The following is a 105005-nucleotide window of genomic DNA, read 5'->3' on the forward strand; positions in this document are numbered from 1 at the left end:
GACGTAGGGGGCGGGTACTGAATTATAATGTATCCATTAGCGCAGTATATATATGACTCGTACTACTAGAATGCATGTCATATAATAGTCTGGCACTTGTGAGTCGTGACGCTGGAACTTGCATGCAGGCGGCATGCAGCACATGGCGAGATTTGTGCCGTACACACACCGCGATCGCGACTGCTGAGGATCGACAAGACCACGCCACAGTCGTGATCACCGAACCCGATGGCAGGGAATTCCTCATCATTCTGACGTACCTTGCCAGAGAATATATATATATATCCCATACAAGACATATAGTTGTATTGTGTATAACTGCGCCTTTGCAGCTTTTATCCATATAATTCCAGACACCATCTAATAATATAAGTACATGTTGTTGCAAAAGAGACATCCCGTTCCAATACTGCATAGTCTATAAAAGTTTAAAATGCAAGAAATTATTATTCATGATCCATGCATATTTAAATTTCCTAAAACTAATAACTAAAAAGTAGTGCATACAAATTTTTTAATGAAACTCATTAATGAGTGTAATTTGTAAATTGAAAACCTCACAAGATGCATGCTTGCAATACTATACAAAGCACATCCGAGTTGATGTTTGGCATGGGTTATTGCTTTACTTGCATAATATAGGAGAATTTTTCTTCGTTAACTACAACACACATGTGGCATCTTATTTATTTCCTAATCAATTTTGCTTGTGTAGAACAGTCCGCAAATCTAGTAGCCATTACTAATGAGAGTTCGGTTAGCCAGTCCTATCTCAACCTAGAGAACTTCCATTTTCTAAATCTACTATTGCTTTGTTTCCTCCACCACTCCTCCCTGATCCAGAGTATGATGTTGTAGTTGAGTATGATAGCGAACTTGCTTAAACAACGCTCACACGAGAATCACTAACGTACAAACAACGAATCTTATTTGACTGCTAACTTATGTTTGTAGTTGAGTATGATGTTGTTTTTCCATCTAACAACACCTCATCATCTATAGCTAGGATTGCAAATTCTTCCTAACTCCTCTTGCGGGCGACTTATAAAGTGGAACCGGAGCTATTTTGAAAAATAATATTTGACAAAAACAACTATGGCGACAGTTTTATTACTAATTTATGCTAAATTTGTGAGGAGGAGCAAGAAGCCACAATGCAATTTTGTGGTTCCAACCTGCTTCTTCACCGGAGCCTTTTCTTTGATGTTGTTTGGCAAGGCTTTGGCACGAGCTAGAGCACTTCGGAGGTCATACCAAATGAACCCTAAATTGTTAATCATATTATTGGTGCCTAGTTAGTTTATGATGTGTGGGGAATAAATGCATAAAAATGTGTTAGTTGATGAGATTGAAAGGCTAGTCCTTTTTTATTTTGAAGGTAAAAGTAAGAAAAAACAAAGCCTTTAGGCCACCACTACACATTTGGGAAAAAAATAAGGTAGTCTTTTGTTAGGTGTACATGCTCCTACATGCAAACATGACTGCTTAGAAGATCACAAATGCAACAGGCCATACAGATTCTATTCTTTCCATGCATAGAGTGGTTTGCATGTTAGTTTTGATATTGTCAAAGATCTCAATTTGTTTGGATCTGATATATCTTTGGATCATAGAAGACTTAGATCCTTCACAGAATGCATTGTTTAATTCGAGATCATTCTCTCTTGAGCTTTAGTCTACTACTAGTAACTAATTGTTAGTTAAGTTGAAATCTTCCAACATACGCAGTTGTGTGGTTGTGGTAAGTTGTAGTTCTATTATTAGTGCTTCCACTCTCTATTAATACCATAACTCATAAATGCACAAAACATCATACGTCTCTTACTTCCAAGTCATATCCTAGGAAAAATTACTTCCATTATGGACGCAAGATATGTTGCTTTAGGCTTCTTTCTAGTGCTTGTCTTACATGCAAATCCTACTTTGGCAGGTTTGTTTTCTCACTGTGTTTGGTAATTGAGAATTTTCGAGAAATTTAGTGTTACATATTACTACTACCTTCACGAATATTTTCTTGTCACTTATGATTATAATCTACTAACTTGTGAACGTATTTTATGCAGAAACTTGCAGGCAATTTGTTAAAATTCATCCATTTTGCTTCAAGCCTATGTGCAAAGCAAATTGTTTTATTGAAGGCAAATGCTCTGATGGTTCATATGTAAAGGACTACAGATGTGAATCACATGCATTTCACTCGGTGTGTGTTTGCTATTTGTGCAAACATTAGTTATTTGTAACGGAACTGAAGATAACCTCGTGTGCTCGAATCCATCAATGAATATGTCCAAATAAACATATAATATCATAGTTAACTAGTTAGCTTTTCATCTAGAAATAGATAGTGCTAGTTAACTATATGTCATTTTTCTAGATCTCTCATTGCTATGTTGCTTTGATGGTTTGTTTAAGAAACAAATCTTTTGAGTTGTTAATAATTTGTAGTATCATTCTTTAATAATTTGTATTCTCATTCTTTAAAAGTTTAAGATCAGATTTTTTTTGGCTTCTCAATTTTTGAGTATATCTTATTGGCCACATGATGAGATAGCATTCACTACCGGATTTTGGGGCTTTGTCAACTGGCACAAGTCTCAAATACACTCGGCAAAAAACCTTCGGCACTGTCTTTGCCGAATGTTTTTTATCAGACACTCGGCAAAGGTTGAAATAAAAAATCCTTGAAAAATATAAACAAAAAAATTAATTGTGGGAGGGCCTAAACTGCCAGCTCCCGCTCCCTCGTGTGGCTGAAGTCATAGAATTTTTCGCGCAAAACTCATGGCTATGTGGCCCATGACCTCTCCCTCACGCAGTACCTCCTCTAACCACTGCACTACACACTCACATGTGTCTATAAGTCATTTCGGTTCCCCACATATTATACTAAAGCTAAGTTTAAATTGCTTGTTTGATGACCTAAATGAATTCAAATTAAAAAGTTGTCAACTACAAAATTATATAACTTTCTAAGATCTACACTTTTTGTTTATGAAGTTTCTCTATCCGAGCTCGTTTACAAAATTTGAATTTCAAATTTAAGAGATTCAAACATAGATTTGCATGACAAGATTGTTTCAAATCAAAAGGCTGTCAACTAAAAGTTTTACAACTTTTCAAGATCTACAATGTTTATTTTGGTAATTTTTCCATCCGAGGTCATTTAAAAAATTTGAATTTTCAAAATTTCAAATTCAAACATAGTTTTGCATGACAAGATGAATTCAAATGAAAAAGTTGCCTACTATAGAATTCTATAACTTCTCAAGATCTACAAATTTGTTTTGGTTGTTTGGTCATTTATTCATTCAACATGGTGCTTCTAACATTGTTCAAAAATTTTACATATCTCTCTTGTAGTTTGATATGTAAATAAATTTAGTTTTATTTTTTCATTTGAAGAAATGGCCAAAATAAACTTTGTAGGTCTTGAGAAGTGTTACAGCTTTGTAGTTGAAAACTTTTTCATTTGAAGTCATTTTATGCTTCAAAATGTGATTTTGCCTAGTGCCAAAAAAATACTCGGTAAAGACCTGCTTTGTTGAGGGTTTTTTTTCACTCGACAAAGATAGTGTTTTTTCCCGGCACTTAGTAAAGACCTTATTTGCTGATTTCTTTTGGACACTCGGCAAAGAAGCGGCTTTGCTGAGTTTTTTTTTGCAGAGTGTTATTTTTTTTGTACTCGGCAAAGACCTTCTTTACCGAGTGTCTGAAAATTGCACTCGGCAAAGAGCTAGTTTCCGGTAGTGGTTGTCATTAATTAATGTGTGTAATCTTCCTTTCTTTGCTTTAAAGGCAGTGCATCTTTTTTATATGTATCTCCATCTATATTCATGGTTTGGATGATATAAGCATGCAGCTCACAGTCAACTTAGTCAACTTAATGGGGGTGTGCGGACCTCAAATAGATACTCGTGAGCATTACTCTAGTAGAGTTGCGCCTATGCTCTCACTGTCTCAATGCCTGCTAACGCACCAGTAATAGGGTTGGTTATTTTGCTTTCTCTTCTCTCTGACCTACTATATGTATTAGACGTGTATGACCCCTACCTACTCTAACAAAACTCCAACAGAAAGGTTGACACGCCGAAGTTGCTGTTGCCCATCCCATGTACGCCATAGAAGCTGCAGCTAGCTCTCTCTCTATTTAATTTCCGCATGGTGTGTGCAAGTCATGGGCATTATGCATAGCGATGGCGCCACAGGGGCAGGCCGAGCACGAGCACGACCATCAGCATGGCCAGCCCAACAACAGCCACCACAATGACGCCGGAACAGCCGCCACGAGCGTCGTCGGCGACTACGCCAGACTCGTGGCTGTCATCCTAACCACGCTGGCGCTCAAAGCCACCGTGCGCTACCTCGTTGGTCGCAGCCGCCGAGCTCGTCGTGGTCGCGCCAGCTCCAGCTTCGGGAAGAGGGACAGAGACAGAGATAGCAATGCCAACATCTCCGACCCACCCCGAAAACCCGGCCGTGGGTCGGAGATGTACCACTGTGTCTCTCGCCGAGCTGCTGCGACATTGCTCCGATCCTCACTGTTGGCGGAGGAGGACAACCGTAAGTGCAGGAGAGGAGAAATTAGAATGATCAAGTGATTTGCTGAGATCGTTGAGGGAGTGTTTGATGAGATGTTGCACTAAAACATACATTACATATTTTTATAGAGAGAAGAGGGAGACACATTGATAAGCTGTATATAATCAAACAAAAAACCCAACTATCTTATAAGCCAGCAGTATTTTTCTCTTATAATAAATCAGCGAACAGTATTTTCAACTATAGCTTTTGAGATCAGCGAACAAAAGTAGCAAGACATAACTAATTCTAAACCCAAACCATGTCCATACTGAACTTAAACTTGGACCGCACCAATAATGCTTGTTGAAGTTCAACTTTCTGAAAGGTGCATACCCGTTTGCCACTTACTGTATTGTCTGAATGAGAACAATATTGAGTAAAAAATACTGAAATACTCGTCCGTGCAGATAGTGTGCCAGCAGCTGCCCATGCGGTTGTTGCTTGTGTCCAGCCGCATCACACGCCGACGACGGCATGTCGGCTGTCACGTTGTTCGCCTGATGCACGAACAACCATGCAGTGATACTCGAGAGAGGTACCAGCATTTCATTTCATTCACTCTTCACCCCTCTCGATCGCCAGTAATCACTCACTTATGACAAGCTAGCGCGTGGACGCTCGCAGGAGGGACTGAGCTAAGCTTCCACCGAATCTTACGGCGGAGATCGCCGGGCCCGTATGTCAGAGCATTAAATATAGACGAAAATAAAAACTAATTATACAGTTTATCTGTAAATCGCGAGACGAATCTTTTGATCATAGTTAGTTCATGATTAAATAATATTTATCAAATAAAAATGAAAGTGTTACAGTAGCAAAATCCGAAATTTTTTCGGAACTAAACAAGGCCAGAGTATTTATACATACTTCTTTGGAATGGAGCATGCATACGTGAAGACTTAGATAGTGCAAGTGCATATATACTAAACCATATAATCGGAGTATATATGTGTGCATACATTCACGTACGGCCGGAGATATACAAAACGACGAGAGTATGTATTCATACTTCTTTTGAAAATAAAATATATATGCATACTTTTGTGAGAAGGGGGTATGCGTATATACTTTTATCAACAAAATTACACCAATGTAATATTCACTTGCAGAAATCAAATCATCATCAGTACTTAAAATCCAGAGAAAACTGATTTAGGCTTCACTGCCTATGCTTGCACCATACCCCGCATGGAGCCATGGAGTCACAGGTGGATGCAACAACTCAAATACCGTGACGGCGGCAGGATTGCATGAACCAAATACCACGATGGTGGCAGGTAGTGGATGCTGATCGGAGCAGCTTCACATGGACGGGAACTCTGATGATATGCAGTCTCACGTTCAAGTCCGATCTGAAACCGATGGTGAAAAAAATCAATGCTTAAAAATCTTAATAGAATCTGAATCCATGAGGACTTAAAAATCTTTATTACAAAAAATGGGGCATCCATTAAAGAAGGCGTAGCAAGAAAATAAAAGGATAATTGATTCCTAGATCTGGATCGAGAGAGTCACCGTGGGAGACGGGCGCCGCCGGCGGCCAGATGCAGGCTCCATAAGGCCAAGGGAGTGACGTCGGATCAACTGCCCTTGACGGCTTGATCTGGAAGCTGTCGTGAGGCTCCGTGCAGGTTGGGCCTGCCACCGCCAGGGACACCTGCCCTGGTTGCTCACGTAGCTCGGCGCACTGGTTGAACAATGGCGGCGCTTACAGCTTTGACAGGGCCGTGGAAAGAGGAAGGGAAGAGGACAACGGTGACTGCGAGATCCGTCGTAAGGTGCGCCTAAATGTTTGTTAGGCACCCACCATGCAGACTCTATTTATTACTTCGAATAATATGGACTTAGAGTCTAAATAAGACTTGGAGTTTTATTTTTCTACCTCTTTCTTCAATAAATATGCTGCCACATCAGCAAAATACCATAAATAATATGTAATTAATTGTCTTGGACTCTATGATAGAGTCTTGCATTGTGAGTGCCCTTATATATATATATATTAGATTAACAGGTTTGTTTTCTAAACCCGCAAACTAGGTGGCTACAGAATATCATATTTTGTAGCTAGCTACAGATAAGGCTGGGCATTCGGGTTACCCGATTTTTCCGGGTCGGGTAATTCGGGTAATGAAAATTGTTACCCGATATTAGTTCCGGAAAAACACTACCTGCAATTTCGGGTACCCGCTAATTCGGGTTCGGGTATTCCCGATTTACCCGAATTTTCAAAAAACAACACACATTATACAAAATTTCAATAGCAATTTATATATAATTTCAGCAGCAATTTGTATAGAATTTCAATAGCATTTTGTAGAGAATAATATGTTACTATCACTTGTTCAAACAAAGAGAATTATGTTCTAATAAATTGATAAGTTCTAATATTTAACTATCAACACATGATAAATACAAAGATATAGACAAATATTCGGGTAATTCGGGTAGTTCGGGTACCAGGGGATATTACCCGAATTACCCAAACTAATTTCGGGTAATCAAAATCGCTATCCGAATTTAGGATCGGGTACCTCGGGTTCGCGTAATTCGGGTACGGGTAATGGTTATCGGATAATTTGCCCAGGACTAGCTACAAAGTATACTCTCCCTATATATATATATATATATATATATATATATATATATATATATATATATATATATATATATATATACTAGTTGAATGCCCGTGCGTTGCTACGGGTAAACAAGATATCTCGTGACATACAATACAACTGCACGAGTACAAATTCATGTCATTACAAATGCTTGTGTATTGTAACGAGAGCAAAATAATACCATAACATACATTGCAACATGAACAGAATAATGTCATGGTATTTTTATGTTTGATCTTGGGTTGTACAATTCCATCTCAGCCCTTATAGCTAGAATGGGCAAGCTCATGCAGAACCTTGTTTCGTATCCTACCTATTGTGACGAATTCACAACTTAGATGACAACCTTCTTATTGTGTCTCGGATTAGTGGCGCGACCACAAAATGACCAAACAACGATGCCTAGACCCTGGAGCTCGTACACCAAGGTTGAGAAATTATTTTCAAGGATTACCACTTCATGCCTCACAAGCGACCAGCAGATGCCTTCTAGACATAGTATTGCTTCTGTGTTTGTCCGATCCCTGCAATGGAAAAAAAATATTGCTTTTCCATTAGAGATCTTTTATCCAGTTTTCAACATATTTTCTAACACTCCAAATCCACCTAATGAGTGTGGTAAAAGAGTAAATTGAAGTTAAACAATACAGTTTTCTCTAGCTCATTTCATTTATAGATATACAGTAGCCTTACTTCAATATTTGTTAGATAAACATTCGAGAAAAACTGAGTATGCCAAATGTTAGGAGTATATCATACTATAACAAATATTTTTAAGTGTCAAACAAATGATATTAAACAATTTGAAGGAATCATGAGGGTGACTAACTGGTCATTAACAATTGCAGGAAACTTCGGGGCCTACACGCTTCAAATACTCAACATATTTCTAAGCCAAACATATCAATATCTTGAGAACTCAAATTTAACAACCATCTTAACCTAGAATTTACTAATTATGTTCATCGAAAAATCAGGGCAGGAGAAGTAAATGTACCACACACTTGCTTGCACGAAGCATGACCTCCTTGTGCTCTGGTTTCACAGTGGGTGATTTCTTGATTTTGATGGTTAACTTAGTTTATGGTGATCACATTGATGTCATTTTTGTTCAACACTATATTTCACTGCCACTATGTCTAGTTCCTGCAAAGATAGTACAGAGCTTGGTATTCTCACAAGTCATGTCACTGTCATCAAGCAATTATTATTCTCATGCTTCACATTGTACTGAAAATATGTATATAACTATGTCATGCATAATCAAGTTCCATAACAACATCATTCAACTAATATAAGTTATGATCTAGGGTTGTCATTGGTTGAACGAACAATTCTGAGAAAAATGCAAGCAGAAAAAGAAATAAAACTTGAAGCTTAACTAAAAATCAAAAAATGGTTGCCTTGGATATTCTAAATAGTGTTGGGGATGGAGAAAGGACAAACCATGAGCCTATTCAAAGGGGAAAACAATTTTCAAGTAATCATAATGGATTATGTTGTCAGATCGATTATTCTAAGAACTGTCTAAACTATATCCAGCAGTGAATGCCATCATCTTCTTTGCTGCCGACAGTATGGACCCAAGCATAATACAGGGAAATGATCTACACAACGACAACATATTTTGAAAAAAAAAGGAGAAGAGAAATCACCACCAATACATACTGGATTTTGAGGCTCAGATAAGAATCTTACCCAGAGACTCACTCTCCATGTATTGTATATGTTGAGATGGCAACTTATTGAGCAAGGTTACTCTGCCTGTCTGAATAGTTTCACTAAAAACGTACATATTCAATTAGTTTGTTGGAAGGTGCAGGTACCTCTCGAAATGTCCAGAGCTCCAGTCTGAACTCATGGGCCATGGCCTTGGTAATTGGAGTAGTAGGCGTTACCAGATCTATCTTGAGGCAGAGCAACATGAAGAACAATTGTTTGGAAAAAATGGAAAGATAGAGCATAAACTAAGTAAAAGATACATCACTTTAACTACAGGAGCACCCACCATTTTAACATCCACCGACTGCAAACTTGGTTGTTTGTTTGAGATAAACGCAACCTACCAGTCAAAAATCAAACAAACAGCTGTAACTTGAAATAGAGTAGAGAATTAGTAAATTGGTGTGCAGCTCAATTTTATCTATAACATTTAACCTTATCAGTCAAGAAATCCAGGATTGATCATTATAATAAAGAAAGCATGGCTGCGACAACTGGATTCAAACAAGCAGAGAAAATACCAGTTGGTCAAGATGAAATGGTATTTTTACAATTATTTAGGGAACTCAATTGATTTAAAACACACAAGCATCCAATTCCATAATTTGCAGAATATTAAAATTGCCAGAGATGGACTTAGCTTGGATAGGATCTATCCAGGAAGGGTTGGCAGTTGGGGCACAACGATGCTGGATATATATAGTTGGGGCACAACTAATAATCATCACTGGCCTCTTTAATCAAGAATTGGAGATCTAAATCTTTTAACATATTGTATTACTGTGCCAACGAAGTTTGTGTATTCACTAAAATAACCTAATATCAGAAACGCCCTTCATCATCACCAATGAGGAAAGTTCTAATTCATCCAAAATTGAAACAATAAACAACAACATAAAGGTATTTCTTTCACCAGCAAGTGCAGGCACATTTGCTCAATGACACCACTCCATCCAAGGAAGAAGAAACCCAAGAAGGAGACCTGTACCTAGCAGGGTCGAATCCCATGTGGAGGGTGAGTCATAGCTTATTGACGCTGTACCATGGAGAGCTTCTTGTTTACCGTCATGGCTGACATACCCAACAATGGAGCAGAGCCCCTGGAGAGCGTTGTGGTAGGCAGCGAAGTTGCGGAGGATCTGATGCTTTCTAAAGAGATAGAAGGGGCTGCGGGACTTTGGTGGTTCAGGTGGTTGGTTTGGGTAGGGTTTGGAGTGGGGAGTTGGGAGAAGGGAGCCCGAGAGCAAGTTCGCCGCCGCCATTGCTAGGCTGGCTGTGGCTCGTGACAACGACGTTGACGATGAGGGCAAGCAGGGCATGTCGTGGAGGAGGCATGACGGCATCTGCGTGGATGTGGTGCCAGATGCTGCGGCGGCGCAGGTCCTGTAGGCAGTGGCGCGTCCAGCAGCATCGGGGCGGAGCAGCTCTGGGAGCCGGCGCGTCCGGTGGGTGGAGCAGCTCCGAGAGCGAGCTGTGGGCGGCGCTATGGTGCGGGCGGTGTGTCGCGACGGCGAGGGAGCAACGGGAGTCGCTGTGAATGGTATGTGTCCGGCGCACGGCGCCCGTCGCACGGCGGCAAGGAGGGAGTGGCGTGAGCTTGAAGGCGATAGGGAGGGGAGCTGGATTGAGATCGGAGATTGCGGGGGAGGGAGTGCAGCGTCGCTGGGGGTTGCGGCGTGACTGGGAGTGCGGGAGCGAGGGGAAGTCGGGTGGACGATTGCTTTTCCCGTGTTTTAGTTGTAGAGAAGAGATATAGTATAGGGTGCATTTTTCGTACTCCCGAGAGTAATTACTCTCATCTTCAATAAACCACATTACGTATGTATTCATACTTATTTATCGGTTTGAGTATGTTCATATACTTATATTAAGATACTCTAGATCTTACCATGCGAAAAAATTTCAAAGGAATCCATATTTTTTAATATATTACTAAAATGCCACTAATGTAGTATATATAATAAGCATAACCACATACTCTATGTATGTATACATACTTAACATACATACTACATTAGATGGTTTAGTATGACCATATACTTCGTCTACATACACTTCATCGCGTCATATACACCCTAAATCTAGAGATATACACATGGGAGTAACTACTACCGGGAGTAAAAAGAAATTATATATACAAGTGCTATTCTATACCCTAGGTGTAGAATATTATTCTACACCGAACCATTATACTGAACAAAATTCAGTATCATTCAATATTCGTGTTTCAGTATTGTTCAGTATTTCGTGGTCCTGAGTGTAGTATGAGATGATACTGAAGGTTGTTCAGTACTGCCGTATAGCCATGAATTTTGCGCGAAAAATGCCACGACTTGGGCCACACGAGGGAGCCGGGCGGTGCGCTGGCTGTTTAGGCCGTCCCACAACTAATTTTTTGTTCATATTTTTTAGGGTTTTTTTTGTTTCAACCTTTGCCGAGTGTCCGATAAAAAACATTCGACAAAGACAGCTTTGCTATTTTTTTTTGCCAAAAGCCTTTGCCGAGTGTATTTGAGACTTGTGGCAGTTGGCAAAGCCCCAGAATCCGGCAGTGAATGCTAACTCATCATGTGGCCAATAAGATACACTTAAAAATTGAGAAGCCAAAAAAAATATTATCTTAAACTTTTAAAGAATGAGAATACAAACTATTAAAGAATGAGAATACAAACTATTAATAACTCAAAAGATTTGTTTCTTAAACAAACCATCAAAGCAACCTAGCAATGAGATCTAGAAAAATGACATATAGTTAACTAGCACTATCTATTTCTAGATGAAAGCTGACTCTAGCACTATCTATTGCTAGATGAAAGCTAACTAGTTAACTATGATATTATATGTTTATTTGCACAACATTCATTGTTGGATTCGAGCACACGAGGCTATCTTCAGTTCCGTTACAAATAACTAATGTTTGCACAAATAGCAAACACACACCGAGTGAAATGCATGTGATTCACATCTGTAGTCCTTTACATATGAACCATCAGAGCATTTGCCTTCAATAAAACAATTTGCTTTGCACATAGGCTTGAAGCAAAATGGATGAATTTTAACAAATTGCCTGCAAGTTTCTGCATAAAATGCATTCACAAGTTAGTAGATTATAATCACAAGTTACAAGAAAATATTTGTGAAGGTAGTAGTAATATGTAACACTAAATTTCTCGAAAATTCTCAATTACCAAACACAGTGAGAAAACAAACCTGCCAAAGTAGGATTTGCATGTAAGACAAGCACTAGAAAGAAGCCTAAAGCAACATATCTTGCGTCCATAATGGAAGTAATTTTTCCTAGGATATGACTTGGAAGTAAGAGACCTATGATGTTTTGTGCATTTATGAGTTATGGTATTAATAGAGAGTGGAAGCACTAATAATAGAACTACAACTTACCACAACCACACAACTGCGTATGTTGGAAGATTTCAACTTAACTAACAATTAGTTGCTAGTAGTAGACTAAAGCTCAAGAGAGAATGATCTCGAATTAACCAAGCATTCTGTGAAAGATCTAAGTATTCTAGGATCCAAAGATAGATAAGATCCAAACAAATCGACATCTTTGACAATATCAAAACTAACATGCAAACCACTATGCATGAAAAGAATAGAATCTTGTATGGCCTGTTGCATTTGTGATCTTCTGAGCGAGTCATGTTTGCATGTAGGAGCATGTACACCTAATAAAAGACTAACTTATTTTTTCCCAAATGTGTAGTGGTGGCCTAAAGGCTTTATTTTTTTCTTACTTTTACCTTCAAAATAAAAAAGGACTAGCCTCTCGATCTCATTTACAACACATTTTTATGCATTTATTCCCTCACGCATCATAAACTAACTAGGAACCGATAATATGATTAACAATTTAGGGTTCATTTGGTATGATCTCCGGAGTAGCTCTAGCTCATGCCAAGCCTTGCCAAACGACCATCAAAGAAAAGGCTCCGCTGAAGAAGCCGGATGGAACCACAAAATTGCATTGTGGCTTCTTGCTTCTCCTCACAAATTTGGCACAAATTATAATAATAAAACTGTTGCCGGAGTTAATTTTGCCAAACATTATTTTTCAAAATAGCTTCGGCTCCACTTTGTCCTTGTTTAGTTCCCAAAAAGTTTTACAAAATTTTTCAGATTTTTCGTCACATCAAATCATGCGACAAATGGATGAAGCATTAAATATAGACAAAATAAACAACTAATTACATAGTTTATCTGTAATTTGCGAGACGAATCTTTTGAGTCTTGTTAATCCATGATTGGAAAATATTTGTCAAATACAAACAAAAATATTACATTGTTCATTTTACAAATTTTTTTAGAACTAAACAAGGCCTTTATAAGTTGCCCACAAGAGGAGCTAGTCCCGCCAAACTGACCCTAAATAGTTTAGGAAGAATTTGCAATCCTAGTAGACGATGATGAGGTGTTGTTAGATGGAAAAACAACATCATACTCAATTACAAACATAAGTTAGCAGTCAAATAAGTTTCGTTGTTTGTACCTTGGGCCTTGTTTAGATGTGAAAACTTTTTGGATTTCGCTACTGTAGCACTTTCGTTTGTTTGTGGCAAATATTGTCTAATCATATATTAACTAGGGTCAAAAGATTTGTCTCGCGATTTACAGACAAACTGTGTAATTAGTTTTTGTTTTCGTCTATATTTAATGTTTCATGCATGTGCCGCAAGATTCGATGCGACGGAGAATCTTGAAAACTTTTTATTTTTTGGGGTGAACTAAACAAGGCCTTAGTGATACTCGTGTGAGCGTTGTTTAAGCAAGTTCGCTATTATACTCAACTACAACATATACTCTGGATCAGGAGGAGATGCGGAGGAAGCAAAGCAATAGTAGATTTAGAAAATGGAAATTCTCTAGGTTGACTAGCTAACAGAACTCCTATTAGTAACGGCTCAGTTTTATTATTATAATTTGTGCCAAATTTGTGAGGAGAAGCAAGAAGCCACAATGCAATTTTGTGGTTCCATCCGGCTTCTTCAGCGGAGCCTTTTCTTTGATGGTCGTTTGGCAAGGCTTGGCATGAGCTAGAGCTACTCCGGAGGTCATACCAAATGAACCCTAAATTGTTGATCATATTATTGGTTCCTAGTTAGTTTATGATGCATGGGGAATAAATGGATAAAAATGTGTTGTAAATGAGATCGAGAGGCTAGTCCTTTTTTATTTTGAAGGTAAAAGTAAGAAAAAAAATAAAGCCTTTAGGCCACCACTACACATTTGGGAAAAAATAAGTTAGTCTTTTATTAGGTGTACATGCTCCTACATGCAAACATGACTCACTCAGAAGATCACAAATGCAACAGGCCATACAAGATTCTATTCTTTTCATGCATAGTGGTTTGCATGTTAGTTTTGATATTGTCAAAGATGTCGATTTGTTTGGATCTGATCTATCTTTGGATCCTAGAATACTTAGATCCTTCACAGAATGCTTGGTTAATTCGAGATCATTCTCTCTTGAGCTTTAGTCTACTACTAGCAACTAATTGTTAGTTAAGTTGAAATCTTCCAACATACGCAGTTGTGTGGTTGTGGTAAGTTGTAGTTCTATTATTAGTGCTTCCACTCTCTATTAATACCATAACTCATAAATGCACAAAACATCATAGGTCTCTTACTTCCAAGTCATATCCTAGGAAAAATTACTTCCATTATGGACGCAAGATATGTTGCTTTAGGCTTCTTTCTAGTGCTTGTCTTACATGCAAATCCTACTTTGGCAGGTTTGTTTTCTCACTGTGTTTGGTAATTGAGAATTTTCGAGAAATTTAGTGTTACATATTACTACTACCTTCAAGAATATTTTCTTGTAACTTGTGATTATAATCTACTAACTTGTGAATGCATTTTATGCAGAAACTTGCAGGCAATTTGTTAAAATTCATCCATTTTGCTTCAAGCCTATGTGCAAAGCAAATTGTTTTATTGAAGGCAAATGCTCTGATGGTTCATATGTAAAGGACTACAGATGTGAATCACATGCATTTCACTCGGTGTGTGTTTGCTATTTGTGCAAACATTAGTTATTTGTAACGGAACTGAAGATAGCCTCGTGTGCTCGAATCCAACAATGAATGTTGTGCAAATAAACATATAATATCATAGTTAACTAGTTAGCTTTCATCTAGCAATAGATAGTGCTAGAGTCAGCTTTCATCTAGAAATAGATAGTGCTAGTTAACTATATGTCATTTTTCTAGATCTCATTGCTAGGTTGCTTTGATGGTTTGTTTAAGAAACAAATCTTTTGAGTTATTAATAGTTTGTATTCTCATTCTTTAATAGTTTGTATTCTCATTCTTTAAAAGTTTAAGATAATATTTTTTTTTGGCTTCTCAATTTTTAAGTGTATCTTATTGGCCACATGATGAGTTAGCATTCACTGCCGGATTCTGGGGCTTTGCCAACTGCCACAAGTCTCAAATACACTCGGCAAAGGCTTTTGGCAAAAAAAAAATAGCAAAGCTGTCTTTGTCGAATGTTTTTTATCGGACACTCGGCAAAGGTTGAAACAAAAAAACCCTAAAAAATATGAACAAAAAATTAGTTGTGCGACGGCCTAAACAGACAGCGCCCCGCCCGGCTCCCTCGTGTGGCCCAAGTCGTGGCATTTTTCGCGCAAAATTCATGGCTACGCGGCCCACGACCTCTCCCTCACGTAGTACCTCCTCTAACCACTGCACTACACACTCACATGTGTCTATAAGTCATTTCGGTTCCCCACAGAGTTTAAATTGCTTTTTTTTATGCCCTAAATGAATTCAAATCAAAAAGTTGTCAACTACAAAATTTTATAACTTTCTGAGATCTACACTTTTTTGTTTACGAAGTTTCTCCATCGGAGCTCGTTTACAAAATTTGAATTTCAAATTTAAGAGATTCAAACGTAGTTTTGCATGACAAGGTTGTTTCAAATCAAAAAGCTGTCAACTAAAAATTTTACAACTTTTCAAGATCTACAAAGTTTATTTTGGTTATTTTTCCATTTGAGGTAATTTAAAAATTCGAATTTTCAAAATTTCAAATTCAAACATAGTTTTGCATGACAAGATAAATTTAAATGAAAAAGTTGCATACTATAGAATTCTATAACTTCTCAAGATCTACAAATTTATTTTGGTTGTTTGGTCATTTAACCATTCAACATCGTACTTCTAACATTGTTCATAAATCTTACATATCTCTCTTGTAGTTTGATATGTAAACGAATTTAGTTTTATTTTGTCATTTGAAGAAATGACCAAAATAAACTTTGTAGGCCTTGAAAAGTGTTACAGCTTTGCAGTTGAAAACTTTTTCATTTGAAGTCATTTTAGGCCTTGTTTAGTTCTTCAACGAAAACATTTCGTTACACTGTAGCACTTTCGTTTGTTTGTGCTAATTATTGTTCAACTATGGACTAACTAGGCTCAAAAGATTCGTCTCGTCAATTTCGACCAAACTGTGCAATTAGTTTTTATTTTCGTCTATATTTAATACTCCATGCATGCGTCTAAAGATTCGATTTGACGGAGAATCTTGAAAAATTTTGCATTTTCCGGTGGAAGTAAACAAGGCCTTAATGTATCATTACATTGAAGTTGCAGTATGTTGGGCATTATGACATGCAGCATGATTTGTATTATACCTGCAGCATTAATTGAATGTACTATTTATTGTCAGTTTTTTTATTGAACAGTATCTGAAATTTTTGTTGAACAGTATGAAATATTTTCAACTAGATTTTTTTAAACCAAAAACTTTTTGATTTTTGGTACTGTAGCACTTTTATTTTTATTTGCCAAATTATTGTCCAATCATGGACTAACTAGACTCAAAAGATTCATCTTGCGATTTATAGGTAAACCGTACAATTAGTTTTTATTTTTATCTATATTTAATGCTCTATGCCTATGCCGTAAGATTCTTGAAAAGTTTTTGGCCGGGAAAGAAGGGGCTACCACCACCATACCACTACAGTCTGCAGGAGGTGAGGGGCAGACGAACAGGCCACACAGTGACACAGCACAACAGATCCTCGGCGGTCGGCGCAGTAGCCACAGAGATGGCCCTCGGCGACAGCGCCACCGGCACCCCGCCGCCGGTGGCCAAGCTCTCCATCTCGGGCGCGGCCCTGGCCGCGCTGCTGCACCGCTGCGCCGCCGCCGCCGGCGACTGCGACGGCCTCCTCTTCGGCCGCGCTGCGCACCTGCCCGCGCCGCCGGCCGCCCTCTCCGACTACGACGACGCCGCGGCCCCGCCCGCCCCCGCCCTCTCCATCTCCGTCTCCGGCCACTGCTCCCTCTCCAGCCCCTCCTCCTTCTCCGATTCCCTCGGCCGCTTCCATGCCCCCTCCTCCTCCCCCGCTCCGATCGGCTTCTTCTCCTCCCGCCGCCGCACGGCGCTCCGCCCCTCCATGCGGGAGACCGCGCTCGCCTACTCCCTCTCCGAATCCCTAGCCTCCGCCCACCCGCTCCTCCTCATCCTCGTCTCCCCTTCCGCCTCCCCCAACCACTCCACCCACTCCTACGACTACCGCGCCTTCCTCCTCCTCGCCGGCCGCCTCGTCCCGGCCTCGCTCGCCGTCGTGAACGTCGGCCCCGGATTCCGGGACCAGTACCACGCCTTCACCGCCGACTCGCCCATGCCCTGGCTGCCGTCGGCGCCGGCGCCTGGGCACGCTCACACCATCGCGGAGCAGAAGGCGGTGGATGAAATGGTGGACGGGTTTGGGGTCGGGAGGCTGCAGGGGGTCCTCGGCTCTGCGGCGGGGCAGGCGGCCGAGATGGATGAGATGTACGCGGGGATGCTCAGGAAGCTGGGGAAGCTCGCCAGGGAGGTGGAGAAGAGCAATCTCCGCGTGCTCGAGCAGGTCTGGTTCTCAAATCATTTGATTCCTGTATCCACTGTTGATGTCCATCATAAACTGATTCTCTTTGCATAACTGTGATTCTGTGTGATTGATTGGCCTAATAATTGCTTAAACTGCCTATTGCTAGAATTGTGCATTGTTGGTTGTATATAGAGGGTGCGGGTTTGTAGTTGTCGCCTTCTTGCATTGTGGATTTGTTGTCAACATGGGAAACTCAGATGACACTTGCATAGCGGAGTTTGGTTGTAACTATGATTCAGTTTTTCGGTTGCCTAAAGTGTCTTGTAACGTTAGATTCGACCATTTAACAGAAGGCGGATATAGGTTCCACTCAGCATTCACCATATGGTGCCTGAATTCTCCCATGCACTCCTTGTTTTGAACCAGCTGTATGCATTAGTACAGAACTATCCGGTAACGGACTAGGAGGCACTTGCACAGTTGCACTATCTATTAGATAGCTCTTCAGTTTTTTTAGCGAAAACTGTTAGAATCTTGATGATCTACAAAGCCACATCAGATGGGCATCACAGCCCTGCAACTATTATACTATCTGATTGTATTTGGCAAGACACATCACCATCTAAAAGTGGGGTGGGGGGGGGCAAGGACGAGAGAGGAATATCAGTTCCATCATGCCATAAATGGATGGCACAAAATGGTGTTTCGAATTCCTTAGTTTCTTAGGTCTGTTTGAAAATTATTACAACAGTTGGATTGTGACTATAATCTATATTTACAGTTGACTAAAGCCCTAAACTGGCATGTCATACCAATTGCTTCCATTTAACAGTAGCCTGAATATTCAAGGCAGATTGCCTGAACTCTCCCGTGCATTCCTTGTTTCAAACCGTCCACGTTCATTGGTTTGGAAGTTTCTGGTAACAAGCTAAGGAGCACTACCATTAGACAACTCTGTTTTTTTTCCCTTTTGGCGAGGAATAAAACTGGAATCTTGGTAGTTTATTAAGGGCTTGTTTAGATCAAAAACACTTTTTGGATTTTGATACTGTAGCACTTTCGTTTTTATTTACATTGTCCAATCATGGAGTAACTAGGCTTAAAAGATTCGTCTTGTGATTTACAGGTAAACTGTATAATTAGTTATCTTTTTTATTTATATTTAATGTTTCATATATGTGCCGTAAGATTCGATGTGATGGAGAATCTGATAAAGTTTTGGGTTTTTGGGTGCATCTAAACAGGGCCTAAGTCATATCAAATGGGCACTGGGGGCTTGTAACTACTGTATTATTGATTGAAGGGGGAAAAGGAAACAAAAATTTCAATTCTAGCATGCTCAACATGAATGACCCAAAATGCAGCAGCAAGCCAGTCCACCTGTGGACTGTGTTATAGAGATCGTCAGATAGGAACTTCCAATGTTGGAAAATGGGATGGCGGCTTATGCTGGGCAGCACCATAAAAATGTTTGGTGAGGTTGTGGCGATTGGGGTTTGCTAAAACAACTCTTGTGAAGTTTTAGGCTTGCTGCTTTTCTTCATGACAAGCAAATGCAGTAGATGGTGAGTTGAGGAGAGATCGATGAAAATGATAAAGGCTAAAAGGCCTATTTATGTAGTTGCAGACTCGTACTTGTTTCTATTTGGTTGATTTGTTGCATATGGGAAGCACTGTTTACATTTGGGACCCTGTGAAAATTACCCCATAAGCTGGGGCTCCTTAGGGCCTATCTGTCAGGTGCCAAATTCTTAAACTACCGCAAGTGCTTGCTCTCTGTTATACATTGTTATTAAAATGACTTGGTCTGAAAACTGAAAAGATCAATCCTTTGTTGCATAAAAAAGTTGGAGCCCTTATCCTCTGATCAGATTTTTATTTATGGCCCCCTTCCCCAGTTGTTACTGAGTGAATAGTGGACATCTTCTCATCAGTTATTGATATTTGTCCTTCCAGTCCATTTTCCAATTGCTTTCTGAAGTCAATTCCCTTATCTTTTATTCTTATTCTTTGTAGGAAAAGCGGAACCTGGTGCTGAGGTATAAATATGCAGGAATGGAGTAGGACCAAAGTGTTTCTGGTCTTAGCAAGGTATATATGCATCCTGAATTCCTGACTGAGTTATGGTGTTCTGTCAGACCCTTTCTTAGTGTGTCATGCAGATTTGTAATGACCTGAAATGTTCATTAGTAGTTCCAAGTCGCACTCCTGTTTTGGTAACATTATTTTTCATGTGCCCTGTATTGTGTTGTGACTGACTGCTTTTGTTAGTCTGAAGATATCTGTATCATATCTTTTTGAATTTTGACAGAAATGGCTGGAACACTGCCCTTCATATTAGACCATGGATAATAATTACCTAGACACATATCCTGGTAGAGTAGAGTATGTTATTGGAAAGTTACTTTAATCTACAAGTTGTTGGGACTGATTTAAGGTACTTAGGAACAGCACGAATCATGCATTCTGAAAGGCTGCAATTCACTGCTCTCTTAGTTCAATAGCTAGTGTATGTCGATCTCATTCTCACCCTTTGTGCGCCAGGATACCCTGGTGCTGATCAAGGCTCTCTTCTTGAAAAACATCTGTCCATTTTGCTCCTTGCACATGTTCCACCATGTAAAGAATGGCCCTCTGCTTTATGTTTCCACTAATCCCTGGTCTTATGCACCTTTGTTTTCCTATTAAAACTAGTATGCTGCTACTGCAACTATGCTGGACTAGTGTGTTCTCGTTTGTTTATCACTTCCTGCACAAAGCTACACTTTGATACCAGATGGTGGGGCATCAGAGAAGCTCCAAATTATGGAACCAACATAAGGGCTCGTGTTCAATCCCTACCATATTTTAGGCTGACTAAACAGCACTGTCTAATTGGGACTTGGGAGAAGATGCGATTTTTTTTTGGCAAAAAAAAAGAGAGGAAAGAATCCTATTGTGATGCGAGAGAAGAAGAAGACAAGGTGCGAAAAAGGACGGACAGGGCCGGCCGGTCCGGATCGTGTAGCGCCGGACAGGGAGTACACCAGGGCGGTGCCGGTGCGGTGGAGCCCCTCACCAGCAAGATGAGACGAGAAGACGCCTCCCCGAGCAAGTCATTATACTTAGGCCACAAAAACCAAAACTTTACAAAATTTTCCGTTATATCGAATTTTGCGGTACATGTATGAAGTATTAAATATAGATAAAAAGAATAACTAATTGTACACTTTACCTGTAAATAATGAGACAATTTTTTTAAGACTAGTTACTCCATAATTAGACAATGTTTGTCAAATAAAAACAAAATGCTACCGTGTCAAAATCTAAAAACTTTTTGCATCTAAACAATGCCTTATATCCTAGATCTGTGCTAGAAACTATTGTTGACTAATTTATTATAAAAAATACTTTGAATATATCTGTTGAAATCATTTATACATGCATTTCACTAGATGGGGCCGGGTCACTGTCGTCATGGACAACACATGGAGAACCAAGAATAGTCGCCTAGTCGTTATCTTATTATCTGATATAAATCGATCGGGCATATTTAGATGTACTCATAAACCTAAAAATTTACAAGATTCTTTATCAGATCGAATTTTATGATACATACATGGAGCATTAAATATATAAATAAAAAATAACTAATTGCACAGTTTATCTATAAATCGCGAGACAAATCTTTTAAGTCTAGTTAGTCTATAATTGAAAAATGTTTGTCAAATACAAATGAAAATGCTACAGTATTAAAATCCAAAAAATTTGCATCTAAACAAGGCCTTAGCTACCATTAGATTCAGCTTGCTGATGGCCCTCCGTAGCACGTTCGTCGTAAGGCACCATCATCATTTGACTAATTGATTTGATTTGATTTCATCTAAAACTCCAAGTCAACGAAGGCCAATCTTGTCATCCCCATGAAGAACAAACCCCAACCACGTTGAATATTGATATTCTTTTCTATGGTATTCTAATTTTGTTCCATAAATATTGATATTCTTTTCTATAAATCCAATTAAATTTTTAAACGATTCGGCTTATGACAACTCTCTATTAAATTAAACTGATTTATTAGGAACAAACCTAGAGAGAGAGATAAAGGGAGGTAGTGTAGGCTGGGCAAAGATTACATGGCCATGCAAAAACTAGGTGCGTGTGTAGCAGCTAGACTGTCTCCAACAATAAAGACCCGAACACCTATTCCATTTTGGTCATATACGGTAAAAAAAGACTCCCATACCCAAACCTTGGCTTCTCCAACAGCCGAGAACCCAAATCTCCTCATCCGAGGAAGAAGATGGCGGATACGGCAACTTCGACGAGGAAGAAGACGCTCGCAGCGGGGATGATGCCCCCAAAGACACCCGCGGTGGAGAGGATGGTGGCCGGCGCGGGCTGGACAACGAGGATGGCGGCGCGGGGACCGGACAGCGAGGATGGCGGGCGCGGCCATGATGGCAAGGTCGGCAAGCGCATGGGGCAGCTGGCCAGCGGCCAATTCGGCCCAGTGGATGGCCGGACGGCGAGGATTTAGACCGCCCGCCGCTCTCATCTTCCTCCCTGGCTTCTCTACCTGGATTCGCTAGAGGCGGCGACGCCAAACTCAAGCAGCACGTCACTCAGGCGCGGAGAAGAGGAAGTCGCTGAGAAGAGGAGCCATGTCCCATGGTGGAGATTTGGGTTCTCCCTGGGAGATGCATATTTGGGTGTTGCCTGCGACGATATGCAAAATACGTCTTTGATTTAGGTTCTCTGTTGAAGAATATTTTTAGGTACCCAAAATACTATACATAACCTATTTTAAATATGGGTTGCATCGTTGGAGTTAGCCTTAGTGATAGGCTAACATCGCATGCACCAGCTAAGCCTTCCCAGCAAGCGGTTGGGGTGGAGAGCTTATCAGGGTGAGGTCAGTACTGGACAGCTACCGTCCACCCCGTGCGTCCCTTCGTCCTTTTTAGGTACGGCGCCGGGTAACGGCACCACCAACGTCAGCTACGGCTTTTCTTTACCTTTTCCTTTTTATTCATTCTTTCTTATTTTTCTTTCTCGCTAAGGCTTTGTTTAATTGAGAAAATATTTTTTTTGGCCACTATATCAGATATATTGGCACAAATTTGAAGTATTAAATATAAACTAATTTAAAAATTTACATATCTCATTTAGAAACTGTGAGACGAATCTATTAAATCTAATTAATTCATCGCTAGTAGACGTGAGACGACACTGTGAGCTGTGACTCTTTGAGTTGCCGTGGGCCATCGTAGCAGATAAAGCCTTCCCGGGAAGATACGTGCATCCACGGAATAGAATGGAACGGAACGGAATGGCTGCTGCACTGCACCCATTCTACGGCACTGCAACCAGAGTGGTGGCGCTGCGGTGGAGCCTCCAAGTCAACGGGGTGCGGAAGACGCCACCTCCCCAATAGATTAAGGTATTGTTTAGTTCTAAAAATTTATTGGAAAACGCCACCGTAGCACTTTCGGCTTTATTTGACAAACATTGTCCAATCATGGAGTAACTATGCTCAAAAGATTCGTTTCGTGATTTACAGACAAACTGTGTAATTAGTTTTTATTTTCATCTATATTTAATGCTCCACGCAAGATTCGATGTGATGGGAAATCTTAAAAAGTTTTAGGTTTTTAGGGTAAACTAAACAAGGCCTAAAGTTAATTATCATTGGTTTGGGGTGTCACTACTGTCCATGGCCTGATGTTGATGACCATGACTAGACTAGCTAGCTAGGATGGGTATAGGCAACACATGCATATGCATGGAGAGAAGAAGTTGCCGTGTCATCATCGTTATCTGATGATGATAAGTCAGCTTAGGTTCCATTAGACTCCATCAGCCTGCTGATGGCATTCCGTAGCACGTTCGTACGGCACCATCATTATTTGATTAATTGATTCATCTAAAATTAATTCCAAGTCAACGAAGGGCAATCTAATCACCCCATGAACAAACCCCCCAACCGCATTGTTGTTTGCCATGCCAGATTCGCCTCTCCCTCTTAATTTTTTTTAACATGACTATCTAGGGAGCAAAGCCAACGTACAAGATGGAAGGAAGGAATTGAAGAGATATGCGAGCTCCAGAGCTGAACAATCCATAGGTTTCTTAACATGTACTCACTCGGTCCCAAATTAAGTGTCATTTTTAGTTTAAGTATCACAAGTTTCACTTGATTTGTAGATTATATCCCCAAATAAATTTGTTAAAAAAACTAGATTTAAAAATCTTTCCAATGATGAAACAAGGCCTAATTCTAGCACAATGCACTCCCTGTCTCCCTCCCCCTCTCAAAAAGATTATCATTTTTCATAAATATAGACAAACATTTGTCTTGATTTATAACAAGAATGACACTTTTTAGTTAGGTTGGTGGAAGTATGTTGTATTAAGGCCTTGTTTACTTCCACCCAAAATCCAAAACTTTTCAAGATTTCCCGTCACATCGAATCTTTAGACGCATGCATGGAGTATTAAATAGAAACGAAATTAAAAACTAATTGCACAGTTTGGTCGAAATTTACGAGACGAATCTTTTGAGCCTAGTTAGTCCATGATTGGACAATAATTACCATAAACAAACGAAATTGCTACAGTGTCCCGAAAAAATTTCGGCAAGGAACTAAACAAGGCCTAAAAAAAGAAAAGAAAGCCACATTGTTTTTAATCGAAGGGTAGAATATTAGGTCTCAACCTCAAGATATTCGCAAAAAAGTCGCAACATCAAGATCAGATACAAATCCCATGTGTTTTGATTATTAGTAGCGTCCATCCAAAGCTTACTAAAAATGAGACAGAATGCCGTGTCATGTACATGTACTCGATGGGCATCCATAGTTGCTCCAAAGCAACGCAACCACTAGTGAGGTCTTATTGAACCCAGACATATAAAAAAGTGACACTTATGGGTGGGCTTGTACACTTTATGCCAAAACTTAGCGGGCCATTTATTATCCTTCTTGCAAAAGATAAATAAATTGATAAGGTGAAAAGAAGGATAGTAAACCAATATGATTTAGGTAATTAGGTATGTGCTTGAGAATTTTTTTTTGATAGATGCTCAACATAGAGTGTGTGGCCCGGAGGCCACATTGGCCATCTCCTTTATTAAAGTGGAACCATGCCTAGTTAGGTATAGGTATCCCAATATTGACAAATACCTAACATTCTCTTCCTATATCCTATCTACATCTCGAGCAAACAGTCATGTTTCTATTATAAATTTTTTGGTATGTGGATTTTTACACACTAGTGTGCTGGTGTTTTTGTTCATCGAAGGACAGTATATAAACAACTTTTTTATTGGTTTGAAAAAAAAGTTGTTTATATACTGTCCTTCAATGAACAAAAATACCACCACACAATTGTGTAAAAATCCACATACCAGTATATTCATAATAGAAACATGACTGATTGCTCAAGATTGACTATATTATTTATTAGTACATGATTACCTAATTGTGGGGGCAAATTTTCTTACTGTGTTTTCCAATTAGTAATAAATGAACTTTTATTGAATCGCATGTAAAGCTTTTGATGCGGTAATGAAATAGATTAGGTCCACGACCGTAAAAGATAGATAATCACCCTGTTTGCTTGAATTTATCAGCCACACCATTTCAGCAAAATAACAATGTTTTTTTCTCTTAAAACAACAGCATCAGCATTAGCTGTTTTTTTTTCCAGCCAGCCGAACATGATAATATTTGTTTGAAAGTGCATTTGCATCTATGCCACATGTTTTAGAATCCCACTCCTTATGATTTCTTTTTTTTTTCCTATTTTCTTGGCATGTTTGTTGGAACGGTTCAAAGTGTGTGTGCTACTTGCAACTGTCCCCTGGTTTTACGTAATTAATTAACCGTGGGCGCTTGTCCGTACAACACCCGGCGGGGCCCACACAAAGACAACGGAAAAAGGGATGCGTTGTTGCTGACACAGACCCCCCCCCCCCAGCCACGGAACGGAAACGGGAAAAGCCGTCCCCAGGGAGCACGGGACCAGTCAGCAACTACTCCTCGTGCGTGTCCCTCACACACTAGCAGGGGAGCGGGGCCACATGTCTGTGTCACGGGTCGGACAAGCATCAGGTACGCTTGGCTTCGACGTTTCGTACCCGTCCGCACCACCAGCCTGTACGATTTGCAGTCCTTGGGTGTCCTCCCCCGCATCGCCCCTTCCCCACCTGACTCACTTCCCAACTTTTCTTTTCCCATTTTGCCCCCACGCCGAGTACACCCGCCGTACCGTACCTTCCGTCCAGTTGGATTCCATACGGCACGCCGAGATTACCGTCGTACCCCTGACTGCGACTTCCCTCAGCTGGAGCGTAGGGGTAAATACGGAAAATACAGGCGCAGCCGCCGTATTCCCCAGGACGACACTCTCCAGGGGCAGTCTCGTCATTTTCCTCCTACACATCACACCGCGTCTCTTCTTGTTGCCCATCTCATCTCCTTGATCGCCGGCCTCCATTTCTTGCCTGCAACTGCAACCACTTTCGTCCGCCCACCCGCCGCAGATCGAGAAAGCCGCCAAGAACAACCCCCTCCACCACCGCACGGCCATGGCAGCCCACCAGCAGCAGCAGCACCGGCACCCCAAGCGCCGTCGCCTCGCGCTCTCCCTCTCCCCATCCCCCACCCCTGCCGCCGCCGCCGCCGCGCCGCCGCTCGACTCGCTGGCCGACGAGCTGCTCTTCCTGGTGCTGGACCGCGTGGCCCAGGCCGACCCGCGGGCGCTCAAGTCCTTCGCTTTGGCCTCGCGCGCCTGCCACGCCGCGGAGTCCCGGCACCGCCGCGTCGTCCGCCCGCTCCGCGCGGACCTCCTCCCCGCCGCGCTGGCGCGGTACCCGTGCGCCACCCGCCTCGACCTCTCCCTCTGCGCGCGCGTCCCCGACGCCGCCCTCGCCTCCGCCGTCGTCTCCGGTTCCTCCTCCCTCCGCGCCGTCGACCTCTCCCGCTCCCGCGGGTTCGGCTCGGCAGGCGTGGCCGCGCTCGCCGCGTCGTGCCCGGGCCTAGCCGACCTCGACCTCTCCAATGGGGTCGACCTCGGGGACGCCGCGGCCGCCGAAGTGGCGCGGGCGAAGGGCCTCCGGAGGCTGTCGCTGGCTAGGTGGAAGCCGCTGACCGATATGGGGCTCGGGTGCGTCGCCGTCGGCTGTATGGAGCTCAGGGAGCTCTCGCTCAAGTGGTGCCTTGGGGTCTCGGATCTGGGGATCCAGCTCCTCGCACTCAAGTGCAGGAAGCTCACCAGCCTGGATCTCTCCTACACCATGGTGAGCGCTCATCAGGGTTTCTTGGTTCCTCTGCTCGTTTCTTGGAACAAAGGCTACGGATGATTCTGTCTTTTGATTCCTTATTGTACGTTTGTTGATTTGATTTCTAGACAACATGTTCACTCTTTAATTCACCGGAGCAAAATGGGCTTCAGTTACTCCCTTTTCTAAATCTGCTACCTTTCATCAGTTACAAGTACCACATCAATTGCTCAATCTAATTTATTCAGTTAGTGCTTAGGGCATTGGACCACTTCAGTTTATAGGTAGTATAGTATTCTTGATCTGCAGATGTTCTTATCTTTGAAAGCAACAATGGATCAGCAGAGCAGTACTAGTAGCCAACTCTAGTTTCTCTTGCAGCTTTGTGCCTAGTGCCTACCGACCAACTTATTATATCGTGCTGGAGTAATAGTAAAATGGAAACGTCTCTTGTGTTGCAGATCACAAAGGATAGCTTTCCTCCCATCATGAAGCTACCCAATCTTCAAGAGTTGACACTGGTGGGGTGTATTGGAATTGATGATGACGCCCTTGGCAGCCTTCAGAAAGAATGCAGTAAATCACTACAGGTGCTTGATCTGTCTCACTGTCAGAATATCACTGATGTGGGAGTTTCATCCATACTGAAGTTGGTACCCAATCTATTCGAACTGGATCTTTCATACTGCTGTCCTGTAAGTAGCCAACCATCTAGTTGTATTATTGTATCACCTGGGCATAACTTGAGCCCTCGCAGCTTAATTAATTTACATCCTTCATGTATCAGGTCACCCCTTCTATGGTGCGAAGCTTCCAGAAGATTCCTAAACTGCGGACCCTGAAGCTGGAAGGCTGCAAATTCATGGTTGATGGACTAAAAGCTATTGGAACCTCATGTGTTTCTTTAAAGGAGTTAAACTTGAGCAAGTGCTCTGGAATGACGGATACAGAATTCTCTTTTGCTATGTCAAGACTAAAGAACCTGCTGAAGCTGGACATTACTTGTTGTCGAAATATCACTGATGTTTCACTAGCGGCCATGACTAGTTCATGCACTTCCCTCATCTCTCTGAGGATGGAGTCTTGTAGCCGTGTTTCCAGTGGAGCACTCCAACTGATCGGGAAACACTGTTCTCACTTGGAACAGCTGGACCTTACTGACAGTGATTTGGATGACGAAGGTACTTAATACTGAACTGGGTACTGAATTATTCTTTGCCAAATGGACATAAAGTTGACTTTGATTTTTTTTTTTGTAGGATTGAAAGCTCTTTCCAGATGCGGCAAACTTTCAAGTCTAAAAATTGGCATTTGCTTGAAGATAAGTGATGAAGGTCTTACCCACATTGGAAGGTCCTGCCCAAATCTCCGCGACATTGATTTGTACAGGTCATTATTTGACATGCCTTGTGGTTGTTTTCTTTGTTTCGTTCTTTGTCGGTAAGCTAACTTATATTTTCTGTTTCAGGTGTGGAGGCCTCAGTGATGATGGAATTATTCCAATTGCGCAGGGTTGTCCCATGCTAGAGTCTATCAATCTATCCTACTGTACAGAAATAACGGACCGTTCACTGATTTCACTTTCAAAATGCACAAAGCTGAATACTCTGGAGATTCGTGGCTGCCCCATGATTACATCCACTGGGCTCTCAGAAATAGCAATGGGGTGCAGGCTACTTTCCAAGCTTGATATTAAGAAATGCTTTGAGGTTAATGATGTGGGAATGCTTTACCTTTCCCAGTTCTCTCATAGCCTCCGTGAGGTATTATCCTTTTCTCCTGTAAATGGAACTGTGTATGTTCTGCAATTGTGCTAATACAATTTACATCTTGTCACAGATAAACTTGTCATACTGTTCAGTCACCGATATTGGGCTTCTTTCCCTTTCTAGCATATCTGGCTTGCAGAACATGACCATTGTCCATTTAGCGGGTATAACGCCTAATGGCTTGACAGCTACTCTTATGGTTTGTGGTTGTTTGACGAAAGTGAAGCTTCATGAAGCATTCAAATCCATGATGCCGCCTCATATGATAAAAAATGTTGAGGCACGCGGGTGTGTTTTCCAGTGGATCGATAAACCATTCAAGGTATTCTACTGTTCCTCTGGTTGCTTGCTGTACACAGCGTTAAACCCTTGTGTTCACCAACTCGTTTAGGTGTCTTGCTTGATTTGCTACTCGAAAACACTACATACTATTTGCTTCAGAAAAGGTTGTGGTTCCATTAAGCTATGTTTGTGCTGCCAGATCCAGATGCAATGATTTTTTCTAAAAACTTTAAAGAATTGTTCTACGCTTCAAAACACACAAATCATGATTTGCTTATGGATGGTGTTAAAAAAAATGCCTAAGAGCGTAACACAGTTGTCTTGTATGTGTTGATTGTTGAGTGGATTTGTTCTTACTAGAATTACAAGCCTGCAAAAGTGCAAAGTGTCTAACAATAACAGGTGTGGCCTTGTGCAGGTTGAAGTGGAACCTTGTGATGTATGGAAGCAACAGTCCCAAGATGTGCTTGTACGGTGATTAGACCTAGCAATTGGGGAAGGCAGGGCATGCATCTTGTGGATGGATGGGTTTGTTGATTGGCATCCAGAAGTAATGTCTGAAGGAGCTCAAAATCTTGATGCTGTATACTAGATGAGTAGATTCAGTCCCAGTCCCAGTTCCAGTTCCAGTCCCAATCCCACCTTTGTTTGGTGAGGTGAACTTGCCTGGGGAGGAGTACATTATATTTCTGTGAAGTTGCTGCTGTATAGAATATTATCATGTAAGATGAAGGAAAGTTATTGACATGGAAGAGATGGTTTTGGTTGATAAGAAAATGGTTTTTAGAATTTAGTGCCTTGGTCTGTTTGTTGGCTGTTGCATTGCATCTGTGTCCCCTGTTTGGGATGCTAGAACAGAATGAAGGATACTAGTGATATCTGCTTGTTTATCAATAGTGCTTGAATGTGAGTGGGTTTCCGGTTGCATACGCCATACATACAGGATGTGGTGCAGCACCTCGTATCCTCAAACAAGGAGACGACAGTAGACATGATGATTGATGCTTAAAGTTTGCGGGTGCTGGAGTCTGATGTCAGTGTTGGACGGACTGGACCATGCATGGAACTCGAAGCACAGGCTAGGGTGAGACACACAGGAATGGCAGGTTGAAGAGGCAGGTAGCGTTGCAAGGGGTAGCGATTGCAATGGACGAGGCAGGTAGCCATGGCCACGGGCAGCTAGAATAGTAGTAGCATTGATGAAGAAGCCGGTGGCAGGAGCGAGAGCGAGGCGACATGGGCGGCGCAGGCATCTCGTTGGCGCCGGACAAGCAGTTGCCATTGCCAACCACGGGTAGCTGGCCGAGGCCGATGCTCCCGTCCGTGATCCCTTGACTGACGAGACGAGTAAATACATGGCGTCTCCGTCTCCGTCTCCATCTGCTGTTGCCCGTCCGTCCGTCCTGTACAAGCAGAAGCTTCATACCCTAGCGGTAGAATGGTCCTGCCGCCATTAATGCTCCCCACCACACCTGCGAACCAACCAATGAACCAAGCATAAATTTAAGGGTACCCACCGTTCCTGCTCCGAGCAATCCAACGAGGAGAGGAGAGGAGAAGGAGATCAGAGCAGAGCAGAGGGGAGGACGGAGCTCACGCGCAAAGCATAAGCGCAGCAATGGGGATCTGCTGCAGCAAGGCGGCAGCAGGCCGGGAGCTGGACGACGACGACCACGGCTCGGGCTTCCCATGGATGCACGACGACGTGTTCCACGGCCACCTGTGGGCCAGCGCCGGCGTCTCCGTGCACACCAAACAGGGGTGGAAGGGCGCCAACCAGGACGCCATGACCGTCTCCCAGGTGCATGTGCATTGCATCACCTCTCTCTTCTCTGCTTCCACCTTCACCTTCACCTTCACCTTGGATTGGTTCGGTTGGTTGCAGACCCTCTCCCTACTACTATAGTTCATTTCCCGCACTTGATAGCTGCTGTTCTTGTTGCAACTTGCAATGCGAGAGTTGTATTTACCAACTTAATAGCCTGTTCGCTTAGCCGACATGGCTGAAAGTACTTCGCTGATTTATTGTGAGCTGAATGATCGGCAGATTCAGCGGATAATCTCAAGCGACAAGAGTTAGTTTGAGCAAAGTGCACTGGATCTATCTTCTATAGCTGCTAAGAATTGAATTCTTGGAACCTGAGATGTTAGTAGAAAGGGAAAAACATTTCTTTTTAGCAACCTGAAATTATATACTTCACCATCTTTATTGCCCACACCACCAGTGTCCTGAGAGAGCTTGCATTGTACATGAACCTATAGCTGCCTGGTCCGGAACATTAAAAGCTATATGTTGGCACATCCATATCTTTGCACTTTATTATTAGCATCTCCAATGCAAGTACATTGACTTCTCTTTTACACCGGGGATTCACTTGATCTTGATGAGTCTCAATTGTGTCAAGATGCTTAGGACTTTGCTGGCCACAAAGGCCACATCTTCTGCGGAGTCTTTGATGGACATGGCCCTCTTGGCCGGGAAGTCGCTCGCTATGTCCGCGACACCCTTCCAGTGAAACTAGCCTCTGCTTTGAAACCGAAAACTGCAGATGAAGATTCTTCAAGCGATACTTTGAAGCTTAAACCTCAAGAAGATGATTCAAGCAACGATTTGAAGCTCACAACTGAAGAAGATGATTCAAGCAATAGTTTGAAGCTCAGAACTGAAGAAGATCCCTCGAGCAATACAGATCTGGATTCCTTTGACAAGTCAGATAGCAGCTCGTCCAGTGATGATACAAGCGATGAGAGCCAGCTGTTGTCCACTTGGAAGAACATACTCGTGAAGACATTTGAGCAGGTGGATGGGGAGCTGAGGCAACATTCAGGAATCGACTGCATTTGTAGCGGCACAACTGCAGTCGCTGCTGTTAGGCAGGTACTGATGCTACTATGACTGTTACTGACTTACTTATACTACCACTGGTTGGTATTGGAAATCATGATTCAGCTGTAGATACAGATACTAAAAGCTACACCTTAAAGGCTAAATTAACATATTCTCTAAAGCATACATTTCACTTATTCTGTTGCCCAACTGTCCTTTTTATGCTCAGGGTGATCACTTGATCGTTGCCAATTTGGGCGATTCACGTGCTGTTCTTTGCACCCGGGACAGCAAGGACCGTCTGATCCCAGTGCAGCTCACCACTGACTTGAAGCCAGATCTTCCAAGTGAGTATCAAAACTTCTCATTTCACGGTCATCGGCGCATGCACATGAATACACTTGTTGACTGCATTTTTCATTCCTGCACAATTGCAATAGGCGAGCTCGCAAGGATTCTGAACTGCAAGGGAAGAGTGTTCGCCATGGATGACGAACCGGACGTGCCTAGGATGTGGCTGCCGAATCAGGATGCGCCGGGCCTCGCCATGGCAAGGGCCTTCGGGGATTTCTGCCTCAAGAACCATGGCCTTATCTGCACACCTGAAGTCTACTGCAGGAAACTGTCTGAGAAAGATGAGTTCTTGGTGCTTGCTACTGATGGGGTAATTAAAAAAATGAAAATTCATTTGATTGGCAGTTTCAGATTCCTGTCACTTTCAGTCCATTCTCCATTAACTGCCCTTGGTTTCTTTAATCAGAAAGGCCTGCATGCAACTATTCCGAATGATCTGGGCACAGAATAGCATAAATCCCTTTCAGATTAGACCCACAATAGAAACTGTTAACAGAAACCATACATGCATATCACTGTCATATATTAATTGTCATGATAGTTTTAGGTGATAATGATTTGTTTGCACAATAGACATAAGTTTCAGATGATATGTTCTACAGTAGCATGAGCAACAAAACCTGAATTTTCCTTGCTGCGACTCAAAACCTGTTGCAGATTTGGGACGTTCTGTCGAACAAGGAGGTAGTGAAGCTGGTGTCATCGGCGACCGACCCATCCAGGGCGGCGAGGCAGCTGATCGACCGGGCGGTCCGAGCGTGGCGGCGCAAGTACCCGACGTCCATGGTGGACGACTGCGCCGTCGTGTGCCTCTACCTGAACCGGCGGGCCTCTCCTGGTCCTGGTCCTGACGAGAGCCTGCGAGTCCCAGGCACAGGAGACGACGTGAAGCCGTTCACGGGCAGCAGCTTCCGCAGGGCTCTGACGAGTAACGGCGGCGGCGGCGAGGCGGAGGAGGGGGCGACGGTGTGGAGAGCGCTGGAAGGGGTGGCGCGGGCCAACTCCGTGATCAGGCTGCCACGGTTGGGGCGCGTGCTGAGCTGGCGGAGGCGGTCGAGCTCGCTGGATGAAGACGACGGCGAGGAGCGGGATTGATCATCATCAATTTCCTGGCCAAATTGAAGGGAGGCCATCGTTTTCATGGCCGGTACACGTAAATTCATCCGTGCATGGTCATGGACCGATGAACGCGAGGCAGCCAAATTGAAAAGGAATTTTTTTAGGATTTGATTTGATTGGCATAATGGCCCCTGTCGCATTCAGGTGTTGAAACGGATGAGGTGACATGGACAGGAGTAGTGGCTGATCTAATCTGAATGGTTGTTCATCCTGCTCGCATGTGACTTCAGTATAGTACTACTGCTACTTAACGTTGCGTGACTGGTTGTGTGAACCGTAAAGGGTTTGCCGTTTGCGAGTGCTGTAACTGTAATTTGTTGGTGAGATTAGTTTCTGACACCAAACATGATCGATCTTTGGAGTGGTTACTCATTCTTTAAATTTAATGATCAAATCATTGCGTGCATGCATATGGTGGGCAGTGGGGTGTCAAACGGATGTTATGCATTTAAAAAAGATGGGACATGCGTGCATGCATTTTTAACCCTGGTATATTTTATAACAATAATAATAGAACCACCACAGTTTAAAAAAAAATCATTGATGATTTGATGGTGGTTCCATACGTGGTGGATCAAGAAGCACAAAAACTTAGTGGTTTTTTCTTTGAGCTTTTGCAAGGTTTCCCTTTAGCACTCCTCGTGTTCCTGAACTTCTTTTTAACCATATATTCAATAAAGAGGAAAAAAATAGGTGGGGAAGTTCCCCCTCTGATTGCTCAAAAAAAAGCCACAAAAACGTAGTCTCCTGGACATGCATGCTTTGCTCTGTTGTTGGGCTGCACTGTGCACTGCTCAAACAAAAACCCCAACAATGCGTTCGATTTTGGAACGATCCTTGGTTTTTTGTTTTTTGTTTTAATTTTAATTTTATCATGTTTGGAGCATGGTTATTTGTTAGATGGCAGTTAAGTTGAGCTGTTGTATTTTAATGAATATAGGCCCATGCTTCATCTGAGAATTCTGATTTCTGAAGCACCGCTGCTTCATCTGAATTCTGTGCACTGCGGCTGCTCTGAAGGTGACCGTGTACTGTATAGTCTGTAGCATAGGGAACAGCGCCTTGTTAGTTTGGGATTCGGCAGTGTTTTCTCTCAAAATAAATCAGCTCTGATACGGCTTATCAGCCAAACGAACAAAGCACTAGATTTCTTCATGTTTAGATAGTACAAATAGTTCTGGCTTGAGTACTCTCTCTAAGAACATACATCAAATTAGGCCTTGTTTAGTTCACTCCGAAATCCAAAAAGTTTTCAAGATTCCCTGTTACATCGAATCTTGCGGCACATGCATGAAGCATTAAATATAGACGAAAACAAAAACTAATCACACAGTTTGACTGTAAATCACGAGATGAATCTTTTGAGCCTAGTTAATCCATGATTAGATAATATTTGTCAAATAAAAACGAAAGTGCTACACTACCGAAATCCGAAATAATTTCGGAACTAAACAAGGCCTTAACCACAATTATTACAGATTCTGCCAAATTCCATAAGAAAAAGAAAACCACAAGGTTTCTTGATAAAGTTATTCAATACATTGATCTGAAGATAAACACAGAGCAGAACAACGACATGAGTACATGACAAGACCTGAACTTCCGCGCTGGCACACCCATAGGTTTGGTTTGCATGCTAACTCTGCTGCTGCTATGGAACCAACTTGTTCTTGGTTGTTTCCACAAGCGTCTGAAGCATCACATAACCTTCTTTCTCGTCAGCACCGCCGGTCATAACCATGTACCTTTCGAGGTGAGCCATGTCCTTCACGGCGGCGTCCAGTTTCTGAACAATGTTCTCCCGCCGTAAGTAGTCTATGTAATAACCAGGGCTGATGGTGTCGATTTCCGTCATCCACGCAACAAGCTTAGTCTCGGACTTCATGATCGCCAGGCGAGCTTCATTGTCGCTCAAACTGTGGTTCGTCATCTCGATGATCCTCTTCAGCGTCTCTGCAAAAATAATATTGTTCCCCATTTGAAGTCCTGTGATCGCAACGGCAAAAGCCTCTGCGGTCGCAAGCTTCTCACGTATCTGCACTGCGAGGCCTAAGAACGACGCGAGAAAGTTGCGGTTACTCTTGTCGAGCTCGGTAATGTTTGTAGTTTCAGTCACTATCGCTTTAAGCACCTGCAACAGTAAAGGTGAACATGAATTTCTGCACATATAATAGCACATTGTCGTATCTTTATTCAAGAAATTTATAGGCACGTGCGTACCGTAGACAGTGTATTGGCTACTGAGAAGTCTGAGATGAGGCGATTGATCCTATCATGATCTGCTCGGGACCTGGCACACATTTGTGCCAAAATTTCTGCAGTCACCACCCTGTACTCCTTACTGTATTCATCAGCACTTATGATTGTGACCAGCTGCTGAATGTCTGGAAATTCGTGTCCACAGGCAATCAGTGCCTTCCCTGCCTTAATCCTTAGTGGGATGTCCTGAGGATCAAAGAGTAGGCATTGCAGGTCGTCAGTAAACCTGAGCATTATTGGTTGATCCAAATTTAGCCTCGAGAGGATTTCAACAGCTAGCATTCTCATGTCTTGGTCGCTACTGTTGCTCAAGATCCAAAGTATGTTTTCAGCTGTTCTGCTGCCATATTTTGTTGTTAATTCATGGCATAATTTCCTACTGCTCTCACCTGTCCCTCTGGTAAGCTTGGACATCACACGTAAGGATTCCCTGACAATCTCAACCGTTGTCTCATCATTCTTGATGGCCATAAGTAGTCCACTACTAATTGGCGCTATAATCTTAGGCACAAGATCCATGGTGTTGTACATCTCTCTGCAGTTCTCCAGGTCCGCAGCAAGCTCGCGAAGAATCACAAGTCCATGAAGAAAAAGGGGCTTTCTGGTTTCTTCTTCCCGGTCCCGGCTCATCTCGCTCTCGATGTCGTCAGTGGTTCTCAGCTGATAATTTACACCTCCTCGATCGTCGTCGCTGCGGCCTGCCTGATTTCTCACCTTCATGGAAATGGGATGTGAATAATCAATTAGGGATGATATGCAGTGCGCTGCGCCAGGTATGTCTGCTAGGCGCAGCTTGCAGGCAAGCTTCGCGACAATCTCTGCGATGTGTGCCTTGATATCTGCACCAAGGTCGTTCTTGGTTTGTTTGACAATAGTTTCTATTCGTTGAGGTTGAGGAATACTAGAAACAAGCAGATTCTCTGAGGTGAGGAGCGTAGCATCCGAACAAGCCTGCAGACCAGCTTCTCGGAGGCACAGATCTGGTCAACCGCTGCATCTGAGCGTTCTTTGTTCTTAATCACCAGCGAGTGTAGGACTGAAACTGCAGAGATGTGGTCATCGGGGTGTTGAGATTGCAGTAACAATTCCGCTGCAAACGAGACTAGAGTAGTGTTGATGGTGCCAGACACGCCTTTCTCGATGCACGTCTCCGCTATGCTGGTAACATATCTGTCAACCAATTCCATCTCCTCCTCCTCGTTCACCTGATCTTTATAGTTATTTCTTGATGAACAACTGTGGTTTTCCAAGTTTTTCTTTCTTCGAAGAAGCTCGTTTGCCAAGTACTTGGAGCCCAAAGGTTTAGCAATGTCCAGGCGATTCATGGCAACCGGGAACCACAGGAGGAACAGCACACCTTGGGCGAGCACCAGGCTGTAGAACAAGATGAGTGCTGGCTTCAGATTGCCGCCGTCGTTGTTGGGGCCTCCGTACTCATCATGCCTTGTAGGATGATTAGCGATGCCATGAAGACGAATAAGTGATAGCGACATGCATGCTATTGCTAAGAGAATGGGAGCTAGAGCAACCAATGCTGGCCCCATGGCGAGTAGGCCTACAATATTTGTTGCACTTGTGACCCGCAAAACGTGTTTCAGATGGTAGAAAGCAGCCGGAACACCCATGAAGAATTTGGCCTCGGGTGCTGAGTTGTAGCCGACGATCCTATATAATAACCATTATTGCTATCTTAGCCATATATAATAATACTACTCATAATTGATATCTATTCTGTTTCCCGTCAAAAAGTACCTACGTCTGCCATTTTATTTTAAAATACATAGAGTAACCGCCAACTTTGAATATGAAACATAATTTGAAATAAATCTAAAATAAAGTTAAGATGTTTTGCCTCTAAAAAAAAGTAAGTTAAAAAGACTTATAATTTGAAAGAGAGTAAATAATCAATGCATCGGCAGAGCGCCACCCTGGTCATACGAGCTAAATCATGCAACAATAAAACAAGTTATGGTTTTTACAACCATCTGTCATACATGAGAGAAGAGTAGAAAATAGTACCCTAACCTAATGTTTACACATCCTCAAAGTCCACCAAGAAATCTTTCTCAGATCGAAGTGACCTTCTCCGCCAAACCAAGGGCTCGAGCCTCTCTCCCCTCTGCTAGGAGTATGGTGGTTCGGGTTAAACAAAGATATATTTGAGAATTTCTGGTGTCATGGTTTGGGTTAAAGAAATTATATGATATATGTAGGGCTCTTGGTTTTCTGCATCATAGATGGACAACGGGTTGGCCTGGCCTAGCCCAGGCTAGGCATGCCTCGACCAGATCGTGCAAGGGGAGCTTCGTGCTTGGCTGACGACCTAGGCATGGCCTGTCGGGCCACTTTTCATGCCGGGTCGGTCCCATGAGCACGGCCTTTTTAGCAGGTCGGGCCATCCCGAGCCCACTAGGGAGGCATCGGAGGGGACCAGCATAGCAGGGTGGGGAAGGAGGCGGCATGCAGCTCCATTGTAGTGCCTCCGAGGCCCCAGGGCTAGCACAACCTCCACGTGCGGGGTAGAGTCGTCGGCTCGCTACTGATTCACTTAGGCAAGCTGCCGCCGCAACCATCATCGAGGCAAGACGGGAGCCATTGCCGCGTTTGCTCCTAGGCGCTCGAGCGAGGAGGACGTGGTGCGGCAACGCTTGTCAAGGTAGGAGCATAGGAGAGTAGCCGCTGTCGTCGCGCTCGCCAAGGCTTGAGGGAGGAGGGGGGCTCCACCATGATGCTGAGCTTGGGAGAGAGAGGAGTAGCACTATGGGGAAAGAGGAGGTGGGCTGAGGAAGTTAGTCTTAGAAATAGTATTAGGATAGGAAATTGGGATTCTTAGCACGCCAAACACTGAGTCACCTAAGGCCTAGGCACAGCTTGCTCCCTCCGGCGTGCCAACCCGAGTCCGTTGGCCATCGGGCCGGGCTGTGTTTGGGCTGGGCCAAAGAAACAGGCCTCATATTGGGCTGACGGGCTCGAGCTGGATGCACATATGTGTCTGCGTCCTGCAGTCGTCGTTCTTATCCATCTACGATCTACCCACGGTTGTCAGGCGCCCAGCCATTACCATCGTTGACCCTGGATATTTCCACGCCGTCGTCGCCCAGTACGTGCTTTGCTCGTGCTCGCACGATTCTGTTTGTCCAGGCTCGCGGAAGTTTCCATTTCCAATTTGAGGCGTTTCTTGATTTCTCCTGCCTTTTGATTTCGTTCTTTTCTATTTCGCAATAATCCAAAAAAAAAAAAACAGTTCAATCTATGAATCGATTTCAGCTGCCGTCGTTTCTCCCGTGAAAGTCCTCCATTCCAAACGCGGTCCCGAATCTGCCGAATGTCTCGACAAAGAAAAGAAGATTTTTTTTTTTGTTTCGAAAGATCAAAATCAAAAAAAGATTCAGAATAAGGAAGGAAGGAAGGACGTTAGTTACATACCTGGCTGTTTCAACGAAGACGATGGCCGTGGTGAACCAGAAATCCATTCTGACGAGCGCGGTGGAGTAACCGCCGAGGAGGACGACGGTGGCCCAGACGAGGGCGAGCGTGCCGAGCCCCGACGCGAGCAGCTGCAGGAACGCCTCCGCGAGCAGCGACAGGTTGAGTGCTAGCTCCTCCCGTGTGTCCTGGCTCCAGGTCCAGGGTGCCAGCACCCAGCAGTCGTCGTCCCAGGGCACGGGTGCCCGAACGCCTGATGGATTCTTGCAGAGCCTGTATCGCTATCGCTGCCTCCATTATTTGCTGCCTCTCACTCGCTCCCAAGCTGTCCAAAGCAAGAAGCAATCGGACTTGAGGAAGATGATGATGATCTGGTCAGGTCTCCTTGAGTGGAGGAAGATGATGACAGCTGCTTCAGCCTTCAGGCCTGAGTCGCCTCGTCGGTGTCAACCAAACTGGCTCCAAAAGCCTCGAGTAGAGCAAGTTGGTCTTTTTTTTTCAAACTAACGCGGAGTCAGTTTCAGTCCATTCACCGATTCACTGTCCTTGGTTTCTTTAAAGTTTAATCACGAAGGCCCTGCACTACATGCAGTTCTATTCTATCTTAAATGATCTGGGTACAGAATATATGGCATAAATCCCTTTCGGATTAGACCCACAAAAGAAACTCTTAACCGAAACCATACATGCATATATCCCTGTCGTATACTACGTATTTTTATGATCTGATATATTGATATGCTTTTACCATAGAATGAGCAACAGGATTTAAGTTTCTTTGCTGCGAAAATCTGTTTCAGGTTAATTTGGGACGTGCTGTCGAATAAGGAGGTGCTGACTGATCCAACCCATAAAAATAGGGTCAATGGGTCATATAGGAGCCGGCCTAAAATTTCAAAAATGGATCAATACAAATTGCTGCTGAAATTATATATAAACTGCTATTGTGTTAACAGTTTTCATTACCCAAATTATCGGGTAACCTGAACGCCCAGACTTAGCATCATCCATATCTTCATCAGGATTAAAATTCAGTCCAATCCAATGTTTGCCTTGAACTAGCTCTTTTGTACACTCTTGTACTTTTAGTTTATTCAAGTCAATAAATGTGCTGTAGGGACGTGAGTTTTCTTCAAAAAAAACTACAATGACCCTCCTCTGCCTTCAACTGCATCATCCATGCCTGCTCCGCCGCGGTCATCCTCATCGGCGACGCCAGGTCGCCGGCGTTCACGGCCAAGATCCTGGCTTCCTTCGTCGCGTTCGTGCTCTTCGTCGGCTTCGTCGCGCGCCCCGCCGGCCGGTACATCGCGTACAAGCGCACCCCGACGGGGGCGCTCCTCTCCGAGGGCTCCTTCGTGGTGGTGGTCATCGCCGCGCTGCTGTCGCCGCTGGTGACGGACGCCATCGGGTTCAAGTACATGATCGGGCCCATGATGCTGGGGCTGGCGCTCCCCGGCGGCATGCCCATCGGCGCCACCATGACGGAGCGCCTCGACTCCTTCTTCATCGCGCTCTTCCTCCCCGTCTACATGGCGCTGTCCGGCTACCGCACCGACCTCGCCGAGGTCACCAAGGCGGAGGCGTCGGAGAAGTGGTGCGCGCTGGAGCTGTTCGTGGCGCTCTGCGTGTCGGGCAAGCTCGTCGGCTGCGTCGCCGCGGGGCTCTTCTTCACCATGCCGTTCCGCGACGCCGTCGTGCTGGCGCTCATGCTCAACATCCGTGGCATCGTGGAGGTGGCCGCCATCAACAACTGGGGCGACACCATGAAGGCCACCGCGGAGCACTACTCGATGCTCACCATGTCCATGGTGCTCATCACCGCCGTGTGCACGCCGCTGATCAAGCTGCTGTACGACCCGTCGGGGCAGTTCGCGCGGGCGAAGCGTCGGTCGCTGGAGCACGCGCGGCTGAGCGCCGACCTCCGCGTGCTCACCTGCCTCTACAGCGAGGACCACGCGGCGCCGCTGATCGACCTGCTGGAGGCGACGGGTTCGTCCCGCGACTCGCCCATGTCGCTCGTCGTGCTCCACCTCACGGAGCTCGTCGGCCGCGCCGCCTCCGTGCTGAAGCCCCACCGGAAGAGCACGAGGTCGTCCAACAACCCGACGCCGTCGGACCGGATCGTGAACGCGTTCCGGTACTTCGAGCAGCAGGCGGCGCCGGGGGCGGTGACGGTGGTCCCCTACGTGGCGCAGGCGCCCTTCAGCTCGATGCACCACGACGTGTGCTCGCTGGCGCACAGCCGGAAGGCCAACCTCATCCTGCTGCCGTTCCACAAGTCCTCCGACGGCGCGCGCAGCACGGCGAGCAACGCCATCCGCTCCATCAACCGGAGCGTGCTGCAGTACGCGCCCTGCTCCGTGGCCATCCTCGTGGACCACGGCCTCGCGTCCGGGTCGGCGTGCGCCACCGCCGCCAACAGCCTGCTCCAGCGCGCCGCGCTCTACTTCCTGGGCGGCGCCGACGACCGCGAGGCGCTGGCGTACGCGGCGCGGATGCCGGAGGCCGGGACCATGTCGCTGACGGTGGTGCGGTTCAAGCTCAGGAACTGGGTCGGGATGGGCGGGCGCGACGAGGCCATGGACGAGGAGCTGCTGCAGGAGTTCTGGGCCAGGCACAGGGACAACGAGCGCGTGGTGTACGTGGAGAAGACGGTGGAGGACGCGGAAGGCACGGCGTCGGTGGTGCGCGCCATGAGCGACAAGTTCGACCTGCTCGTCGTGGGGCGCCGTGGCGGGGAGGGAGAAAGCGACCCGGAAGGGTCGACGGCGCTCACCTGCGGGCTGTCGGAGTGGAGCGAGTTCCCGGAGCTGGGGGTGCTGGGGGACATGCTCGCATCCGCGGAGTTCGCGTCCAAGGTCTCCATCCTCGTCATCCAGCAGCAGCCGCCCAAGAAAATCGCCGCCGTCGGAAGCAACGTCAATGATTAGAAGGATCCATCGATCGTCGTTTTTTTTTTCCCTTCTCTCCTTTCGCTGCTGAAATTCTGTGAATCTTTCTCTTGTGACTTGTAATTGTAATCAGTTCATTAGCTAGGAGGGATCCTAAATTGACTCTGTAAATTTGAAAACAAAAGCAAACAACAACTCAAGCGCCACTCATCCTTGGCGCCAACAAGTAGCATACTGCTTTGTTCTGTTTCTCACTCTCAGCGTACAAATTATTTTAGTGAGAAATCGTTAGTAAATTTTTTAATTATATATTGTTGAAAAGCAAAACTTTGTGGCGCCTTGGAATCTAGTATCTCTGACAAGCCTAGAGTATTCTTTTCGATGTGAACATCCTTGAGCTGTCATTTGTCATTTAATTTTAAGGGCACATGTATTGATCTAAACTATAGTTAAACCATCCAAATTTGCTGCTCCTAGAAGTTTTTCACTAGCACTATGATATTTTGCAGTGGGAGAGAAAGGAAAGAGCTGCACGTCAAGGGATTTTTTTTTTTTTTTTTTTTTTTTTTGCATCAGAGAACCCTGAGAAGCCATGGGACTGGAGAAGAGACCAACGCAACGCCAACATTCCAGTCTACTGATGGAACTGTACCATGAGTCTGCAACTTTGTACGGTTGCTACAAATGAATGTAGATTGTATTGTACATATGTATGTGGAAGATAAAGTATTGTGAATTAGTATCATGTGTTCGATATTGGATTGTTCTTATGCTTGTTTTGAACATTACTACAGTGAGAATTTTAGGAGACATTTCCCCTAATTAATAGAGGCATGCATTTTGGGGAACATACTTTATAAATAGTTCGGCGGGTCTTAGGAAAATGCACGTCTCGTCATATGCAACAAAGATCTAGAGGTTTTTTTTTTCTCCTGGAACATATAGGAGAGTTGCGCGTCATTTTATTAAAGATAGATAAAAAACAATCCACGGCTTGGTTAGTTAAATTTTACATGTGTGTCTATTGAAAGGGATAGCTAGAGGGTATATGATTCATTGGCAAACACCTTTACAAGGTATGGGTCTGCAAACCACTCCTCAAATGCATTGTTCATCAAGAAGGTATTTATCTACCACGGTGTAGATATCATAATTGTCCTAGAGCACCAGTCAGGAAAGCATTAAGGAAGGAATTTTATTGGCCAAGAACCATAGCAGATTGTTCAAACATGTGAAGGTTGCCAGATGATAGCAAATGCAACTTCAAGCCCTAGAGCATCACTCGGTGTTGATTTGTCACACATGCCCCTGAAAACCTTTGCTCTGCAGTGGTTGTAGAATAGTTCACCAAATGGATTGATGCCAAAGCATTGTCAGCTATCACCTCGACGCCAACTAAAAGCAGTTCTAGAAAACTTCCCAGTTCTCAGAAGAAAGGTTCCTTTTGGTGGAGAGAAATTTTAAAGTTGTTAACCAAATTCAAAGGCATGGCAAGAGTGCAACCAAACTCAGGAAACACATGCTTCCTTTGGGGGATTTATGGGGGGAGGAGACTTTGGAAAATAGGTTTCCTGAACTGGAGTCTTTTGCAAAAAATAAACTAACAACTTTGGCAGAAGGTTATCAAACTGAACCTTTCCATAACTTATTTCAGTTGCCTATGTCAAGACAAGCACATCAACAGATGTTACAGCTCCAGCAAGAGATTCAATAATTACAGCTAAATGAAAATGCAGATACATGGTCTTACATCTGGAATTCTAACAAATTCTCAGTCAAACGTGCTTATAGGCATCTGAACGGTCATCAGGTGGTCCACCCGGCACACAAATGGATCTGGTCCTCATCCTGCCAAAACAAACATAAAGTCTTCTTCTGGCTTGTGCTTAAAGACAGAATCAGCACAAGGGAGCTCCTGAAAAGAAAGAAAATGCAACTGCCTGATTACACTTGTGTCCTCTGTAATGAAACCATAGAAGAATCATTAACACACTTGCTGCTGGAGTGTCAATTTGCCAGGCAGTGTTGGGCGTTAGTAAACGTTGAAGTGGACTTGGATCTTGATCCGTTTCAAATTCTACAAAGCTTCAAGGACCAGCTAGGAGTGCATTTCTTTATGGAGGTAATCATACTAATGTCATGGTCAATTTGGAGGGCCAGGAATGACTTCATTTTCAGGCAGATTCAGCCAGCTATAGCCTTAGCAAAAGAAAACTTCAGGGAAGAGTTCAGATGGTTGCTGCTAAGAGCCAAAAGGGCTTACTTTCCAATGATTGAACAATGGACTGCAAATCTTGTTTAGCGAGGCTTTGGGCAATTCTTCTGTTGCTCTTCTTTACTTCCTTTTTTGTTTCCTGATTTCCCCCTTTTGATGAGGAGGAGAAGCTGTTCCTATGTAATCTTGAAACATTTTTCCTCTAAATAAAGTTTCCTGCAGGGGTGCAAACCCCTCCAGTTCTTTCAAAAAAAAACAAGTTATATGCCATTTCAGTTCCCTTAAGCACTAGTGGTTGACACCCCTAAAGCTCTTTTACACATTGTCATCCATATAAAATAGATGGTTCTTTATAATTCTGCATAGGCACTAGTATGGTTCAAAAGGGGGAAAAACTTAATAGAACGATGTGATGTTGCCTTTTTTTTTTGGTGTTAACAACAACTACCCAAGTTTTTGGGATGTTATGCAAATAAAATGAACAGAGAAGAAACCATCAATTTGCATGTTTTCTTGAAAAAAAAAGGTGGATTTGGGAGAGAAACATTATTTCTTAAGAGCACGCCACTATCGAGTGATGAAAGCAATACTATTACCCTAGTTTCAATTCAACATATTGCTCTGTACTTACATAACTTTATTTACTGCTATGATGAGTACTAGTCATAGGCATGCCGGTATAGGTAACAACACCAAGCGGATCTAAAGGATATGATTGCAATGTAAACCTTTAAGCAGCACCTTCTGTAAGCCAAGTATCTAAAACCATTAGACCAGATATAGTTGAAGATACCAGAAATTGCTTATATACGAAGATACTAAAAGTTGGACACCACTACTCAGATTTCCAAGATGACAGTGGAGGAGTCTCAAAATACTTCCAGGTGTTGCCCATTTGAAGATATCGGTCTCCCTGGACATTACTAGCAGCAGCATATGACTCGAGTTCATTCATTTCCTCTGGTGTGAGCTTCACAGATAATGCTCCAATGTTCTGGTTGAAATTTTCGACTTTTGTTGTGCCAGGTATGGGACAAACATTGCTGCCTTGATGGCAAACCCAAGCTAATGCAAGTTGTGATGGTGTACATCCTTTTCTTGTCGCCATTGAATTAACTCGCTCAAATATTTTGGGCATTCTTGTCAAGATTCTCTGGTTGAAATCTTGGGAAAATCTGCAGACCAATGAAATTCTTAATGAAAAGATACAGCTGACCATGCATATCACTCTTGCTAATTAGAGACCTCCAACGCATCCTCCAACAGAAAGATTTGTCCATCACTACATTGGACTCCAATCACTATCGATAATAAGAGCAATAATATCTACTTTGTTTCCTAAACAAAATTACCTTCATTTTCCATTTAACCCCTAAAAATCTATGTCTAAATCACGCACATTTGCCATTATGGGACAATCTAAAGTAAACACCTAAATTTGCATCTAAATTACCCACCCCATCATTATGATTGATAATCTAAATAACCCTCAAAATTGCATCAAAATTACTCCACTTGTAATTGTTGAGAGTAATTCGAAATGTCTCCCCAAGATACATCTAAGATACCATGATATACTGTTATGAAAAAAAGAATCAATAACTACAGTTGTTGTTATACATGTTTCTAAGTTACCCACTTCGTTCATTATTCTTACATAGAAAAACCTAATCGAAAGTAAGCATACATGTTATGCCATCGTACAAACCATGTATACTTACATATATGAGCAATAAATACATATTCATATGTTTTAGCAATCATCAAAGATGTTTCCTTAATGATAGACATACCGGGAAGTAATCACAAATTTTAAATTATATTAATACCCTATAATAGTATGTTGTGTAAGTTGCTACTTTAGATAAATTTAAATTTTCTAAAAATAATATGAAATATCTATATTTGCAGTATAATTGTAACTACTCTGTTGTTTATAAAACAAATACTTCTACATGTACAGACAAATTAATGTGCACATAGCCTCTTTACTTTTAAAATTCTTTATAGCAAAGAATGATAAGTAATTTTGATTAGTTATTATATGTATGACTAATTACCATTAAAATTACCAAGTGCTATGGGATTTGTAAATGGAAAGATGAATAAATTATGCTGGAGATGGTTAGTTAGCTTGCAATCAGAATACAACGAAATTGCCAGCTCAAATCAGCCTCAAAAGGAGAATTTACAAGCAAAGTTGTATATAGGTAGCAGTAATGCGACTTCACCTTCCGGGCATCCTGTTCTGATAGTGAGTCAATCAACTTTGCCCCACCAGACAAGAAACCTCTACCTAGTGGACTGTAAGCCGCTATCCCGATTCCAAGTTCTCTGATGACATGATCAGGGGTAATAATGTCATATACTTACTATCTACTAGCTATGTCACATTATCACTGGTGATTAAAAGTATCATGCTAGTAATTAAAATGAGCAAATAAAATACCTGCAAGTAGCTAGGGATTATATCTTGTTACACATCTCTAGACCATATTGACCACTCCAGCTGCACCACGGTGATTTTTTGAAGGAACTGGAGGGGCCGGGGCCCCTACAGGAGAAATATATTGCAAGAAAACAAAAGGGTACAAAGAGTTTTAGAATAGTTCTAGTTTGCAGGGAAGAGAGGTCAGGGGACAAAAAAAGAAGCACCACGGTGATTGGATGAACCGCGTGAGCTCTTCTGATTGTCGAAGCAGAGGCTTCAGATAAACCTATGTATCTTATCTTCCCTTCTTCAACCAGTTTCTTGAGCTCAGAAATCTAGCAGCAACGCATGCAAAACAGCAAAAGTAATTTTATTAGCATTCTAGTACTAAAATATAGGTGCAGTACAGTAGTGCGGATTTTAAAGGGGGAAAATATATGCACTAATAGCCTCCTTTTTGTCACGAGCGAACCGTCGCAGTTTTTGCTTGATTGGTCTTGCGGTCTTCGAGACATTTAAGGAGTGCTCGATCAGGTTTCGTGGGACACCGGGCATGTCTGCGGGTTTCCATGCGAAAACGCTCACGTTGTCCCTTAGAAACCTGACGAGCGCGTCTTCCTATTTTGGATCCAGGTTAGCCCCGATGAGGGCTGTCTTCTCGGGGTTGCCTTCGACCAGCTGCACTTCTTTGTACTCCTTGGATTTCGAGTTCTTTCTGGCTGTCTCCTGCTCAGGTAATCGGAGCTGGTCGGGAGGCAGCTGTGCGGCTTGGTTTGCTGTTTCCGCCATGCGGATTGAGAGGTCGATTGCCTCGGTGATCTTGAAGCTTTCTTCTTCGCAGGTGTACGCAGTGTAGACGTTGCCTCTGACGGTTAGGACACCCTTCTCCGTGGGCATCTTAAGGACTAGGTATGAGTAGTGCGGGACTGCCATGAACTTTGTCAGCGATGGGCGGCCCAGTATGGCGTGATAGGTCCCGTCGAAATCCGCGACTACGAAGTTGATGAACTCCGTCCGGAAGTGATCGGGTGTGCCGAATTGGACAGGCAATGTTATCTGTCCGAGGGGCACCGAACTTTGACCTGGCAAAACCCCCCAGAATTGGGCGTCGTAAGGTTTTAGTTGTGCCGGTGATATCTTGAGGGCGGGCAGGCTGTTGCGGAAGAGGATGTCGATGGAGCTTCCCCCGTCCACGAGCACGCGCTCGAATCTGATGCTATTGATGCAGGGATCAAGAATCAGTGGGAAACGACCCGGCTCTGGGATAGCGGCCCACTGGTCCTTCCTGCTGAACGAGATCTCCCTGTGGGACCACGCGGGAAATTTCGGATCTGCGATCAGCCTTTCCGTGCTGTCTATGTTGAGGCAGGCTCTCTTTAACAGCTTTCTTTCTCGCTTGGACTCAGTGGAGACCTTGCCCCCGAAAATGGAGTGGACCACGTCAGTGGGGCTGACGTATTGGTGTCGGGGGTCCCTATCTTGGTCCTCATCCTCATCTTCGTAGTCGTGCCCGTCGCGCTTGTTATTTTTCTTGGCGGAGTCCTCTTGGGCGGCCCGCCGTGTATAGATACTTTTGAGGACGCGGCACTCTTCCATGGTATGGTTAGACTTTGGGTGTAGCTGGCACGGTCCCTTCAACGTTTTGTTGTAGTCGTCTTGGTAGTCCCGTCGTCCATTGGGACGTTTGACCGTATTTACTTCGTGGTCGTAGTCGCGAGGGCGCTTTCCTCTGAAGTCGTGTCGCGGCTGTCGCGCCGCCGATCCCAACCCTCTCGGTGATCGCGGTTGTCGGAGCGGCGGTGATTTCTGTTGTCGTAGCGACCACGACCGTCATCTCGCCGGGAAGGCTGGTCGGGGCCTCTCGCATCGTCTCGGATTAGTTTTTCTGCGTCATCGGCATCGGCGTAATTTTTAGCCGTGGCGAGGAGCTCTGCTACCGTTGATGGGCGCTTACGCAACAGTTTGTTCCTCAGCGCTTCATGGAAACGCAAGCCCTTGATAAAGGCTGAGATGGCCTCGTCATGAGAAATCTTCGGGATTTTGAGGCGCATATCCGAGAATCGTCGGATGTAATCGCGCAGAGGTTCATTCTTCCTGTCTCTTATCCTTTCAAGGTCATACTTGTTTCCGGGCTGCTCGCATGTGGCGATGAAGTTGTCGATGAAAGCCTGGCGTAGCTCTTCCCAAGAGTCGAAGGAGTCCTCGGGCAAGCCGAGAAGCCACTGATGACCAGCTTGGTCGAGGACTACGGGGAAGTAGTTAGCCATGACGTGCTCATCTCCTGCCGCTGATCGGACGGCGATTTCATAGAGAGTGATCCAGTTCTCTGGATTTTCCTTGCCGTCGTATTTTTTAAGTTTTTCGAGCTTGAAATTGCGGGGCCACACGACCTGGCGGAGGTGTGAGGAGAACTGTCTTAGGCCCGGAGGACCGTGGGTCGCATCGTACTCAATGCGGCGCAGGTTTTCGTGGACTGCCCTCTCTGCGGCGCGCCTGTTGATGCGGTCCCGGGCATCTTTGGGAGGGATGTTGTGGCGGAGATCCCTGTGTTGATCTTCTTCTTGGCCGCGTACGCCATGAATTTGCTTGCGGCGGCCATCGGCGTCCCGACCACCATCGTCGCGCCGCGAGTCCCTTCGACGGTTGTCGGAGGAGCGGCTGCGGTGACGCCTGCTGGGTGAGACCTGGCTACGATTAGTCTGGTCGGAGGCGGCTTCCGTATAAGAGACGTCCTGGACTCTCTTGAGCAGAGTGGCTGTCTGTCCCATTGCGGCGATCAGGTGTGCTCGGATGCTGGTCCGGACTCCCTGGCATTCGGGGGTGTCAGGAAGCCGATCCAGGTTGGCCATGGCGACAGCCACGTTGGCGCTTAGCGTTTTGTAGACTGGCTGGTCCCCGACCATGTCAAAGGCATCGTTGAGGTTACTTGGTGGCATCTGTTGTTGCTCGTCCGCACGCCGTCGGGCGCGATCGGCGTTACGCTGTTCGCGGAGTTGCCTCTGGTCATCTGTTTCTCCGTCAACGGCCGGTTCGTCGGCGCTGACATTGAACACAATATCCCCTCGCCGGGGGGGGAATATCGGGAATCGGTCGAAACCCGGAGGGTGTGAAGGAAAATCCAGGTCGTAGCCCTCGTCTTCGGTGTTTATAACCTCGGTGGGGACGGAGCCGGTGCTTGAGTTGGTGCTGGAAACCTGGCCGTCCCGTAGCTCTCGGATTGTCACCATGTTGACATGGTGACGATTGTTCCTTGTCGGCGACCAACCCGCCTTGCTGAAAACGGATTGGACATGCTGTGAGTAAACAGAGGCCGAGTTGTTCAGGCCGCAAGGATAGTCTTCCTTTTTGAGCTCGACGGATCGTCCTGAGGGGGTTGAGGTTATCGTCAGGGACGTTCCCAGCCGTTCGTGTGTGGCGACACGAGTTGGCCGGCGGGATTTCGAAAAATCCGCTCGAGCAGCTTGGTCGGGCCGGCGCAGAACTCCATCTATTAGTTGGGAGACTTCGAGTAGCTTGGAGTCAGCGCGATCGAGCGCTTGGAGGAGGTCCGAGCAGTCGATCTCCTTTCCCTTGTAGAGTGGGAACGGTGGTCGGGCGCTTGGTGCCGTCATGCGTGTGGTCGGAGACGGCGTGATCTCAGATTGGATCTGGATCTCTTTCGGAACCGTGGTCGCGAAGCCGCCGCTGCACGTCGTCCACGTGATCTGGCCGACGGTGAACGTGAGGCCTTCGGGCACGGTCGCGGAAGCTGGGATCGTGACCATCTTGTTCGCCGGAAAAGTTGCACGCACACCCCCTACCTGGCGCGCCACTGTCGACGAAAGCTAGTCGGCAGTCTACCTTGGGGTATACCCACGGTAGTAGTTTATCGGTAGACGGTGCGCAAACTACGAACTCGGTGGTGACGCAAGACACGGACAAGCTTTTTATCCAGGTTCGGCCGCCGAGTTGGCGTAATACCTACGTCCTGCGTCTGGTTGTATTGATTTGTGTTGAGAGAATACGATGTCCTAGAGGGGTCCCTTGCCCCTCCTTATATAGTCTGGAGGGCAGGTTACAGATCTGGAAACTAATCCTAGTCGGTTACAATTGTCATGGATAATTCGATGTCAATTCCTATTCTAACCGACTAGAATCCTGCTTGATCTCCACATCTTGTTTCCTTGCGCGAAACTCCAGGTTGTCGGATCAAGCCTTGAACTCGTCTCGTAATGGACCAAGCCTCCTGGCCGAAGTCTAGCCGTAAGGGTATAGGGGTTTATACCCCCACAAACAATAAATAATGCAACAATAAAAATCACTACAATGCAACTCCCAAGAATTCGTCAGTATGACAGAGCGTGAAAACACTGACCGTGACCTCAATCGAATTGGTACCCTGGTGTCGATGCGGTGTTGGTAGTAGAGATCGATGCGGTCGACGCCGAGCCGCCGGAGGCTGGCCTCGCACGCCGCCCGCACGTACGCCTGGTCGCCGTGCACCTCCCCTGCTTGCCGTCGACGTACAAGATGCCGAACTTGGTGGCCAGCTGCACCTTGTCCCTGACAACCCCACCGGCGGCCTGCAGCTGCAGCGCCTTGCCCAGGAGGAGCTCGTTGGTGTGCGGGCCGTAGAAGTCGGAGGTGTCGAGGAAGGTGACGCCGGCGGCGACGACGGCGTGGTGGATGAGCCTCACCATGTCCGGCTCCGGCTTGGGCGGGCCGTAGGCGAAGGACATGCCCATGCAGCCGATGCCTAGCGCCGAGACCTCGAGCCCCTGCGACCCCAGCTTCATGCGCGGCACCATCACCCGGGACGACACTACCGAAGCAGCAGCAGCAGCCATGGCGATGGAGATGGATGGTATGGTTCTTGTTCTGCTCTCCCTACTGCTTCAGCTGATGCTTCAGAAGGTTCGTTCAGTGACACGAGCTTGTTCGTCCCAGAATTTATTATACTATATAGTGTGTTGGGATCGAGGAACGGCTGAACCTGAACCTGAACCCAAAGTGGCAGTAGTCAAGGTCAGCCGTCAGTGCGAGTTTCACAGTAGTGCCACTGATGGGCTGACGACGTCACTGCCTACGTGGGATTGCATAGACATGTACGTCACAGACGACCTGTTGGAGCTGGTGTGATCTATCCATGGATTCCTCTTCCTCCTCATGGAGCCAGCCAGCGCTGGACGTGTGACAGCACCGTCAACCAGGCCCCAGCCACTATTCTTTTATCTCTTCCTTTTCTTTCTCACTTCGTTCTACTCATCCTATATATTCACTTGCTCCTACCACCTATGCTATGAGCACAAAAATTTCTTCAGCTGTTTACTATAGTTTTCTCAAAATAATTTAGGTACAAGACTTATTCAATAATCCATTCTGATGCTGTTTTTTTAATCTGACATCTGAATGGATGAAGTGAATTGGAAAATTGAGCGGCATTTAGCCATTTTCATTCTGATTTCTGAAGTCCACTATTACAGGAAAAACAAGAGCACAAAACACAGAACATTACCTCCTCCTTTCAGTAGAAAGGATAGAATGGGAGAAGACCAGTATGATATTCAACATGCCTGCCTCTTCTATGCTCCAATCACAACTCTAGCAAACTACAATTTTACACGGAGATGCTTCCAGCTCTCCATGCTGCTCAAAACCACAACAGGGTATACTACCAATAGTCATTGCAAGAGCAATGACCATCCCTAAAGCAATGAAATCGATTGTTATCTCGAACGATAATTTCACGACAGGTTATCCTCGAAATGAGCTTGATGGCAGAGTGGCAGTCACTGCATACTCGGAGGTTTTTGGTGACCCTAATGGTCTCACCTGGTTCAGTAGTAAGGAGGCTGAATGCAATGGCAATTTTCTCACTGTGATGCACTAGCGTGTGTTCCTTCTCCTCGTTTTCAATGTCAAACATCACCACCTCGGTACTCGGTTTATAACCCATGGCCTTCATTTCCATGCCTAACTCATCAAGCTTTGCATAGATTTGATCAGAGAGGGGATGTGATTTGTCTCCAACATGGAACTCATGGACCTTACCATCAAGTTCAACCCAACTAGATGCAGGGACCTTCTCAACCCCCTTTGCCTTCATTTCCAACCTGAGCTTTGCGGCATCTTCCCATCTTCCACTGTTAGAGTATATGTTAGAAAGCACGACATAATTTCCAGAATTCCATGGCTCCAATTGGATGAGCTGCTTCAACACATGTTCAGCAAGGTCAGCATTACGATGGATCTTGCACCCACCAAGGAGTGCCCCCCATACAACAGCATTTGCCTCCATTGGCATGTCTTGAATCAACTGATGAGCCTCCTGTAGCAACCCCGCACGACTGAGCAGGTCGACCATAATACCATAATGCTCAATCCTAGGTCTTATGTGGTACAACTGAGTCATGTTACGAAAATACCGCCGCCCATCTTTTACAAGGCCGGTATGCGTACAGCTGCAGAGCAATCCGATGAAGGTATTATCATTCAGTGTCATGCCTGACTTCTTCATCTGGCCAACAAGCGCAAAGGCAATCTTCTCATGGCCAGTCATGCCAAGCCCCAAGATCATTGCATTCCAGACAATGATATCTCTGTTCCTCATCTTCTGGAACACCATCCACGCCTCACCCGTGCTCCCACACTTGGCATACATATCAATCAGTGCAGTACCAAGGACTGGGTTGCCAAGAACTTCATCCCACTGCAGCATCCCAACTACCCGCCGCCCCAAATCCAGTGCACCTAACCTTGTGCACGCTGAGAGCGCCCCAGCCACTGTATAACAATCAGGCCTCATTCCCTCCACCTGCATTGCGAAGAACAGTTCCAGAGCCTCCCGTGGATGCCCGTTGGAAGCGTATCCCCCAACCATCGCGCCCCAAGCCACCACATCCTTGTTCTTCATCTTGTCAAACACTCCCCTCGCCTTGTCCATTTCCCCACACTTGACATACAAGTCCACCGCCGCAGTTGCCACAAACACGTTCCCAGCGATCCCCTCCTTCTCCGCGGCCGTCCACACTTCCTCCCCAGTCACCAAATCCGCGACACGAGCGCATGCGGTGAGGACCCGCACGGCCGTGAAGCTGTCAGGGCGCACGCCACTCGCGAACGCGCTCCTCGCAACCCCGATGGCTTCCAGGCCCCGCCCCGCATCCATGTACGCGGTGATGAGCGCGGTCCAGGAGACGGTGCTGGGGGGCTGGCGCATTTCGTCGAACGCCTTCTGCGCGTCGTGCAAACGGCCGCATCTCGCGTAGAGGTTGAGGAGGGAGGTGAGGACGTGCGGGTTGGAGTGGGAGGGAAGCTTGAGGGAGCGCGCGTGGAGCTGTGCCCCCGCGGTGAGCGGGTCCGGGAGACGGGAGGCGGACTTGATCGCGAAGGGGAAGGTGAGGTGGGAAGGGTTGGGGAGGTGGGAATGGAAGCGGAGGACGTGGAGGTGCAGGCCGGAGGAGGAGAGGGCGCGGATGAGGAGCGGGGAGAGGTCGCTGAGGAGGAGGAGGTCCAGGCGGAGGAGGCGGCCGTGGATGTGCTTGACGGTGAGCGCTGGGAGGTGGCTGCCGGCGCTGACGCCTGTGAGCAGGACACGGCGGATGGCCTCGGCGGCGCCCGACATGAAAAAGCGCCAAACAAAACGGTTTTTTCAGTTAGAGCATCTGAATTCAGCTGCCGCCGTGGCTTCAAACTGTTTACTTCCACCCAAAATCCAAAAACTTTTTAAGATTTTCCATCACATCGAATCTTTAGACGTATGCATAGAATATTAAATATAAACAAAAATAAAAACTAATTGCACAGTTTGGTCGAAATTTACAAGACGAATCTTTTGAACCTAGTTAGTCCATGATTGGACAATAATTAGCACAAACAAACGAAGGTGCTACAGTGTCGTGAAAAAATTTCGGAAAGGAACTAAACAAGGCCTAATCGTGTGCAAAACATATATACGTGCAGAGAATAGCATTGGAAAGTCAAGATGGGCAGGCAAAGTGCAAGGCTGCAGAGTTTCAGTTGGTGCACTCTGATTCCGGTCAGATTGAGTTGAGATAACATCATTAGAAGATGCATACAACGAGGACGAAGCAGCCAAACAATTTCAGTTCAGGCAATAGATGGACAAAATCAACGGTGCAAGGAGATGACACAAGTTCAGGCATGTCACTCCCTGCCCGCCTGTTTTCAGTTCAGGCATGGTCAATGGTCCCGTCCAAGTGGCAAGCCACTTCATTCATCAAGCACTGTAAACAAGCAGAGATCTCCAGTATCTTTTCTCTATCCCAAAAACAAAACAAAACAAATAGATGCAAAGCCACTTCATTCCAGAATTCACAAACATAAATGTGCAAGCCAACAAAAACACAAGCACTCCAAGGCATACCATCACATAAAATTTCAGCACCAATATAATTTCTCATCACCCAAAACCATCTCTTGCATATTATTAATCTCTTTCCTTCATCTTCTACATGCTAATATTCTATACTACAGCATCCTGGTTGCGTTCCACAGAAATATGTACTTCCCAGGCATGTTCACCCCAGCAAACAAAGGAGGAATTGGGATTCGGTCTCCTCATTTCTAGTATACAACATTAAGATTTGGATCTGCTCAAAGTCAGTATCGCAACTAAAAACCGGCAACCGTTTCTTGATAAAGAATGACACAAAGTTGACCAACTCACTTTCACCATGACAGATGCTCCATTATGCTGTAATTGCTGCGTGTCATATCCATGCTGCTTTGATTTGAAGTAGGCACAACATTCAGCTTCATTGGTGATGGCATCATCAATAAACTTGAACTTCAAATGCATCAAAGCATGTAGGTTCACGGCAACAACAAACTTTCTTAATCCACATGGCTGACCAACGGCGCCATCAAAGAGATGGATTTCTTTCTCTACTACTAGTCCACTTACTGAATAAGTAAGGACCAGATGGAAACCATTTTCATAAACATGAGTTATGTCCACTTCTATTGTTGCCTCCACAGCAAAGTGGAACATAGCTAAATGTCATGTCAACCGCACCACCAACACCATCGATACGACTCAAGAACGGTTTGAACGCTGGTGTCATTAATTCATCGAAATCTGTTACTCCATCGATTAACTGTGTGTCATCTAATTCTTCTTCTCCTCTCTTAATCTTCATATCAAATTCTATGAGTACACCAACAGACATATCAGTACCTCGCTTGGGACCAATCATCTCTATAGGAGAACCCTATAAAATAAAATCAAATTAAATATTTTAGTAAAGGCTCCACGGAAAAAAATGCAAATATTTCTAGAACTTTAGTACAATATAGATCAAGCAAACTCTACATGAGTTCATAACCGATAATAATAAGATATATATATGCTTTACCTGCTCCAATGTGATGGGATCAACCCTGCTTCGATTAAATACATAGTTGCGTAACGGGTCCAACTCCCGAGTGTCTCGCACAGCTATATATCCATAAATCTGCACTGGACCGCTATCCATTGAAAGTTTACCCAATTCTATGGAAAATATTTGCATCATTGCTTGCGGGCTATGTCGGCAACAAGTTTCCCGATTCGGATAGCAATTGCTTGGGTTTGAAACTAAAGGGCTGCTGCCTCCAATTGGGCTTTGACATGACATACAGAAAAAGAAGTTATTATAATGATATAATAATTTCGAGAATAAAAAGATTACATGCACTCACTGCAATGAAAAAAGAAACACTTGTTTGTAAATTATTATTCAGAAGAATTAAGACAAAATCCATTCCATGTTTAGCTTACTAAATTCACGAAATCATAATTTTGGTGAAGTGAAGATAACCACAAATGTTAATTTGCTCACGGTGTGTAGTTCAGTGTCGAGGTGCGCATTTTGTCAAGAAATCATATTAAATGTCGAAAGGGAAAGCAAAAGAAATTGGTATTCGCTTACTCTCATCGGCGTCGGAGATGCGGTAGATCTTATGCCATCCACCGGTGACGCTGTAGACGGCGCCGTCGCGGTGGGTGCAGTCGGGCAGCATCGTGGCACGGTTGATGCCGTCGGCTGGACGTCCGTCGCCGCAGCGCGGCGATGCCCTCGGCCCTCCCTGGTGGCTCTAGCAGCTTCCTCAAAGAACTGGATCCACTCTTCCTTGTCCTCTCCTTCAGGGATGTCGAAGCGGCCGCCCCCGGGGATCATGATGTATTCGTAAGGGTGGTCCGGCGGCGGGCTAGACTGACGGCGCCGCCGCCGCCGCCCATCCAGCCGGCATATATGAGCGAGGGGGGGTCGATCGGGTCCCGTCCCAGGTCCGAATCGAGTTCGAATAGGCCTGCAGTGCGCATCAGATGCATTGAGGCTCTTCGCGGCTGGGTTGCTTCGGAGTTCGGAGCGAGATGGGATGAATTCACCTATCCAGCTGTTTCTGTTTTGTCGGCCTTCCAACAAGATCACGCCGATGGGAAGAACCATGGGCAAGGCAATATCGTTCACCTATCTTGGGCTAGCCCAACAGGGGAAGAAGCTCCTGTTGAGCTCCTCCATGCTCAATGGCGCTGGATCCTGTTTGTTTGGCCGAAAAGACATGGCTACATTTCATTGATTTTATTGAGAGAAAAACATTGGTGAATGTCTGTCACTCAAGTGAACAGTAGGCTAAGATTGGAGACGATTTTGACACGTATATGTCGGTGTCGCATGTCTACGCTGAAGATGGAGACGGGCAGTCTGCAGAGGACACTCAGGAGGAAGATGGCTGAGAATCAACAATCAAGTGCACAAAGGCGCAAGGTTACAGTAGTGTTGAGATTTAGCCCTTCAGAGATGTTCCTCTAGTAGAAAACAGTATACACATGCACTTTAGGGGCAGTGAAAATACTTCTTTTGCCGGGCGTTTTGATAACAAACTGCCACACACAAATATTCCTGAAAATAGGTCACAGTAGATGCCGTTTGGGCATTTGGTGCACAATGCTTGCGAGTGCAGAAAAGGATACTCTTCTGTTTGTTTCTTGTCCATTCATTATTATTATTTTTTGATAAGTTGTCCATTCATAATATAAACATCATTTAAGCAACCATCCAATGGCCAAGTGAAGGCTTGGATCGACTACCTCAAATCCATTGCACATGTAAGCACCACTCACCAATATGACAGCCAAAACAGAAGACCAAATACAATCAGCTAATGGTCAGTGGTAACATACATAAACTAGCTACCTCGGTTCGCATACTCCCATATATTCCTCCAAAGGGCACACATGGCAAGGCCCTCACAACGGGAGTCAACCGCCACAAAATATTTCAGGCTCATATATCTCCAGTGGACTTATTTGCCTACAGCAATGCATGCATTTCCTACATTTTGGTCTTCCTGTTCAGGAAAGATTTTGCTTTCTCTAAAAATAGGTTCCTAGTTAGGTTGGACCCGTTCACCCGTGTGAGGTGTTTCTTGCCTTGTGGTTTCTGATTCCTCACCCTGCAGCATTGAGGTATCGCTGGGTGCCTCCTTCACATCTGTAGAATCTCCATTAGATCGCGATGTTACGTTCGCGCTCACTGACTCATGCTCTATAGTTTCAGCTTCATTGTTAGGCTTCACCACTTCAGCGTTGCTGGGTGCGTAGCTTCCTTGTTATGTTGGACCTCTGCAGGATCGCTGGGTGGCTCCAGTTGTACTATCATATCCCCTTCACCAGGTTGCATCATTATAGCTTCCTTGTTAAATTGAACCATTGCAGTATCTCCAGGTAACTCATATTCTATTCTTCTAGAATTCTCAGAGTCATACTGTAGAAGCATTTCATGCCCCTCCTGTACATCCTCTTCAGCAATTTGGTTAGCCATCCCCATGAATTTCCGCTTGTTCCATTTCCTCTTGGAACCACGTTTCTTGACTTTAAGTGGTTTGGGGGTTCCAATTGGCTTTTTATCTGTCTCCTTAATCGGCCTTTGTCCAGGAACAACAATGTAGTTTTTGACACCATTTGCAACAATTTCTGATTGACCTGCACCAAAAATTGCCCATTTATGACCCAAAATTCAGGCCATAGTGAGTAAGGGGTGATAATGTTTGCACGACGGATGCCCTTGAATTAAATGCTAAGAAAATTACCCTGGATTGCAAGAAGAGCAGTTCGGGCAGCTTTTATCTCTGCCCCCTTCTTTGTTCTAGCTGCAGCACCAATGTATAGTATGCCACCAATCTCAACACTGCATATGAAAGGACCTGAAGCTTGTTTAGTGCAAATATAAGATGGAATGGCGTAGTTCATCTTCTGAGCATACTCCTGAAGAAGATTCTTGCATAGGCCAGTTTCTTGCTGCAAAGCATAGTGAGATGTATCAACGCAACATGTCAATCAAGAAGAGATCCTGCAATGCTATGCTAATTTCGTCATCCGAATTCATATATAAGTTGAGCTATGAATGGTTCATGATACCTTAATTTAATCACCATGGTTCATAAACTGGCAGAACAAGTTCGCAAGCATTTTCATAATTATTTCCCAGTATTAGAGGGGACCTTGGTGTGATTGAGAGCATTAATAATTACAAATCTCCTACAACTAAAAAGAATAAAAGTAAGACCTTCTCTTGGTGCGACATTCCGTCCGTCCGTCGGTCCGCTCGGGGCTTGCGATCCCCTGCCTCCTGCGCGTGCAAACGATTCAGAAGGAAAGTCACGCAATCCATGTCGCCCTTGGTATTTCCTCCTACCCGTGCGATCTCCTCCCACAATCACGCTCACAATCTCTCTCCCGCATCTCCTTCCTCTCCGACCGCCGCCCCGCCGCCTCCGCCGCTGGCCTCACGCCCTTTGAGGCGCTCCTAGAGGAGGAGGATGGGGATGGGGATGGAGAGGGGTTTGGGTTGCTACCGCGCCGATCTGACCCCGGCGCCGCTGCTTCCCCAGCCGCAGTCTATGCCCCCGCCGCCACCGCCACCGCCGGCGGCGGCACAGGTCCTGCAGGCATCGCCGATGGACGCGGACGAGACCATGGAGGAGAAGGATTGGGCGACACGGTCGCCGCGCTCATCCGCGCCGCCCTCCGCTGCTACGCGCGCGAGGGCCGCATGCCGCTGCTCGGCACCGACCCCGCTGGCTTCGTCCTCTCCACCGCCAACGGCGGATCCGGCGGTACGTAACGGCATCTGTTACCCATCTCTTTTGTTGGAATTTGGATCCGCTCTGCTTCTTGCCTTCTGCCTGACGCGTGATTGATTCCATCTCATCTGTTGGCGTCGCTTTCAGGGCGCTGCGGCTGGACCGCTGGAGGGAGCACCGGAGGGGAGAATATGCCCGGCTCCTCCTCTCCCTCTCCTCCGGTCGGGTTGGTTGTGCCAAGAACTTGAAGGCGGTAGGACAGGCCGCTGGGCAGTGGTGGGCACTGACGAGAAAATTGCTTGCTCCTACTATCCTACCCTTAACAGAAAAAGACGTCCTTTTCTCGCGGATTTGTTGGATTAGTTAAATGAGGATTGGTGGCATGGCATCATCATCCAGAGGAATCTCGCCGTGGTGCCCAGCATCTGTCTGAGTGTGTGTGTGGATGCGAATAAAAATATATGCTTGAAATGGTATATGGTGCATGTCGGGCACTAACGCCACTTGGTCCAGCGCCGAGATGGAGATGTTAAGGATCTTGATGAACTGTTAGAAAATGAAGGTTATCCTGTGAGTTAATTCCTATCTTGTGTAATTGGATTTTTATCAGGTTTTCCCTCAGGGGTTTCACTATAAAATCTTTCTCTTTGTTGTTTGTTTGCAGAATGTTGAAGATCCACTTCAGAAAAGGCACTGGCTTCTATAGTTCTATAATCCCATCCTTGAGGAGGATCCAGAGTACCAGCTTATTATTGACTATGATGTTTTATCAGTAGAATATTTTTTTGAACCTTTATCAATAGAATATTGAGAATGAAATAATCATAATCTATAAATTGATGTTTCGTGAACTGGAGTCCCTTGTTCATCTTCCAATCGATTATGTGCTTACGTTATCAAGAAGATTGGAAACTGTAGAATGGGGTACATTGCACCTAACCTTTCTATAGTTGTTAGCAGTGTTGTTGCCTCCAGAAGTGGATTTCTATTTTGGAGTTTTGATAGTGACATGATATGTGGTTCTGAATTTGAGACTGGATTTCTGTTTGAAGTGCATCACTGATATTCATATGGCTTATGGATTTTCAAATTCTTAATCAACTGTGAGGACAAGCACTTGCTTCAATGTTAGAGGTACCAATTTATGCTCAGAATCTGATGGCTTTTATTTTATTTATTGTCTATTCATTTTTAGATACGTTGCACATGCATATTTTATATTAGTTAAGTTTGTCTTTAATGTGTCCCATAGTGTTACCACAGTCAATATACTATAGATGATAATTCAGGATTCTTAGATGATAATTCAGGATGCAGCTCATGCAAACATCTGTGCTATATCTGCCATTAGAATTGCAGTAGAAAGTATATATAGTGATTTTCATGACTTTTCACACTGTAATCTGAAAAATGAAAGTGGTATGATGAATTTGGCAACAGATTATTTTGGTATTAGGGATATTTTGGTTGTTATAATTTGCATTACCCTAAATATCGCTGTAGCGTTAGCATGGACAGTGACGATGGAACCGATGATGATTTTGTTGGTGAAGCAACGTAAGTAATTACATTTTGTAATTTGTAGGCTTATAGCTGGACCAATCCGACCTGCAACTACTTAGTGATGAACCATGTACACATACGGTAGTTTGCCTCCCTCTCGTGGTTTGCATGTTTTGAAGATGTCTTGGGATTCAAATTTTAATGTTTGCGGTGTTTATTTGAATTGAGTGCTCGGTTCTTCCAGGAGCAGTTTATATAGAAGGAAGCATCCCTACAACTGTTTTGTAGTGTTGTGAAAGATGAAGAATACCGCAGAGAAATCAAAGTTGGTCTCACATTCACTCCAGAGGTAACAATCTCACATAGCCACTCACATCCATGTTCAAAGCTGGATTTAAAAATGTAATACACTGAGAAGTCTCTATCTATAATCTATAATAAAAATGCTTTTGTGATTTAAAATGTAAAGGTTTGTTTTCATCAAACCAAAGAAAAAAAGGCTCACATGCAAGTTTATCAGATTGCTTTTTGCTAAAAAATTTTCATGTGACAGCCACCATCGGGTGTATATGTTTCTTTTGCCTCCTTTCACTTTTCCTATCCAGTTCTTGTCCATGGCAAACGATATATATTTTACTTTGTGATAGTGGGTTCCTTATCTCTTTTCAGTTGCTTTTTTCCATTTCCCCGAGTTTTGTTCTGAATTTATCATACTACATCTTGCTGAAAAGTCCCTTCTATGAGCAAGATTCTCATGATTAGGGTTTCTATTATCAGGGTTGCTGAGGATATCTTGGCGTGGCTGGAAGCACACAACCGTCTTATAAGAAGCAGATCCCTTGATGTATTACTACTCTAAAACCAGTACCCATATTTGATGCCTTGTCCTATAATGAAACTGTAATAATAATGCTAGCCACTTGCGTGAACTATGGCAGAACCCACTCTTGATGTTCAGCAATCTCCTCTAGCATCCATGTCTTTGGATGGTTGAATTTTTTTCCTACTATATATAGGAACTGATTTCACATTCTTTTTCGTTATTAATCCAATATAAAAAATATATATTTGACAGACACGTGCGTGACACTGAGCCAGCTGTAACACCGTTAATTTTATGAACTTTGCCTTTTTAGATTAAATATTACTTTAATATCGGTATTTAATTTACAGTATTGTTATTTTATCATGCGATCTGTGTGCATTTAGTATAAAAGTTCTTATATCCCGTAGCAACGCACGGGTATGCTACCTAGTAAATAATAACACCAAAGAATATTATTGGGCGAATTCCATGAAAACTAAAACAAACTTTTGTGACAGTACTCAGGTACCACTAGATGACCAGACTTAAACTAATTTACTTACCTGAAAAGAAGTAGGTGCTATTAGCATACGTGCAATAAATTTCATGGACGGTTCACAATGCCAAGTTAGGCCTTGTTTAGTTGCAAATTTTTTTTGCAAAATAGACACTGTAGCATTTTTTTTTTGTATTTGACAAACATTGTCCAATCATGGACTAACTAGGCTCAAAAGATTCATCTCGCAAAATACAGGCAAATTGTGCAATTAGTTATTTTTTATCTATATTTAGTGCTCCATGCATGTGCCACAAGATTCGATGTGACGGGGAATCTTGAATTTTTTTTGCAAAATTTAGTAAACAGGGCCTTAATATATGATACTTCAGATACTCCCACATCCATAAAAATAAAACAAGTGAAGAAAGCACATCAGGTACTAGATAGGATTAGACTTATGTATTTTGAAGAAGCGCGTATATGTTCTAGACTAGACAGCAGCATAACTATGAATGAGGCAGTTTGCTTTTTTCCTTTTAGGCTCTGATTTTCTATACCATCGCTCATTTACATACAGCTTGAAATTCAAAGAACAAAAAAAAATCATTTGGGTGATAAAGTTGTATACAATTAGAATCTTTAGACAGCATATCCGGAAAAAAAAAGAGTAATTTTTTTTAGATGTGCACAAAAGAGTAACTTACAACTGCAGGGATGCCTCTAGTTTCGGACATGGCTATCTCCATGAGCGCAACTTCTGCGGCCGACTGTTCCGCAGCCTTCCGGCTGAAGAACCCAGGCAGCGACTCATACCTGGTGTTGTTAACAACCACCGTGGACTTGAAGACGGGTTCATGAGACGGGCCTTCTTTGAGGGTATGGTACTCCAGGGTTGTAATGCCAACCTTCTGCGCGTACTCCTGCAGGCGGCTCTTGAACACGTAGCAATTCTCAACCCCTGTCCCGAATCAAAAGCACATAACAGCTAAGAAAACAGCAGCATAACAATGTTGGTGAATAAGAAGAGAAATTTGGAACGAGCTGTTTGCAGACACTCTGCAGAGGTACTAGCATGTTACTACATCTCAGAAACTGCGGGAATCGGCCGCTTGGCGAGAGGGGAAGGGAAGGGAGGAAGGGTTGGGGCAACTTACTGATCCCGGCAGGGGCGACCGCGACGGTGGCCCCAGCGAAGGCCGCATCGAGCGAGGCCGCGCCTCCGCCGTCCATCGCGCCGCCGCCTTGGAGCGTGAGGGTGCGAGGAGCAGAGGGTTCTGTGCGGTGCTTGGAATCCGGAAATCCTTTCTCCTGACGCGTGTATCTGCGGTAGGGATGAAAACGCATAGGATACAACAGATATTACTATTACTGATATCATATTTTTTTTTATATTTTTTGTCGAATTCGGATTCGAATACGTAACCATATCAGATAAGATCAGATCAGATCAGATATTAACATTATAAATATACAATTTAAATATTCAGATATCGGATGTTGAATATTCGGATAGAGACCGATCTAAAGTTGTTCATCCTAAAAACCAAAAACCTTTTAAAATTCCTCGTCACATCGAATCTTACGGCACATGCATAGAGCATTAAATATAGACGAAAATAAAAACTAATTGCACAATTTATATGTAAATCGCGAGATGCATATTTTAAACCTAGTTACTCCATAATCTGATAATGTTTGTTAAATAAAAACGAAAGTGCTACCGTTCAAAAAAAACAAAAAGTTTTTTTTAAACTAAACAAGGCCACGATCGGACATCCAACGAGGTAGCATTTTTTATTTTATTGAATATTAGAGCATCTCCAACCGTTTTACATAATTGGTTTGGCAAATGAGGGAGTTTGCCAAGTTTTTAAAAAAAAAATATGACAAAAGTGAAAAGAGACAATCTCCAATAGTCTGACATTAATCAGTTGACAAAAAAATTATGGACCTACACAATTTTTTTTTTTGCATGCCGAGCTTTTTTCCTCCCCACGGCCCACGCGTCGGGTGAATGTTCGCGGCAAATTTATTTCCGCTAAGGCGCTGAGGCCGCGGTGTTTGTGCATAGCCGCCCGGAGTTTGGCGGGTGGAGTCTTTGTCGGCAAAAAACAATCTGAAAGACATCGATGGAGTACTGGCGTTGATGGAAGACCAATATGCAAAAACACAAACAATTAGGAGGGCATCGATAGAGTATCAAGCGTTGATGGAAGACCGATGGGCAGTTCGCAGGAAAGCCGGGCGGTGGGATGTCGCCAAACTCGCGCGACCTCAACCCGTAGCTGCGCGCGGACTTCGCGCCAGTTTCCCCATGCCAATTGTAAACACGCTCGGCATATATGCCAATCCTTCCCCTCTTTTTGTCAAGTTAACCAAATTGCAAATTCCAAATGCCAAACCGTTGGATAAGTATTTTGAAGAATCTATTTGCAAAACGGTTGGGAATAGAAAAAAAATCGCGTTTTGCCGGATAGCAAGCTGGTCCCACCGACTAGTGGACCCACGGCTTTTGCCACAGAAGCGAAGCACGGAAGCAAACACTCGCCGCCGTCGCCGGTGACGGACACAAATTGAAGTGCACCAGAGGCCAGCTACTACAGTAGTCCGCATTTGCTAGGAGCCAATGAATCAGTCAGTGTTCAGTGGCCGCCGCAAGTCATTGAGAATGGCAGTGGAGTACAAGCTCAGTGCCTTGGGCGCCCGCGCCAGGCCGACAGCCCGCCACCAAAACTGGACGTCAGCGTGGTACTGTCTCGCCGACCGCTCCGGCGGCCTCGTCGGCGCCCAGACCCTCGCCGCCGTCGCACGACGCTCCTTCTCCAACCAGCCGTTCAAACGCTGCCGCATCAACCGGGGCAGCGCAGCAGCCGTCCCGCAGGATGTCCAGAAGCAGCGGACGCGCCGGCGCGAGGTGGCCGCCGGCACGCAGCGCGGCGACGAGCACCGACAGCGACGGCGCGTCCCAGCGCAGGCCCCGCCCGACGGCCTCCTCCACCACCTCCCTCGCGGCGTCCACGTCCCCAGCAGCCACGCACCCAGCGACAACGACGCCGAACGTCGGGGCGTCCGGCGGGCACCCGGCGCGCTCCATGCACCCCAGCATGCGGCGCGCGGCGGCCACGTCGCCCCCGTCGCAGAGCGCGCCGAGGTAGACACCGTAGACGCGCGCGCAGGGGACGATCCCGCGCAGGAGCATTTCGTCGAACGCCTCCTCGACGGCGTCGAGCCGTCCGCGGTCGCGGAACGCGCGGAGGAGACGCTCGAACTCCGGGAGGCCCGGGGCGACGCCGTCGCCGTCCATCCGCTTGGCCACGACCTCGTACGCCTCGGCGTGCATCCCCTCGCGCAGGAGCGCGCCGACGACGGCGCGGTGGTCGGGGCGGCCCGGCGGGACGCCCCACCGGCGCATGTCGTCGAGGAACGCGAGCGCGTCCCGGGCGGCGCGGCGGCAGAGGGAGGCGAGGACCGCGCGGCAGTGGCGCGGGTCCGGGTCGAGGAGGAGCGGCGGCATGCAGCGGAGGACGTCCGCGGCGGCGGAAGGCTGGCCGGCGCGGCAGAGCGCGGAGGTGAGGATGCGGAACGTGGCGGCGTCCGGGGCCGCGTGCGGCGCGGCGCGGAGGAGCACGGCCGGGGCGGCGCGGAGGAGCACCGGGGACCGGGAGGAGCAGCAGCAGAGCGCGGCCAGGAGGGCGTTGAGGGCGCCCGTCGTGCGGTGGGCAGTGCAGAAGAGGGTCGCGGCGGCGGCGAAGCGGCCGTGGCGCGCCAGGGTGGCCAGCAGGCGGTGCTGGTGGTCCGTGGCGTCAGAGTGGCGGCTCCCGGCCATCGTAGCACTGGACTGGAAGCGTGGTCGCGCGCTCGCCACTGCGACGAAGCTTATATGCAGTTGAAAAAAGATCACACATGTTGGGAATTTTTTTTTTCCCCTTTGAATAAAGGAAGCCAAAGTTGTGCATTATATATACACTAACACTAGAATAATAACATTTATCCACACAAGATTCACTGTACATTTTATTTTTTTTCACTCAGCACACTTCCCACAACACATCTACAAATATGTATGTATCTCCACGGTCAACAATACATTTACAAATATGCATGTATCTCCACGGTCATCTGATAACTCATGATACAAAGCAATCCATGTCTTGCCTGCCCTTTCATTATGGTTCCCCGAAGTTAACTGAAATCTCAAGCAGATCAAGACCATCGTTTCATTTATGGTTCCCCAAAGTTAACTGAATTCTCAAGTAGATCAAGACCATCATTCCATTGACAATGCAGCCTGCTATAAAGCCTCATTCTGTCACATCACACAACGGCAATCGGGAAAGTAATCAATCACTCATCGAAGACTCGCACATCCTCTGCCATCAACCCACCTGAACTGGGGATTACAGTTACAGATCACAAGTCCACCTTCAACTATTTCCAGCGCCTCAGCTCATCTCTGCTGGAATGCACCAGCGTAAACACACATCATTGCACGGATTACAACTTGCGGGGGCAGAAAGCAGGCAACTGTACAAACACGATTCATATATACAAACAGAATCTATCAAAGGGTTACAATGCAAGTCACTCGACAACATTCCTTCATTCATGCAGGCCAATACTACCCCCATCTAGCGCTATATTAGCTGGACAAATGCATCTATCTATTTCAACATCATCTGTGAGCAGACATGTGCAACCATATTCTACCTGGGCCCATATGCACAACCCCCACTTGCCCAGGCAGCAACCCCTACAAAGCCCTGTTTATCATATCAAGCATCTTCAGACCTTTTTACACTTGAAAAAGGAATAATGCTGACAAAGTACAACCCGAATCTTCGCTGGCTATTTACATTTTGGTTAACCTAGGTATGATTAATTATTTGGGGGGGGGGGGGGAGCCTCCAAGTTCAATGGCAGGATCAGGGTAGGGTCCACAAACCTTCTGCAAGGAGGCTAATGAATCTTGACTGTATCTTACAAATTGCACACGCCGTCCAACAGGCAATACGCACCGAAAGCCATGGCGCCGTCAACACAGTCTCTGTGACAAGGCTTACCATCATCTTGAATCTTGAAGCTGGACCATGCTGTGGAGCATCACTTGGCCAAAAATGGAAGGCCTACCAATTGCACTGTGGCTGATTGTCATGAGATATAGGCCTCATCTTACTTGTAATTTTCCTCGGCATAGATAGAGACAAGAGCATTATCACCAGCACCAGCAGCCAGGAGTGACTTGTATGGGTGAAAAGAAAGGCAATTTACACTGCCTATTCTTTGACCCATAAAAGATGGCTGGTAGCGAATAATCGTCAACTGCTCTCCTTCAAGACTAAACACTTTAATCATCTGCTTGGCTGAGCCACTAGCAACAACTGGGGCATGCCGATGAACCGCTAATGCTGTAAGTGAACCCCTGTGTGCCTCAATAGTCAGGTAGGGTTCTGCGGCCCTTCTAACATCAAGAAACTGAATGTCTCCAGCTTGAGATGCACTTACAATCTGCGATACCATAAATAATACAAAAGGTTGCTTCAACAATGAAAATACATAGCAATGTACAGTGGAAGTATTTACCTTGTATGGATCAAACCCAGGCTGAAACCCTATGCCCACAACCTTTTCCGTTCTTGGGGCATGCGGCCTGGCCACATAGACAAGCCTACAGTGTAGAAAAAGAATATTCACAGTAAAAAATAATTAAGTTGGCAGAAAAGAAAGAAGAAACGGGACATTTCATAAGGCACATGTGCATGAAATGCAAGACCAGAGGATGTAGACACTACTGTACTTACCTATCAGGAGAGCGAACATCATATATCCTGACAGAACCATCAGCAAAACCAGCAGCAAAGTGTCCGGAGCGGACCAGAGATGCAGACTGAAATAGAAGCAACAAACATCTCAAGAACAGATGAACACAAACCAGATTAATATAAATCTTGCTGCAGCTAGAATCAAATATATAAAGTAATCAAACAGCTCATTTCACACCTATGGAATGAAAATGTGTTCTTGAGAAACAAACTTTTAAAATGTTAAAAAAGTATAACAAGAAGATAAGCTAAAAGAAAACATTACACTGGACTACAGGAGGACAGTACTTATTTTTTGGTGAGTAAAAACAAGTCATAGCTTAAGACATAACATGAGCGAATCCTTTGACAACTTCACCTCTTGTTCACATTGATCCACCAACTTAAGACAAGCTAACAACTTTCCTACAGAAAGCAACAACAAATGCCATTTCCATGCATAAAATCTTAACCACATGAATTGCACATAATCATTAGAAGTCTAGGAGGATGCATGCATACAATCATTATTACTCATGAAAGAATAGTGACTCCACTTCACCTCTACTAGCAACTCACATGCAGATGTACATCAAGGCCTTCCTACCATGTGTACTATTTTTTTGTCACAATTTCACTATCAAAAACAAATCCTTGATTCCATGGCACTTAATTACTGGCGGTGAAACGCAGTTACAGAGAAGTGTTCTAAGTCATTGATTAATATGACAGGAAGATCAAGTACACAGCATGAACCGCATAGTAGAAAACACAGAATCACATATCTATGGTTATTTCTTCAGTGACAATGCGTAGCGTATAGCCTAGTCAAATAATAAAAAGAAGATACTTGAGTTGTATGAATATTCCAATTTCTCAGACAACACATGGCAACAGGAACTCACCAGGGAAGAAATGGCATTATCAGCAGTTGACTGAATGGTGCTGAGAAGTTGTTCCTTATCAAGATCCCATACCAAGATGGAAGACATGTCACCAGATGCATACTATTGGACAACAAGGAGAGCAAGTTGTATTAGAACATGCAATGCGTAAAATAAAATAATACTACTACAGGGAAAAAAATTTGGATGTACCAGATAACCAGATTGCTGCTGCCAGTCAATCACAATACTGCGTCCAGCAGCTCGGTGTCCCTGAACTGATGAGAAAGCAGTTACAAGTTTCTGTCCTCCCTTTTGAGCAAAATTTTTCCATATACGTACATTTCCATCACCTGCAACATAAAAATTAGACAGTGCAATGGCAGAAGTTAAGTATAGAAGGAAAAGCATAGAGAAGAGAGGCATACTTGAGGCGGCCAAAAGCAAGCTCTCATCAAGCTCATTGATAAGCAAAAGTTTAGATAGCCCTCTGTCGGATAACTTATGGTTTTGAAAAGAGTTCACTGGTAGTGCATCATCGTAGTTCCACACTCTGGCATGAGACAAAATGTCAGCACAGTTGTAGCAGCGCATATTAGGCATTCAGGCACTGGGATTTTTAATTGTAATAATAATTTCACCTTATTTGTTCACTTTCATCAGCTGCGACAACGATTGGAGAAAATGGCAACAATAAAGCTGCTTTTGTTCCCAACTCAAACCTTGTATCCCAACTAGCAATTTGGCTTGTCATCTTGCAAGCTGCTATTCCCAGGGTGAACCACCAAGAACAACAACAGGTAAATAATCAAGAAAACCAACAACAAAAATGTAATGCAGACAAATGTACATCCACGTACAGGAGCGCTGGCACTTAGTGATGTAATCTAGTGCAATTCGTTCTTTCTCTTCTCTTCTAGCATTGGTTTCTTCATTATCATCAGAGACGGTTAAAAGTGGCCTAGAGAAGTGACCACAACTCCAGTTGTAAATTGTTGATTGGGGAAGTGGTTCTCTATTACTGAGGCCCGCAGCAGAGCTTAAAAGGCGATCAGCTAAGCCATCAGGTGAATTTATAGGATGCTGTCCAAACTCCATAGAACACACTCGGCGTAATCCTATAAGATAATCATGCTGAGGAGGGCTGACAGGAGGGGTCATAAATTTCATTGAGATGCTTCCTGAAAAATATAGGAAAACTCAATTCAACAATTCTTGTCTTTCACTGAACACCCAATGAGGCAAGGAGTTCCAACTTCCAAGCACATTATAAGTAAAGTGGTTATAACTTACCAGAATTCATATCACGCCAAGAAGAAGAGCGTGCCATTCCATAGTTTGACGCAGATGTCTCTACCCGATGTGGACCTCCACTGTTAAATCTAGTATTTTTCATGACCACTTGTTCAACATCTATAAGGGACAGTGCTCTCCGGCCAATAGTTGCAATTCTTGGGTCAGGATCTTTAGAAATAGAACACATAGTTGATATAAATTGAGAATAAATGACATTATCGACAGGCCTCGGCGCAGTGTAGCTGAGACCACCATTACTTGCATTCTCCCTCAATAATAAACCTGAATCAGAGTGTTGGGAAGAATCATCTGATTGGGGAGAGCCATGCATGATGCTACTTGTTGCAATTGGGCTACTTGTAGAAATTCTTCCATCACGACCAGCGGCACCGCTATCACTGCCAACCCTCAGCACAGGACCAATGCTGTTGTTGGGACTGTAAACATTGCTTGGATTACTTATATTTGCCAATGATGGTAGTGACTTCAGCAACGAGTTGGATTGAGGTTTCCAGTACTCCGCAGCAACAGATTTGAGATGTTTGTTGTGACCCGATGCAAAGCGAGTAAGCGCTGGAAAAACATCAGTTCAACCCAAAATCATTGTCATAATAAGGTTAAAAGAAATCTCCTATGTTCAAGACACTAAACAAGTGTTCTGAGAAAAAACAATCTAATTTTCCAATGCACGTACCTATAGCAACCTCAGATCTAACAAGGGGACTACCATCTGAAGACATCTGCAGAAGGCTTCGAACTACATTTATTTCAGCTTTCACCTTTTCATCATCATCAGAATCATCATCAGAGCCATTTAACGTATTATCAAGGAGATTCCCAAGTGCAAAAACAGCAGCAGCTCTGACCTGGCAAGACAAAATGTTTAATATGTATCTTGAGAAGTAGGCAAAAGAGAGAGTACACAGAATATGAAGGCATCATACCTCAGGTTGAGGCTCCGACAATAAACATATTACAATTTCTGGTGCATTTGTTTGCAGACCATGTAACTGAGCCTCAGGGAAATCTTCCCAGACTTTCCCAAGGCATAAACAAAGCCACTGCAAAAGCAAAGGTTCTGTTTGTGCATGAGGATTCTCAGGTTGCAGATGTCTCAGGCAAACATCTATAAGCCCGGCATTCATACAAGCCTCTTGACCCGTCCTATGCCCATCCACAATGACTGCTATAACAAAAGCAGCCATTGCACGCTGTTCTGGGAAAGCATCCAAACTGTCAAGAAACCTAATAAAATATCCATGCCCTCCATCTTTAACCAAGTCAACCTGACATGACTGCCATTTGGGAAAATGTTACAGGTTAAACACCAGAAACTAATCTAAAACAACAAAAGGACCTTAAAAGATTACAATGAAGAGTGCATATACCTTATCAAGAGAGAGAATTTTTGTCCATATAAACACTAGAATTTGACGTAACTCCATTGCACTTGTTTGTAGTAGTTTGAGTACATAAGGAAATATTCCGACAGACAGGGCCTACAACAATGAAGTGCCAGAGATTGAAGACTAAATAAAGAGAAAAAACAACAAACATTACACAAAAAAGGTACATGCATAAGAGATCACTACAAACCAAATCAACTGCCCATGGTCCCATGTCAAGAAATCTTCCAAGCAGAACAAGTGCTCTAAATCTATGTGATTGACTAAGCAGGACCTGCAAAAAAGAGAAGATGTAAGGAAAGTAAAACAATAAAAGAAATATAATCCCTCCAGTCATAAAATAGTGTATTTTGGGTATTGACACAATCCAGACATAACTTCGCCAGGTAATTTGTATTACAACAATTTATAAGGAATAGTAAAATTATATGATTATGGGACAAATCTACCCATAACATTTTCAAATGTCAAATCTCGATGTACACCAGAGCAAATAACATCGAATTTTTGATAGGCTGGCTGCACACAATCCAAAATGGGAGCCTTTTTGTAAGGAATACGAATATAAAAACTCTACCAAATTAAAACTATAGCAGCAAAGAGAAGGGTAACGAGGATACAAAGTTAAACTGGGTTTTACAACAACAACCAAAAAAAAGGACTTGTATGTAAGTGTAACAGCAAAATGCCTTACCTGAAGAACTATAGGTAACTGTTCAGGAGGTTTCTTGTCCTCAGAGCCATGATCGAGCCACACTTCGAAAGCCATCAGTTGTTCCGTAAAAAACGGACTTGGCTGGTTGAAGGAGATAAAGAAATTAGCAATAGCACCACACAGAAAAACTATTGATGTTTCTTGAAGTGCTGAATGCTGAGTAGAAAACCTGAAACTCTGCATTTGGATCAGCAATTAACTGAGGAAGCTTGGAAAGGCAAATCTCAGCAGCCATGTCCCATGCATCCCTGGGGTTTAGCAAGTTACAAAATGCACAAAATATAGTTGAAGCAAAAAGAGAAGGACGAGTCAGGTTAGTTACCACATATGGTGTTGATGTGTTGGGGGTAGCATTGGATAAGAAACTGGAGAACAGTTTGCAGATCGCATGATTCTCTCAGCAAGCAAGAAGTTACGGAAGAGACTAGCAACAAGAAGGTCTTGCCTGAAAAGCCTTTGGAACAGACCTGCACAGTGAAACTTGTATCATATACCAAATATAGGCAAACATTTATTTTGAACTTTAATAATCTTCTCTAGTTTTCTTGTTCCCCAAAACATTCTCTCTCCTAAACACCATACCATGAGGGAGAACATTCCATGCGATAGTATCTGTTATAGCAGTAAAAATCCAATTGAGCTCTCCAAGAAGTGTTTTACGGTCATTTTGCCGTCCAGGAATTTGGTCAATAAGAGAATGATCCAGAGAACCATGGAGTAATGTTCGCTTACAAAACCTGCATGGTTTATAGGCATGTCCTCATGTAAGCACAACATGCTAAGAAAAGGAGAGAAGGAGATAAGGAACTGTACACACCAATAAGCATGTACACACAAAGAAGAGGGGAGGGAGATAGAAAGAACCAGTGCAAAGCCATTTTGATGGGCGTTGTGAGGCAAGCCGTAAACACGTCAGCAGGAAATTCTGCACTCTGGGGAAGCATTTGATGTGCTTCGCAGGCAGCAAGAAGAATGCAATCCTTCTGTGAAGATGCAGATGAGGTAGAACTCCAGTCTAGGCGCTGAAATAAACAAGTCACTATGAATATAGGCAGTCCAGGAGCGAAAACAGAACACATAAATCATGATGACCTTCAACTTCAAGCACAAGAGAAACAAATGATAATTAGAAACATGTAGCATACCTCTAGAAAAGCTTTCACAATAATTCCAGCTGCTGAGCAATCAAAAACGTAAATGGAAGGTGTCTTCAGCCATGAATCAAGATCAGTAATTGGAAGTGGAATATACTGTGTGTAGCTCTGCAACAAAATGCAAAAACAAACATTTTATCAGAGACACCTATCATAAATAAAGCATGCGGCAAATATTACAGTGTCTTCATAATATTACCTTGTTAAACACCCAAATCTCACCATTAGATGTAGGCTTTGGTACACCATGGCCGTTATAATGGAAAAGGACTCTCTCTGATCTGGCATATTTGCGGCAAGTATTACAAAGCTTCTTAACTTCCTCCACTGTTGGATCCAGCTGAAGCTTGTAGCGAGCCTTCAAGTGCCATTAGGAATAGGACATGAAGATGCAAATAATCCTCACCAAAACATCATTGAAGTTAAACAAGGAAGCAAGTTCTTTACCTTAGGTTGCCAGCGCTCATACTGAGAATGCAAAGTTTTTCCAATACTTTCAAGAGCTTTAGGAGCTAGCATAGAGAAAGGATCTGAAAAGAAAGGAATAGACGTATGAACATATCACAACGCAGCTACAACGAGTGCAATAACAGTAATGAAGTACAAACCTATCAACAAATATAAATTACCACCGTTGCCTAAAGTCTGGTAACACTTTCATGACAAAATAACCATCCAAAGGACTAATAAATAAGTTTATACATCCATGACCACGACCAATAGATGCAGTATCTTACATTAGAAAATTTCACTTCCTTTACAATGAAATGCCAACTCTTAAATTTAATTTAAAAGGTGAATAGATTCATCTAAAACTATGGAGCAAAACAATATCATTTTTGGAAACTTTAACAGTGTCTTTTGAGAAAAGAGGTGTCAGATAGTTTCCTTCTTGTGATTTACTTCAAATTAGCAATTAATATACTAAAAGAAAAGATACTTGGAAGGATTGAATACACACGAGGATTGTCCTTGGATGGAACTATGGAAGCACATGGAAACCAGCTATCTACAAGAATGAACCATGAACATGGCTCTAGATCCTTTAATAATATTACTATACTGTTGATGCCTTGTGTATATTTGTACAAGTTTTTCCCTATTCTTTTGACTTCTTGTTGGTGCTCATGTTGGGTTTCATCTCCAGCCTACCCCAATGCTTGGGACTAAAAGACTTTGTTGTGTACTTCTAATTAACAATATGCTCAGAAATGCAATTCACAAAAAGGAAAGACACAGTTTCACTCAAATGGTGAAAAGCAGTTCATTTACTGTATTTTTCAACTAATTTGAAATTTGGAAATATATAGTCAACTACAAGTTTACCTATCCAGCACTCCATTCTTGCACAAGGGGAAATTTTAATTACATCAGGTGGATCAACACTTATGTTTAAACATAATACAAGTGCAACACATCCGGTCTTCATCTGCACTACAAAATCCATCATTAGTAAATATTGTGTAAAAGATGCGGAAAACTTATAAAAAAACTGGCGAGCCACCCAATGGCCAAACGAAAACAATAGAGAATGGCTATAAATTCTATAGTGACTAAATCAGTAATACATGGTGCAAATCAAGGCACCAAAGAGAACAGACAGGGAATTAAAATAGTAAATAGAAGAAATAAGCTCAGGTGTGGGTTGTTTAAAGTCAACATGATCCTCAGACAAGTAAACATAAGCTGCAAACCGAGTGACTTTGCCTCAAGTGTGAAAGGACAACTTAATTTACATGGTGGATAAAAAATCCAAAAAGGATCTAATGTTTAGAAATTCCAAACGGTTCTGCAAAATTCCAAAAAGGGTCTAAGGAAAATGGAAAATTTGTATGTACAGACACAGACATTTTCTTTGCCCAAGAGCATCAGTAGTCTCTAATGTTTTTCACAGGGGAGCTTCAAGGCTCATAATGTTCAACCTCATATTTATCATCAAAACCCCCTATCTAGCAATCATATATGTCTGGTGCCATGAACTGAAACACCCTATTTCATGTGGTGCTTCATGTCATTGCAACATGTACAATATGGCGAGTGGTGACCCTGAAACAACCATGTGCTTTCATGCCAACTTTGTTACTGGAATGTCTTAAGCCTCCAATGACCTCTCTTGACCAGTGGCTACTAACTGACTTACTGACATGATCAAGGCTTTATCTATGTTTTAACTTAGGCAAAATTGAAAGTGGGATGTTAGCAAAATGGTTCATTCAAAGTAATCTATTGAGGCAAATTTGCATGTACCTTACAGCAACACAGTAAGACTAGATATGATGCCAACAAGTCACTGATAGTAGTAGCATCACTAGGAACTTCAAGGGGGTAGCATTCATTATGAATATGATAGTACCTATTCGATGCCAAAACTTTTCAAAGATTGAAATTTGCATTTTTTTTTTGTTATGTATACATATGCCACCATTACCATCAAAATATTTTCAGGACCAGTTAAGTATCCAGAATAATACTGTTTACTTTTTATCCGAAACATAATAGTTCAAATACCGCTGATCATCATACCACATTTAAGTGGTTAATGAAATTAAGAATTTGCATGACTGATGCTACAGCCTACAGCAACACTGTTGGGTACAATATTTTCATTTTGTATCAATTTTTATTGTGAACAAAGAAATGGTCAGTGTCATACAGAAAAAAAGAGCAATACAACATGTAATTTAGACAAGCCCCTAGCCCCGACAACATTTCGAAACACTTGAGCAGCAGAAGATACTAGGCTGTGGCAAGCAATAATTAATTCCACCGTATCATTACCGTCCTGCTCGCAAGAGTAGCAAGCAGAATGTTACTTGTTCCGTGACTTCCGGGGTCTTTTTAGCGAGCATAACGTATTCCGTAACGGAAATCGACAAATAGTGTTTAATTTGCAGATACCATAATCAATTCACACGGCCGACAGCTGCACCCGATTTGCCATTTTTAAGCTCAATCAGCTAATCGCTATCCTAAGAATGTCCCGCCCTCTTCCCAAACGGCGCGCCAAATCCAGCAAACAGTCTAGTATAACATCAGTGCAAGCAGTAGGCACAGCATCTGCAAACAGCGTCACATCCATTACCCGGTCCTTGGGCCGCCACTTGGAGACGAGGCCGCTGGTGGAGGGCGCTGCGGCCGCAGCAGTAGCCTCGTCGATCCCCTGATGGCGCTGCTCGCACAGCACGACCACCTGGGGCAGGTACGCCACGGGCGCCGGCTTCTCCACCTCGGCGACCTCCAGCCCGTTCCTGGGCTCCGGCCCGTTGGCGACGGGGAGGTCATCCGCGACGTGGTTGTGGTGGTTCTGGTGCTGCTGATGGGGCAGCGGCGGCACCGGAGTCGCGGCCGCGGCCGGCGACGGCGACGGCGAGGTCGAGGAGTGGCCGAGCCTGGACGCCATGAGATCTCCCAATGCCATCGACGCTTGCTGTGCCTGTCTTCCGCACCCAGTCACCCCACAGCCATGATGAGGTCGGGGAGCTCGCTCACCTACATCGATCGAATCGGGCCAGCGTGGCGAGTCCGAGGTGGGGGGCCAGATCAGTCGGGGTGGGGAGAGTGGGCGGAGGTTGGTGGGGGAGGGGTTTAGGGTTAGGGTTTGGATGCAGCAGCTGGGAGGAGGGAGGGAGAGACAGAGAGAGGGGTGGGAGGGGAAGGGAAGGGAAGCGGCGTCTCGGTGCGGGGAGGGAAGAAGCAGGCGACGCCGAGAGAGATTGACCGGTGAAAGGAAAATAAAATTGCTATAAAAAGTAGAAATGGAAATGGATTCTTCTCTTTCCTCCTAAGAGCATCTCCAAGGGACTTTACAAATGAATTTTGCATTTGGTGTTGTTTGCAAAGTTCCAAACTCATTTGCAAAGTCTAAAATAGTCCAACTCCAAGGGATTTTGCATTTAGACTTGGCAAACCCAAAGTGTGGACCCTACCCCCGAATTTTTTTTTCACCGATCGCGCCCGCGCGTTTTTTTCCCTTTACGCCATTTTGACGTACGTCGTGCGTGCCAGTCGCCGCCCAGCCCAGGTCTTCGCGCCAATCGTCGCCCAGCCCAGGCCGCGTTCGTCGTTCGTCGCCGTCGTCGTTCGCGTCAGTTCGCGGACGGCGGCCACGCGCGGCAGCTGGAGGGAGGCGGGCGCGCGCGGCAAGGAGGGCGGACGGGCGTAGAGAAATCGCGCGGGGTGGGGGGGCGGGGGGACGGAGTCCGACGTGGAAGACCGAAATTGTAGATGCAAAGTGGTGGAAATGTTTGCATATATGCAAAGCCTCAACCTCTATTTGCAAAGTTAACCAAATTGCAAACCTTATTTGCCAAACCATTGGAGGGGTATTTTCTACTCTTTTTTGCAAATAGGGCAATGCAAAGTTTGTTTGCAAAGCCCTTGGAGATGCTCTAATATTACTAATTTTGGGGGGCTTGGCCCGTGGCCCGTGTGGCCCATGCCCTTCTTCTTGTTTTTCCGTCCCATTTTCTCTCTCTTTTTTTTATAAAATATTCTTTCTCCAATGTTTGTTTTCCCAGGGCTAAGCTTCTGAATTGTTTTAATTGGACCTAATTCAAAATTATCTATTTAGATATATCTACATAAAATACATAAAACTATATAACAATATATTAAACCCATCATAGGCCTCGTATCCACCTTCATCCATGTGTGTTAAAATGGATTGAGGTGAAAAATAGTTTAAGGTCTTTTTGTTTGGATGTTATCAAATTCACATCATTTTATATGTGTTGGAGTAGATTGTAATGGAACTTAAACTCAATTATATTCCAATGCACCTTAACATATGTGGATCGAGGTACATCAGACAACATCAAACAAGCCCTAAGTTTCACCTCAACCCACTCCAACGCATATGGATTGTGGATTGAAGTGGATACGACTATACGAGTACATCCAAATAAGACCATAAAATGTATCTCGATATTACATGTAGTTGTGTATCGTAGAGTTCAATATGTTTTTGGCGTAGCCTTCGTGAACTATGAGAAGTGTTTTTTCTCAAACATCCTTTTGCAAACAAATTCGTGGATAAAAGCTCCTAACATCTTGCTTTCGTTGAGGTATGATAAATCTAAAAATAGTAGTTTTTCATAGCTCTATCTTATGCCCACGGTCTAGAAACCCAGCCTCTAATTCAAAAAAAATATGCATTAAGAACCACAACAATCTGCTTCATGTATTCTCTTGTTCATATCTTTCTTCGCCTAATTCTTTTTAACGCAAGTGCAATCGCCATGGATGCTCTTTTACTCTTGCATGCGATGCCAGACAAGAAGTAGATGGATCAGGAGGCCAAAGAAGATGATCCAATTAGAACTTGTTTGGCAGGACTCCTTGTGAGGGGCTTCTCTGTTTTTAACTTAAAAATAACTTTTCTAAAAAAACGTTTGGCATGGCTCCTCTAGAGAAGCTAGAGCCGGAGCCGGAGAAGAGCCCTACCAAATAGGCCCTTAGTGCACCAAGGGGATCCTTCTCTGACCTTCTTCGCATGGGTTGTAGGTGTTGTCTTAGTCATGCGGGGCCTTGGCTGATGGCCCCCACCCTATGCCTAATGATGGCTATTGGCCCTACACACGTTCTCGAGCTCGTTCCGGCACAAGCTAGGGTGGCAGCTAGGAATGGCAATGGGGACATACCCGATGGGTACTGGCCACCCGCACCCGCCAGGTCAAAACCTATTCCATCGGGTTACCCGCGAAAGCAGACGGGTAAAAAATTCATTCCGTATCCACACCCGATAGGTAATTCTTACCCGACGGGTATTCCATACCCGAAAATATACCCGAGTTCAACAGAAATATAACAACTTTCAGCAAGTTAAATATCACAACTTCTAGGAAATTAAACATAATAACTTCTAGCAAATTAATAGCAGCACTAGCAGCACACCAGCTGCTCAACACTTCCCACGTTCAGCCAATCAGTTCATGGGCTATATGGGCTAAATTGCTTAGGTTGCTTACTCATTTTGCGGGTATTTCTTATCCACGGATACGCGGGTATGGGTACTATTATTCCACACCCGTACCCGCCATACCCGATGGGTAAAGGATTTCGCCCAATAACGTACCTGCGGGTACAAAATCTATTCCATACCCACGTTCTTATCCGGTAAAGCCCGTCGGATACTCGGGTTTTGGGTACCCATTGCCATTTTGAGTGGCAGCTAGGGTTGGCCGTAATGGCGTTATTCAGTGGCCATAACTTTCTGGGTCATATTGGATGATGAATAAAGAAGTCAAAAATGCTGGCGTGCAAATAAGGGGTTCTTCTACTCCTAGTCGTGGTGTCTCTGTTCAATATCGAGGTGGTCAAGGTGGACGTGCACAAAAGCCGCCTATTGTTTTATGTTGTGCTACGATGCGTGTCAATGAGGAAACATGCCGAACGTAAAAGGTTTGTTGTTTGCTTTCATGTGTGTTACATGGTGTTGTCCTTTTATTTTTTTTTCACAACAGCGAGGCCTATTAGTCTAATGAAAATACAAGAATATTTGACACTATTGGAGGTTGGTTCGGTAAGGGTTTAGAGTTTAGGGTTTATTGACAGGGTTTAGATGCACCTGGGAGGCGAAAAGAGAGGTGGGGAGGGAGGGGAAGTGGCATCTCGATGCGGGAGGGAGCGAGAGGAACTAGGTGATGCCGAGAGAGATTGACCGGTGAAAGGAAAATAAATTTGCTATAAAGTAGAAATCGGTTTCTTTTTTCTTTTTTTTATTATTTTTGGGTCATGCGTCCTAAGATTTTGAGTGCCCTCCGGCGAATTCGTCATGATGGCCCATGTAGATCATAAAATCTTATACTTCGCTTGTCTTAAAAGTCATGACTGAAAGTACTATTCATTAATTTATTATGAGAGAAAAATACTACTGAATAGCTGCCAGATTCAGCAGATAAGATCACTATTTTTTTAAGAAAAACATAACTATATGAGTACAGTGTACTAGACAAAAATTGAACAAGAAAAAAACCTAAGACCTATACAATTTAGACATAAATTGATTTAGAACCTAAATTCATAAATCACAAAAAGAGCACAAGGACAAAAGGCTTTGCCTCAGCTAGTTAGTTGCCTAGTCACTGTCGTCGTCTACAACATCGTTGTTTGATTCTAGAAGTCGGGCGTTGAACGTTGATGATCGTCGCTGGTGATGCTGATCGTGTGGTGATCTGATCGGTGTTGCGTGCCTATGTATCGCTGGCTCACCAAGTGCCGAAATGTGAAACAGAGAAGTCACGATCACTATGTGTCATGTACGGGCTGTGGATATTGACGACTCGGCTCCTCGTCTCCTAGAAAGAAAGAGGCGCATGTGCTCTCGATCGTCGCACCTGCCCACCCCTTAGAACCAGCACTGCCATGTGGCACATGGCTTTCTTCTTGTTTCAATCTCATTCTTTCATGAGAGAGAGAGAGAGAGGATTCAATTTCGGAGACTATTTTGTTTTTGATATTGGAATGGAACATTGTAGTACCAGGCCAAATAAGGTGTACCATTTTGGACTAGTAAATAATAATAATAATAATAATAATAATAATAATAATAATAATAATAATAATAATAATAATAATAATAATAATCATAAATTTGTACGTAAATATATATATAAATATATTTCGACTTAACTTATGGCGTAATTAACATTTTTGCCAAGCTAAATATCATTCAACAAGTCCATCAACATTCTATGACACTCTACTGCCCTTTGGATTAGTAATAACTATGGGCCGGTACGGGAATGAAATTTACAACTATGGGGCCAACACCGAAATACCGAATGCAGTCTCGATGACACTCCACTGCACCTTGTACATAGTGTGGATTAGTAACACCGACTACTTGTATTTTTTTTAATTAAAATAGGAAGCTATAGTTTTCAAAGTAAAACAAAATTTATAAGATTAAACTAGATTTTTAAAGGATTTTTCCATGTAAAAATATTTAGGTTTTTTTTTCTTAACTTTTTGTATATTTTTCTTTCAAAATATTTAGAGCCTGTTTGGTACAGCTCACAACAGTGAGCTGTTTTTTTTTGCCAAACACTTATTTATAAAACAGCTTCATGAGTGAAGCTATTTTTTCTCCTCCTCTCACAAAGACATAGTTGAGATGAAGCTGAAAAAAATAGCTTATTGCAGCTCTCTCCCTCATTTCTCTCTCTCAACTATGCATGAAGTAGTTGGTGAAGCTATTTTGCCAAACACTTTTTTCCAAAACAGCTCAACTTCATCTAAAAAATCACTCATAAAGCTATTTTCTAAAAAAACAGCTTTACTAGTGAAGAGCTGTGCCAAACAAGCTCTTAGTTTGTTTTATCTTCGTGAACTTTCAACTTTGTCCAATTTACACTCTCTAACGTGGCGGCATATCAGCAAAATAGAGTAACCGTCAAAAGCATATAATTTGCAAAAACAAATGGTATTGGAAAGTAGGACATAGAGAAATGGTTTTGTAGTTCATGGAGTTAGACGACCTTAATACTCTCTATGTTGTTTTTTTTTTACATTTCATATTAGTTTTGTCGTAAGGCAAATATTACTGTCTCTAACGTTCATTTAAAAAATCTTTATAGTCTAGAAACTAGGAATTGATAAAAGTATTTCATGTTGTTCTAAAACCATAAATTCTATGTCATGAATCTTCATATTTTTTTATTAAATTAAAAATCGATGGTCCGAATATAAATATTTATTACATGTATAATTAATAAAAACAGACGAGTGGTTGAGGCGGCAAATTGGATGCCGTTGTGCTTCCCGTCCGAAATGGTTTTCTCCACGGCCAATCACGTAACAGCACCAGGATCACGGATTATGGAGCGTCCGATGGAGCATCGGCGGCAACCAAGGGCTGTCACGCGGATTGACTCCCTCCCGCTCTCGGAGAGTTGCCTGCCTCCGGAGAGTTCGATTTCGAATCGAAAATGAATGAATAAAGGCGGTTTCCCCCTCTCCATCTTCGCCTCCATCTCCCACTGCAACCGCTCCTCCATCTCCGCCTCCATCTCCCACTGCAACCGCTCTTCCATCCCCGCCTCGTCTCCCCCACCCTTCAACCTCCACTCCTCCCCTCGACAACCACTATGGCGCAGTGGATTAAGGTGTCCACCCTGGCTCAGCTCGAGGGGTTCATCGCCGGCGGAGTACCCCGGGCCCTCTTCATGGGTGGTGTCGACAGCGTACGATCTGCCGCAACAATGCTGCGGCTCATCAAGGGGATCCACGAGGCCATCATACCGCAGGCGGCCGACTACAGCGAGTGGGGGCTCGCCGGCAGCGGCGGCAGCAGCAGCAGCGAGAACGGGGACGCCGCCGACGAGGTCAAGGACGCCCATGAGGCCGCCGCCACCGCCACCGCCGACTACCTGGAGCACTGGATCATCGCAGATGTCCAGCCGCTGCGTCGCGTCGCCGAACTCGCCGAGCTCGCCATCCAGATGGCGGATGAAGTCATCCCCGCCCTGGCCGCGACTCCAGGCGACGTCGACACCCTCCGCCGCCTCCGCAACCTCGGGAGGGATGTGCGCCGCGCTGGGCTTCGGGTGCCAAGGGCTGCCGGCGCCCGAGCTGTCACCCTCGGCAACTATACCCAGAAGCTCGTCTCCCGCGCGTTCAAGAATGGTCGACGTGCTGTCCGCTCCGCCGCGGATCGTGGGACATGGATTGCCGACCGCCGGGCGAAACTCCTCAACAAGGTGAACGTGGTTCTGGCTACGGCTGTTGATTTTTGAGTTGTGCTGATTACGGCTTTCGCTTGGATAATGCCTCTTCTGGTGGATGTTCATATTGAATCCCTAGGATAATGTCTTTTCTGGTGGATGTTCATACCGAATCGCTAGGACAATGCCTCTTCTGGTGGATGTTCATACCGAATCGCTAGGATAATGTCTCTTCTAGTGGATGTTCATATCAAATCGCTAGGATAATGTCTCTTCTGGTGGATGTTCATGTTGAATTCAGTGGTGTTGCAAACTGCGTACCAGTATTAATTCGGCCTGCTATTTTGTAGATGAAGAAATTTGCTGGTTGGAAAAATATGAATTCATGTTTGTTTGGATCTGCATACCCTCAAAAGCAGAGTTGAGCCATCTTACTTGTTTTTCTCTGAAAAATGTTGCCTATACTTGTGTGATGCGAAGTATCTGGTGCTTTTTTTTTTTTTGAAAAAAAAACATGTTATCAGGTTTTTTGAACTTGCTGTTCTTGGGGTATCAATTTGAGAATTGAGTTGGCAGTAACGCAATGAAGTAGGAGAAATCTCGATGTCTAACCCAGGATGTTATCATGTTGTTTGGGGGACACGAGCAACAGCCTGTACGTATGCACACATGAAAATCAGCATGTAGTTGGTCATAAAAAGTTTCGAGATGTTTTTTTAAGGTTCACCTGTATATATTAAGGCTTAATTGTAGCCCAGGTCAAATGGCTGTTTGCTTACAAAGATAGATTTGGGAATTACATCTCAGACTATTAAATCAATCATCAAGGAGTGAACACACTTGTTTTTGCTTTTTTGGCATTCTCGCACGTTGCAAGGATAGCACAAGTGTATAGCAGAAAGCAACCGCGAACAGACACTGAAAGACGATGTGACCCGCAGTTTCCTCGGTGACCCTGCATATTTCACAGCCTGGATTATCAACAATTCTTTTGTGAAACAGGTTTGCACGGCATTGGATTCTCCCTTCAATTTGGTTAGTAACCACATGAACAACTGTAGTCTCGGTGGCGTGGAGTTTTTCCAGATCAATTCAGAGCACTGTCGTGTCCTTTACTTTGAGCAGTCTGTAGATCACGGATGAATCCAGTTTGCCAGGCCCGCTTGCAAATGGAGAGAGCCTTTGATCATGGGCGGTAATTGAGTCGCTGCCAAGATGCTACCAACTTGTTGCAATTGATGCCGTGCTTGTTCAGAGAAACGGGCAGGCGAGGCCGTTTTGAACGACCTGACATACAGTCTCTTTCTGACGGACACAGTGACATGCCAGGAACCGATCAGCTAGAGCGACATCTCCATTCTAAACATCTAACCAGAAGGAAGTTGTAGTTCCGTTCCCCAGCTGAACCGATGTCAAGGCTTGATAGAGAGGTATAATTGTCTTCACGAGAGCCCAATGACTGCCCTGAAGCTCACTTTCCATAGCAGCCAAATTTGATCTCTGCCTAACCCATTTTGCCCATGCCGATTTTTCAGAATAGTGCAGTTTGTGAATCAGTATCAGTAGCAAGCACACATTCTGAATTCCCAAGTCTTTGATCCCCAGCCCTCCTGATTCCTTGGTAATAATTTCAGCACATCCCAACCCAAAGACATAAACAACACAGTTAACTAGGAACCGCAGGCCTTTCTAAAAAAAATATTTAATAGCCTTTCTAAAAAACTAGGAACCGCAGCACAGACGCTCAGGTACCAGTGCAACAAAATGGACACTTCTGATAGCTTGAAAATCCCCAGCCCTCCTGATTCCTTGGTAATAGTTTCAGAACATCCCAACCCAAAGACTTAAACGACACAGTTAACTGGAAACCGCAGCACAGACGCTCAAGTACCAGTGCAACAAAATGGACACTTCGGATAGCTTGAAGAAACACTTACACTTCAACCTTGAGTTACGCATCTAGAGTTCAACTACAGCATGGCATCGGCGGCAAGGCTCAACGACACATAGCTTCACCATGGAAGGAACTTTAGGCTCAATGTATGTCCTGATAGCCAAGAGTCCTCGTTGGGCTTCCCTGAGAACATCAACGGGCACTGGGGAGCACTTGCGACTATTGTCTCTGATAGGCCTCCAGCGCAAGGTGTTCAAGTGATGTTATGCTCTCAAGAAAATGGCAAGTAAACTCAACAAGACTCTTTGCAGACGTGAATCCTAGGCTTTTCACTATCTTCATCTTGTGATGCTGGTGTCCTTGCATCTTCCTCAGATCTGAGGGATCTGTGAATACAGAGACATGCTCCATTTCCTCAAACATCACTATCTAAGTGATGATGTAAACCTTTTTGTATTTGATAACCATCCAAAGGGCCATTTTGGGCCATTATAAATGAAATCAGGTGGGGAGCGCCTCCCTCCGTTGACCTTCAAGAAAAAATACTAAAGTGGATACTCTTTGTGTGAACAGAAACCAGAGAAGCTACGATCAGCAGCCAGACAGAGGCATGAGGTACATGTCATATTATTCTGAGTTTCTGACTGCAGTTAATTTCTTCTTCTCAAGTTTTTGCAAGGACTAAGGAGAAAATGAATTTGATGTTTGGTGTATATGATGAAATGACTGTAAAGTGTAAACTAAGCATAAGATTATCTATAGGAGCAAAAGGGGTTCATGTAATTTGCTATGGTCTATGGAGATTTTAAGTGCATCATTTACCAATAACCATTTTTAACTTGCAAAACATTTCCCTATTGCCCTATTCTATTTCATCAGGGTAAAGTTATGTTTTCTATTATGTATTTTTTTGTTCCACATAGTCTAGTGTGAAGTTTGTTTCCCATACTCTGATTGGCGCATAATTTAATTGACTAGTACAGGAGTGCTCCCACAATAATGATTTAGTTTGGATTTTTAAGTGCTTACATTATTGCTACTTTTGCATTCTAGTTTGACCTCACCTGCAAGTAAATGTGAATTTGTTTTAGCTCCACATCACACAGATTTATCCATGTTGAGCCTGATTGCATCATAATGCTGTGGGAATAACCATGTTAACCAATCTATGCTAACAGTGTTGCATCCCAATTCCCAAATAAGGTCATTGGTTGGGAATTCGACTCTGGGAACATTCCCTTGCCACAAGCACATGGAAGCTAAACTAACTATCTATGGTCTACACTACCAAACCTGGAGGCCTGGGTGCACTTGTGTATATTAATGGATGGCGCTGGACACTACTTGTGTTAGTATTTTGAATGATGTGGTCGTCAGGTTCTTTAGGAGCAGCATATTTGATTGTTGCAAGTGAGCAGGTTTGGTCCATTACGGAACATGGCTAGTCCCCAGGAGTTGCTATAGCATGGGCCTTGTAGTGTCAGATTGTGTATTAGGATTTCATGAGGGAAGTGCTACTCCCTAATTATCCTGATTCTAGAAAATTGTGATAGGATCTATTTTTATTTATTTATTTATTTATAAATGCCATAGTGTTCTTTTTCATGCACTCTTATGCATGGTTTTGTTCATTGACCCTAGGATATGAGGAGGAATGCTCGCTTTGCACAAATATGGAAGAGTAGAAAATGAGAAAATAATGATGCTGGTGAATCATTGAGAGAAATATGCCATCTTTATGATGCTGTCCAAGTAGATCCCTATGATGAGAAGCATCCAGCAGAACCACGATAAGTATTGATTTCTGACAATTTATCAAGTCATTTGGAATGTAGAGTTTGTTTCATTACAATATTCCCTGGAGGATTACCTCTTTTGATATGCAACTTTCTTCCACTTATACGGGAGTACTTGCCATCAACTGCAGAGGAATTGAGCTGGATATCATTTCATTGGCACAATCAGAAGGTATTGAAGCTTCTTGCCTTGAGAATTGAGATGTTCTCAACAATACTGGAAAGGTTCTTGGTGCTTTCTTTATTGATTGTAATAGAAAGTGATTTCAAACTCTAGTAGTAGTGCTAGTGCCCAAGTAGTAACAGTGAGCAGTTCAGCTCCACGTTTTGACGAGTCTAAATTTGCTGTTTAGCAGATTCTGAAGTTTATGATATCTATACTGTCAAGGAGGTGGATGATACAAACATGGAGGCCACGTCAGCAGCTTTATATCCAAGGTAAATAACTAAATATATATCACATGGTTTTATTCCTTTGGGTTCCTGTGAGAGTGTCTTCTTAACGAGTGGTCTTGTTACATAAGGTTACAAGTGGACGATGGAGAAGATGAATGCTACGACGATGACTATCCGTGTGACAGAGATGATTCAAATGGTAACGTTGCAATCATTATACTCCCTTGACTAATCAGTGAGATCCGTAGTTATTTGAACTATCTGAAACTCTTCCATATTGAATATGCAGCTGAAGACAATCCACTTTTTGATTATCCCGATGAATTGTCTGAGGACGAGGATGATGGTAGCAATGATGAGGATATTTTGGAGATGAAGAAGGTTCTGGCACTGAGGCATTGTTTAGATACACCCAAAAACCCAAAACTTTACAACATTCCCCATCACATCGAATCTTACGGCACATGCATGTAACATTAAATATAGATAAAAAAGATAACTAATTGCACAGTTTACCTGTAAATCACGAGGCGAATCTTTTAAGCCTAGTTGCTCCATGATTGGATAATGTTTGTCAAATAAAAACGAAAGTGCTACAGTGTCAAAATTCAAAAAAATTTGGATCTAAACAAGGCGTGAGTATGAGAAGGAAGAAGTAGAGGTGGAAGAGGATGAATAATGATGAGTTGATGACTAGAAATTTCAAGTAATCACACGGTTGTAGATGCAGGGGAGACGCGTGAACTGAATGTAATGTTTGACGATGAGATAGGTTCGGAGATGACTGATAAATGTTTTGCTGATGCTGAAAAAGAAGAAGGGAAATGTGAATTGTGAAACAGTTAGCATTATCACGTGTGTCACTCGAAGGAAGAATTCAAAATAATATTCGGAAGTGCCCGTGTGTCGCAAAAAAATGTACACCTTATTGCACTATCACCTGATCGACTTGTTAGCTTTTGACGTCATGTGAAGGCACATGCTGGATGTTCCTATCCTTTTGGAGCATTTGATCCATCTTGATAATATAAGAGTAGCCACCTTTTTGTTACTTGCGCAGTTTGTGCTTCCTTTGCTCTAGAAGGACCTCATGACTTGCACTTCACTTGTGTTTCTTTCTCACTTCTATGTGCCCATAGCCAGATAGCCTTCTAAGTGGAATGTTCGTGGCCTCGGCCAAGATGATAAATTTGCGGTCGTTCGTGATAATATCTCTAGGTACTCTCCCTAGAGTATTCAGGAAACTAAGCTGGACAACGTCCGGATTGAGAATACCGCCCGTTCATCCCTAGTAATCTAACTGCATTCCATGCTTCTCCGTCTGTTGGCTTGTGCGTGGCTCATGCGGGGAATGCTTAGCCTGGTCTGACTCCCTCTCTGGTCTTGCGTTCATCTTCCCCTTTCACCACCACGGTTGTTCTGTAGTCCAATCTCATCTCTCTGATTACCAATTAGCCATCACCAACATCTATGGTCCCTCTAACACCAACTCACTGATCAATTTCTACGCGATATTAGGAATGTGGCTACCTCCATCTCTCAGCCTTGGCTTCTGGTGGGAGACTTCAACCTCACCCGCTTTCTGTCAGACAAAAATAATGCTAACTTTAGTAGGTCTCTCTCAATGCGCTTCAACAATGTGATCGACACCTTGGAGCTCATCGAGTTGCCGCTTCTGGACCGCATGTTCACTTGGACTAACAAACAGAGCTCTCCTACGCTGGCTAGGCTCGACCGGGCTTTCATCAACACCACCTTTGCCACCGCTTTCCCTGGAACTTTACTCACCTCTGGCAACAGGCCAACCTCTGACCACTCCTCGCTAATCGCCACCATACAAACTAAAATCTCAAAAGCCACCTACTTTAGACTTGAATGCTCCTGGCTACTTCAACCTTCCTACCTTTAGGAGGCCGTCCAGACCTGCCACTCCATCTCATAGCTCAGAGGCCGTCCAGACCTGCCACTCCATCTCATAGCTCATGAGCCCGATGAAAGCCCAAGTTAGGTTTTGGTAATTAATGACACCAAGTTGCTAATGCCTTGTGTTTAAGTGATTTGAGTTAGGCATAGCAACACATGTGATGAAGGTGCATGGTGGCATAGAAAGGTGGCCACATGATCACAAAGGGATAAAGCATGAAGTGGAGATCATGGTGATAGACGAGGAGTAAAGTGATCAAGTCAAAGGTATAAACATAGAGTTTTACTTTTGTCGGTCTAAGTTGAGTAGAGAAGTGATCGACCGAGTTTAGGATAGATAGCCGACTATCAAGAGGGGAAATCACGGTCATCTCTCAATTCAAGTGCTACTAGGTCCACTTCTTGAGCATATGCATTAGGATTTATTAAAGTGCTAACCAAACTCCTTTGGGTAGAATGTTTGTGAAAAGCTAACACACATGCACTTTGATGTTGGACACTTGGTGGTGTTAGCACATTTACAAAGGAGGTGGAGTTCCTAGGGTAGATAGGGGTTTGGGTTTCTCTCAGCGCTTTTGAGAAAATTAAGTGTATATTTTCTATTGCGCCAGTGGGAAATTTAGAGAAGTCGCGGCTGAGAAACACTCACTGGACGTAGTGCGCGGAGGCACCGAACGCTGACCTTAGCGTCTGGTGTGCTCTTAGTGCCTAGCTCTGCTAGGGTTAAGCACCAGACGCACTGCACCGGACGCAGGGTGTTCCCTGTTCATGCGTCTGGTGTGGCCGGACTTCAGCAGGAGGTTTCTGACTGAGAGCTCCGGACGCTCAGGGTGCGTTCGGTGGTGTGAGTCCGGTGTGCGAGCGGTTTGCAATCCTCTCTGCACACGAGTCCGGTGAGCACTCGACGTGTCGACGAAAGCTAGTCGGCAATCTACCTTGGGGTATACCCACGGTAGTAGTTTATCGGCAGACAGGTGCGCAAGTGTTGGGTATTTTAAACGCAAACAGAAAAATCCGTAAGCGCACGGATACCGATGTAGCTTTCACCCGGGAGTATTCCAGAGTATCGATTTTCCACAGAGAACGTGAGTGTACTAATTAAGATTCAAGATCGCCCAAGGATAACTATATAATTATTTTTGGTGGGAAGAGAGGAAGTTTCCTGAGAGTTCTCTAGTTGATCTAAGAATCAAGAATTACTTCAAGATTATCTATATCGGGACATCAGAGCACTAACCACAGAAAGAGATGAGAAGGGGGCTAGGAAGGTCTGACTACGGTCCTACAAACACCGATCCGAACGAGGTGGAATACGTCGACCGTTAGGGCTGTCACTACCCTAAGGCTACCACAACAATCCGCAGGATTGGGTGCAATTCCAGGTAATTGCAAGACTAAACACCACGTCTAATCTATTAATTACTACTCTAATGTTGCAAATATTAGAGCACTTGATGCAAGCGGGAATCCAATAAATAACTTGAATGTAAATAAAAGTAATTAAAGAACTCAGGATTATGAATTGAAGAACCTGGAGAACGATGAAGAACGAACCAGTTGCTGCAAAAGTACAATGTTGAGGAAGATCCGACAGATCCGGCACCTCCTCCTCCGCTCTCCTCTTCTCTCTCCCTATTTTCTAGATTACAACTAGAACTAACTAGAACTAGAACTAGAGGAACTAGAACTAGAACTAGATGAACTAGAACTAGATCTAGATGAACTAGAGGTAGAACTAGAAGAACTAGAGGGATCCTCTCTACTTGGATGAAGAATTGAAACCCTAACTTTGATTCTGTAGAAGAGGTATGCCTCCAGGGGCTGGTGGGGGTCTGCTTATATAGTCCAGGAAGAGTAGCTCCCAAGAAATCTAGGAAGAGTAGCTCCCAAGAAATCTAGGAAGAGTAGCTCCCAAGGAATTTCCACGTTATTCTCCACCATCCGATCAAACCGACCTTCATCGTGTGATTTTCCTCGATCCTTAGAGTCGGTGGAGCATAATCCCCCAGACTCGTGCTGATTGGCCAGCAGAGGAGGGCGGGCGCCCAGGGGGGTAGGGCGGGCGCCCTGCCTCCGGGCCCGCTCGGCCTCCCGTTCGTTCCCGTGGCTTCTGGAGTCTTCTAGATGATAGAAAATTGCGCGGCACGTTAATATCTCTATGTAATCCCGACGTGTGGGCCTTTCTTCCGTATTTCCTGATAACCCCCTGCAGAAATAGACAAACACCAAAACTTGTGGAATTCTGTCAGATAAAACCCTAAGTCTGGGTGTTGGTTGCATTTGGATCCTTTTCCATGATTAGTTGATGGTTAAATGTGAGCATTAAGGACCGTCAACAAGCTCCCCCAAGCTTAACCTTTGCTCGTCCCTGAGCAAAGCTAAAATCAGTAAGAAAACAGGGGTTACTTTTATGCCTCTTACTACAGGGTTTTTAATTTATTACTAAGGTCTTAAGTGATTGAAAAACAGAACGATCAAGTCAAGCATTATGTCTCAAGTTCTTCTGTCTTACCTTTGTTCTGGAGTTTTTTATAAGTCTGCAAAATAAAACGGAGGCATTTGCCTTCTTCTCGAAAGATATATAAGTAGAGCTTTAAAAGTTTCAGCATACTTACTTTGCATTTTGCTATGTCAATGCTCGGAGCAAGGGAGAGGAATGTCATACTCCTAGATCAAGACCTTTGACCTTTTTGAAAAGTTTGTCATCTCTTACTGGCATATTGCTTATTAGAGGGACCATGGGCTATCATTTTTTTTCTCTTTTTTTCTTCTTTTTTTTTCAGTCTTTTTTTTTCAAGTGGGCAGCAAGTACCCCTAATTTTACTATCGGATACATGTCCATTTTTTTCCACTCAGGTGGGTATCTTTGTACCCCTAATTCTACTTCGGACACTTGTCCATTTTTACCTCTCGTCTCACTCTCTTTTTTTTTTCGAATCAAATTTTTGCATAGTCCCATGCCTCTAACGCAATAATACTTCGGAAGAGTGAATCTTTTATATTTTTAAAACAAAAAGATCTTGATCTTGGGAGCATGATAATTCTCTCAACCAAAACTACAAGAATTAACAATGGCTTGAACAAAGCAAGTGCCCACAATTTTAATATTTATATCTTATAAGACTCTAGGTATTATGATCTCATATATATTTTTTTATGAATTTTTAGATTTTCAAAAGATAAAATCTCCAGAACTCTAGCAAAACTTGGAACAAGTTAAATAGTAGCTCAGACCTTCTCATATCATGTTTGTCAATTACCTAGACTTGAATCAAACTTTCTTTTTATTTTATTTAAAACTTAGGATTACACAAAACTATTGTATATTACTCAAAAGAAAAACTTTGTTTGGTTTCATGGTTATGCATTTTTTATTTATTTCTGAATACTAGTAAATAAAACCAAGAAAGAAAAGTAATACTTATCTAGATACACGTGGGGATGCCTCCCCCAAGCTGGATGTTGACATAGTCATTCACTCTTGTAGCCTGCATGTTTGGTCTCACTCTTCTTAAGCCTCAAAATCCTGCACAACCCAAATAGACAACAAAACTCGTGGAAATGTTAAGGGTTAGGTAATTGTCTAGAGCTTATGAGAGCTTAATATGAGAATTCTATGAACTCAATTACATCAAGTTCCTCTACCGGGTTGTTTTGTGGCTCGAGATAGATTTTCAAGCGTTGACCATTTACCTTAAAAGTGTTACCTATGTCGTCTTGGATGGTAATGGCTCCATGAGTTGAAGTGTCAATAACCTTGTATGGTCCATCCCACTTACTTCGTAGCTTACCATGCCCAAAGAGCTTAACTCTTGAATTGAATAGTAAAACCTTATCTCCAGGCTTAAACTCCTTGTGCTTGATTCTCTTATCATGCCATCATTTTGTTCTCTCTTTATAGATCCTTGAATTGTGGTAGGCTTTCTCTCTCCATTCTTCTAGCTCAGATAGTTGCATCAGACGATTCTTGCTAGCGAGGTGGTGATCCATGTTCCATTTCTTGAGTGCCCAATGAGCCTTAAACTCTACTTCCACAGGCAAGTGACAAGTTTTTCCATATACAAGTTGATAAGGTGACATGCCTATGGGTGTTTTGAATGCAGTTCTATATGCCCAAAGTGCATCAGGAAGTTTGTCCTTCCACCCCTTACCCATCTCATCTACGGTCTTTTGTAAAATATTTTTGATTTATTTGTTAGATGTTTTGGCTTGACCGCTAGTCTGAGGATGGTATGGTGTTGCGACGTTGTGTCGAACTCCATGATCGGCTAGGTACTTCTGGAAGATTTTATCGATGAAGTGGGAACCTCCATCGCTTATAACTATCCAGGGTATACCAAAGCGAGGAAAGATTACTTCATGGAACATTCTCTTGGCATGTTTTGAATCAGCTGATCGACAAGGTAAGGCTTCTACCCATTTGGACACGTAGTCCACAGCTACTAAGATATACTCGCAATTCCCGGACATAGGGAATGGCCCCATGAAATCAATGCCCCATACATCGAAAAGTTCTACTTGAAGATTATTTGTGAGAGGCATTTCATTTCGTGAGTTGATATTCCCATGTTTTTGACATCGGTGGCATCTCCTGACAAAGTCCTTTGTATCTTCATACATTGTTGGCCAGAAAAAGCCACTTTGCCAAATTTTAGCATGTGTCCGAAATGCTCCATAGTGTCCTCCATATGGCGAGGCATGGCATCTTTCCATAATTTGAGTAGCCTCAGCCATAGGAACACACCTTCTCAAGAGTCCATCAGCACAGACTCGGAAAAGATATGGCTCATCCCAAAGGTGGAAACGACTATCGTGAAGCAACTTCCTTTTGTTTGCACCAGGTGGGACATAGCCTTTTACTATAAAGTTTACGATGTCTGCGTACCATGGATCTGCATGTGTTATCTTAAGCAGGGTGTCATCTCTTAGGTAGTCATTTATGGGAAGCTCATCATGTGTTTCCTTATATTGAAGCCTAGACAAGTGGTCGGCTACGGAATTCTCAACTCCCTTCCTATCTCGGATTTCTATGTCAAAGTCTTGGAGTAGAAGAATCCATCGAATTAGACGAGGCTTAGCATCTTTCTTAGTGAGGAGGTACTTGAGAGCAGCATGGTCTGAATAGATGATTATCTTTGCCCCCACTAAGTAAGATCTAAACTTGTCTATAGCAAAGACAACAGCCAAAAGCTCTTTTTCAGTTGTAGTGTAATTGAGCTGTGGTCCAGACAAGGTTTTGCTAGCGTAGGATATGGCATAATGCTTTCTATCCTTGGTTTGTCCTAAAACGGCACCAACCGCAAAATCGCTAGCATCACACATGATCTCAAAAGGAAGATTCCAATCAGGTGGTTGGATAATCGGGGCTGAGATGAGTGCTTTATTAAGAGTTTGAAAAGATTCATGACACTCATCACTAAAGATGAAAGGTGCGTCCTTAGCTAGGAGATTAGTTAGGGGTCTAGCAATTTGAGAGAAATTCTTGATAAAGCGTCTATAGAACCCTGCATGTCCCAAAAAGCTACGGATTCCTTTCACATTCGTGGGAGGTGGAAGTTTTTCAATAACTTCAATCTTTGCTTTGTCCACCTCTATACCACGTTCGGACACTTTATGTCCTAGCACTATTCCTTCCTGAACCATAAAATGGCATTTCTCCCAGTTCAAGATTAAGTGTTTTTCTTCACATCGCTGCAAGACTCTATCTAAATTCTCCAAACAATGATCGAAGTCTTTTGCATAGACGGTAAAATCATCCATGAAAACCTCCATGATCTTCTCAATCATGTCCGAGAAAATAGACATCATGCACCGTTGGAAAGAAGCTGGAGCATTGCACAATCCGAACGACATTCGTCGGTATGCATAAGTTCCATACGGGCATGTAAAGGTAGTCTTTTCTTGGTCATCTGGGTGGATTGGGATTTGGTGATATCCAGAATAACCATCAAGGAAACAAAAGAAAGAGTGGTTTGCAAGCCGTTCCAACATCTCATCAATGAAGGGTAACGGAAAGTGATCTTTCTTTGTAGCCTTATTGAGTTTTCGATAGTCAATACACATACGCCACCCAGTGACAATTCGTTGAGGGATGAGTTCATTTTTCTCATTCCTAACAACCGTCATTCCTCCTTTCTTTGGCACTACTTGGACAGGGCTAACCCACTCACTATGTGGCACAGGATAAATAATCCCAGCACGATAGAGTTTGAGGACCTCTTTCTTAACAACCTCTCGCATAGCATTGTTAAGTCTCCGTTGTGGTTCCCTTGAAGGTGTAAAATTGGGATCAATAGGGATACGATGAGTGCAGAGAATGGGACTAATGCCCGTGAGGTCCTCGAGAGAGTAGCCAAAAGCTGATCTATGTCTTTCAAGAACAGTGACAAGTTGTTGTGTTTCATAATCGGAAAGCTTGTCACTGATAATTACTGGAGTTTGTGGGTTATTGTGCAAAAAGACATATCTAAGGCCAGAAGGAAGAGGTTTTAATTCTATCGAAGGAGGTGAAGGTAGTTCATTTTTGTCTAGCTCAACGGGTTCTACCAACTCTTCTTCTTCTTGAACAAAGTGTTCATGATTAAAGAATGGTTGGGTCATCTCCTCTTGAGTCACCATTAAGATCTCCTCAATAGGATCTGGTTCAAGTTTGGGTTCCACTATCATGTTAATTGATCTTGCAAGAGGAACAACAATAGTGGAATTCCCAACCTTGAAGTCTAAATGACCTCGTTGTGGTTGTTCTTGTAGAAATTTCATGATTGGTCTACCAATCAAGAGAGGAATCTCCGGTATGTCATAAATGTGAAAATCTAGACATATTCCAGAGTTCTTGATTCTGATAGGAACTGCCCTTAATACCCCATGGCTTTCTAGAATTAATCTAGATGGACTTTGTAAAAGCTTTTGGGATGGGGTTATGGACTCGTTGGGATAAAGAGTGTCAGCTAACTCCTTGGAAATAACATTTATCCCAACATATGGATTGTAGTGGACCTTCCTAGGGGACCTTCTAATTTGGCATAGAAGAATGGTTGAAGGAGTGATGATCCGAGCTACCTCAGGAGACAGCTCTGCTTTTGTTAGCCATTCATAACTCAGAATAGCCGAAAGGCTTTTGATGTGTTCTATGTCAACAGATTCTACTCTTAGAACAGATTGAGTGGTCCTTGCTAGAGGTCGTGTTTGGATAGGAAAATTCGAGGTCTTTCCATAATCTTCAAAAAGATCTTCCTCGAATTCAAAGGGATGCTCTAAAGGTGGTGGTTCATCATCCCTTAGTTGGTTTTGCATTCCTTTATCAGGAGGTTTCTCTTCAACCAAATTAATGGATGGGTCAGGTGGAATTTCTATCTTGGTTGCAAGTTCCTCATCTTTTGATTTAGGATTAGGCTCGACTTCTTTTTCTTCTTCAGGAAACTCATCATAAATGCCTGTGTAAGGGGTATTTTCAAGGATTCTTTCTAGGATAGCTCTCCCCTCATCTGTGAGTTTGTGTGTGAATGAGCCTCCTGAAGCAATGTCGAGGTGAAGAGCAGCTTCCTTGTTTAGACCACGATAAAAGTGGTAGTACAGTACATGGTCAGGCAGGGAAAGGTTTGGACCAGAATTGGTAAGGCTTGTGAACCTAGCCCAAGCTGCTCCTAAAGTTTCCTTCTCTCTTTGTTTGAATGTAAGAATTTCAATTCTAAGGTCAGCAATTCGAAAAAGTGGGAAGAAAGCGAGACAAAAGTTGTCTCGAAGTTCATCCCAACTTCCATTAACGCCTCCTACAGAATGAGCATACCACTTTTTTGCTTTTCCCAAAAGGGAGAACGGAAATAATTTCCATTTAAGGGTTTCTTGTGTCATGCCGGAAATAGATCGGCAAGAACACAACTGCTCGAATTCTCTAAGGTGAGTGTATGGATCTTCATCTACTTCCCCAGAGAAGGGTTGCTCCTGAATCATGGCTATTAGATCAGGGCCGAGGTCGTAGCCATCTGTAAGGATTGGATGTGATGATGGTGGTGGCTCTAATAACTCGCCCTTTGGAGCAAAGAATTTATAGATAGGAGCGAAATCCATGTGGTGTGGTGAAAATGGTAAGGTGAGTGTGGTAAACGGGAAAAGAAAAAGGATACACGGACGACTTGGTTCGAAACTAGCACAGCTACCGTTCCCCGGCAACGGCGCCAGAAAGCTTGTTGGGTATTTTAAACGCAAACAGAAAAATCCGCAAGCGCACGGATACCGATGTAGCTTTCACCCGGGAGTATTCCAGAGTATCATTTTCCACAGAGAACGTGAGTGTACTAATTAAGATTCAAGATCGCCCAAGGATAACTATATAATTATTTTTGGTGGGAAGAGAGGAAGTTTCCTGAGAGTTCTCTAGTTGATCTAAGAATCAAGAATTACTTCAAGATTATCTATATCGGGACATCAGAGCACTAACCACAGAAAGAGATGAGAAGGGGGCTAGGAAGGTCTGACTACGGTCCTACAAACACCGATCCGAACGAGGTGGAATACGTCGACCGTTAGGGCTGTCACTACCCTAAGGCTACCACAACAATCCGCAGGATTGGGTGCAATTCCAGGTAATTGCAAGACTAAACACCACGTCTAATCTATTAATTACTACTCTAATGTTGCAAATATTAGAGCACTTGATGCAAGCGGGAATCCAATAAATAACTTGAATGTAAATAAAAGTAATTAAAGAACTCAGGATTATGAATTGAAGAACCTGGAGAACGATGAAGAACGAACCAGTTGCTGCAAAAGTACAATGTTGAGGAAGATCCGACAGATCCGGCTCCTCCTCCTCCGCTCTCCTCTTCTCTCTCCCTATTTTCTAGATTACAACTAGAACTAACTAGAACTAGAACTAGAGGAACTAGAACTAGAACTAGATGAACTAGAACTAGATCTAGATGAACTAGAGGTAGAACTAGAAGAACTAGAGGGATCCTCTCTACTTGGATGAAGATTTGAAACCCTAACTTTGATTCTGTAGAAGAGGTATGCCTCCAGGGGCTGGTGGGGGTCTGCTTATATAGTCCAGGAAGAGTAGCCCCCAAGAAATCTAGGAAGAGTAGCTCCCAAGAAATCTAGGAAGAGTAGCTCCCAAGGAATTTCCACGTTATTCTCCACCATCCGATCAAACCGACCTTAATCGTGTGATTTTCCTCGATCCTTAGAGTCGGTGGAGCATAATCCCCCAGACTCGTGCTGATTGGCCAGCAGAGGAGGGCGGGCGCCCAGGGGGGTAGGGCGGGCGCCCTGCCTCCGGGCCCGCTCGGCCTCCCGTTCGTTCCCGTGGCTTCTGGAGTCTTCTAGATGATAGAAAATTGCGCGGCACGTTAATATCTCTATGTAATCCCGACGTGTGGGCCTTTCTTCCGTATTTCCTGATAACCCCCTGCAGAAATAGACAAACACCAAAACTTGTGGAATTCTGTTAGATAAAACCCTAAGTCTGGGTGTTGGTTGCATTTGGATCCTTTTCCATGATTAGTTGATGGTTAAATGTGAGCATTAAGGACCGTCAACAGCAAGCTACGAACTCGATGGTGACGCAAGACACAGAAAGGATTTTATCCAGGTTCGGCCACCGTGAGGGTGTAATACCTACATCCTGCATCTGATTGTATTGATCTAGGATATGTCAAATTACGTTCAGTTGTGTAAGGGGGGGGGTCCCTTGTCTCTCTTTATATAGTTCAGAGAGCAGGGTTAGAGATCTGGAAACTAATCCTAGTCGGTTATAATTGCCATAAATAATACGATATCAATTCCTATTGTAACCGACTAGAATCTTGCTTGATCTCCACGTCTTGTTTCTTTGCACGAAACTCCGAGCAGTTGGATCAAACCTTGAACTGTCTCGTGATGGGCCAAATCTCCTGGCCCAAGTCTAGCCGTAAGGGTATAGGGGTTTATACCCCCACAGTTAGTCCCCGAGCTCCATGTATTATGACGTAACACGCCGTCTTGAGCTTCTTCGACCAGTGAGGCTTGACATCTTCGACTAACAAGTCACCCAAATAGTTGCAACTATATTTTAACCAACTCAAAAGACAGTTGATCAACATCGACATCAAAGAAGCAGGTTGTTCGAATAATGCATGATGCTCTTAACCAAAAAAGATTTCTTTTTTGGTGAAGTGTGCCCACTTTACTTTTCTAATAAGTAAAAGTTTTCAAAGAGCAGGTAAATTCACCGCAAGGTGAAGTGTGCCCACTTAGTTCCCGAGCCTGGTAGTAGGTGACGCAGACACGTGGTGCCAGAGTCTGAAAATAAAAGTCTTAAAAGAAAATCTGATGCTGAGATGCATCGCAAGATGCATCGTACCGATGTAGTCCCCGAGCTTGTTGGAAGGCGAGACATGAGCCTTGTAACAAGGTCTAAAAAAATAAATAACAATAGCACCTCTCGATCGTATGCAAAGTCGAGTCATTTATAATCAATAATCAGCATAAACTTCTGCCTCGTAAACAGACTTGGTTGACCAGTCTCCGAGCATACCGTGCTCGGTGGCCGACACAGTCCTCAGATTCATTTAGGCAGGCTGGTCCACCAGTCCCCAAGCATACCGTGCTCAGTGGTTGGTGCAGTCCCTAGATTCATTTGGGCTGGCTAGTGGACCAGTCCTCAAGCATACCGTGCTCGATGGTCGGTGTAGTCCCCAGATTCATTTGGATAAATCCAAACAGACTTCTTATTCTCAATAAATTGTTTATTTAAACTTGGGAAATATCATATCCCTTCATCAATTGGTGACATGATGAGGCGTCCGATCATCTCGTCAGTCCGGCGCGTGAAAATGGATGCCCTCTGACAACGCAGTTGTTCATCACGCGGACCGATAAAGGGAAACCATTAATCATTAAAAAATCTGCCATATTTACTGCAACAGAAATTGAAAACTAAAATGTCATTCGTGTCGTATAAACCGCGCATTTCCCCAGGAGTCAGGAAGTGGAGGAGGTGGTTCCGCTGTTATAAAGAGCCAAAAGCAGTAAAGATAAACCTTCACCCAGCATTTGCCTTGTAGCCCATCGCCTTCGTCTTCCTCGCTCGCTCCAAGTGTGCTAGATCTAGTTTGAGCCTTTCTCGAGCGCCATGTCCAAGAGCGACTCCAAAAAGAGAGCCGAGATGATGGCGAAAGAGTGGAAGAAGTCCCGGAGCTCTCCCCACTCCCTCAACGGCCTCGTTGGGATAGGATTGCTGCACAACCAGGAGCTTGGCGGCTGCAGAGCGCCAGAAGGAGAAAGCTACTCGGACCCCCGAGCCGGTGAGATTGTGGTTTTTGAGGATTTCTTTAAGAGGGGATTTGGGGTGCCAGTGCATCCATTTCTTCAGGGTCTTCTTCTCTACTATGAGATTGGGATTTGCAATCTGCACCCAAACTCAATTCTTCTTGTCGCCACTTTCATTCATCTTTGCAAAGCATTCGTCAGTATTGAACTGCATTTTGATTTGTTTCGATACTTGTTTTGCTTGAGGAAGAAGGGAGCAGTTGGAGGCTCAAAGATTGCAGGTGGAGTATACCTCAATCTGCGCGATGGGATGAAAAACCGTTTTCTTAGTTGTCCCTAGAACACATCCCTTACTGAATGGTATAGGAGATGGTTCTATATCCATGAAGAACCAGGAAGTGCCACGTTCTGCGACGTTGGCTACATTCCAGAGAAGAGGGTTAGCTGGACAGACCGACCAGAGTATACTGGCCAAGTGAAGGAGTTGATGAATCTGATCGACTGGTCGCGCTTGGATGGGCCTGGTGTGGTTGGCAACTTCCTCAGCTGATGAGTCATGCCATGCCAGAGGAGGGTGCATTCAGCATACGAGTACTAGGGAGGCCAGGACTCGACCAGGATGCACCAGGACAACCTGGAGAAACAGGAGATCCAGCGAAGGATCAACGAACTGTTCAATCTAGCCGACAATAGCTTCGTGCGTAGCAACGATCGCATGCACGTGTATAAATTAGGTCGACCAGCTCCTAAGATAAAAATGATTTTGATCGATTTGCATTTTTGTAAACTGTCATGCTCTTCTTCGGATAGCCTTATCGCCTTTGTCTTGCAGATTGGAGACATTGACCGGGCGACAGTGTATGTATCACTGGCGCCCGGCATGGAGCACTAGACTAGAGTGGACCCACCAACGGACAACGCTTCTCAGTGTTACCAGTACACTAACAGTGATGAAGATGATAACCGACCGGCGCCGACCACCGATGATAGGGTGGCTGGCAAGAGACCGATGGCCACAGGGTCGTCCCGAGCAGGGGCATCGCCAGCAGAAACAGCTCCGGGGCCTTTAACTGGCCAAGGCTCGGCATCGAGAAGCCAAGCACCGAAACACCGCCGACTCCTCCGAGTCGTGGACAATGATGATGAAGAAGAAACGTCCCCGACCTTGGTCCGCAAGCCACACACCCGCCCAGATGTGGCCCTGGCAGAAGGTGGTCGAACCGCCGGAGATCCGCCCGCCGCCCACGCCCCTGCCGAGCAGGCGTGCCCAGAGAAGGCTGAAGCAGCGGTGGCAGCTGGCCATGCCAGGTGGAGGTTCTTCATGGCGTCACACAGGAGCTCCAACCTGTAAGTAAAGAAAAACATCCATGTTTTTCATGAAGTTAGAATTCTAGTACATTACACTTTGATGGAATTTTGTAGCGCCGCTTCGAATGTTGACCCCAGCACCAGGTTGGGCTCGGGGCCAACTGAGCAGACCGCCGTGGGGTGGACCAGCATGGGGCAAGCTGTCAGAGAGCAGCCTACGGCTCAGCCCACGGATGCCCCGACGACAAAAGAGATCGCCGAGGACCCAGCCCGAGAAGGGGCCGACGCAAATGCCCCGTCGAGGGATGAGGGCGCTGCGGCCACTCCCCCACCGAGTAGTGGGGTGAAAGAGGAGAACAGAGCTCCGTCCCCTGCTTGGGTGGAGGAGCCGCCTGTCGAGGCTGCCACGTCAGAGGGTACTGCCGACCTTGGTAAGGGGCCAATGATGTCCTCGACCATGGTGGGGAGAAGCGCAGAGGGCGAGGGGACCTAGGAGAATTCCGATGACAAGGTGGAAGAGATCCAGGGGCGCCCCCACGATGGACACCAGCATATCTATGTGTGGCACCAACGTGGAGACCACTAGGCCGGCCACGAAGAGATCGCCGAGGTCGAGGAGGCGGAGATGGTGGAACGGGCCACCAAACGGCTCGTTAACGAGGTTAAGGTAAGCAACCTCGCATTTTTAGGAGATACGCAAGCCTATCATGGACACATTTATATACATTTGAAATCCACAGGATGCGATGAAAATGGCAAAGTATCATAAAAGATGCTTTGACCAGATTGAAGGGGTTGTGGCCGAAAATAAGGCCCTGACATCAGAGGTGGACTGCCTTCGGTCAGACGCCGAGAAAGAGGCCAGGGAGAGGGCTGCTCAGGAGGAGCGCATGCTGGACCTGACTCAGCGACTAGCCGACAAGGACCGCGAGAAGAAGGGTAAGACTGGTTATTGACGCCAGTTGTGGTGCGCAGTGTGTTCAGTTCTTGTGATACGACTGTTACTGCTGCAGGTCTGGAGGAGGAAATAGAGTGCCTCCAGAAGAAGAAGGACCAGCTCGACCAGGAGCGCGCTCGCATGCTGTAGCGAAAGGTCGGAGAAGAACTGAAGACCAGAAACTGAGAGCTGACTGGTAAGATCAGTTTTGACACGGCGAGTGTAAGTTCTTTTAGCTTCATAGTTTGATACTGACTACCCCCTTGTTTTAAACCTTTGCGTAGTGCTTAAGGCCAACGCAAAGAAGCATGTCAAGGACGTAGTCAAAGACCGGGACTCGTGGAAGGCCAATTGTATTCAAATCTGGAAGGGAGTGGCCTCCGTGCTTGATCTGATCAGTCCGAAGCTCCCCGAAGACCAGCCCTGCACGTAGAGGCAAACTCTAGTTGAGAAAGCACAACACGCGTGGGGTAGGCTTCAGCAGTTCTTTAAGGACGCGGGGGAGTACACCGGGGCCCATGTCCTGAGCATGGTGCGTGCTCATTACCCCCTGATTGATCTTTCTCGCCTAGAAGGAGGGTACTCCAAGGAGGTTGGCCCGAAGGAAGCGGATGACCTTCGTGTCAGTCTGCTCGACCTGTCGTCGACGGTGATCGGCGACGTCAACCTCTACGGGACATCTACTCCTCCTAATCAACCAGGTTCGGAGAGGTCGACCAGGGAGTGGTCGGTGGTGTTTGCTGTGGGGGATGGGCGATCAACACCTGCGGTCTCGACCAGCCAGGCGCCGGTGGTCCCGACCTCTTCGACGGCACCAGAGGCCCATTCTAGCGAGCAGCCCAAGCAACAGGCCCCGGTTTAGTCTGTAGGTTTAGACTTGGAACTACCCAAAGGGGCTTTTATTGTAAACTTTGCTTGGAAAGTTTGTAATAAAGTCTAGATTTGTAAACCATGGTTTTGAGCGCTGTAAATAATTTATAAGAGGGATGTATCACTAAAATGAAGTTTGTTGGGTACCCTTGTTTGATTTCATTTTGTGGTGTGTAGAGAACAAACAATATCATTCTTGTTGAATAGTCTGCATAAAAAGAGATATGGAGCAAAAACCAAAACTTGTTATTATTCATAAGGAAAAAGATACAAGTAAGATGGACTGCTTCTAGGGGTAAAACCGCCGTAGTTTGTCTATGTGCCAGGAGTTAGGCAGACTTGTTCCATCTGGGTAAGCCAGTCTGTAAGAGGTGGGATGCGTGACTTCGGTGACCATGAAAGGTCTCTCCCAGGGCGTGGATAGCTTGTGCATTCCTTCCTGGCTTGTTTTCCATTTGAGCACCAGATCGCCGACCACGAAAGAGCGCTCTTTGACATTTTTGTTTTAATATCGTCGCATAGCTTCGATGTACTTTGCTGTTTGGAGGCAAGAATCTAACTGTTTCTCCTCTGTGCAATTGATTTCAAGTTCTCTAGCGTGGTCTGCTGAAGACTGGTGAAAATGCTTGACTTTTGGAGATTCAAACACTACATCGGAGGGGAGCACTTCCTCAGCCCTGTGTTGACGGTCCTTAAGTATCAAATTTAATCATCAAATAAATAAAGAAAAGGATCCAAATGCAACCAACACCCAAACTTAGGGTTTTATCTGACAGAATTCCATGAGTTTTGGTGTTTGTCTATTTCTGCAGGGGGTTATCAGGAAATATGGAGGAAAGGCCCACACGTCGGGTTTACATAGAGATATTAACATATGCGGCAATTTTCTATCATCTAGAAGACTCTAGAAGCCACGGGAACAAATAGGAGGCCAAGCGGGCCCGGGGGCAGGGCGCCTGCCCTCCCCCCTAGGGCGCCCGCCCTGTTGTCTCGGCTAATCAAGCCCCGCCTCGCGGATTATGCTCCACCGACCTAAAGGAATAAGGAAAACCATGCGATTAAGGTCGGTTTGATCCGACGGCCCACGTTCATTTGGAAGGGCTATATAAGCAAGCCCCCTGGCCCCTGGAGGAGGCATTCTCATTCTCAAACCCTAATTCATTCATTCATCCAAGGAGGAGAGTCTCTGATCAAGCCCTAGAGCCACCACATCAACTAGATCTCTAGTTTAGCATAGCTACATAGG

The 105005-nt window shown here is 44.3% G+C and overlaps 11 protein-coding genes and 2 pseudogenes across 15 annotated transcripts; 5 read left to right on the forward strand and 8 right to left on the reverse strand.

Moving 5' to 3' along the window:
• Positions 7332–10635, reverse strand: LOC110435303. The gene is made up of 2 exons (XM_021460742.1): positions 9910–10635; positions 7332–7723 (listed from the first exon to the last, which is right to left on the reverse strand). Exons 1-2 carry the CDS (start codon positions 10262–10264, stop codon positions 7689–7691), a joined length of 390 nt encoding a protein of 129 aa, XP_021316417.1. The 5' UTR covers positions 10265–10635; the 3' UTR covers positions 7332–7688.
• LOC8079981 lies at positions 16924–20122 on the forward strand. The gene is made up of 2 exons (XM_002448829.2): positions 16924–17799; positions 19777–20122. The coding sequence occupies exons 1-2, from the start codon at positions 16993–16995 to the stop codon at positions 19822–19824; spliced, it is 855 nt and encodes a 284-aa protein (XP_002448874.1). The 5' UTR covers positions 16924–16992; the 3' UTR covers positions 19825–20122.
• Positions 26222–29866, forward strand: LOC8067589 (F-box/LRR-repeat protein 3). The gene is made up of 7 exons (XM_002448830.2): positions 26222–27040; positions 27484–27717; positions 27810–28203; positions 28282–28411; positions 28491–28785; positions 28862–29113; positions 29492–29866. The coding sequence occupies exons 1-7, from the start codon at positions 26330–26332 to the stop codon at positions 29549–29551; spliced, it is 2076 nt and encodes a 691-aa protein (XP_002448875.1). The 5' UTR covers positions 26222–26329; the 3' UTR covers positions 29552–29866.
• LOC8067590 (probable protein phosphatase 2C 73) lies at positions 30101–33767 on the forward strand. Its single transcript, XM_002448831.2, has 5 exons — positions 30101–30874; positions 31487–31951; positions 32130–32247; positions 32341–32564; positions 32912–33767. The coding sequence occupies exons 1-5, from the start codon at positions 30692–30694 to the stop codon at positions 33347–33349; spliced, it is 1428 nt and encodes a 475-aa protein (XP_002448876.1). The 5' UTR covers positions 30101–30691; the 3' UTR covers positions 33350–33767.
• Positions 34879–37176, reverse strand: LOC8067591. Its single transcript, XM_021461359.1, has 3 exons — positions 36765–37176; positions 35594–36612; positions 34879–35504 (listed from the first exon to the last, which is right to left on the reverse strand). The coding sequence occupies exons 1-3, from the start codon at positions 37174–37176 to the stop codon at positions 35025–35027; spliced, it is 1911 nt and encodes a 636-aa protein (XP_021317034.1). The 3' UTR covers positions 34879–35024.
• Positions 38611–42708, forward strand: LOC8079982 (cation/H(+) antiporter 15). Its single transcript, XM_002448832.2, has 3 exons — positions 38611–38763; positions 39134–39219; positions 40278–42708. The coding sequence occupies exons 1-3, from the start codon at positions 38611–38613 to the stop codon at positions 41989–41991; spliced, it is 1953 nt and encodes a 650-aa protein (XP_002448877.2). The 3' UTR covers positions 41992–42708.
• Positions 43500–51845, reverse strand: LOC8067592 (annotated as a pseudogene).
• On the reverse strand, positions 52001–54242 carry LOC8079983 (putative pentatricopeptide repeat-containing protein At3g08820). The gene has a single exon (XM_002450071.2). It carries the CDS (start codon positions 54199–54201, stop codon positions 52249–52251), a length of 1953 nt encoding a protein of 650 aa, XP_002450116.2. The 5' UTR covers positions 54202–54242; the 3' UTR covers positions 52001–52248.
• Positions 54916–57415, reverse strand: LOC110435597. 2 transcript variants are annotated; one of them, XR_002453371.1, is made up of 2 exons: positions 55955–56499; positions 54916–55810 (listed from the first exon to the last, which is right to left on the reverse strand). XR_002453371.1 is itself a non-coding variant. In XM_021461310.1 (2 exons), exons 1-2 carry the CDS (start codon positions 57029–57031, stop codon positions 55535–55537), a joined length of 798 nt encoding a protein of 265 aa, XP_021316985.1. In that variant the 5' UTR covers positions 57032–57415; the 3' UTR covers positions 54916–55534. The 2 variants fall into 2 exon arrangements, 1 of the variants encoding a protein (XP_021316985.1); XM_021461310.1 differs by lacking the exon at positions 55955–56499 and adding an exon at positions 56510–57415.
• Positions 57692–63797, reverse strand: LOC8079984 (annotated as a pseudogene).
• LOC8079986 (pentatricopeptide repeat-containing protein At2g17140) lies at positions 65214–66299 on the reverse strand. Its single transcript, XM_002450074.1, has one exon. The coding sequence runs from the start codon at positions 66297–66299 to the stop codon at positions 65214–65216; it is 1086 nt and encodes a 361-aa protein (XP_002450119.1).
• Positions 66916–77414, reverse strand: LOC8079987 (regulatory-associated protein of TOR 2). 4 transcript variants are annotated; one of them, XM_021461308.1, is made up of 23 exons: positions 76809–77411; positions 75053–75155; positions 74174–74256; positions 73926–74084; positions 73718–73834; positions 73437–73594; positions 73155–73309; positions 72895–73039; positions 72742–72820; positions 72552–72653; positions 72048–72131; positions 71840–71950; positions 71396–71746; positions 71146–71317; positions 70449–71024; positions 70016–70336; positions 69797–69920; positions 69584–69708; positions 69369–69508; positions 69177–69278; positions 68272–68357; positions 68054–68138; positions 66916–67978 (listed from the first exon to the last, which is right to left on the reverse strand). In XM_021461308.1, the coding sequence occupies exons 1-23, from the start codon at positions 77142–77144 to the stop codon at positions 67643–67645; spliced, it is 4050 nt and encodes a 1349-aa protein (XP_021316983.1). In that variant the 5' UTR covers positions 77145–77411; the 3' UTR covers positions 66916–67642. The 4 variants fall into 4 exon arrangements, with proteins under 4 accessions (XP_021316983.1, XP_021316982.1, XP_002450120.2 ...); XM_002450075.2 differs by having other exon boundaries at positions 67018–67978; positions 69797–69917; positions 76809–77410; XM_021461307.1 differs by having other exon boundaries at positions 69369–69708; positions 76809–77414.
• On the forward strand, positions 86940–87936 carry LOC8079989 (RNA-directed DNA methylation 4; the record flags this gene model as incomplete). Its single annotated transcript, XM_021462198.1, has 5 exons — positions 86940–87076; positions 87210–87250; positions 87435–87516; positions 87603–87673; positions 87764–87936. Coding segments are annotated over exons 1-5 (399 nt in total), but the record flags the coding sequence as incomplete, so codon positions are not given.

This window comes from Sorghum bicolor, chromosome 5 (genome assembly GCF_000003195.3).
Source record: "Sorghum bicolor cultivar BTx623 chromosome 5, Sorghum_bicolor_NCBIv3, whole genome shotgun sequence".
Taxonomy (NCBI): Eukaryota; Viridiplantae; Streptophyta; class Magnoliopsida; order Poales; family Poaceae; genus Sorghum; species Sorghum bicolor.

Coding starts and splice junctions, on each gene's coding strand:
- LOC8067591 (XM_021461359.1), bottom strand. CDS start 37,176: ATGGGGCCAGCATTGGTTGCTCTAGCTCCCATTCTCTTAGCAATAGCA. Junction 36,613..36,764: donor GGAGACGTGCATCGAGAAAG/GCGTGTCTGGCA, acceptor GCGGTTGACCAG/ATCTGTGCCTCCGAGAAGCT. Junction 35,505..35,593: donor TAGCCAATACACTGTCTACG/GTACGCACGTGC, acceptor TTACTGTTGCAG/GTGCTTAAAGCGATAGTGAC.
- LOC8079982 (XM_002448832.2), top strand. CDS start 38,611: ATGCACATATGTGTCTGCGTCCTGCAGTCGTCGTTCTTATCCATCTAC. Junction 38,764..39,133: donor GCTCGTGCTCGCACGATTCT/GTTTGTCCAGGC, acceptor GAGTAACCGCCG/AGGAGGACGACGGTGGCCCA. Junction 39,220..40,277: donor GCCTCCGCGAGCAGCGACAG/GTTGAGTGCTAG, acceptor CGGCGACGCCAG/GTCGCCGGCGTTCACGGCCA.
- LOC8079986 (XM_002450074.1), bottom strand. CDS start 66,299: ATGGCCGGGAGCCGCCACTCTGACGCCACGGACCACCAGCACCGCCTG.
- LOC8067589 (XM_002448830.2), top strand. CDS start 26,330: ATGGCAGCCCACCAGCAGCAGCAGCACCGGCACCCCAAGCGCCGTCGC. Junction 27,041..27,483: donor TGGATCTCTCCTACACCATG/GTGAGCGCTCAT, acceptor CTTGTGTTGCAG/ATCACAAAGGATAGCTTTCC. Junction 28,204..28,281: donor CAGTGATTTGGATGACGAAG/GTACTTAATACT, acceptor TTTTTTTTGTAG/GATTGAAAGCTCTTTCCAGA.
- LOC110435597 (XM_021461310.1), bottom strand. CDS start 57,031: ATGGTTCTTCCCATCGGCGTGATCTTGTTGGAAGGCCGACAAAACAGA. Junction 55,811..56,509: donor CATCTCCGACGCCGATGAGA/GTAAGCGAATAC, acceptor TTTATTTTATAG/GGTTCTCCTATAGAGATGAT.
- LOC8079983 (XM_002450071.2), bottom strand. CDS start 54,201: ATGTCGGGCGCCGCCGAGGCCATCCGCCGTGTCCTGCTCACAGGCGTC.
- LOC8079981 (XM_002448829.2), top strand. CDS start 16,993: ATGGCCCTCGGCGACAGCGCCACCGGCACCCCGCCGCCGGTGGCCAAG. Junction 17,800..19,776: donor ATCTCCGCGTGCTCGAGCAG/GTCTGGTTCTCA, acceptor TATTCTTTGTAG/GAAAAGCGGAACCTGGTGCT.
- LOC8079987 (XM_021461307.1), bottom strand. CDS start 77,144: ATGGCATTGGGAGATCTCATGGCGTCCAGGCTCGGCCACTCCTCGACC. Junction 73,310..73,436: donor ATCAAAATGGCTTTGCACTG/GTTCTTTCTATC, acceptor TAAACCATGCAG/GTTTTGTAAGCGAACATTAC. Junction 71,747..71,839: donor AAATTCTCTCTCTTGATAAG/GTATATGCACTC, acceptor CCCAAATGGCAG/TCATGTCAGGTTGACTTGGT.
- LOC110435303 (XM_021460742.1), bottom strand. CDS start 10,264: ATGCCGTCATGCCTCCTCCACGACATGCCCTGCTTGCCCTCATCGTCA. Junction 7,724..9,909: donor ATGGGATTCGACCCTGCTAG/GTACAGGTCTCC, acceptor TTTCCATTGCAG/GGATCGGACAAACACAGAAG.
- LOC8067590 (XM_002448831.2), top strand. CDS start 30,692: ATGGGGATCTGCTGCAGCAAGGCGGCAGCAGGCCGGGAGCTGGACGAC. Junction 30,875..31,486: donor ACGCCATGACCGTCTCCCAG/GTGCATGTGCAT, acceptor CAAGATGCTTAG/GACTTTGCTGGCCACAAAGG. Junction 32,565..32,911: donor TGGTGCTTGCTACTGATGGG/GTAATTAAAAAA, acceptor AACCTGTTGCAG/ATTTGGGACGTTCTGTCGAA.